We start from the raw sequence: 144,179 nt of genomic DNA, 5'->3' as shown, positions 1-144,179 counted from the left end.
CTGGACATATCGGACGTATTGAGTCAGTATGACATCTAATCTGATTTCTATTACAAGATCTTCCTCTACCTACATAGGCTATGGTGTCCGACTGTCCTGCGGGCGGTCCTGACCCTTCTTCCTCGCTTTGTTCGAACTCGTCTGCCTCTAATCTCTCTTCGTGTAGGCGTTCTATTTCTTTACGGATCTTTCGGCACATGGCTATTATACAATTTTGCTTATCGTGTCTCCCTTCTGATATATTCTGGCTCCATCTTGTAAGAATTTGCATTGCATCCGGGTCTACCCCCGGTCGGTCTTGATTTCTGATCACACAGTTTATGAGGAAACGTAACAGTTCCCCCTGTATCTCTACTTTCTGGTATTCCATAGCTCTGTTAATACATTCTGGATCTCGCCCTGTTTGAACAAAATGATATATTTTATCTAGATGCGCAGTCATTCCTGGTAACTTCGCTAAATACCCTGCGGCTCGTCTGATACGTAATGATGCCAGGATCATTTCGTCCTCTTTACCGAGCACCGGGTCATATCTACAATCTATAAGAAGTTCCTTAAGCGTACGATCACTTACGAATTTGGGTGTACGTGAATGCGCTGACTCTTGAAAAATAAGTTTATTTATTCTAGGTGGCGTAGAAAAAATATTGGTAGCACCTCCCGTGGCCCCATCTGGGGCGTCGGGTGTGAAAGGATTCGTCGAACGTGACACAGCAACTATAGGTGTGGACACAGCTATAGAAGTAGCTGTAGGAACGGATGCAGAAACAGATGTGCTTGCCGGAACTTGTGACTCGATTTGTTGCTGTAGGGATACGGGTGCTGGATCTTGGCGTTGGACCTCCCTGGTATGCGGTCTATGTGGGGCGGAATTAGCATACTCGGGAGCTGCGTCATCTAAATATGAGGAAAGAAAAACATCTTCTGCGGTTCTAGGATGCCCCTTAGGATGTACCTTAATTGGGAATAATGGGGGTGGCAAGTCTTTCGGTATCTCTGGGGTAGCCTTTGGTAATCCTTCGGCTAGAAGGGGATACATACCATTCATGAGGGCATTTCTTTGTCTATCTACTTGTTCTGATTTCACTCGGATACCTTCCTCAATTAATAGATTGTCTCGAACTTTATTTGAACTTTCTTTACTCTTCTCTTCCTGTCTACGTGCTTTTTCCGTACGTCTATGAGATTCTTTACGCCATAACTCAACGGCGTCTTTCTGTGACTGTCTGACTTTCCTTTTCCATAACTCTTCCTCGACTTTCATGATGCACTCTGCATCCCAGGTCCCCGCTGCGGGCCACCTCTGACTTTCTGGCAATCCCTTGGTGTAGTCTACCCATAAATCAAGAAATAATATAGCGTCTAAGCCATGTTTGTGATACATGAAGTGCCCTGGAGTATCCCTAGGAGGAATAGGGACGGCTTCTTCAAGTACCCCTTTTCTAGTAGTGATCTGTCTTAATTTCGAAAAGAGCGGCATATTGACAACTGATCTGATACTTAATCTTGAACACACTTAATACAAAAGCACACTAATGAACAACCATTCATACCACAATATGCAGGACGTTTAACACATTAAACATTGAACATTAAGCATTTTTAACCTTTAAAATAAACAACAATGATGATCGTCTGCATAACTGATCACCAAGCATAATTCTTGACAATAACTAGATACCTCGGAATACTTGATATACTGCTAAACAGTACAGATACACTGCTAAAACAGTGCAGACCGGATTTGTGTACCCAAACCCGTCTTGACCGGCACAACCTATGTGCACGTCAGAAATGCCTCCCCAGTAATGGTACTCACCGGGTAGCTTCGGAAACGGAAGGCCTCGGTAACTTGAACTTGAACCGGACTGGACTCGACTCGACTCGTCGGAAACTGGGCTTGACTTCGAACTGGTGGGTCTCTGTATACCTCGGATCTTGCTCTCTCAGCTAGGCTCTGGTCGGGATACTTCGCACTTCTCACCGCCTCGTCTGGGTGTTGATCGCAGTCTCAGTCGCCCCTGCTTGACCGGAGGGAGATACAGGAAATCCTGCTGGTACGCGTAATTGTCTGTCCAGCTGTGGCAGGAGACCGGGCCTACAACTCACCGCCGGCGCGTGAGATGAGAAAGTGTCCCTGTTCGGGCGCCATCATGTGGAAATGTGGATTTTCCTGGTCAGATTATGTCCCCTATCTTGGACCCCAACGGTTCTATGTGCATGTCACAAGTACATGTATGTTTCTTCCAGTTCCAGTTATGAAGACGCAAATACATGTGCGTCCACCGTCAACATGTCCTCTGTCAGATCCGCCATGAATAGGCCGGATATTACATTCCTAAATATGAAAGGCCACCGGCTTTATATGGTTCACTTATGCCATTTTACAGTCCAGGCAAGTAGGCCCTGATTCTGTCATCAAACTCTTCTTGCCTTCTGCCTCTGAAAGCTCCAGTCTGAGCCTGCATCTGTGACCATGAACATTGTCTCATTCTCTGCGCGGCTCACGAAGCCTGACATCAGCCTATTCTCTGCCAAGAACTGTATTTCACCTTCGAATTATCTGCTTCCCCCTCAGCCGATGCATTCCTGCCTAGTAGCTTAAGTAAACATTCTTCCAGATACCAAGCAAAAGGCCCGGCTTCTCTGTCCTCATGCAAGTAATTCATAGCCCTGTTACCATGGAATAATTCCTACCCCCTCGCATTCAGTGTAGACACTTAGACGCTTGTACACGCACGCACAGTCAGTATAGAATAGATTCGGTCCGAGAGTCCTTCTTTTGTGGATAACATAGTTCTTTAAACATAGGATGTTAGATATGATTTGGGATTAGGTTGACTTGACCCCCCAGACTTTTCGTCTCCACATGTAGAGCTAATGTCAAGTCCCCTTCACCCCCTAGTTACACGTCAATTACATGTCATGCTGCTGCGCGCGCATCTATGCCAAGTATTATCTTATAGATCCACCTATGTATGACATCATAACCAATCATGTTCCTTTTTCATTCCTTATTACACCCATTTTCGGTTACGCAGGAAAAACGTCAATTTCCTTATCAATTGTTACGCCTACTGCATTCGCTTCATTGTAATGTATGTATTATAAAAGTTACTTCTTGTCAATAAAGTATGTACTTCACTTCCTGAACCCCCGTGGTGATGGAACTTGGAGCATCCGATTATAATCGATCATTGGAATAAAGCCCATTCCGAAACTCTAATATCACGGATTCTGCCTCTCATTTTACTGAGCTATTTTATTATGATTCCGTATCAAATTCAGTCCCGGTAAAGGAATTTTATTTACCACAATTTCCTGTGGTCCCAGATATCTCGTCATTATTGACAGCTATTGATTCCGAAGCAACATTCTTTACTGTAATTGATCTCAAGAATGCCTTTTTCAGCGTCCCAATAGATCCGGAAAGCCAATATTTGTTCGGATTTAGTTTAAATGGGCGCAGCTTTAAATTCTCACGCGCACCTCAAGGATTTACAGAAAGCCCCAGCATCTATAGCCAAGCACTGAAACGAGAACTTGACAGTATCCACATGCCAGTTAACACTGCCTTGCTTCAATACGTCGATGATCTGCTGATCACCGCGAGAAGCGAACCGGAATGTGAAAAAGCATCACTGACAGTTTTACAATTTCTAGCCGAAAAGGGGCACAAGGTGTCCCCTTCTAAGCTGCAATTCTGTGTCCAGCGAGTTGTTTATCTTGGACACTCGCTGTCCAAGGAGGGAAGGCAGCTTACACCCGACCGCATTCAGTTAATAGCTAACATGCCAATACCCAAGACACAAAAGGAAGTACGAGCTTTCATAGGCCTCACGTCATATTGCAGGCAGTGGATCCCTAAATACGCATTTCTAGCAAAACCACTCATTCAGTTAACCACACAGGAGGCAGCCACACCGACTGTTCTCCCTTGGACTCAGGAACACACACAAGCTTTTGAAAGCCTAAAGAAAGCTTTATGTCAAGCACCCGTTTTAGCAACACCATGTTACAGAAAACAGTTTACACTCTTTGTTACAGAACGCGAAGGTACTGCCTTGTCAGTACTCACACAGGAACAAGCAGGAGCACACAAACCATGTGCTTATTTTTCTAGTACATTAGATCCCGTAGCTCAGGCTTTGCCTGCATGCCTGAAATCAGTGGCAGCGACAGCTTTAGCAATCAGACAAAGCGATGCCATAGTGTTAGGACATCCATTGACAGTTCAAGTACCACACGCAGTAGAGGTTCTTGTAAATAGAACGCAAACACAACACTTGACTATAGCACGACTTACAGGGTACGAACTTACATTGTTTCAGCCACATATAGAAATCAGACGCTGTAACACATTGAATCCTGCCACACTTTTACCTGTAATCGGAACAGACCCACTAGCTCATGACTGTATTGAAGTTATTACAATAACAACAAAACCCAGACAAGACTTAACCGATGTCCCATTGTCAGATCCAGACCTGACATTGTATGTAGATGGTTCATGCATGAGAACAAGTACAGGAGAGTTAGTAGCCGCTTACGCAGTCACAACAGATACTGAAGTCATTGAAACTAATCGTATAAATACCTTGTCAGCTCAAGCCGCAGAGCTCATCGCTCTGACACAAGCCTGTATTCAAGCCACGAATAAAAAAGTCAACATATACACTGACTCACGTTATGCATTCGGAGTTGTACATGACTTCGGCGTGCTGTGGCGAGAGAGAGGTTATTTAACTTCCCACGGTGCCCACATTCAGCACGGACCCCTCATTCATGCCTTATTAGATGCAATACATCTACCCACTGCAATATCAATTATGAAATGTAAGGCTCATACGAAGATTACTGATATCATTTCCCAAGGCAATGATCTAGCCGACAGAACAGCTAAACAGACTGCTCAAACTCAAACCCCCGACATGACAAAGACAATAGTCCCGACACCGACACATTGTATGACAGTTAAAGATCCTACTCTTGACGTAATTGACATACAGACACATGCTACACCAGACGAAATAAAGAAATGGACTGAATTAGGAGGGATCCAAACGGACCAAGGATGGATGATGAAGGAAAAGTCTGTATGGTTCCTTCCTGATTCAATGGTCCAAGTTATAATTAACACTATACATAGTCCAGCACATCTAGGAGAAAAAGCTATGCTAGACAGCATTCAACACATTTGGTTCAATAAACATTTACGAGCAGCAGCCAAACAAAAGGTCCGTACCTGTATGATCTGTTGTCAGTTTAACCCAGGAAAAAGCGTTCCCGTAGAACAGGGTGGATTTCATCCTCCTCATCACCCTTTTGAAGTACTCCAGATGGATTATATCCAGATGGAACGATGTCGAGGATTCAAATATGTTCTTGTAGTTGTCTGCGCTCTGTCCCGTTGGACAGAGGCATACCCGGTTTCAGATTACACTGCCCCGACTACTGCCAAACAGTTGGTTCGAGAATTCTTCCCACGATACGGTTTACCACGTGCTGTTCACTCAGATAACGGCCAGCCGTTCTCATCCGAATTAATGAAACACGTTTCACTTCTGTTAGGATATCAGTGGAAATTCCACTGTGTCCGACACCCTGAGGCAGCAGGTCTCGTAGAAAGACATAACCAGATACTGAAAATCAGAATGTCCAAAATATGCAGAGAGAAAGGTGTCGACTGGGTAGTAGCGTTGCCCGTTGCACTCTTTTACATGAGAATGGTAGCACACTCTCGAACAGGGCTATCCCCGTATGAGGTGATCTTCGGCAGACCACCGAATATGTGGGGGACGCCTATACCACGCAAAATAACTGATATTGACTGTAATATGCTGACGGATTACTTGGCTTCCTTGATGTCTGCACTACAATCTTGTCGTTCACAGGTAGCTGCAGCCTTTCCCGACAACACTGAAGTGAAACCCCATGACGTTGTTCCGGGTGATCTTGTCTTTGTGAGGAATTTCGACCGAAAGACTCAGCTGGAGCCCAGGTGGAAATCACCCAAGTTGGTCCTGCTGACCACAAGGACAGCCGTGAAGCTCGAGGGCCGCAAGGGCTGGATTCATTCAAGTCATATCAAGAAATTTCATGGACTATCCTCGGATATAGACATTGTGCCCTGCACTCCCTCACAGACTGATTCAAAACTTCCTTTTGTTGAACCAAATGACTCTGAAAACTACAAACTAAAGCTTAGGCCCAACAAGTCGAGCAATTTGATTGTTTAAGTCCTCTCCAAGGTGAAGCGGTCGAATTGTCTCTGACATGTATCCCTTGGACCTGAGTAGAGAAAATACCCGGAAAATGTTGAAACGACAGGCGTATTGTAAATCACTGCGTAGCCACTGTATAGTGACATTATTAATTCTGTTTTTATTGAGTCTTTTAATAATTATTACAAGTATGTTGTTGCACATATATTACCCTATTTCTAGACACGTTTATAATGTTATTGCTGAACATTCTTTTAGTGACTTACCTCCGCATGAATTGTCTTATAGACTTGCGCTGCGCAATAACACTTTCATTAGTATGTTACATCATTCCCATCAGACTAGTAATGCCACCAATTGTTGGGTGTGTGGCCGACTCCCTCCCTATCAGAATTATGAAGGAGTCCTGCCTTTCTTTCCACATCCATTTACACATAATGGCTCCTGTGGAGCATGGTTTAGTTTAATCAATTCCATAGACTCAGACACCGCAGTTTACCAAGATCATTGGATATGGGGAAACCTGAACCTAGTTTTACTCAAGGTCTGCTACCCTGACAAGGAGGGTCGCCCCAAAAGAACAGGAACTGATCTAGAAAATGAAGTATATGGATTAGGTAATTTTACACCTAATCTCATGATTCTAAATGTCGTATCCGAAGTTGAACTAGTCTTACCCACCATGTCAGTATTCCCAGCAAAGGGTGAATTGTGTGTAAGAAAGGTTGGTTCCATACATATGGGCCATAGTAAATGCACTACTATAGTAGAATTCAGTGATCAAGGAAAATCTTCATTTAGAGCTTCTCGCCACTCCTACTTTATATGTGGTCAGACGGCATATATGCGTCTACCTCTAGATTGGGATGGTACCTGCTACATTGCATTCCTTTTGCCACCTGTTTTCCTAGCTCCTCCTGACTATTACAGAAATATTCATTTAGTACACAACAGAGAGCGGAGAGATCTCCCCATTGTCGATTACACTGAGACAGCATGGGACAAGTATGTAGATTTTAATAAAGGTATCTTTCCCTATATAGGTACTGTTACTAATAGTAAGCTGATACGTAGATTAACTAGAACCCTTGAAGCAGTAGTGAATGAGACTATTTCCGCCTTAGGCAATTTAACGGAAGAGCAGTCTGCTATGCGGATTGTTGTGCTTCAAAATCGTCTTGTCCTTGACGTCATCCTGGCTGATAGGGGCGGAGCTTGTAGGGTCATCGGATCAAGCTGCTGCGTATTCATACCAGAAAATTCGCCATCTGTATATAAAGCCATCACTCGCCTTCATAAGATTGTAAACCAGATACACCAGAACCCAGGCACTTGGACTTGGTCCAGTTGGTTTTGGAGTGTGATATCAGCCTGGGGATGGAGAGTTTTATCCTTCCTAGGTATTGGCCTTCTCATACTATTCAGTTGCTGTCTATGTCTACAATGTGGACCAGCGATCTGTGGTCTGTGTGCCACATCGTGTATTCCACCACCAAGATTTCATTCAAGATCACGGAAGAAGAAAGAAGACCAAATGATGCTACATGAACAGATCAATGGATTGATGAAGATTGATATCTCTTGAAGGGCAAGTAGGGGACAAGGAGGGAATGTGGAAATGTGGATTTTCCTGGTCAGATTATGTCCCCTATCTTGGACCCCAACGGTTCTATGTGCATGTCACAAGTACATGTATGTTTCTTCCAGTTCCAGTTATGAAGACGCAAATACATGTGCGTCCACCGTCAACATGTCCTCTGTCAGATCCGCCATGAATAGGCCGGATATTACATTCCTAAATATGAAAGGCCACCGGCTTTATATGGTTCACTTATGCCATTTTACAGTCCAGGCAAGTAGGCCCTGATTCTGTCATCAAACTCTTCTTGCCTTCTGCCTCTGAAAGCTCCAGTCTGAGCCTGCATCTGTGACCATGAACATTGTCTCATTCTCTGCGCGGCTCACGAAGCCTGACATCAGCCTATTCTCTGCCAAGAACTGTATTTCACCTTCAAATTATCTGCTTCCCCCTCAGCCGATGCATTCCTGCCTAGTAGCTTAAGTAAACATTCTTCCAGATACCAAGCAAAAGGCCCGGCTTCTCTGTCCTCATGCAAGTAATTCATAGCCCTGTTACCATGGAATAATTCCTACCCCCTCGCATTCAGTGTAGACACTTAGACGCTTGTACACGCACGCACAGTCAGTATAGAATAGATTCGGTCCGAGAGTCCTTCTTTTGTGGATAACATAGTTCTTTAAACATAGGATGTTAGATATGATTTGGGATTAGGTTGACTTGACCCCCCAGACTTTTCGTCTCCACATGTAGAGCTAATGTCAAGTCCCCTTCACCCCCTAGTTACACGTCAATTACACGTCATGCTGCTGCGCGCGCATCTATGCCAAGTATTATCTTATAGATCCACCTATGTATGACATCATAACCAATCATGTTCCTTTTTCATTCCTTATTACACCCATTTTCGGTTACGCAGGAAAAACGTCAATTTCCTTATCAATTGTTACGCCTACTGCATTCGCTTCATTGTAATGTATGTATTATAAAAGTTACTTCTTGTCAATAAAGTATGTACTTCACTTCCTGAACCCCCGTGGTGATGGAACTTGGAGCATCCGATTATAATCGATCATTGGAATAAAGCCCATTCCGACAAACTCACTTCCATTATCCGACCATACAATCCGTGGCATGCCGAACCTAGGGAAGAACTCTTTGAGAAGGACTTTGGCTGTAGACAGGGCTGTATTATCTTTAAAGGGGTAGGCTGCGATCCATCGTGAAAATGCACAAACTACAACAAGGACATACTTAAGGTTGTTACACCTTTCCATATGAATGAAATCTAATTGAATTATCTCAAAGGGACAAGTCGCGGGAGCAAAATGACCAGCTGGAGTTGGAGTTCCCTTGCCAGGATTATGCATCAGGCACACCATGCAATTCTTAACCACCCTCTCCGCACACTTAGAAATTCCATCATTCTTCCATACTGGGGCCAACAACTTGCAAATTCCTTTCGCACTAATGTGTGCCATTCCATGTGCCATTGTAACTACTGCAAGCACATACGCATCGGGTAACATCCATCTCTGATGTTCAGACAGATCAATCCAACAACCAGTCAAATCCAATTTACCCATACTTTCTTCCCACACATTCTTCTCACTCTCAGTAGCCTCCTTCTGAATTGACTTCACACTCTCAATCGTATTTTCACACATTCCAGCATCCGTAACCCATCTTGCAGAACTTGCAACATACATTCGACTCATCATGTTCTTTGCCGTCTCTTTCGCAACCTCATCTGCAAACGCATTACCACGACCAACATCATCCGTAACCTTCCGATGCGCACTACACTTCACAATCGCAACTTGCTTTGGCAAAGTAAGTGATTCCAGAAGCTCATTCACCAATTGTCCATGCTGTATTTTTGTCCCGTGGGACGTCAAAAATCCTCTCTCTTTCCATAATCGTCCAAAACTGTGTGCAACACCAAACGCATACTGACCGTCGGTAAACACATTCACTCTCTTTCCCTCGGCCAAGACACATGCTCTCGTCAACGCAATCAACTCTGCAGCTTGTGCAGAATTCTGACTTACTCTCGCAGTCTCAACAATCGTAATCAATGTCGTCACAGCATACGCAGCAGTCACATCACCATTCGGCAACTTAAAGCACGAACCATCCACATACAAAGTACCATCCGGATCTGACAACGGGGTATCTTTCAAATCAATCCGACCCTTTGTTTCTTCTTCAGTTCGCAAACAACAATCATGTGATTCTGAATCACTCGACTCTACAGTAGTCGGCAACAATGTGGCTGGATTCAACACACTACATTTTTTAATCTGGATATGGCTTGCCAAGAGTGTCAGCTCATAGCCTGACAACCTAGCACTCGTAAGATGTTGAGTTTTCGTCCTGTTCAATAGATTATCTACTGCATGTGGAACCATTACCACTAACATATTATCCATGACCAGACCAGCAGACTGTCGAATAGACACAGCAGCTGCCGCTGTCGCTCTAAGACAACTCGGCAATGCTCTTGCTACTGGATCTAAAGTCGAAGAAAAATACGCACACGGACGCTGTTTATCACCAAATTGTTGCGTCAACACACTCAACGCACAACCCTCTCTTTTGTGAACGTATAGTGTAAACGGCTTACTGTAGTCGGGAGTACCCAACACAGGAGCTGAACACAACGCATTGCGTAACTCAGAAAAACTCTTCTGACAGTCATCAGACCAAGGCAGAAGATTCGAAACATCTTTGCACGTGAGAGCTCACAAAGACTTTGCTAACAAGGAAACATTTGGGATCCATTGTCTGCAGTATGATGTGATACCTAAAAAGGCACGTACTTCTCTTTGAGTGCTTGGCACAGTCATTTGAGCAATTGCTCTAATTCTTTCCGGGGTCAACCTTCTTCCCTCCTTTGACAAGAGATGACCTAAGTAGGTTACTTCTTGGCAACAATATTGTAACTTAGAAGGTGACACCTTATGATGTAAATCAGATAAATGCTGTAGCAAGGAAATCGTAGCGGCTTTGCAAGTTGCCTTGTCATCAGCAGCTACTAAAAGATCATCTACGTACTGGATCAGAGCAGCACCAACAGGTAACACAAAGGTATCAAGCTGGCTTTTCAGAGCCTGACTATATATCGAAGGACTCTCACAATAACCTTGAGGTGCGCGCTTGAATCTAAAGCCACGACCACCCAAGGAGAAACCAAAAATGTCCCTACTCTCTTCTGCTATCGGGATGCTAAAGAAGGCATTCTTCAAGTCAATCACCGAGAACCAGGCAGCTGAAGCAGGAATCAATGTCAATAAAGCTGTAATGTCGGGAACCACAGGAAACTGTGGAACCACAATCTTGTTCACTTCTCTAAGATCAATTACAAACCGATACACAGGAGGTTGGGAAGAATCGATACATTTCAAAATCGGTAAAACAGGACTATTACACACGTTACCTCGTGTTTCTTCAATCACACCCTTCTGGATCAAATCATGGATGATCGCTAAGAGTGCTCGTTCACCATCGCTCGAAATTCGATATTGCGGAATTCAAGGTAATCTGACATTCGGTCTAAGCTGAACAACATATGGAGGAATTTCCAAAAGACCCACATCATTTGGACCCGTAGCCCAAAGAGATTCAGGGAGTGAACGCAATTCTGGTGGAAGTCTATCTGTCGACACATACATAGGAGAGATCACTTTCCTACCCAATGTAAGTTGTACTCCCGAAGGGGAACAATGCAACGTCGCATACAATCGTTTCAACAGGTCCAAACCCAAGTTCTCACCACAACCAGTAGTCAAAATCAACGGTGCTTCTAACTCACATGGTACAATTGAAAGGGACAAAGGACTAGAGACTGGATTACGAACAGGGGCGCCAGAAAATCCTACTGAGACATTCGTTAAGCCAGACAAAGGTGCGCCAGGGAGTTTAGAATGTATGATTGAACTTTTTGCCGCACCAGTATCCAACAGAAAAGGCTCAACCACACTTGATATAGCTACTGAAACGTAAGGCCCACTCAGATCGACTGGAACTGACACTACTCCCTCTCTTTGTCCATGGCTCTCGACACAGTAATCAGCTACATGGTACTGTGGAGATCTACCAGATTGCACCTTCGATTGATCAAAACAATTAAGAGAACTCTGTGACGGAAGAGAACGCTCATTCTGAGAAAACGCAACACCACGTCCTCTACCTCTAGAGACTTGTTGAAAACCACCACGACCTCTCTGAACTGGCACACCATTCATACGTTGTCGCAAAACAGGGCACTCGTTCTTATAATGACCCTCTTCCTTGCAGTATGCACATTGATTCAATCCTAACAAGGGCCGAGAAGCGAAATACTCCGGTCTCAGTGGTACTTTCGGGAACTGTGTCTGTTGCTGAAATTGCGAATGTTGCTGCGAATCATTCTGATTCGAGCGAGGCGGATACGCCTACTGCAACAACACCTTTGTCTTCAAGTCCTTCGTTTTCTTTTCTACTCGTTCCTTTTCTTCCTCATCTCTGTTCTCGTAATATTGGGCTGTAGCTAGAATCTGAGCCGTTGAAGAAACAGCCCAAGCACTTTCTGAGTCTTTCAATTTGTTGCACAAGTCAGGCAACAAGTTAAACACGAATTTATCGACAAATAGTCTCTGGCCTCCCTCCGAACTCATGTCTTGACCACTGTGGTCCACAAAAGTCTCTTCAAATTGCGTGAAAAAGTTGGACACACTTTCAACCTTCTTCTGCTTACAAGCCGACAATTTATCCCAGTTAACTCTCAACGCTGGCATCAAAGTCTTCATCAAATTAACTATCCTATTCGGTAACTCCGCTACTAGGAGCTCAGGCTTTGCACCTCCTACTTGGAGAGCATCCACAGCTAAAATAGCCGTCCAGGTACCACCTAACTCGTTCGGATGATCCTCATGGCGGATCTTTGCCCGTATCGGTTGTGGCACTACATTGCCAAACAACATCTCAATATCTGCAATGTTCATAATACAAGCGTCCACTGTCTGGGACAATTCCTTATAGTAACCAGCAGGATTCTTACGTGGGTCTGGCAAAGTCTGTTTTAATGCTAATACTTCAGACCTTTTCCATGGGACATGTATCCAAACTCTCTGAAAATGTGCTGGAGCGGCCTGAATACCTCTCCCTGCATCAGCCTGTACCGCATCACGCCATACTGGCGGGACCTCTCTCATAGGATACTGTCCTAACGCCTTCGTTGCCGAAGAATCATTCGCAAACAAAGCTCTAGAGGGTAGTACAGACCTATAGGCAAGAAGCCGTTCTAACGCATGTCTAGCTTCAGAACCCACTATCATACCTTTTGCAAATTGACTCTGGAGTTCGAGCATTTCAGTAGGGGCTGAGTCTAATTCGTCGTTGTTGGAAAGGCGTTCGCCGGAGGGGGGTCGATACACGTCTTGTCCACCCCTTTGACCCACCTCTCCCAAGTAGGCCGAACCAGGCGCGCACACCCTGAGCTTACACTACGAACAGAGTGACACCACACGTATTCTTTGTAGGACGATAGGTTCTTTTATCGAAGGTTTCAAGGGATCTTTATGATCCAAGGTGTAAGTAGTACATCAGCGGCATAAGATACTACAAATCGGTGGTAGGGAAATGGGGGTAGCGGGACAGTCTTTGAATGTAGTGTCTCTGCAAAGTACCCTGCGGATAGCTCACAATCCTCGAGCTGGAGGGTGTTGTTTCTCTGGGCGATCTCTTGCCAATTCGTCCTCGAGGGGAGAGCCGCGAGTCACTCAGCAGGCACAGGTAGTCGGAGTTCGGGAGCCGCGATCTCGTCAGCAGGGCTCAGATGGTTCAATGGCTGGGGGCCGCGAGTAACTCAGCAGGCCCAGGTGGTTCGGAGTTCGGGAGCCGCGATCTCGTCAGCAGGGCTCAGATGGTTCAATGGCTGGGGGCCGCGAGTCACTCAGCAGGCCCAGGTGGTTCGGTATTCGGGAGCCGCGACAGCGTCAGCAGGCTTCGATGGTTCCAGGTCTTCTCTGCCATTCGTTCCTCCGGCACCCCTTATTATACTCCCCCTGCCCTTTGAAGTCCGGAGTCCTCGCAGAGAGGGGCCTTTGGTGACTGAGGGGGTTCGGCGGGATTTCCTGCCGCTCGTTTCTTTGGTCTTTTCAGGTGGGTCTGGGAGGGACCCCAGACGCTCGGCAGGCGAGGCGCCTGCTCCCCAGGGGCCTGGTGGCCAATCGAGTCCTCCCGGGGGAAGGCGATCCGAGGTGTGACTGGGCTGGCGCCTCTTGGTCTGGCTCGGGGGTTCCCGCTCCCTCGGTCGGACATGCGTGGTAGGGTGTCGAGTCTGTCGGGGGCTCTGGCCGGCCCTCGGGTCTGTGTGGCTGGGGCGGCCGGAGTCGGAGATGCTGTGTCTTGGGGGTGGTTGCAGGTTGGCTGGATGATCGGGAGGGCATACGCCGTGAGGCCGGTCTCACACGCGTCCCCCCCAGCTGAAAGGCGTGGAGAACTACCCATCCACTGGGGGGTTCTCCTCGCCGAAGCGGAAGAACCGGGACAGGCCGTCGGCGTTGGCATGATCCGTCCCGGGCCGATGCTCGACAGTGAAGTCCATCCCTTGGAGGGAGATTGACCATCGTAATAGCTTGGGGTTCTCTCCCCTCATCTGCATCAGCCACCGCAAGGGCCGGTGGTCCGTCTGCACTCGGAAGTGGGTTCCGAACAAGTAGGTGTGAGAAGTTGGCCTGGTATATGATGCTCACTAGTTAAAGTGATCACCTTGTACCATGCCAAGCAACCCTTATGGTGTGGTTGTAAGTCAACCTTTTCGGACTAGCTGCCCTAGTGGTAGCGTAGGCTAAGCAGTCTTTGAGGCTAAACTCGTGAAGCGTGTTAAGCCAGCTGTTTTACCAAATGTAACCCCCTTTTATACCAATGAAAGGACACCACACAGATATATATTCAAAATATATATGTATTTATTTCTCAAAGTAACCCCTAGTCTCTTTATGAGCACAGGAGCACAAATCGTCAAACAAGATTACAGTAGAATACACAGAAGTTGCACTTTATATGGATAGGCCCTGGTGGCCGCTCAAACCATATACTAAAATAGTGGTATAAGTACCACGAACAGAAAAGGGAAAAGGCCTAGGGCCTCTAGAATCGCTGGGCCTACAAGGAGCTAACTTCAGTTAGTGACCAGGAGGTCCACGGGTGGCGTGTGCAGAGCAAATAGTCACACGCGTGCTCCCATAGGTTTCAATGGGTGCGTAAAAAGTACAAAGTTACTGCAAAGAGGATCTTCCGGATGGACTAGGAACTCAAGATTTGGAACACAGGCACTAGAGATGTAATACTACACTTGGGCACAGGTGTGCCAGCTTTACCTCACCCACAGGAAGCGGGTGCATAGGCCTCGAAGTGCGTCGGGTTTCTTCTATCTGTTCCGTGGGGCCTGAAGACAAAGATGCTGCAGGCGGTCGGTCCGGGAGAGATGCAGTGGATCCAAGAGTGGATCGGAGATGTTGAAGACCTGTAAGCAGAGGGGACAGTGTTCACAGTCACTAGCCAGTGACCAGCGTGGCACCAGGTGGGTACCAGGCAATGTCGGGTGCAAACAGGAAGAAAGGTGTAGCTTGTCTCTGCAGCCACGTGGTCCCTGGAGGTCGACGACGTCCAGGAGTCGGTTCACGAGCTGTCCCACGCAGGCTCTCGCTGTCGGCGGTGTCGGCGACTTGATCGAAGCAAACAAGCTTTGGCAAAAGCAATTGTTGTAGGAGATGAAATAAGCTGATGGTTCTGACCAGCAAGGTCAGAGGGACTGCTCCTTTGGAGGGGAGCAAGGGCCAGTCTGGAGCAACCAGACCAGTGGTGTATTTTGTGAAGTTCGTCGCCAAGAGGGCTACTAGCCAGCGGGCCAGCAACCAGTTAGGCGCGTCGAGTGGCAAAATGCAGAAGGGCCCCACGCAGATCGTGGAGATGCTGGAGGGCTCACCTTTGGTGCAGATGCTGCTCGAGGGTTGGGCTTCTCAGATCCCAAAGCACAACTTGGAGGGAGCCTCGGTTGTTGCACTTGTCAGCTTGTCGTGGTCGTTTCAAGATGGCTGGCTCCACGTGTCTCGGTGCCTCCACGGGTCTCCTCTTTTCCGGGACTGTGGATCGGGCGGTGAGAGGTCTGGAGGTCCAGGTCTTGTCAGTCTCTGGGCTCGGGCTCCGGCGGGAGGCGGCGGCAAAGCAGACGTTGATTCGCTGGATGGTGCTTGCGTTAGCAAGGTGGTCACTCCCTGACCACAGGGGAGATTGGCTTCAGTCCTCTGTGCAGCAGAGCGTCGAAGTTCCCGTCTTCTTCTTAGTGTTAAGTTGATTCCAGGATGTCTGAAGTCTTAGGACACAGCTCCTACCTTTAAGCGGATTCTAGGGGCCGGACTACCTGCTAGGTCCCTCCCTATGGGTGGGACCAGGAAGGGGGGTGGTTACACCCCCAATCCTTTGTCCAGCTCGCCCCAGGCCCGGGACTGGTGTGCCCCAGAACCTGTTTGAACTGGCATATGCACCGAGGCTCCTTGTGAGCCACAGGCATGTCTGGTTTCTTTCAAGCCCTACCTGACCAATACACAAAATCCTGTCTGGGGTGGTGCACGCACCTCCCCTGGCAGGAAACCCTTTGTCCACACCTCCCAAGCTGGAAGGACTCCCAGCAGCAGGAGGGCAGACTTGTGTCTGTGGTGGCAGCATCCATTTCGTGGAGCTGAGGCTATGTCTGATTTTACCCGGGTTTCAGGTACTGTACATGTCGTGTCCCTCTAGAAGGGTGGAATGCTAACCCCGTCGCCAGAATTGGCGAGGGGTTAGTATTCCAATTCGTATGACACCTTACTCGACATGTTTTGATAAAGCCAACCCAAAGATAGCATTTAACCGCGAGGTTCATAATGCACTTAAGAGTATATGGTATGACGATATCTGGAAACAGTAGAAGGAAGTTGTTCCGACCATTGCAGACAGGCTCAGCTCATGCCAGAGCACCATCTCACATGGAACCAAGCACTCTGCCTTCAGGATTGTTAAGGCCTGCCATAGGAGTGACTTATAGGTTACCAGGTGTCCCATTTAAGGTTAGGTATAGGTATACTACACCTAAGTAAGAGGTGATTACACCAACTTACCCCAGCTGAGTGATCAGCCAGTTGTGTCAAATTGTTAGGCCAAGCCTGGGGTGGCATAATACATGCTTCAGCCCCTGGCAGGCCTTGGGTACACCAATGCCCTGGGTACCTAGTGTACACTGGTACCGGGGCTGACAGGGTGATCCACTTCCAATTGGTTATGCACCCAGGGTGCATAGTTTTAATTTAGCAGAGAGAACAGCAGGCTGGGGGTCTGATTGGCAGGCCCACAGCCTCAATATGTCAAAAACCAGTGAAGCAAAAAGCAAAAATTTGGGGTGACCATAGGATAGCAGACCCTCCTCTCCTACACAACCCCCCCCCCAAACGCTGGGACATTAAACTAGCCTTGACCAGTCTCGTCTTCATGTCCTAAGTGGAAGTACCTGGAGAGACCATCTGCATTCCCATGGTCAGTACCTGGCCGGTGCTCCACTGTAAAGTCCATCCCCTGTAGGGAAATGGACCACCTAAGCAGTTTGGGGTTTTCACCCTTCATCTGATTTAGCCACAAGAGGGGCTTATGGTCGGTCTGAATCTTGAAGTGAGTGCCAAACAAGTATGGCCTCAGCTTCTTCAGGGCCCACACCACAGCAAAGGCCTCCCTCTCAATAGCTGACCAATTCTTCTCTCTGGGGGTCAACCTTCTGCTAATAAAAGCAATGGGTTGGTCTTGACCATCTACATTAAGTTGTGACAGCACAGCTCCCACACCCAACTCAGAAGCATCTGTTTGGACAATAAACTCTTTGGAGTAGTCAGGACTTTTCAGGAGAGGTGCAGAGCACATGGCCTCCTTCAGGTCATCAAATGCCTTTTGACAGCTTACTGTCCACTGAACCTTTTTGGGCATCTTCTTGGATGTCAGATCATTAAGAGGAGTCACAATGGACCCATAGTTCTTAACAAACTTCCTGTAGTACCCAGTCAAGTCCAAGAAAGCTCGAACTTGAGTCTGGGTGGTTGGAGGGGACCAGTCCTTGATGGATTGTATCTTACTCTCCAGTGGTTGAACTTGGCCTCCACCTACAAGGTGGCCCAAATATACAACCTTACTCTGCCCTATCTGGCACTTAGTAGCCTTGATAGTGAGGCCTGCCCTTTGCAGAGCCTCAAGAGCCTTCTTCAGGTGGATCAGGTGATCCTCCCAGGTGGAGCTAAAGACAGCAATGTCATCAAGATATGCTGCGCAAAAGTCATCCAACCCAGTAAGGACTTGGTTCACCAGCCTTTGGAAGGTGGCAGGTGCATTCTTCAGACCATAGGGCATCACCACAAACTGGTAGTGCCCACCTGGGGTTGAGAATGCTGTTTTGGCCTTAGACTCCTCAGCTAATCTGATTTGCCAATAGCCAGCTGTTAAGTCAAATGTGCTCAAAAACTTTGCAGAAGCTAGTTTGTCTATGAGCTCATCTGCCCTTGGAATAGGGTGTGCATCTGTCCTGGTGACAGCATTGAGACCCCTGTAGTCCACACAAAACCTCATCTCTCTCTTGCCATCTTTGGTGTGAGGTTTGGGGACCAGAACCACTGGGCTAGCCCAGGGGCTCTCTGAGGGTTCAATGACACCTAATTCCAGCATTTTATGTACCTCAGCCTTTATACAGTCCCTGACGTGGTCAGGTTGTCTGTAAAGCTTGTTCTTTACAGGCAGACTGTCACCAGTGTCCACCACATGGGTACACCAGTCAGTTTGACTAGGTATCAAGGAAAACATATGTGAAAATGATTGTAGAACCTGTCTACATTCAGTCTGCTGATGGGCAGTGAGGTTGCCTCCAAGGGTCACTCCTTCAACTGAGCCATCTTCAGGGTTCTGAGACAACAGGTCTGGGAGAGGGTCACTCTCTTCCTCCTGTCCCTCATCTGTAGCCATGAGCAAGCCCATGTCTGCCCTGTCAACATATGCTTTAAGCCTGTTAACATGGAGTACCCTGTGGGGACTCCTGGGAGTTCCTAGGTCGACCAAGTAGGTGACCTCTCCCTTCTTTTCCAGGATTGTATGGGGTCCAGACCATTTGTCTTGGAGTGCTGCTGGGGCCACTGGCTCCAACACCCATACCTTCTGTCCTGGCTGAAACTCAACCAAGACAGCCTTTTGGTCATGCCAAGCTTTCTGTAAGGCCTGGCTTGCCTCAAGGTTTTTGGATGCCTTCTCCATATACTCAGCCATCCTGGAGCGGAGACCAAGTACATAGTCCACTATGTCTAGCTTAGGCTTTTTGAGAGGTAACTCCCATCCTTCCTTCACCAAACACAGTGGGCCTCTTACAGGGTACCCAAACAACAATTCAAAGGGGCTGTAGCCAACTCCTTTTTGTGGGACCTCTCTGTAAGCAAACAGAAGGCAGGGTAGAAGGATGTCCCATCTTCGCCTGAGCTTTTCAGGTAATCCTTTGATCATACCCTTTAGGGTCTTGTTGAATCTCTCAACAAGCCCATTGCATTGTGGGTGATAAGGGGTGGTGAACTTGTAGTTGACACCACATTCCTTCCACATAGCTGTCAAGTATCCTGACATAAAGTTGGTACCTCTGTCAGATACTACCTCCTTAGGAAACCCCACTCTGGAGAATACTCCCAGCAGGGCCCTGGCCACAACAGGAGCTGTAGTGGTCCTAAGGGGAATTGCCTCTGGATACCTGGTGGCATGATCCACTACCACCAGTATAAATCTGTGCCCAGATGCAGTGGGAGGATCCATGGGACCCACTATGTCTATTCCCACTCTTTCAAAGGGGACCCCCACCACAGGTAGTGGTATTAGGGGGGCCTTTGTTGTGCCACCTGATTTGCCACTGGCTTGGCAGGTCACACAGGAGCGACAAAACTCCTTTGTATCTTCATTCATATGAGGCCAGTGAAAGTGAGGGACAAGCCTGTCCCAAGTCTTGTTCTGGCCTAAGTGTCCTGCTAAAGGAATATCATGGGCCAAGGTAAGAAGGAAGCCCCTAAATTGCAGAGGTATAACCAACCTCCTGGTAGCACCAGGCTTGGGGTCTCTAGGCTCTGAATAAAGGAGCCCTTCATCCCAATACACTTTATGGGTACCTTGAGCATTCCCAGCAGCCTCAGCAGCAGCCAGCTGTCTGAGGGGTTCAAGAGAGGGACAGGATAACTGAGCCTGCCTCAAGTCAGCCCTTGAAGGTCCCCCTGTCCCCAGAAGCTCAACCTGATCAGGTTCAAGCTCTTCAGGGACAGTTCCTTCAGGGTCCTCTAGATCAGCTTCCTGGGAAGGCTGATCATCACTCTGAGGCAGGGGGGAAGGCACAGCCTTGACCCTCCTGTTCTTCTTCTTGGTAGGTGCTTGGTCCATTGTTCCAGGATCCAAGACCTGAGGTTCAGTGAGGCACTTTTTGGCCTGTGACCTGGTCACAGCAAGGACACGTGATGATATACCTAACATCTCTGCATGAGTCCTGTACTCCACTTCTGGCCATAGAGAACTCTCTAGGTCATTGCCCAACAAACATTCTACTGGGAGGTCTGCACTAACCACAACCCTTTTGAGGCCAGTTACCCCTCCCCATGAGAAGTTAACAACTGCCACACTATGTGAAGTAGTGGCATTGCTGGCATTGGTCACCAGGTAGTTCTCACCTGGTATGTACTGTCCAGGGTCCACAAAGCCTGGTGTCACCATAGTGACACTGGCACATGTGTCCCTGTAGGCTTGAGCCACTTTTTCATTTATTAAAGGAGTCTGTCTGTACTTGCCCAGGTTACTGGGGCTCACAGTCAGGGACAAATCAATGTCCCCATCACAGATCAAGACTGCCTGTGTCAGGGTTCTGTCTAAGTCAGAATCTCCTTCAGTTCCCATAGTGATTCCCACTACACCCTTTGTCTGGGGACCAACACTGCTAACAGTAGTACTGGGAGCAGGTGCCTTAGGGGCAACAGTGTTGGGGGCTCCACCCTTTTTGCAATCACTAGTCCAGTGAGTTGTATTTTTGCAATGATTGCACCAGGGTTTCTTTTGACCTTCTTTCTTCTTTTTGGACTGTTGTTGGGACCCACCCTCCTTAGCAGTAGTTTGGGGCCCTGTTGAAGACTTCTGGTCTTTAGATTTCTGATCTCCACCCTTTTGGTCTGTTTTCTTCTGATCACCCCCTTGGCCCTGGTTCTGGTTCTTTTGCTTAACCCTGGTTCTGACCCATTTGTCTGCCTTCTTTCCCAATTCTTGGGGAGAGGTCAGATCAGAGTCAACCAAGTGTTGATGCAGTTGCTGGTTTTGACAGTTATTTAAAATCTGTTCTCTCATCATCAAATTATACAATCCTGTAAAATCAGATACCTTACTTCCCAGCAACCAACCCTCCAAAGCCTTAGTGGCACATTCAACATATTCAGACCAGTCCTGAGTCTGTGTCTTTTGGGTGTCTCTGAACATTAACCTGTACTGTTCAGTGGTTAAGCCTAACCCATCTACCAGAACACTCTTCAGGACTCTGTAATTTCTGACATCCTCTTCTCTAACAGTGAGGAGTCTGTCTCTGCCTCTTCCTTCAAAGGAGAGCCAGAGGATTGCTGCCCACTGGTCTTCAGGAACCTGCTGTACTTTGCAGGCTCTCTCAAGAGCAGTTATCCATTTGTGGATGTCATCCCCACTTTTGTAGGGGGGCACAACCTTAGACAGGTTCCTATTATCAAAGACCCTATCTTTGTCCTTAGGGCCAATGCTGCCACCAGTGGGTATAGACCCACTCTCTCTAGGTTGCCTAGCCTTGTTCAGTTTTTCTTCCATCAGGGCTACTTCTAGCTCCTGCTTCCTGATCCTCAGCTGGGCTTCCTGCATTCTGGCCTCATGTTCCCTCCTCTGAGGGGTGGTCATCTTTTTCCTGGAGTGACCTTGAGAGCCTCTAGAGCCATGGGAAGCATTGGAGTCACCTGAGCGATTCCTTTGCCTCCCAAGCCCTGTGTTAAGTCCACTGGGGAGATCCAATGGGGTAAACCCACTGTCAATCCCCAATAGCCTTAGTTTAGCTGGGCCAAGTATAACACTTGGCACTGGGCTAGTTCTCCCTTCATCATCACTACTTTCTGTATCCTCACCACTTTCCTCCCCTGTAGTATGATTCTCATCTAAGGGATGGCTATTGGAACTGGGTACCTCTGTAGCATCTTCAGAAGGGGGGCCTCCTGTTCCTGACCCTAAGGGGGCTAACTGGGAAGCTTTCCTGAGTTCTCTCTGATTCTCATCATTCTGTAAGAGTTCTCTGAGCTCAGCAGAGTTAGGGTTCTTGGGCTGTTTAAGGCCTCTAAGAGTTGCCAAATGCCTGAGCTCATTCTGGTTAAGGGTAGCAAAGCTGGATGGTGCCCTCTGGGGGTCACTCTCAACAGAGATGGGTACAGTGGACCCCTCTGTCCCGGCCATTGCTCTTAAGTGTGGGTGGATGTGTTGCAATCTACCTACACTTGGGTTTACCTACAAAACCTATCTAGTAGTTGTAGTCAGGGTGTGCTACTCCCTTTGCTCTACAACAACTAAGTTCAGTAGAACTTATGTATATTTAATCTTGTTTTATATGTACCTACAGGTACCTATGTGATCTTTCAATTGGTAACCAAGAGATTACAATGGTAAAACACAGCAAGCTCAAATCCAACCGCTGCTCACCAATGTGAGAAGTTGGCCTGGTATATGATGCTCACTAGTTAAAGTGATCACCTTGTACCATGCCAAGCAACCCTTATGGTGTGGTTGTAAGTCAACCTTTTCGGACTAGCTGCCCTAGTGGTAGCGTAGGCTAAGCAGTCTTTGAGGCTAAACTCGTGAAGCGTGTTAAGCCAGCTGTTTTACCAAATGTAACCCCCTTTTATACCAATGAAAGGACACCACACAGATATATATTCAAAATATATATGTATTTATTTCTCAAAGTAACCCCTAGTCTCTTTATGAGCACAGGAGCACAAATCGTCAAACAAGATTACAGTAGAATACACAGAAGTTGCACTTTATATGGATAGGCCCTGGTGGCCGCTCAAACCATATACTAAAATAGTGGTATAAGTACCACGAACAGAAAAGGGAAAAGGCCTAGGGCCTCTAGAATCGCTGGGCCTACAAGGAGCTAACTTCAGTTAGTGACCAGGAGGTCCACGGGTGGCGTGTGCAGAGCAAATAGTCACACGCGTGCTCCCATAGGTTTCAATGGGTGCGTAAAAAGTACAAAGTTACTGCAAAGAGGATCTTCCGGATGGACTAGGAACTCAAGATTTGGAACACAGGCACTAGAGATGTAATACTACACTTGGGCACAGGTGTGCCAGCTTTACCTCACCCACAGGAAGCGGGTGCATAGGCCTCGAAGTGCGTCGGGTTTCTTCTATCTGTTCCGTGGGGCCTGAAGACAAAGATGCTGCAGGCGGTCGGTCCGGGAGAGATGCAGTGGATCCAAGAGTGGATCGGAGATGTTGAAGACCTGTAAGCAGAGGGGACAGTGTTCACAGTCACTAGCCAGTGACCAGCGTGGCACCAGGTGGGTACCAGGCAATGTCGGGTGCAAACAGGAAGAAAGGTGTAGCTTGTCTCTGCAGCCACGTGGTCCCTGGAGGTCGACGACATCCAGGAGTCGGTTCACGAGCTGTCCCACGCAGGCTCTCGCTGTCGGCGGTGTCGGCGACTTGATCGAAGCAAACAAGCCTTGGCAAAAGCAATTGTTGTAGGAGATGAAATAAGCTGATGGTTCTGACCAGCAAGGTCAGAGGGACTGCTCCTTTGTAGGGGAGCAAGGGCCAGTCTGGAGCAACCAGACCAGCGGTGTATTTCGTGAAGTTCGTCGCCAAGAGGGCTACTAGCCAGCGGGCCAGCAACCGGTTAGGCGCGTCGAGTGGCAAAATGCAGAAGGGCTCCACGCAGATCGTGGAGATGCTGGAGGGCTCACCTTTGGTGCAGATGCTGCTCGAGGGTTGGGCTTCTCAGATCCCAAAGCACAACTTGGAGGGAGCCTCGGTTGTTGCACTTGTCAGCTTGTCGTGGTCGTTTCAAGATGGCTGGCTCCACGTGTCTCGGTGCCTCCACGGGTCTCCTCTTTTCCGGGACTGTGGATCGGGCGGTGAGAGGTCTGGAGGTCCAGGTCTTGTCAGTCTCTGGGCTCGGGCTCCGGCGGGAGGCGGCGGCAAAGCAGACGTTGATTCGCTGGATGGTGCTTGCGTTAGCAAGGTGGTCACTCCCTGACCACAGGGGACATTGGCTTCAGTCCTCTGTGCAGCAGAGCGTCGAAGTTCCCGTCTTTTTCTTAGTGTTAAGTTGATTCCAGGATGTCTGAAGTCTTAGGACACAGCTCCTACCTTTAAGCGGATTCTAGGGGCCGGACTACCTGCTAGGTCCCTCCCTATGGGTGGGACCAGGAAGGGGGGTGGTTACACCCCCAATCCTTTGTCCAGCTCGCCCCAGGCCCGGGACTGGTGTGCCCCAGGACCGGTTTGAACTGGCATATGCACCGAGGCTCCTTGTGAGCCACAGGCATGTCTGGTTTCTTTCAAGCCCTACCTGACCAATACACAAAATCCTGTCTGGGGTGGTGCACGCACCTCCCCTGGCAGGAAACCCTTTGTCCACACCTCCCAAGCTGGAAGGACTCCCAGCAGCAGGAGGGCAGACTTGTGTCTGTGGTGGCAGCATCCATTTCGTGGAGCTGAGGTTATGTCTGATTTTCCCGGGTTTCAGGTACTGTACATGTCGTGTCCCTCTAGAAGGGTGGAATGCTAACCCCGTCGCCAGAATTGGCGAGGGGTTAGTATTCCAATTCGTATGACACCTTACTCGACATGTTTTGATAAAGCCAACCCAAAGATAGCATTTAACCGCGAGGTTCATAATGCACTTAAGAGTATATGGTATGACGATATCTGGAAACAGTAGAAGGAAGTTGTTCCGACCACTGCAGACAGGCTCAGCTCATGCCAGAGCACCATCTCACATGGAACCAAGCACTCTGCCTTCAGGATTGTTAAGGCCTGCCATAGGAGTGACTTATAGGTTACCAGGTGTCCCATTTAAGGTTAGGTATAGGTATACTACACCTAAGTAAGAGGTGATTACACCAACTTACCCCAGCTGAGTGATCAGCCAGTTGTGTCAAATTGTTAGGCCAAGCCTGGGGTGGCATAATACATGCTTCAGCCCCTGGCAGGCCTTGGGTACACCAATGCCCTGGGTACCTAGTGTACACTGGTACAGGGGCTGACAGGGTGATCCACTTCCAATTGGTTATGCACCCAGGGTGCATAGTTTTAATTTAGCAGAGAGAACAGCAGGCTGGGGGTCTGATTGGCAGGCCCACAGCCTCAATATGTCAAAAACCAGTGAAGCAAAAAGCAAAAATGTGGGGTGACCATAGGATAGCAGACCCTACTCTCCTACAGTAGGGTCGTAGTTTCTTGAGGGCCCAGACTACGGCGAAGGTCTCTCGTTCTATGGTACTCCAACGCTGTTCTCGAGGCAGCAGCCTTCGGCTGATGAAGGCTATGGGCTGATCTATGCCCTTGTCGTTGAACTGCGAGAGGACGGCTTCGATGCCGTGTTCGGATGCGTTGGTCTGGACCACAAACTCTTGGGAGTAGTCGGGGGCCTTGAGTACTGGGGCGGTGCACATGGCGGTTTTCAAGGCGTCGAACGCCTGCTGGCACGGGGGGGTCCACTGCACTTCCTTCGGGAGCTTTTTGGAGGTCAACTCCGTGAGAGGCCCTGCGAGGCTACCATAGTTTTTAATGAACCGTCTGTAGTATCCTGTGAGGCCTAGGAAGGCCCGGACTTCCGTCTGAGTGGTGGGGGGCTCCCAGGACTTGATGGCGTCGATCTTTGGTTGGAGGGGGGCGACCTGCCCGCTGCCCACCTGATGCCCCAGGTAGACCACGGAGCCTTGCCCGAGCTGGCATTTGCTGGCCTTCACTGTTAGGCCGGCTTGGCGCAGGGCCAGCAGTACTTGCCGGAGGTGCTGGAGATGCTCGTGCCATTGAGAGCTGAATACGGCTATGTCGTCAAGGTACGCTGCGCTGAACTCCTCGAGTCCGGCCAGGACCTTGTTTACCAACCGCTGGAAAGTGGCCGGGGCATTTTTCATCCCGAACGGCATGACCCTGAAGCGGTAGTGTCCATCGGGTGTGGAGAAGGCGGAGCGTTCTTTTGCTCCCTCCGTGAGCGCAATCTGCCAGTAACCGCAGGTCAGGTCGAAGGTGCTGAGGAAACGTGCTGCCCCAAGGCGGTCTATGAGCTCGTCGGCGCGGGTAATAGGGAGAGCGTCCGCTCGGGTGACCTCATTGAGCCCCCGGTAGTCCACACAGAATCTTAGTTCGGGGGCGACCCCAGGGGCGGCCGCTTTCGGGACCAGGACTACCGGGCTGGCCCAGGGGCTATCGGAGGGTTCGATCACTCCAAGGGTCAACATCTTCTGTACTTCGGTCTTGATGCAGGTGCGGAACCGGTCAGGCACCCGGTAGGCTCTGTGTCTCACAGGTGGGCTGTCGCCGGTGTCCACGTCGTGGACACACCAGTCGGTGACCCTTGGGATGAGGGAGAAGAGGTCTGCGAATTGTCTGAGCAGCTGGCGACAGTCGTCGGACTGTTGGGGAGTGAGGGTGGTTGACAGTTTCACTCCCTCCACGGAACCATCCAGTTCTTTAGCGCACCGGGGGTCGGGCAGGGGTTCAGTGTCTTCTTCCGCCCCATCATCGGTGGCCAGTAGCAAACTCAACTCCGTTCTCACAAAGTGGGGCTTGAGACGGTTCACGTGGAGAACCCGGAGGGGGTTCCGTGGGGACTGTACATCGATCAGGTACGTGACCTGACTCTTCCGCTCGATCACCTTGAAGGGGCCAGTCCATTTGTCCTGTAGGGCGCAGGGTTTCACCGGGGCCATGACCCAAACCTGCTGGCCCGGCTGGAACTCGACCAGAGTTGCGTTCTGGTCATACCAGCGCTTCATTTCTTCTTGGCTGGCCTCGAGGTTAGCCTCGGCGAGTTCTCTGAACTTCCGGGTCTGGTTGCGGAGCGCCAGGATGTAGCGGAACACATCAGGGGGGGTCCCCCGGGGGCTTGTCTCCCAGCCCTCTTTGACCAGGCTCAGGGGCCCCCGGACGGGGTGTCCGTATAGTAGTTCGAATGGGCTGAACCCCAGGGACTTTTGGGGAACTTCCCGGTACGCGAACAGGAGGCAAGGGAGGAGGACGTCCCATCTCCGGCGCAGGGGCTCCTCGAGGCCCAGGATCATCCCCTTCAGGGTTCGGTTGAAGCGTTCCACCAGGCCGTTGCCCTGGGGGTGGTAGGGGGTCGTGAACTTATATGTTACTCCGCACTGCTGCCACAGGGACTTCATGTAGCGGGATATGAAGTTAGTGCCGCGATCACTCACAACCTCGTGAGGGAATCCGACACGGGAGAAGATCCCCATGAGAGCCCGGCCCACCACGGGAGCCGTCACGGTGCGGAGGGGAATGGCCTCGGGGTAGCGGGTGGCATGGTCCACCAGGACGAGGATGAATCTGTGGCCCTGGGCGGTCTTCGGATCCAGGGGTCCCACGATGTTGATGCCGACCTGCTCAAACGGGGTACTCACAACGGGAAAGGGTTGTAATGGAGCCTTGCGCTTTCCGCCACTTTTCCCACTGCCCTGGCACGTGAGGCAGGATTTACAGTGGACTTCTACATTTGCTCGCATCTTGGGCCAATAGAAGTGGGTAACTAATCGCTGATATGTTTTGTCTTGGCCTAAGTGTCCTGCCAAGGGTACATCGTGGGCCAGGCCCAGGAGGAGGCTTCGGAAGCGCAGGGGTACCACCAGTACTCGGGCTGCGCCTAGCTCGGCTGACTTTTGTTCGCTGTATAGGAGGCCATTGTCCCAATAGACCCAGTGGGTTCCGGTCCGGTCACCGGCGCTCTGGGCTTCGGCTTGTTGTCGGAGTCCCACGAGGGAAGGGCAGGTGGCCTGTTCCTGGCAGAACTCTTCACGGGAGGGCCCTCCCTCACAGCGCCACTGGGCCATCTCGGGCAGTTCTCCGAGCTCAGTCAGTGCCTATGGGGCGGAAGGTTCCGGCCCTTCTCCCGGGTTAGTGTCTTCTTCTCCCTCCGAAGGAGGGTTGTCCGTTTCTGGTAGGGTGTCCCGGTTCTCGGGGACAGTGTTCGGTGGGAGGGCCTTACCGCCCTCGGAGAGAGGCAATCGCGCGGTCATGGAGCGCGTGGTGGCGCAGACCCATTCGGGTAGGCCCATCATCTCGAGATGGGCTCTTCGTTCCACTTGCCCCCACGGGGAACTCTCAAGGTCGTTGCCCAGGAGGCAGTCTACGGGCTGTGATGTTCGGACGGCTACCTTCAATTCTCCGGAGACTCCTCCCCACTCGAAAGGCACCAGAGCCATCTGGCAGAGGCTCTCGGAATTGTCGGAGGATATTACCGGACAGAGGGCACCGGGTAGGATCTGGTCTTCAGAGATTAGGTTGCGGTGGACCGCGGTGACACTTGCCCCGGTATCGCGGAGGCCCTCGACTCGGTGGCCGTTGATGGTCACCTGCTGTCGGTACTTCTTCGTGTTGGCGGGCAAGGGTGTCCCGGGGACCATTTCTCGATCACCAAGGGAGACCAGGGCCATGGCAGCTGGTTCCCACTCTTCGGAGTCCTCTATCTCTTCCCCTAGGGCCACGGAGGCCATCTGCCGGGCCGGGGGGTTGGTCGTTGCGGTTCGTTGATACTGGGGACACTGGGGGTCATTGGCGTAGTGTACGGGCTGTTGGCAGCGGAAGCAGGTGATCCTGGTTCGTGGCCCTAGCCGCCCCGGGGCTCCGGTGATGGCTGGGGACGGGGTTGGACCTGCCGCTGGTGGGCTGCTGGGAGGGCTGTGCGGGGGGCCCCCCTGGGAAGTCTCTCGGTCGGCCGTGGTTTCCTCCGCCCCTCTGGGGGGGGTCCTTGACTGTGGCGACCGTAGTCTCCCACGGGGCCTTGGGTGGCCCGGGTGTTCACCCAACGGTCAGCCTCGGCGGCCAGTTTTCGAGGGTCGGTGAGTTTACTGTCCAGGAGATGTTGGCGCAGTTCTACAAAGCAATTGGCTGCTAAATGTTCCCAGGCGATCAGATCAAACAGCTCTTCGAAGGTGGATACCTTGCTGCCCTTGATCCACCCGTCCAAGGCCCGGTTGTAAAAGTTCACGTATTCTACCCATGTGGTGCCCGGTATCTTTTTGCAATCTCGGAACCGTTGCCGGTACATCTCGGGGGTGAGTCCATACCGGCCCATGAGGGCTTCTTTCATGTGGCTGTAGGAGTTCATGACCGTGGAGGGCAGATCCAGCAGGGTATCTCTTCCTTCGCTTAAGAACCGGCCCCACAGGCCAGCCCCCCAATCCTTCTGCGGGACTCGGTGAGAGGTCATGGCGACTTCGTAGGCCTTAAACCACTGCTGGATATCGTCGTTTTTGTAATACTCCTTTACCACATCCTTGGGGATGTGGACTTTGGCTTTCACGGTGGGAGCGGATGGTAGATTCCCGGAAGGTCGTGACTCTTCGCTTTTAGCCCTCAACTCGATCTCTTTCAGGCTGCGTTCATGTTCCAGCTGGAGTTTCTTTTCGTCGTGCTCTCTTTGGCGTCTCTTTTCCTCGAGTTCCCCTTGTAGCCGTAACTGCTCGACGGCTAACTTTTTCTCGGCCAGTTTTATTTCTCCCTCGATTTTCAGCTTGGCCAGTTCAAGTTCGTGGTTGCGGCTTCTCTCTCGGTCTGCTAGTTCCTCGGGGGACAGGTTCCCCTCTGGCCCGTTGTTTCTCACCGGGATGCTTTGTGGTTCATGGGCGGAGTCTCCTTCCGTTTGGGTCGGGGGCGCCCCCGTCTCGACCCAGGTCTTCAATACTTTCTGGAAGTCTTCCTTTGTGCTCAATCCGGTGGTAGCGATTCCAAGGTCTTTGCAAAATTGTTTTAATTCTCTATGCGTATAATAGTCCAATTGATCCTCTCGGAACGGCGAGCTCATTTCGGTACCTGCGGCACCCAGGGAGGTTTCTCCTTCCATCTCTGTTTGGTAGTGCGTCAGTCGTTCACTGCACGCTCTCTTTCGGTGTCGGCTCGGATTCCGTCGTCTGCCACCAAATGTTGGAAAGGCGTTCGCCGGAGGGGGGTCGATACACGTCTTGCCCACCCCTTTGACCCACCTCTCCCAAGTAGGCCGAACCAGGCGCGCACACCCTGAGCTTACACTACGAACAGAGTGACACCACAGGTATTCTTTGTAGGGCGATAGGTTCTTTTATCGAAGGTTTCAAGGGATCTTTATGATCCAAGGTGTAAGTAGTACATCAGCGGCATAAGATACTACAAATCGGTGGTAGGGAAATGGGGGTAGCGGGACAGTCTTTGAATGTAGTGTCTCTGCAAAGTACCCTGCGGATAGCTCACAATCCTCGAGCTGGAGGGTGTTGTTTCTCTGGGCGATCTCTTGCCAATTCGTCCTCGAGGGGAGAGCCGCGAGTCACTCAGCAGGCACAGGTAGTCGGAGTTCGGGAGCCGCGATCTCGTCAGCAGGGCTCAGATGGTTCAATGGCTGGGGGCCGCGAGTCACTCAGCAGGCCCAGGTGGTTCGGAGTTCGGGAGCCGCGATCTCGTCAGCAGGGCTCAGATGGTTCAATGGCTGGGGGCCGCGAGTCACTCAGCAGGCCCAGGTGGTTCGGTATTCGGGAGCCGCGACAGCGTCAGCAGGCTTCGATGGTTCCAGGTCTTCTCTGCCATTCGTCCCTCCGGCACCCCTTATTATACTCCCCCTGCCCTTTGAAGTCCGGAGTCCTCGCAGAGAGGGGCCTTTGGTGACTGAGGGGGTTCGGCGGGATTTCCTGCCGCTCGTTTCTTTGGTCTTTTCAGGTGGGTCTGGGAGGGACCCCAGACGCTCGGCAGGCGAGGCGCCTGCTCCCCAGGGGCCTGGTGGCCAATCGAGTCCTCCCGGGGGAAGGCGATCCGAGGTGTGACTGGGCTGGCGCCTCTTGGTCTGGCTCGGGGGTTCCCGCTCCCTCGGTCGGACATGCGTGGTAGGGTGTCGAGTCTGTTGGGGGCTCTGGCCGGCCCTCGGGTCTGTGTGGCTGGGGCGGCCGGAGTCGGAGATGCCGTGTCTTGGGGGTGGTTGCAGGTTGGCTGGATGATCGGGAGGGCATACGCCGTGAGGCCGGTCTCACAGTCGTTATCCCATTCATCTCGCAACAACTTACACATCTCCTCAAACACATACCTCTGAGTCGGTTCATTCCATTGAGAAAATGTATCGTAAACTATACGAGAACAATACCTATCGGGTATCAAAATCCACCTATGAGCCATCAAATCTAATAAGGCTCGTTCCCCAGGGTCAGGGAGCTGGCTACGTCTCTGCGTGGAATCAGAAACGACGGGCGCAATTAGCGACCCAAAAAGAGGAGTCAGAAAACTAGGGACGGTGTCGGTTACTCGCCGACGAACGGAAGGTTAAATAGACATAAGAGCAGGAGAGACAGCATTCAATGAAAGCAAAGGAGCAAAAGGAGTAACAGAAACAGGAGTAACAGACGTAGTAAGGTGAGGTGTAGTAGTTAAAGATGAAAGAGGCAACCCAGGAAGAGGGGGTGCCGGAGGAACATAACCCAGCTGAGGAACAGGGGCAGGGACAGGAGCAGGAACAGGTGGTGGAGGAGGAACTACCAAAGGCTGACCAGCAGCCGGTGACACCTTTTTCTCGTTTATCCTTTTTAGCCTGTTTGATTTCTTTCTACTTGGCTTCTTTGTGCCATAGACGAAAGGAGTCAAACATCGCCAGCCGGGCTTTCTTCTTAAATAATTTCGCTTCCAAATTATCCAAAATTGAAGTTTCAAAGCTACCATGTTGTGGCCATCTGAGAACACCATATTTCCTCGTATAGTGGACCCATACAGCATTATACGTGATAGGGCCCACACCATGCTTCGAATAGAGCTCATAAGTTGGAGTTCCAACCGGAGGTATCGGAAAAGAGTCCTGCAATCGGGAATCCTTGTTGCAACATCCAAGACAAGACAAGAAACCAAGACTACGGTTAGGCATCTTCGCTCACTAACCGAGTTTCAAACTTCAAGGGGCTATCTCTACCGATACACTCGTAAATGTACAAGACCCTCGGTTTTTGGGAACTGCAGCTACCAAATAATCCTAAGGACCAAACTAAACCAAATGCAATGGAACCATGCAAACCAAAACTAAGGACCAAAGAACTCAAGTTACCAAACAAAACTAAGGAACAAACCTGAGGACTGGGAGCGACCCACTTATACTTAACTGAAAGATCAATGATGTCACCAGGAAGACCCGTCTATCGTCTCGCCGTACTAAGGACTACGCCAGGCTCCAAAACAGGTCGACAGTCAGGGCGCCAGTCCTTTGCAGCCGTCTGGAAGCGGGAACCTTCGCGGGGAAAGACCTTCGGACCACTTATGCGACATACATGGATCGATGAAGTGGGGTGCACCTCCCTCGGAAATTTCACATGAAGCTCCTCACAATCTTCAGGCTAGGACCGGGACCGCTCGATGTCGAGCCAAGCTTGGGCGCCAACTGAAGGACTGGGCAAATTTTAAGACCCAGCGGTGCCAGGGGACAACACCTGAGACCTTCGGGGTTCACCTGTTTTGGCGTACTAAACAAACAGAGACACGGGACTCATCCTCTGGCGTCAAAAGATCGTCTTTAATGACTGCAGTCAGGAACAGAAGTCACAGAAGTATCATACGAGATAGATTCTACGGAGACTGCTCGATTTGTAAAAAGCAGGTCGCTCCTTAAATACTGAATATTATGCCGCGGGCAAACATTCCTACAAGTTTACAATTATTCCCGTTTCTGTATTCCAAACAATAAGATCACACGACATCACATTCCCATCTCCAGGTGTCCGGCCTTCAATCACACAATTCTGACATCCCTCTATTGAAAGGCCGGACCGCCCCATAATAAAATTGGTCACCTCCTCATCATAAAAGGCTAGAGGGAAATACAGGGACAGATGCAGAAAATAGAAGAGTCAGATAAGACATATTCGTAGGCAAATAAAAGAAGCGTGGTCTATTGTATCAGGGTCAGTAATCTTGCTCAAGCAGGACAAGACAGAAAACCGGTGTGGTAGGGTCAGCTTCGAGCGGCAGAGTCAGCTTTCGCCAAGTCATGCGGAATTCAGCAGAACGTGTACTAAGGAATATGTGTCCTCGTGAGGTTACCTAAACAGGGTCATCGCTCGGACATCGCCCATTCACTGACTATGTGAGGGCAATGATACAAAATGGACATCGTGCACAAAATGAAACCCGTAGGTTTGAACACGAAAACCAGCAATATATGACAAATCCTTCAGTGCAGCGTTGCGAAAACACTCGCCCATACTAAACTCATCATTTGCGATTCACTAATACCAAAATCGTCACGGTACCATTAGTTCCAAAACACGGGTTCAGTTTTCATGGAACCTCAATCAGTAAGGTGTCATTGCTGCTCTGTACAGAACTCTGTGGGATCAGTAAGGGTCACTGCAGCTCAGTATAGAGCTCTGTCGGATCAGTATAAAGTCACTGCTGCTCAGTATAGAGCTCTGTTGGATAAGTGAGGGGTCACTGCTGCTCTGTACAGAACTCTGTGGGATGAGTTAGGGGTCACTGCTGCTCTGTACAGAACTCTGCCGGATCAGTATAAAGTTCCTGCTGCTCAGTATAGAGCTCTGTTGGATCAGTGAGGGGTCACTGCTGCTCTGTACAGAACTCTGTGGGATCAGTATAAACTTCCTGCTGCTCAGTATAGAGCTCTGTTGGATCAGTGAGGGGTCACTGCTGCTCTGTACAGAACTCTGCCGGATCAGTATAAAGCTCCTGCTGCTCAGTATAGAGCTCTGTTGGATCAGTGAGGGGTCACTGCTGCTCAGAATAGAGCTCTGTTGGATCAGTGAGGGGTCACTGCTGCTCTGTACAGAACTCTGCCGGATCAGTAAGGTGTCATTGCTGCTCTGAACAGAGTGCTGCCCAATCAGTAACTGATCACTGCTGATTTGTAAAGACCTCTGTCTGATCAATAACGGATTACTGCTGATCTGTATAGAGCTCAGTCCAAACAGTAAGGGATCACTCTTAATCTGTGTAGAGGGCTGTCCACACACATCGTTTTACAGATGCTCTATACAGAATTCCAAAACATAAGTGATAACTCATTTCTACTCTGTATATGACTCTGTGCAATTATTAATGGCCCAGAGTATCATAAGTTGTTACGGGAATTGATTCCACCATTAAAAGCCCTGTCATGCATCTCTATAGTGAAATTGCTGCATATCCGTGTGAAGAGCTATTACAAGATTTAGGAATATCTGAGCCTCTATCTCAAGCGTTAACACATCAGTGTGGGATCACTTCTTGTTCTCTATAGAAAGTTCTCTGGAGCTTTAGATACAGCACTGTCGCATCTGCAAGAGTGACTGTTACTGTACGTAAAGCTATTGCTATCAGTAAGGGCTCACTGCTGTATCAAACAGAGATACATCTCATCAGTAATCAGAGTTTTATATTACAAGATATTAAACTATGCATCCTAATTTTGTAAAAGGTCTTTTGTATGTAAAGAATAATGAGAGCACATTTATGTTAGGCAGGGCAACTGACACTTCCTGGATCTGATAAAAACCATTACATTTTTGTCCTAACAGAAACCAAATTCATCCTGAAGAGACGGACAACAAGAACAACAAAAACAACTACCAGTCCAAAAGCAGCAAGTACAGCTAATGGTCCCTTTTGCAAAGTAAAGGGGGCTATCAAAGATGGAGTGTGCAAAGTTATCAATCAACTTGCAGATGGCACGTGTCAAGTGATCGAGAAAGCTGCAGATGGCATCTGTGAAGTGGGTGGAGCACTTGTTGGTTTAAGTTGCCGTTTGATTGGAACAGTGCAGAGCATATGCCCTACCTCAACCCCTAAAAGCCGACATAACGCTAGCACCTCAGGAAACCATTCGGCAATCAAACTCTCAGTAACACCATTGTTTACAAATCTCTTTAAGACGATTATCAACACACCAACTTCTGCATCAGAAACCGGGACTACTTCTCCATCTCCATCTATTGCACTCACGACAAGACAACCTCCTGATACAGCCGGTAAAGTGGCAATAATTTCCATGCTTTCAATATTATATTCAGCGCATTCTAGAATACAATGAATTCAAAATTCAAATGTCACCCTGATCGCTGTAAGATTAGGGCTGGTGCAGCTCCTATATCCAGATTTTAAAGCCTGGAGAGACAGGGTAGACTGTTGTTAGGGAGGGGCAGCCATGGAGATGTATTTATGGCAGTTGCCGACCTTCAGCAAAGTCCTCTGGTGGAAGGGTGGAGGCCCAGTGGATGAATTATAAGTGTGTCTTTGTGGCCAGCAAACCTATGTCAGGTGCATCGTGCTAGCTCCCCCCTCTCCTAGGGAAAAAAGACCAGCAGACTCTGTAGGAACAGTAGATGGAAAAGAAGGTGGAGACTTAACTTGTGTGTTTGTTTCCTGTCTGGTAGCATACGCACTAGAATATGTGGCTCTAGGATCCAATGAACCCAAAGGGTCTGTATTATTCATGCCTTTGCAGCCTTTTCCATTAGTAACCTCTTCTCTGTTTTGAAGGGGAAAGTGCTGCACATGCAGAACGCACACCTTGAACCAAGTCGAAGGAGTGTGCAGGCAGTGTTCCTCCTATTGTCAATGAAGGGCATACAAACATTTAACACAACTAATAGGGTACTTTGCTTTAGTTTGACCCTTTCCTCTAAACCTTTCACTTTAGGTCAACAAGGAATAATGGCAAAAAGCAAAATTAACATCATTACTACGGATAATCATGTGCGAAATGTGAAGTATCTCCACTGCCCTATATTCAACTCCCTTCCTAGCATAGGTGATCTCTGTTGCTTTTCTATTACCTGATCACTGCACCTTTACAAAACTAAATGGCACATCTGCAACAGTGTTTGTAATTGCGTCTCCTCAGTTCAAAAAGGGATCAGTAAGGTCTGTCACATCTGTCGTGGATCACAGCTGCTTTGGGAAAAAGGGGGTGGTGATGGACAGAGTTTCTGAATGATGCAGAATACTCTTACCAAGTCAAGAGATCATGGTTTTAATCCATCACCGTTTTTTAGCTCACTGCACCATCCCAGCTCAGAACCTGGCTACATGCAAATTAGTCTGTACCTGTCCCAGTGCATGATGGGAACAGGGCAAACCAAACTACCAAGCCAATCCTTATACTGGGAAGGAAACAAGCTTCCGGGGACCGGTTTCTGGCATCACAGCCTTCGTCGGCCCGGCTTGCCTGAATCCTGATGGTGCAATGAGCAAGGGACTCACGTCTGAGCATACCCTCCCACACTGAGTGTGGTTAAAAACGATTTGGGAAAAAGGGGGTGGTGATGGACAGAGTTTCTGAATGATGCAGAATACTCTTACCAAGTCAAGAGATCATGGTTTTAATCCATCACCGTTTTTTAGCTCACTGCACCATCCCAGCACAGCACCTGGCTACATGCAAATTAGTCTGTACCTGTCCCAGTGCATGATGGGAACAGGGCAAACCAAACTACCAAGCCAATTCTTATTCTGGGAAGGAAACAAGCTTCCGGGGACCGGTTTCTGGCATCACAGCCTTCGTCGGCCCGGCTTGCCTGAATCCTGATGGTGCAATGAGCAAGGGACTCACGTCTGAGCATACCCTCCCACACTGAGTGTGGTTAAAAACGATTTGGGAATACCTGATCACTGCATCTATACAAAACTAAAGGGCACATCTGCAACAGTGTTTGTAATTTCGTCTTCTCAATTCAAAAAGGGATCAGTAAGCTCTGTCACATCTGTCGTGGATCACAGCTGCTCCTTACAGAGGTTTAAAACATCAGAGAGGGATCACATGTGATCTACATAGAACTCCGTAAAATCCGTTTTGGATCTCTGCCCCTAAGTAGAGCCCTCTTTCAGATCAGTAAAGAATTTCTCCTGCTTGGAATATTGTTCTGACCGAACACGAATGGTCACTGTTGTTCTGTATGGAACCCCATCCAATTCACTAAGGGGTCACTGCTGCTCAGTATAGAACTCTGTCGGATCAGTAAGGTGTCACTGCTGCTCAGTATAGAACTCTGTCGGATCAGTAAGGGGTCACTGCTGCTCAGTATATAACTCTGTCAGAACAGTAAGGTGTCATTGCTGCTCTGTACAGAACTCTGTTTGATTAGTAAGGAGTCATTGTTGCTCTGTACAGAACTCTGTTGGATTAGTAAGGGCTCACTGCTGCTCAGTATAGAACTCTGTCGGATCAGTAAGGGATCACTGCTGCTCAGAATAGAACTCTGTTGGATCAGTACGGTGTCACTGCTGCTCAGTATAGAACTCTTTCGGATCAGTAAGGGGTCACTGCTGCTCAGCATATAACTCTGTCGGATCAGTAAGGGGTCAGTGCTGCTCAGTACAAAACTCTGTTGGATTAGTAAGGGGTCACTGCTGCTCAGTATAGAACTCTGTCGGATCAGTAAGGGGTCAGTGCTGCTCAGTATAGAACTGTGTCTGATCAGTAAGGTGTCACTGCTGCTCTGTCCTGGGTGCTGTCCAATAAGTAACTAATCACTGCTGATCTCTGTCTGATGAATAACAAATTACTGCTGATCTGCATAGAGCTCAGTCCAAACAGTAAGGGATCACTGTTGTTCTGTGTAGAGTGTCGTCCACACAGATAGTTTTACAGTTGCTCTTCACAGAATTCCAAAACATAAGTAATAACTCGTTTCTACTCTGTATATGACTTGATGGAATTAGTAATGGGCCAGAGCATCCTAACATTTTACAGAAATGTATTCCACTATCAAAATACCTATCATGCATCTCTATAGTGAAATTGCTGCATATCCGTGTGCTGTTACAAGACTTAGGAATATCTATGCCTCTATCTCAAGCATTGACGCATCAGTGTGGGATCACTTCTTGTTCTCTATAGAAATCTCTCTGGAGCTTTAGATACAGCACTGTGGTATATAAAGCTATTGCTATCAGTAAGGGCTCACCACTGCTTCAAACAGAGATACATCTCATCAGCAATCAGAGTTTTATATTATAAAATATTAAACTATGCATCCTAATTTTGTCAAAGGGTTTTTGTATGTGCTGAATAATGAGAGCACATCTATGTCAGACAGGGCTACTGACACTTGCGGCATCTGCTAAAAAGCATCACATTTTTGTCTCAACAGAAACCAAACTCATCGTTAAGAACTCTGTGGGATCAGTAAGGGGTCACTGCAGCGCAGTATAGAACTCTGTGGGATCAGTATTAAGTCACTGCTGCTCAGTATAGAGCTCTGTTGGATCAGTGAGGGGTCACTGCTGCTCTGTACAGAACTCTGTGGGATCAGTAAGGTGTCATTGCTGCTCTGTACAGAGTGCTGCCCAATCAGTAACTGCAAAAACAACAATTGATGGACAGAATGCAGAACAATGTCATACATTCACCCCAGTACAGAGATCTGGGCCTAAATCCATCGTTTTTTTGCTCACCATGCCATTCCAGTTTGAACCCAGTCATATGCAAATCAGTCTTGAACCTGTGCCTCATGGGAACAGCCCAGCCCGAACTGCCAAGCCAGGTCCTCCCTGGACTGGAAACAGGTATCCTAGGACCGGTTTCAGGGTTTCACCCCTCTTCAGCCAGGATAGCTTGATTCCAGTGGAATGGAGAGCACGGGACTCACGTCTGAGCATACCCGTCCCACTCGGGGTGACAAACGCAAAAACAACAATTGATGGACAGAATGCAGAACAATGTCAATGCTGCTCTGTACAGAGTGCTGCCCAATCAGTAACTGATCACTGCTGATTTGTAAAAACCTCTGTCTGATCAATAACGGATTACTGCTGATCTGTATAGAGCTCAGTCCAAACACTAAGGGATCATTCTTGATGTGTGTAGAGGGCTGTCCTCACACATTGTTTTACAGATGCTCTATACAGAATTCCAAAACATAATTGATAACTAATTTCTACTCTGTATATGACTCTGTGCAATTATTAATGGCCCAGGGTGTCATAAGTTGTTACAGGAATTGATTCCACCATTCAAAGCCCTATCATGCATCTCTATAGTGAAATTGCTGCATATCCGTGTGAAGAGCTATTACAAGATTTAGGAATATCTGAGCCTCTATCTCAAGCGTTAACACATCAGTGTGGGATCACTTCTTGTTCTTATTAGAAAGTTCTCTGGAGTTTTAGATACAGCACTGTCGCATCTGCAAGAGTGACTGTTACTGTACGTAAAGCTATTGCTATCAGTAAGGGCTCACCGCTGTTTCAAACAGAGATACATCTCATCAGTAATCAGAGTTTTATATTACAAGATATTAAACTATGCATCCTAATTTTGTCAAAGGTCTTTTGTATGTACAGAATAATGAGAGCACATTTATGTCAGGCAGGGCAACTGACACTTCCTGGATCTGATACAAACCATCACATTTTTGTCCTAACAGAAACCAAATTCATCCTGAAGAGCCGGACAACAAGAACAACAAAAACAAAAACTACTAGGCCAAAAACAGCAAGCACAGCTCTTGGTCCCTTTTGCAAAGTAAAGGGGGCTATCAAAGATGGAGTGTGCAAAGTTATCAATAAACTTGCAGATGGCACGTGTCAAGTGATCGATAAAGCTGCCGATGGCATCTGTGAAGTGGGTGGAGCACTTGTTGGTTTAAGTTGCCGTTTGATTGGAGCAGTGGAGAGCATATGCCCTACCTCGACCCCTAAAAGCACACACAACGCTAGCACCCCAGGAAACCATTCTGCAATCAAACCCTCAGTGACACCATTATTTACAAATCTCTTTAAGACGATTATCAACACACCAACTTCTGCATCAGAAACCGTGACTACTTCTCCATCTCCATCTATACCACTCACGACAAGACAACATCCTGATACAGCAGGTAAAGTGGCAATCATTTCCATGCTTTCAATATTATATTCAGCGCATTCTAGAATGCAATGAATTCAAAATTCAAATGTCACCCTGATCGCTGGAAGATTAGGGCTGGTGTAGCTCCCATATCCAGATTTTAAAGCCTGGAGAGAGAACAGGGTATACTGCTGTTAGGAAGGGGCAGCCATGGGGATGTAATTATGGCAGTGGCCCACCTTCAGCAAAGTACTCTGGTGGAAGGGTGGAGGCCCAGTGGATGAATTATAAGTGTGTCTTAGTGGCCAGCAAACCCATGTGCGGTGCATCGTGCTAGCTCCCCCCTCTCCTAGGGAAAAAGACCAGCAGACTATGCTGGCTGTAGCCATCTGTAGGAACAGTAGATGGAAAAGAAGGCGGGACTTAACTTGTGTGTCTGTTCTCTGTCTGGTAGCATAAGTACTAGAATATGTGGCTCCAGTATCCAATGAACCCAAAGGGTCTGTATTATTCATGCCTTTGCATCCTTTTCCATTAGTAAACTCTTCTCTGTTTTGAAGGGTGAAGTGGTGCACATGCAGAACGCACACTTTGAACCAAGTCAAAGGACTATGCAGGCAGTGTTCTTCCTATTGTCAATGAATGGCATATGAATATTTCACACAAGTAATAGGATACTTTCCTTTAATTTTACCCTTTCCTCTAAACCTTTCACTTTAGCTAACCAAGGAATAAAGGCAAGACGCAAAATTGACATGATTCCTACAGATAGCCTTGTGTGAAATGTGAAGTATCTCCTCCTCCCTATATACAACTCTCTTCCTAGCATAGGTGATCTCTGTTGCTTCTCTATTACAGATTTCTGCACCTTTACAAAACTAAAGGGCACATCTGTAACAGTATTTGTAATTGTAGTTGAAAAAGGGATCAGTAAGCTCTGTCACATCTGTCGTGGATCACATCTGCTCCTTACAGAGGTTTAAAACATCAGAGCGTGATCAATGTGCCCTATACAGAGCTCCGTAAAATACGTTTTGGATCTCTGCCCCTAAGTAGAGCCCTCTTTCAGATCAGTAATGACCGAACAGCAGAGGTCACTGTTGGTCTGTATAGAGTGTGGTACAATCACTAAGGGGTCACCGCTGCCCTGTATAGAACTCTGTCCGATCAGTAAGGACTCAGGGCCATACGCATCAACACATTTTCCCATAGACACAGAATAGGTGAAACCCTTTGATACATCTGGCCCTCAATGCTGCTCTTTACAGAATACTGTCCGATCAGTAATGGAACACTGTGGCCTGTATAGGGCTCTCTGCAAATTGTAAGAGACCACTGCTGAACTGTTTAGGGAGTTGTCAAAATAGATGGATTCACAGTTGCTTTTCACAAAACTCTTTAACATCAGCAAGAACACACTTCTCTATATACGACTGTGCATTCAGTAATGGGCCTGAGTTAGCGTACATTTTATAGATATTGATTCCATTATTGATAGAGGTCTGCTGCTTCTGTACAGGGACATTACTGCATGCCTGTGTAAAAAAAACTGATGTTTAGTAATATTTGTGGCTCTGTCTCAAGCGCTGACACATCAGTGTGGGATCACTTCTTGTTCTCTATAGAAAGTTCGCTAAAGCTCTATATACAGCACTGCCGCTTCCATAATGGTCACTGCTGCTCTATATAAAGCTATGACTATCAGTAAGGAATCAACACTGCTAAAAATAGAGCTTATTCGCATCAGTAATGGTTCAGAGGTTTAAATTATAAAATATAAAACCATGCATCTCAATTTTTACAACAGTGTTTTTAAAGTTACAGAATAATAAAAGCATATCTACGTGGGCGTGGCTTGAGAGGCAACAATGGCGGACGCCTCAGGGCTTCACTCTGTCCCATCGCAAATCCTGAGCCATCGGTGGCTGGACGGGACGTTGGCCCCAGTGACTGGAGGAGCATAGCTGGTGGTGTCCTGGTGGCCTTTCCTGGCTGGGTGACTGTTGAGTTGCTCCGTGCAAGAAATCTTCACAGACAGGTGGTAAAGTAAGAGGATTTATTGAGGAACGCACCCTGGCATCCGACCACCTTGACGATCCAGCAGCAACTGGCAAAGACCGAGTGCCGTCAGCCTCACATTCTAAGAACATTGAAGCATGAGCGCTCCACATGAGGTAAGGTATAAAGAAAACAACATAACGAAGGTAAGTTACATCACAACATATCCTCCTCCTTAGTGAACAACGTAAAAAGGCAAAGAAAAGAGAGGAGCAATTTGATGCAAAAATAAAAAATAAAATAAAAATAAAACAGTGACATAGTCTTGTAAATACGAAGGAGGTTTGCGTACCCTCACACCACACCTCAAATATGATCTATTAACAACCTCCTCAGAATCACCAGGAACTACGCTCGGTTCAGCAACAACTCCATGATCCATTCTCTCTTGGTCAACGTTGGGATTCTTATCAGGAATAAACATAGTACCCGAGCACCCCTCATCATGACAAGATTGCTTGGCAACAGATCCCCTCCTCTGGTTAAGAGCTACCCTGCGTAAATTCCATTTTTGACCTCCTTCGACAACAACAAAATGCTTAGCAACACTGACCACTTTACAAGGACCCGAAAATTCGCTTAATCCAGCTTTAACTCGGCCATACTTCAACTTTACCCAATCACCAACCATGAACTTGGAGTCAAAAAACTCTTCAGGACGTTCACCTCCTGATAACACCCAATCCTTGAGCCATCCTGGAACCAACCGAGACCCTGGTACACGTCCCCTCATACTTTGAAAGGGAGAAACTTGGGTAACACTATGCACAGTGACACGATACGCCCAACGCATTTCTTCAATGAGGCGTCTGGGGGATTGCCCATTGGCCAAAGCTAGTTGGATGGTGCCTTTTACTAATCTGTTTGTCCTCTCAACCATACCATTCCCCATGGGATTGTACAAAGAGATGCAAGAGTGTTTAACGCCGCTCTTTTCTAAGAAACAACGCATTTCACCAGAAGTCAACTGCGTACCATTGTCGGTCAACAGCATATGGGGTACACCTTCATCCAGGAACAGTTTTTCTAACACTTCAATAGTAGACTGAGAATCCATCTGGAATGGACATCAATAATTACCACAGCAAAATGCATATCTGTCGAAAGTTCAGAAAGAGGGCCAATAAAATCTAGACAAATAGTATACCAAGCCTTCCCAGGATCAGTAATATGCCCCATACTCTTCTGGTTGCCAACTTTGAGTCTTTTTTTACTCTCTTTGCATAAAACACAATTCTCCACCCACCTACGAATCTGATCATCCATTCCTGGCTACCAATATTCTTGTTTAATTCTTCTGATAGTCATGCCTTGGCCGAGATGAACTTCATGGGCTAGTTTAAAAATATGCAAGCGAAGTCCATCAGGAGGCACAAACCTGTCACCTCTCATAACCACGTCTGAACCACTTACAGACAGTTCATCTAAAAGCTTCCAAAATGGTTTGATAGCAACCGAAACCATATTTTCACGGGGAGCACCTTTCCTGATTAAAGAAATAACTTCCCTCAACGTCTTATCAGACTCCATTTCATGTACCCATTGAGCTTTAGAAAACGCACCTAAACTGCATTTGCATACTTCACTCAAAACGGCAACAGCTTCCTCAGATTCCAATTTCTTTACAAGATACCTGTCCACAATTTCCCAATCTAAGGACATGCGAGACAAACGGTCCGCTTGCAAGTTCCTCCATCCCTGAATGAATTCAATCTCATACGAATACTCTTGCAGCCTGGCAGCAAACCTAGCCAAACGAGCGGACCCTTTACCAGCACCTCCAGCAGAAAGATTTTCATCAAAGGTTTATGATCCGTCGTCAAAACGAATCTTGAACCCCAAAGATACACCCTAAAATACTCAACACACCACGCTGTGGCGAGCGCCTCCCGCTCAGTTACAGAATAGTTCCTTTCCGCTTGCGTTAAGGTCCTAGATGCAAAGGCAATTGTTCTCTCCCCAGCACGTTGGTTTTGAGAAAATACAACACCAATGCCTGTAAGACTTGCATCTATTGTGAGGAAAGACTTACACCCAGACTTAAAGGTAGCTAAAATTCCTGCATCATAGATATTGAGTTTAATGTTTGAGAAAGCTTCCTGTTGTTCTTTGTTCCACACAAATTTAGCACCTTTACGGAGAAGACACCTTAAAGTCTCTGAAATATCAGCAAAAGCTCTCACAAATTTGGAATAATATTCCACGAGGCCTAGAAAGGACCTGAGCTGATCTTTGTCTGTAGGACACGGTGCATCTTTTATAGCTTCCAATAAGTTGCGTTTTGGAGCTAACCCTCTACTCAATATGGTATAGCCTAGGTATTCAACCTGTTCAGTTAAGAACTCACATTTATCTCTGTTGGCCGTTAATCCTGCACATTCAAGTTTCCAAAGAACTTGTCTCAGAAGAGCATTGTGCTCTTCCACTGTTTTGCCTGAGACTAATATGTCATCTTCGAAATAGACCACTCCCACAAATCCCTTGAACATGTTGAACATCATTCTCTGAAAAACACTCGCAGCCGACGCTAAACCGAACGGCATGCTAGTGAATTGAAATGTTCCCTCTGTGGTAATGAATGCTGTAAGTGACTTGGAATCAGGATGTAATCTGATCTGGTGATAAGCACTCCTCAAATCTATTTTAGAGAAGTACTTCCCACCACCCACAGATTATAACAATTCATTAATGTTGGGTAACGGAAAAGTGTCCAAAACGATATCTCGGTTGAGTGATCTTAAATCAATACAAAACCTCAAAAGGCCATCAGATTTAAGTGTCAAAACTACAGGCGAAATCCATGACGATGTCTCTACAGGTTCTATGACACCTGAGTTCAACAAATCTTGAAGAAGATCTTTAAGTCCCTCCCTCACAGATAAGGGTACCTTTCACAATTTGTGTTGCACAGGGCAAGCATCTGGTTTAAGGATTATTTTGTGGAGATAACCCTGTACACAACCCAATCTGTCCTCAAACACTTTATGCGAAGCTTGAAGATGTGGTCAACTTATATGTCATCTTCCACAACCCTAATTTGATTGGGGGACCTTGGGTTGATGATAATGTGTAAATCATACTGATGCATCCAACCATTGATTGGTGGACCCTCTTTAGCAATGTACACTTTACCTTGAGTACTCCTTGAACCAAATTTAATGAACCCACGCATGTAGCCTAGAATGTCTATTGATTCACCCTGATAACTAACAGGATTGATATCCTTATCCAACAGAGTGACACCCTTCCAAAGTGTGTGAAAGAGAGACTCAGGTATAGTAGTGAACATAGAGACCGAGTCTACCATGAGGGTTAAATTCTCTCCACACACATTAAACTCAGCAGTAGGTCTAGTTATTCTACGTATATCTTGAGTGACTCCCCCACCAAAACAATCAGTGCTTTCTTCTAAAACCAACACACGGTTAATTGTCTGTTGAACAACAGGGCATGGTTGAACCACATTGACTTTATACTTAGTCTTATCCGAAGTATCAAAGGATTTGCACATATGTGCATAATGTCCTTTACGACCACACTTCCTGCACAATTGGTCCAATGCAAAACATTTCTTATAATCAGCCAAATTATATTGGCTACCACATCTCAAGCATTCTCTGTTCTTCGTCTTAGATGAAGAACTAAAGGTATTCCCATTCTTTACGCTATTTTAAAAAACTGCATTAATATCCGAGTCTACATCTTTGTTATTCTCAACATTTGCAATTTCATTGTTAGGTTTGTCTCTCTTGCTTAATTCCTTAATGCATTTCTGGGATTCCTCAATTACCTTAGCTAAATCGATTGCCTCATTGAGTGAAGGATCTTTAGCATCCCACAGTCTCTCTTGAATTTTCCTGTCACGACATTGTACAATGAGCTGGTCACGAATCATTTCTTCAGCCATTGTCCCAAAACGGCATTTTACTGATAGTTCACGTAATCTGGCCACAAAATCATTAATGCTTTCACCCTCAGATTGAGGTTACGTGTAAAATTTGTACCTTGTCATGACTAAGTTGACCCCTTTAGCGAACCTTGTTTCAAGATGTTTAGTTGCTTCTTTGTCATCATTATCCATGGGTTGACCATTTGCACCCATGGCAACTGGAAGATACTTGAAAACTCGCTGACCCTCACTTCCCAAAGCACTAAGTAGTAAAGCCTTCTTCCTTTCCGGAGACAAATTAACACCATCAAGCGCTACAATATAATTTTCTAACATTCCCACCGAATCCTCCCATATGATAGTAGGAGTGCCTGGAAAAGGTAGAAATACAGGTGGCATAATAACATTGGGTTGTGACTCAGCCATGACACAAGGAAGCAAAAAAAAAAAATGGTAAAAATAGTCACTGAAGATAAGCAAGATGTGGTATGCAGATCAGCTGAAGTACAATAGCCAAAAGGTGTGCAGATCACCGAATACGACTGCACAGTACAAAATATAAGTAACGCGCTGAGTTTGGAATATTAAACTCACCCAGCAATTCACACGAAGTTCAAAAAGGGGTGCAGATCACTGCTGAGCGATAGCATCTGCAAGCGTGAGCTCCTTCCGTGAAGAAACAGTTACAAGATGAGGTGAATTGTCGCTCTTGCATTTGTGATCGAAAGCGATGGGCGATAACAAAATGGCGGCACGTAGATTATGTCAAACGCTGCGCACAGCGTTACTCGCGCACACTCTCTGGTGCGCGTCTTCAGTATGCCGTGTGTTCCAGCAGAATAATGACGTAGATGCAAAGGTAACCGTTGGGCTGTTGAGCATGCGCTAGAATTAGAGGGAAGCGCGCGACTCAGACAGCCTCGTACTAGCGGTGAATCTTCCAACATAAAAGGGCACAGTACCTCGGGTTATGGTCACAGAGGACGAAATCCCACAGAGACTTTCTTCAGAGGCAAAGCGATTGTAGGAGAAAGCAGCAGCAAGGAGACAAGCGCCACACATGGATCACCAGGTCGCGTTTAGGAACGCCGAGGACGACAAGAAATTGTCGCCAAAATTGTTGAGTTGCTCTGTGCTAGGAATCTTCACAGACAGGTTGTAAAGTAAGAAGATTTATTGAGGAACGCAGCCTGGCATCCGACCACCTCGACGATCCAGCAGCAACTGGCAAAGACCGAGTGCCGTCAGCCTCACATTCTAAGAACATTGAAGCATGAGCGCTCCACATGAGGTAAGGTATAAAGAAAACAACATAACAAAGTTACATCATAACAGTGATGCATCCCGAACAGACAGCGGTTGCGGAGGAGGCCGATGCCTTATCAGTATGGCAGCTGGGGCGTCGGGCCTCCCACAGTGATAACTCACCAGGACCTGGCCAATACTGCTGGTGGGAGCTAAGGACCACACTATAGACCACACCGGGTTGAGTGGGACCCAGTCAACTGCTGCCCTTGGCAGAGGGCGATCAGGGCCCAGACTGGGGTCCGGAGACACCGGCAGCCCAGGCGGAGTGTGTGCTTCCCAAGGCCTGATGCCAGTCCTGAGGTGCTGCGTATTCTGGAGGTGGTAGAGTGACCTGCCCAGCCAGGAGTTCACTGCACCGGTTCTGCAGACACCGTGGGGGAGGCAGCGGTGGTGGGGCCGCCACTGCACTGTACATCATGACCAGCAGGGAGCGGTGTGCTGCCTGATCCTCGGCCACATCCTTATGTACGCACTGGTGCCGAAGAGGATAGAGAAATTGGGCATGGGTAGCCCAAACGACTACCGGCAAGGCTGTGAGTAGCAGAGGGACCCCTGGGAAGTGGAAGGGAGCCCCCGGGAGGCCATAGAATACAGTGGATCTAGCACAGTGAGCTTGCCTGTTGGGCTTTCTCTGCCTGTGTGCACCCTTAAGATAAACAACGGTCCCCTGGCCAACATGGAAGTGATGAATTGAGGGCTCGGGCTCATGGGAGCCCGCGATTGGTGATGAACTTGGCAGGGGTAGAGAGGAGGAAGGTCGCATTGCCCCCAACACTTGCCACATAGATAAGGCTGCTCCACGGAGGCCCCTGGGGACCACAGTGAGAGGGGCATGAGTGGACACACCACGCTCAAGGATGGGCAAGACCAAGCCCAGGTAGGCCGCCCAGTGGTCAGACATGGAGGAGTCGTCAGCGTATCCCCCAAAGCAGGGGATAGAAGAGGGGCCAGCAGAGTACTCAATCCGCTCTCACCTGGACAGGGGGCTGGCAGCGATTGCAGACACCAAGGCCACGTTGCAACAAGACAGAGGGGCAGTTTCTGTGGGCTTGGGGCTGCTGCAGGCAGAACACCAGCAGTCGTCTGACCAATTTCCGACCACAGAACAGACACTGGGGGAGTTACTCCCAGAACATAAGGCTGTGCATCGTAAGGTTGAGGACCTCACGGCCAGACTGCTCATGCTGGAGCGGAGAGCAGAGGATGCAGAAGGGGGGAATCAACCCAGTAATATCCATTTGATTGGCCTACCTGAGGGAATTGAGGTAACAGTCATGGTCACCTACCTAGAGGATTGGCTTTCTTTAACAGTTGCAGCTGAGTGCTTTACGAAATTCTTTCCTAGAGGGGGCACACCAGGTGCCTGCGTAGCCGCTGTAACTGGGCAGACCCCATCAACCACTGATAGCAGAGCTGATGCACTATCGAGACTGTGATACAATCCTGCAGTGTGCCCGCTCCCATGGCTCCTACGAAGTAGAGATCAGTAGAGTACTTATCTTCCTAGATTTTACTGCTAAGGTCAAGAACAGCAGGACTCCTTTGGAGATGCCAAAAAAGCGATTCGTGCAGAGGGTATACAGTACTACTTGATGTTCCCTGCCCTGGATTGACACTTCCAAAATGGGTGCGCCCCAGGCAGGAATGTCAGGGAAGTCGGCACCTGCTCGGCGCACAGAGAGAAAGAAACATAAGGCGGCCTTCGGGGGGTGGGGGAGGCCTCAAGGCCCTCTGAAGTATTCCCACAGAATAAAAGTGAACACAGGATACAGCTTCTTGTCAGGTTTATTCCTTAGAGGATCCCATCCATCAACAAGCAGGCAATGTCACTTACTGCTTCAGTTTTCCTTTGAACCCTAACATAGAATCTAGTGACACATTTACAATTCCTATATGACATAACCATATGGCATAAATACAATTCCATTAATGACACATTACAATTCTAATAATGGCATTGTAGTGTGCTGCATATTCTTATATGGTGGCGCGAGAGCTCATGTGTTGGTTTAATTGTAGTTCCACAGTCGGGCCATGAACCATGCGTGCCAGGATTCTACCAACGCGAATCAGTTGCTGGAGATCCTGGTACGCAGCGGGAGCGCCTGGCTGTGGGTGTCATAAACTTACAATAAATCCTTATTCTCTATGAAGATTGCCTCCGTACCTTTTTACTTCAATTGGCGACAAGGACGAAGGACGAATCAACGCATCCGGCACCCACCAGCATGATTCATATTATTTAAAGTATTCTGCTTTTCGAGCCTCCTCCTTCTCGCTGCTTCCACTCTCTCCTGCTGGCAGCTTGTTGAATAGTGTATTCCGGTTTGCTTCCCGACTTCTGGATTGCATTTTTAAGCTTTTGGGGCGATTTCCTCGCCATCGGAGACATCGCGTTTCCAACGTGCTGTTACCTAGCAACGAGGGAAAACAGCCTCATTCAAGCCGACGCTCCGTGCTCATTACGCTTCACGTAGGCGTATCTTAGCAACGGGAGCAAGCTTCAAACAGGAATCTCGACGCTCTTCGTTTATCGCTACATGGCGGCTCAATCACGCTTTTGGGCACTTTAAACTACCTTATTTCACCAACGCTGATCTTCTGATCCCAGGTAGGATCCAATCTTCACCACACAGTGACAGGCACACTTTTGTCTTGAGTACATTTCAGCCTGCACTTCTCACGGTGACAGGCACACCTTTCATATGCACTTTAAAATTGATTTCAGTGCTGTTATTATCACTTTTGTACATTTTTGAAGGGGCTGTCTTAACCTCAATACACAGTGTTACTTTAAAATAGAAATAACTGTGACTTTTTCACCTCATTTTCTTACTTTGTATTTAAAATTGTTCCATTAATTTAGCATTTTATTACTTAATTTGTTTGACTTATCTATAATTTAGATATAATTACTTTGCCCATCCATATCCTTTCATGGCCTCTTCTCAGCAATTTGCGCAACCTCCTCCTTTTTTACAATAACCTGGCAAACCTGAAATTCCATGGCGTCAGTGGGATAAAGCCTTTGAAAATCATATTGTGGCTATAGACGCTGTTAAATTTTCTCATGATCGCAAAGTTGCCATTCTTTATGGTTGTCTGGGTCTTGCTGCGCAACATGTATTTGAGAATTTACCAAAATTTCCCACACCAGATGGTGAAGCTGGGGATGATCAACATTGGAATCCTTATAAAGAAGCCTTAGCTCGCTTGGCAAGACATTATGACCAAGAACCAAACATTATGCTTGAGAGACATAATTTCCACAGGAGAAAACAGCGTGAGGATGAAACAGTGGATGAATACATTGCTGCATTACGTGTTCTTGCATCCACTTGCGAGTTTGAGGCAGATCCAGAAATTTACATTCGTGATCAGTTTGTTTTTGCTTGTCTTTCTATAAAAATACAAGAGCGCCTTCTCAGCTGTAGAAAGCCATCTTTACAAGACACAATTGATATTGCCAAGAGTATTGAAAGGTCCATCGTTACATCAAAAGCTCTTCAACAAGATCAATCTATTATCTCTTTCAAGTCGATTTCAAATGATCCTGGAATTTCTGTTAATGCTGTTAATGTTCATAGATCTTATAAGCAGCCTTTTAAAAAGGTTACCACAATGTGTTTCAGGTGTGGTTCTCGATCACATCTTGGCAATCATCCCATGTGTCCCGCTTCAGGAAAAAGATGCGTTTCATGCCAAAAAATTGGCCATTTTCAAAGTGTTTGCAAATCTGCCAAGAGACCTACCAGAGTTAATAGCATAGAAGTTACAGAATCTCTTGAGGATTGTACTAAACAATTTCATGATATGATTGTTTCAATTGAATGTAATTCGATTTTCAATCCTCATCATGTCAAAGGTCCCCTAGGTGTTGCAGTATTTGCAAAAATTGAGATTCCGAATATGGCAGATTCTGGTTCTCCAATAACTATTTTATCAGATGTAATGTTTTTTGAGAAGTGGCAGAATTCCATTACCTTGACTAAAACAGACATCAATCCAAAAGCGTTTGGAGAATTTGACATAGAGATGTTAGGATATTTTATCTCAAGGTTGGAATGTCTTCAAAGGTCAATATACACTAAAGTCTATGTCGCAGTTAGAGGACGCAATATAGTTGGTTGGCAGGATCTTGCTAGAATGCGTCTTTATCTTGTTCCTGGTGGGGATAATCCCATCATGCGTGGTGATCCTCCCCAAGGTTATTCCCCAGCCGGATGGTCAGAAAACGAACTGAACACGTTAGATTGTATTGATGTCACTGATCCTTCACATGTTCTTAAAAAGATTCTAGACCTATTTCCTAATTTATTTTCTGACAAACTTGGCACCGTCAAAGGGTTCCAAAATCAGATAAAGTTAAAACCAAATGCTCAACCCTTTGTACATAAGGTTCGCACATTACCACTCAGTGCTAGGGATGAACTCAAGTCTACACTTAAAAAATTGTGTGATGATGGGGTCATTGCACCTTGCAACTCATCAGAATGGGTTTCTCCCATCGTTATTGTCTGAAAAAAATCAGGTGAGGTCAGGCTATGGGTGGACTTGCGCACTTTGAATAAAAAAATCTTAATTGATTGTCACCCGCTCCCAAAAATTCATGATCTTCTTGCCAGCTTTGGGGGTGCCAAATTTTTTTCAATAATTGATCTTCGCTCAGCCTATCACCAAATTCGCTTAACAGTTGATTCCCAAGATCTCACCACTTTTGTCACACCCTTTGGTGTCTACAAATACCTTAGGCTTCCTTTTGGCCTGGCATCTGCAGCCAGTGTTTTTCAAAAGATGATGGATGGTCTATTTCAGGATGTGCCAGGGGTCCAAGCCTATCAAGATGATATTCTTGTTTTTGCCAATGACTGGGAAACACATGTAAAAAATTAAATTTGTGTCCTGACCAAATTGAATGATGCTGGTATGACTATCAGATCTGACACGTGTCAATTTGGTAAACAACAGTTAGACTTCTTAGGTCATACGTTGTCTTCTCAAGGAATCAAGCCAAAGTTTTCGCTTGTCAAGGCCATCAGTCATGCTATTCCTCCCAAAGACAAAGATGCTCTTCGATCATTTTTAGGTTTGGCAGAGTACTATGCCCGTTTTGTTAAAGGATATGCTCAGACTGTGGAGCCATTGCGCGCCCTATTGCGCAAAGGTTCAAAGCTTCTTTGGTCTAATGAGGTTTCATCCTCATTTGATCAAACAAAAAAACTCATAGTTGAAGCCCCCGCACTTCATGCTTTTCAAGATGATTCTAAATGTTTCATTATGGTGGATGCCAGTCTCACAGGTTTGGGTGCAGTTCTTGGTCAGTGGGTGGAAGGAAAGGAACACACCATAGCTTTTTCATCAATAATGCTTAGACCTGCAGAGACCCATTATAGTACAATTGAACGCGAAGCACTTGCTTGCGTCTATACAATCGAGAAGTTCAGGAATTACATTTGGGGACGTGAGTTTGAACTATTCACTGACCATAAACCTCTTACACATTTACTCGATGGTGATGGATTTGGAAGAAGCTCTGCCAGATTGGTTAGGCTACTTTCAAAATTGCAAGAATTTCATTTTACTATAATATTAACATATTTCTGGCGGAAGAAATTTCAGGGCTGATTGTCTTTCACGCATGGCATTTCATGAGGGTCCTGATTTGGATGAGGACACTGAATGTGTTGTTGCGGCACTTGATGCCATCAAAGAATGTCCTAACATTACTGAACAAATTTGGTTGGAAGCTTATAGTAAGGATGATACTCTTAAACTGGTCATGCAATATATTGTAAAGGGTTGGCCAGAAAATAGGAAGCTGTCAAATGAGTTAAAAGCTTTTTCCATGGTTGCTTCTGAACTTTCTTTGGTCAATGGAATGGTTATGAGACATGAATCTTTTGTTCCCCCATCGAGTTTAAGGGAGGATATCATTACATGTGCACATCAGGGTCATTTGGGGATTTCAAAAACCTCTCAACTCATTAAATTGTATTATTGGTGGCCAGCCTTAGAATCACAGGTCAAGTTTCATATTGATTCATGTTCAGAGTGCCTCTTATCAGACAAAAAGTGGAAAGTTATGAAAACACCTCTACATCCGGTCCCATTTCCAAGTAAACCATGGGGAAAGGTTGCTATAGATTTTTCAGGTCCTTATGATCTTTTATCTCATGATTTAAAGTTTTTAATTTTGTTGATTGATTATCATTCCAAATGGATTTATCATATGTTTTGTGACTCACCTAGTTCTACTAATGCAATTAGATTTTTGAGGAAGGTGTTTTCTATTGAAGGTTCACCCTCCATTATTGTTAGTGACAACGGTACACATTTCGTTTCCCAGAAATTCTCAGCATTTTTTGCGGAAAAGGATGTCACTCATTTCAAGGTTGCTTTATACTCACCATCATCTAATGGGTTAGTTGAAAGGGCTAACAGATTGGTCAAGGATGCCATTCAAGTAGCTCTTTCCTCAGGAAAAAATGTTCAGGATTTTATTGAGGACAAGTTATGGTCATATAACATTTCACCACATTGCAGAACAGGTATTCCTCCTTTTTCCCTGTTAAGAGGTAGGAATGTTCACACTATGTTGTGCCCCAATTGGTTGCAGGATAAACATGTTAAGAATACGCCTCAGGATATAAATCTTGCATCACGAGTTTTAGAAAAACAAACTTATATGAAAATGGTGCATGATCAAAAGAAAAGTTTTAATGCTTTTGATTTAAAGATTAATGATTGGGTTCTTATCTAAAATCCAAAAAGAGTGACAAAAGGTTTGTCTAAATTTTCTTCTCCAGAGTAGGTTACTAATGTGAACAAAGGTTCAGCACTCCTTGGTTATAAAGGGTGGTGGAACAAGAGATCACTTGTCCGACTTTCTGATTCACAAGTTTCCTCCTTATTGAAATTATCCAAGCAACAGTTTGATCAATCTGACTGGACCACCTGGTTGCATGATTCTTCATCTATGGCTTCTTCGCTTGGTTCTCAGAGGGAAGCTGTTGAATCTATGGGTGGACAATTGGTTGGCGAGGTTCCTCATGATAGTACTGGGCATGCATCTTCTTCACCTACTGTTCTGGATACGCATCCAAGAAGGTTGCCTGTAAAATTTGATGTCTATGTTTTGTCTTAATAATGCCAATTTCTTATTACTGTCTTATCAGTTATCTTTTCACTTTTGTTTGTTAGAAAGAGAGAAGTTGTAGTGTGCTGCATATTCTCATATGCTCTCGCGCCACCAGCGCGAGAGCTCATGTGTTGGTTTAATTGTAGTTCCACAGTCGGGCCATGAACGATGCGTGCCAGGATTCTACCAACGCAAATCAGTTGGTGGAGATCCTGGTACGCAGCAGGAGCGCCTGGATGTGGGTGTCATAAACTTACAATAAATCCTTATTCTCTATGAAGATTGCCTCCGTACCTTTCTACTTCAGGCATAGTGAACAAGTCATAAGAAATGCAGAACTCTACACCTCCATGTCCCAGACCTAGGAGGAGCAAAGATCCCCATTGCAGGCTGTGGTGTTGATTGTCTCCTCCCAGAAATCTGTGAGGAACTTGGATGAATCCACCAATCAGTGGCCTTGGACTTTGGGGGCTCAGAGTTGGGGAGAAAGGAGATGCCTTTTATCACGCCATAATCCATAGAAGAAATAGTTTAATATGCTAACTGCTTGGATTTTTTCTCCTTAGTCACTCCCAGGGTAGTGAGCTCTGGGGGGCATCAATGTCTTTTCCTGCACTATTGTTTCGTTCTGGCTGGGCACACGTGGGGGACTCCAAGTTGTTATGCTCTTAGAGAGACCCTCTCCCTTCTAGCATCCTACTATGGTTGAGTGGGCACGGGCCTGCTTGGATGTGTCATTGTCACCTGCCCCCTGGGAGGGTTGCCACGAATTTGAGGTGGGTGGCTCTCCCTTCAGTATGTTTCTTCCTTTCAACAAATTTGGACAACCAGCCGTTGCTGGACTGCCCTAGGGAGTGGGAGTTAATGGTTGGGGTTCACTGTTTTGGTCATCTGGGTTGAGTAAGTCGATGCTGGCTTGGGTGGGGGGGCTTGAGAGGGAACCTGGGGGCAGAGGTGCAGAAATTGATTAATAACTAGTTGACATGGCTTCCTCCTGTGGTACTATTAGATTTGAACACAAGTTGGTCGCACACTGCTCGTCACACCAGCAAGTTGCCCCAAAGGACTGTGGTGAATGTAGTGGCGACGGCGTGTACGCCTATGCCACGATGTGTAAAAGGAAAAAAGTATGTGTTGCATTTAGCCATCCCTGGACACGTGTTTCGAGGTAGTTGCCTCTCGTCAGCAGGGAGCAGGACAATGTAAAGGGGTGCCGAGTGGACTGCCAAAATGTAATTAAAACAGGTCAAATACCTCTCATGGCGCGCAGGTGCAGAACCAGGGCTCGTCAGCCCGATAGCTCACGGGAGCCGTAACAATTTGAACACAAGTTGGTCGCACACTGCTCGTCACACCAGCAAGTTGCCCCAAAGGACTGTGGTGAATGTAGTGGCGACGGCGTGTACGCCTATGCCACGATGTGTAAAAGGAAAAAAGTATGTGTTGCATTTAGCCATCCCTGGACACGTGTTTCGAGGTAGTTGCCTCTCGTCAGCAGGGAGCAGGACAATGTAAAGGGGTGCCGAGTGGACTGCCAAAATGTAATTAAAACAGGTCAAATACCTCTCATGGCGCGCAGGTGCAGAACCAGGGCTCGTCAGCCCGATAGCTCACGGGAGCCGTAACAATTTGAACACAAGTTGGTCGCACACTGCTCGTCACACCAGCAAGTTGCCCCAAAGGACTGTGGTGAATGTAGTGGCGACGGCGTGTACGCCTATGCCACGATGTGTAAAAGGAAAAAAGTATGTGTTGCATTTAGCCATCCCTGGACACGTGTTTCGAGGTAGTTGCCTCTCGTCAGCAGGGAGCAGGACAATGTAAAGGGGTGCCGAGTGGACTGCCAAAATGTAATTAAAACAGGTCAAATACCTCTCATGGCGCGCAGGTGCAGAACCAGGGCTCGTCAGCCCGATAGCTCACGGGAGCCGTAACAATTTGAACACAAGTTGGTCGCACACTGCTCGTCACACCAGCAAGTTGCCCCAAAGGACTGTGGTGAATGTAGTGGCGACGGCGTGTACGCCTATGCCACGATGTGTAAAAGGAAAAAAGTATGTGTTGCATTTAGCCATCCCTGGACACGTGTTTCGAGGTAGTTGCCTCTCGTCAGCAGGGAGCAGGACAATGTAAAGGGGTGCCGAGTGGACTGCCAAAATGTAATTAAAACAGGTCAAATACCTCTCATGGCGCGCAGGTGCAGAACCAGGGCTCGTCAGCCCGATAGCTCACGGGAGCCGTAACAATTTGAACACAAGTTGGTCGCACACTGCTCGTCACACCAGCAAGTTGCCCCAAAGGACTGTGGTGAATGTAGTGGCGACGGCGTGTACGCCTATGCCACGATGTGTAAAAGGAAAAAAGTATGTGTTGCATTTAGCCATCCCTGGACACGTGTTTCGAGGTAGTTGCCTCTCGTCAGCAGGGAGCAGGACAATGTAAAGGGGTGCCGAGTGGACTGCCAAAATGTAATTAAAACAGGTCAAATACCTCTCATGGCGCGCAGGTGCAGAACCAGGGCTCGTCAGCCCGATAGCTCACGGGAGCCGTAACAATTTGAACACAAGTTGGTCGCACACTGCTCGTCACACCAGCAAGTTGCCCCAAAGGACTGTGGTGAATGTAGTGGCGACGGCGTGTACGCCTATGCCACGATGTGTAAAAGGAAAAAAGTATGTGTTGCATTTAGCCATCCCTGGACACGTGTTTCGAGGTAGTTGCCTCTCGTCAGCAGGGAGCAGGACAATGTAAAGGGGTGCCGAGTGGACTGCCAAAATGTAATTAAAACAGGTCAAATACCTCTCATGGCGCGCAGGTGCAGAACCAGGGCTCGTCAGCCCGATAGCTCACGGGAGCCGTAACAATTTGAACACAAGTTGGTCGCACACTGCTCGTCACACCAGCAAGTTGCCCCAAAGGACTGTGGTGAATGTAGTGGCGACGGCGTGTACGCCTATGCCACGATGTGTAAAAGGAAAAAAGTATGTGTTGCATTTAGCCATCCCTGGACACGTGTTTCGAGGTAGTTGCCTCTCGTCAGCAGGGAGCAGGACAATGTAAAGGGGTGCCGAGTGGACTGCCAAAATGTAATTAAAACAGGTCAAATACCTCTCATGGCGCGCAGGTGCAGAACCAGGGCTCGTCAGCCCGATAGCTCACGGGAGCCGTAACAATTTGAACACAAGTTGGTCGCACACTGCTCGTCACACCAGCAAGTTGCCCCAAAGGACTGTGGTGAATGTAGTGGCGACGGCGTGTACGCCTATGCCACGATGTGTAAAAGGAAAAAAGTATGTGTTGCATTTAGCCATCCCTGGACACGTGTTTCGAGGTAGTTGCCTCTCGTCAGCAGGGAGCAGGACAATGTAAAGGGGTGCCGAGTGGACTGCCAAAATGTAATTAAAACAGGTCAAATACCTCTCATGGCGCGCAGGTGCAGAACCAGGGCTCGTCAGCCCGATAGCTCACGGGAGCCGTAACAATTTGAACACAAGTTGGTCGCACACTGCTCGTCACACCAGCAAGTTGCCCCAAAGGACTGTGGTGAATGTAGTGGCGACGGCGTGTACGCCTATGCCACGATGTGTAAAAGGAAAAAAGTATGTGTTGCATTTAGCCATCCCTGGACACGTGTTTCGAGGTAGTTGCCTCTCGTCAGCAGGGAGCAGGACAATGTAAAGGGGTGCCGAGTGGACTGCCAAAATGTAATTAAAACAGGTCAAATACCTCTCATGGCGCGCAGGTGCAGAACCAGGGCTCGTCAGCCCGATAGCTCACGGGAGCCGTAACAATTTGAACACAAGTTGGTCGCACACTGCTCGTCACACCAGCAAGTTGCCCCAAAGGACTGTGGTGAATGTAGTGGCGACGGCGTGTACGCCTATGCCACGATGTGTAAAAGGAAAAAAGTATGTGTTGCATTTAGCCATCCCTGGACACGTGTTTCGAGGTAGTTGCCTCTCGTCAGCAGGGAGCAGGACAATGTAAAGGGGTGCCGAGTGGACTGCCAAAATGTAATTAAAACAGGTCAAATACCTCTCATGGCGCGCAGGTGCAGAACCAGGGCTCGTCAGCCCGATAGCTCACGGGAGCCGTAACAATTTGAACACAAGTTGGTCGCACACTGCTCGTCACACCAGCAAGTTGCCCCAAAGGACTGTGGTGAATGTAGTGGCGACGGCGTGTACGCCTATGCCACGATGTGTAAAAGGAAAAAAGTATGTGTTGCATTTAGCCATCCCTGGACACGTGTTTCGAGGTAGTTGCCTCTCGTCAGCAGGGAGCAGGACAATGTAAAGGGGTGCCGAGTGGACTGCCAAAATGTAATTAAAACAGGTCAAATACCTCTCATGGCGCGCAGGTGCAGAACCAGGGCTCGTCAGCCCGATAGCTCACGGGAGCCGTAACAATTTGAACACAAGTTGGTCGCACACTGCTCGTCACACCAGCAAGTTGCCCCAAAGGACTGTGGTGAATGTAGTGGCGACGGCGTGTACGCCTATGCCACGATGTGTAAAAGGAAAAAAGTATGTGTTGCATTTAGCCATCCCTGGACACGTGTTTCGAGGTAGTTGCCTCTCGTCAGCAGGGAGCAGGACAATGTAAAGGGGTGCCGAGTGGACTGCCAAAATGTAATTAAAACAGGTCAAATACCTCTCATGGCGCGCAGGTGCAGAACCAGGGCTCGTCAGCCCGATAGCTCACGGGAGCCGTAACAATTTGAACACAAGTTGGTCGCACACTGCTCGTCACACCAGCAAGTTGCCCCAAAGGACTGTGGTGAATGTAGTGGCGACGGCGTGTACGCCTATGCCACGATGTGTAAAAGGAAAAAAGTATGTGTTGCATTTAGCCATCCCTGGACACGTGTTTCGAGGTAGTTGCCTCTCGTCAGCAGGGAGCAGGACAATGTAAAGGGGTGCCGAGTGGACTGCCAAAATGTAATTAAAACAGGTCAAATACCTCTCATGGCGCGCAGGTGCAGAACCAGGGCTCGTCAGCCCGATAGCTCACGGGAGCCGTAACAATTTGAACACAAGTTGGTCGCACACTGCTCGTCACACCAGCAAGTTGCCCCAAAGGACTGTGGTGAATGTAGTGGCGACGGCGTGTACGCCTATGCCACGATGTGTAAAAGGAAAAAAGTATGTGTTGCATTTAGCCATCCCTGGACACGTGTTTCGAGGTAGTTGCCTCTCGTCAGCAGGGAGCAGGACAATGTAAAGGGGTGCCGAGTGGACTGCCAAAATGTAATTAAAACAGGTCAAATACCTCTCATGGCGCGCAGGTGCAGAACCAGGGCTCGTCAGCCCGATAGCTCACGGGAGCCGTAACAATTTGAACACAAGTTGGTCGCACACTGCTCGTCACACCAGCAAGTTGCCCCAAAGGACTGTGGTGAATGTAGTGGCGACGGCGTGTACGCCTATGCCACGATGTGTAAAAGGAAAAAAGTATGTGTTGCATTTAGCCATCCCTGGACACGTGTTTCGAGGTAGTTGCCTCTCGTCAGCAGGGAGCAGGACAATGTAAAGGGGTGCCGAGTGGACTGCCAAAATGTAATTAAAACAGGTCAAATACCTCTCATGGCGCGCAGGTGCAGAACCAGGGCTCGTCAGCCCGATAGCTCACGGGAGCCGTAACAATTTGAACACAAGTTGGTCGCACACTGCTCGTCACACCAGCAAGTTGCCCCAAAGGACTGTGGTGAATGTAGTGGCGACGGCGTGTACGCCTATGCCACGATGTGTAAAAGGAAAAAAGTATGTGTTGCATTTAGCCATCCCTGGACACGTGTTTCGAGGTAGTTGCCTCTCGTCAGCAGGGAGCAGGACAATGTAAAGGGGTGCCGAGTGGACTGCCAAAATGTAATTAAAACAGGTCAAATACCTCTCATGGCGCGCAGGTGCAGAACCAGGGCTCGTCAGCCCGATAGCTCACGGGAGCCGTAACAATTTGAACACAAGTTGGTCGCACACTGCTCGTCACACCAGCAAGTTGCCCCAAAGGACTGTGGTGAATGTAGTGGCGACGGCGTGTACGCCTATGCCACGATGTGTAAAAGGAAAAAAGTATGTGTTGCATTTAGCCATCCCTGGACACGTGTTTCGAGGTAGTTGCCTCTCGTCAGCAGGGAGCAGGACAATGTAAAGGGGTGCCGAGTGGACTGCCAAAATGTAATTAAAACAGGTCAAATACCTCTCATGGCGCGCAGGTGCAGAACCAGGGCTCGTCAGCCCGATAGCTCACGGGAGCCGTAACAATTTGAACACAAGTTGGTCGCACACTGCTCGTCACACCAGCAAGTTGCCCCAAAGGACTGTGGTGAATGTAGTGGCGACGGCGTGTACGCCTATGCCACGATGTGTAAAAGGAAAAAAGTATGTGTTGCATTTAGCCATCCCTGGACACGTGTTTCGAGGTAGTTGCCTCTCGTCAGCAGGGAGCAGGACAATGTAAAGGGGTGCCGAGTGGACTGCCAAAATGTAATTAAAACAGGTCAAATACCTCTCATGGCGCGCAGGTGCAGAACCAGGGCTCGTCAGCCCGATAGCTCACGGGAGCCGTAACAATTTGAACACAAGTTGGTCGCACACTGCTCGTCACACCAGCAAGTTGCCCCAAAGGACTGTGGTGAATGTAGTGGCGACGGCGTGTACGCCTATGCCACGATGTGTAAAAGGAAAAAAGTATGTGTTGCATTTAGCCATCCCTGGACACGTGTTTCGAGGTAGTTGCCTCTCGTCAGCAGGGAGCAGGACAATGTAAAGGGGTGCCGAGTGGACTGCCAAAATGTAATTAAAACAGGTCAAATACCTCTCATGGCGCGCAGGTGCAGAACCAGGGCTCGTCAGCCCGATAGCTCACGGGAGCCGTAACAATTTGAACACAAGTTGGTCGCACACTGCTCGTCACACCAGCAAGTTGCCCCAAAGGACTGTGGTGAATGTAGTGGCGACGGCGTGTACGCCTATGCCACGATGTGTAAAAGGAAAAAAGTATGTGTTGCATTTAGCCATCCCTGGACACGTGTTTCGAGGTAGTTGCCTCTCGTCAGCAGGGAGCAGGACAATGTAAAGGGGTGCCGAGTGGACTGCCAAAATGTAATTAAAACAGGTCAAATACCTCTCATGGCGCGCAGGTGCAGAACCAGGGCTCGTCAGCCCGATAGCTCACGGGAGCCGTAACAATTTGAACACAAGTTGGTCGCACACTGCTCGTCACACCAGCAAGTTGCCCCAAAGGACTGTGGTGAATGTAGTGGCGACGGCGTGTACGCCTATGCCACGATGTGTAAAAGGAAAAAAGTATGTGTTGCATTTAGCCATCCCTGGACACGTGTTTCGAGGTAGTTGCCTCTCGTCAGCAGGGAGCAGGACAATGTAAAGGGGTGCCGAGTGGACTGCCTAAATGTAATTAAAACAGGTCAAATACCTCTCATGGCGCGCAGGTGCAGAACCAGGGCTCGTCAGCCCGATAGCTCACGGGAGCCGTAACAATTTGAACACAAGTTGGTCGCACACTGCTCGTCACACCAGCAAGTTGCCCCAAAGGACTGTGGTGAATGTAGTGGCGACGGCGTGTACGCCTATGCCACGATGTGTAAAAGGAAAAAAGTATGTGTTGCATTTAGCCATCCCTGGACACGTGTTTCGAGGTAGTTGCCTCTCGTCAGCAGGGAGCAGGACAATGTAAAGGGGTGCCGAGTGGACTGCCAAAATGTAATTAAAACAGGTCAAATACCTCTCATGGCGCGCAGGTGCAGAACCAGGGCTCGTCAGCCCGATAGCTCACGGGAGCCGTAACAATTTGAACACAAGTTGGTCGCACACTGCTCGTCACACCAGCAAGTTGCCCCAAAGGACTGTGGTGAATGTAGTGGCGACGGCGTGTACGCCTATGCCACGATGTGTACTTGGAATGTCCGGGGAGTGGGTTCAGCTGCTAAGAGTCATAATATCCATCGCTATCCATGTCACAGAAGCGCACAGGTTGTCATGTTGCAGGAAGCACATCTCACAGCTACTGCGATCCTCCCGCTACGTTGTAGATGGGGTGGTCAGATATTTGCCACTTCATACTCTACCTACCTCCAAGGGATGTTAATATGGGTCAGAGCAAGGATCCCCTTTGAGGTGATCCACTCAAGGGTAGATATGGGCTTGTTAAGGGCAGGCTCCTGGGTAAAAAGGTCACCCTGGGTAGTCTTTATGCACCGAATCAGGACCAGGGTGCCTTCTTGCGGGCACTGTCTAAACTGTTGTCTTCCTTTTTTGCTGACAATTTATTGTTACAGCGCACTTTTAACTGTGTGGCTCATGTACCGTTGGATTGATCCACGCCCCTACTTCATGGGGCGGCCGCCCACAGGACTCCCAGAGGCTTTGGTGATTGGGTGGCCCACTGGAGATTGGTAGACATTTGGAGGGTACAACATGGCCAGGTGCACGACTAATCTTATTATTCATCTCTCTACAAATTGCATAAACGATTGGACATGTTCATGAGTTCTTCCGACCTCTGCCCACACATTACCCATACAGAATATTTAGTTTGGACATTTCCTATCATTCTCCCTTGCTGTTATCTCTCTGCCCCTTGAGGGACCTCCCGGCTGCACCGGTTTGAGGCTTTCGTTTGTCACTTCTGGTGGATGCATGTTTTAAGGACACCCTGCAATCTGCCATTGCTGAGTACTTTTGATTTAACCAGGACTCTACTGGCAACCCCCTCATCGAATGGGATGCCTTTAAGGTAGTAATGAGGGGACAGTGTATGGGACAGATGGTTGGGGCCTGGAGAGAGCTCTTGAGAGGCGCATGCACAGCCTGGGAAACAGGGTGGGTTCTGAGGGAGGTGCGCAGGAGGACCTTGCGGAAACAAAATGCTCTGGAAAGACTCCGCTGACTTGACCCGCGATGTTACCAGAGCATACGCATGTAGAGAGTGGGCCAATCAGGCATGCTTTTGGCCTGGCTGGTGCGCCCAGAGTCAAGAGGCGCCCCTATCGCGCAGATTACTATTGGTGGAAACACGCCATTGTATGCCCATAGGGCCATTAATATGTCTGTCCACAACTACTATAAATCCCTTTACTCAAGCCCAGCACTGTCCAAACAGGTGGAGGTGGAGGATTTCCTCTGGTCAATGCTACTGGGTACACCCGATCTGGGTGGGGGATTTGGAATCTGGGGTGGCCCATTACAGCCCAAGAAATTCAACAAACCATCTGGGAGATGGCTGCTGTAAGACCCCGTGCCCTGACGACATCCCTGCAGAATTGTATTCAGCATTTGACCATAGTCTCGCTCCCAGGCTTGCAGTCATCTATGTGGAGGTGCAGCGGTTGGGGTTGCTGCCTGCCTCCTCTAGAGAGGTGATGGTGGTTCCTCTCCCTAAATCCAAAACATCCATTGCAGATGTGTCAGGATTTCGTCCAGTTTCCATGCTAAATGTGGACTTCAAAATTCTTAGTAAGATCCTAGCGACACTGTTGCTCCTTTATATGACAGGCCTGTTTCATAGGAACTAAAATGGGTTCATCCTGACATGGTCCACCTCAGGGAACTTACATAGGTTATTTCATGTTCTACATCATGAAGAGATAGTTGGCTATCTGGATACTTTGCTCATGCTAATTGATCTGGAAAAGGACTTTGATTCCCTGGAATGGACCTTCCTTTATGCTGCCATGAGGCATATGGAGTTGGGGCTGGTTACGACGGGTGCACCTATTATATACTAACCCCACAGCGCGAGTGAAGACGGGGGACTTGGTCACAGTGGCCTACGGAGTCCATAGGGGTACCTGACAGGGGTGCCCCTTATCCCCCCTGCTATTTTCCCTGGCTATTGAACCGCTGGCAGTACTTTTCCAGCAGAGGTGGCGATACTGGGGCTTGCAGGTAGAGTGTGGAACACATATCATTTCACTATATGCAGACGATTTGCTGCTCTATTTGAGAGATGGCCAGGACAGGGTGGCCCACGCGGTTGAACTTCTGGACAGATTTGTTCAACTTTCCCGCCTTTGGGTTAACAAGTCCAAGACACACCTGTTTCCTATCAGAGTGGATATGGAGTGTCCGGCAACGATACCAGATGGCCTGACGTGGTCACCTCTGTCTTTCCGATACCTTGGTATTCAGGTGTTTCTGCAGCTGGAGGACCTGAGGGAAAGTAACCTGGGGCCGGTGTGCAGGTCCCTTAGGACCAGCATACAGGTTTAACGCTCCCTGAAGCTCCCGTAATGGCCCACATCACCCTTTCCAAAATAATTATGCTTCTCACACTAATATATTCTTTGTGAAGCTGCCGGTTCTACTCACACAACCTTGGTTAAATGACTTAGACTCATTGCTATGTGACTTGATTTGGCATGGTGGACAACATAGGATTTCCTTGTCTGTGCTCTGGAGGGCGCCGGGCAAAATGGGGTTGGGTGCACCAGATTTTTTCTATATTATTTGCTGCCCAGCTGCGGCCCACTGGCTGGATGGCAGGGATATTGCCTTGTTGGGCCTGATTGGACGTGCGAGTCACCAGGGTCGCCCGTTGGCTAGGCTTCTCCACCCAGGGATGCCTATACCAACATCGGGGATAATATTGAGGATAGCGCTACAATGTTGGTGGAGGTGTTTAAGGCACACCCATAGGGCGCTTCGGTACACTCTAGATCTACCACTGGTGGGGATCCTGCATGGGACTTCCCCACAGCTCTTTACCGGTACACAACTGGCTGACTGGATAGCAGCCGGCCTGGTGACCGTGAGTGATTGCTTTCACCTAGGAGAACTGAATGATCTGATAGAGCAAATTGGTCTTCCCCCGGTCAGTTCCTAACATATCACGCCCTGGTTGGGACATTCAGGGGTATGTGGCCAGGAGAAAGATGGCTACCAGACCCACATGAGGTATTACAGGCACTGGTGACACTGGGCTCTGCGAGGCACTTGTTTAACTGGCTTTATAAAGCACAGCTGAACATGTTCACGCCACCACTGACTGGAAAACAGGAGTGGTGGGCCCCACAGGTGGCTAGGGAATTGACAGATGCAGAATGGACTAGTTCAAAGGAGGGCCCTGGGAGAGCCTCTAAGGAATGCTAGCTTCAAATATGCACAGTTTAACTTTCTGCTCATGACCTACCTGTCTCCCCACAGATTACAGGTTATTTAAGGGTGCGACCACCTAGCCTGCCTGAGTTGTGGCGATCCAGATGCAGGGTTCAAGCACATGACGTGGGAATGCCCAGTACTACAGAAGTACATTTGGTCCCCGTTATTTCCATACTTAACCCAGTATTGGTATGTTCCATCCTTTGTGAGGGAGTGGTGTGTCTCTTGGGGTTGTTTTCCAGGCCCAGGGAGTGAAGGATTGGCACCAGATTTAAAAAAACAACTTTTTATTGAAATGTATAAGATAATGAGATAGACATTGAGAAAGTATATATGCGCCACATTTTGTTTTACAATTTAAAAATGTGTAATTTTGCAGTACATTGAATCATGAAGACAACTTTCAATTACTTCACAGTGTTGATATTACAGTCCAGGGTAAGCCTGCCAAGCCCCCCATATTTTCACCCCCTTTTGCCGACACCCCCTGCTTTTATAAACCAGGCAGCAGATTTATAGATCTCGCCTTGATCAAGGCGGCGCATAGCACTGAGATGGAAGAATAGGACGGGCCCACTGTGGCGATATGGGAGGGGGATGTTGATATTTGGGTTAGAGCGGAAGAGAGGGGGGCACCAGGGGTGTGCGGTGTAGGGTGCTGCAGAACCATGGGCGGAGGTGCTTCGGGCATGGGACGCTTGCCATGCCACATCACCCACTGCGTCAACATGAGGCTGGGACGCCCCATTGCTGGGGCAGCCATGCGCGCTACAAATCGGACTAATAATAATAATAATAATAATAAGACGAATGGATACAGAGGGACTGTCTCTGGCAAGATGCGGGCCGCCCCTGCTGATCCACTGGGGTGGAGCCATTGCTCTTTTTGGGGTATCCTCCATCTCCCCCCTCCTTTCTCCTCCCCCCTCCCCCCGTCGTCGGCTGGATTGCTGGTGCTGTCCCTTACACCCTCCCACCTATGAAACAATATTTGTTATGTACACATGTGTGGGGTCTCTTTGCTTGCAATATTATATTGACTGATTGGGAGCCCACAACCCTGACTCTCACATATTTAAAGTGTTATAAAGCTACATGAGGTGCAACTGTTTGGCAATGCCCTGGTTGTTTTCAAACGGATTGCATCCTATGTCATACAACCTCTGCTCTCAATGTACGACTTTGCGCTGTATTATGTAAATGCCAATAAAAAGATGTTTTTTGTAGTTAAAAAAAGCACATCTACATCAGACAATACCGGAAGCTACTAAATACCGTCACATTTATGTCCCCACAGAAACCAAACTCATCCTGACGAGCCGGACAACAACAAGGACTAGCCTGAAAACAAGAAGTTTTACTATTGGTGTCTCGTGCAAAGTAATGGGGGCTATCGAAGGTGGCGTGATGAGTTTTGTCAATAAACTTGCTGATGGCACCTGTCAAGGGAACGAGAAAGCTGCCGATGGCATCTGTGAAGTGTGCGGAGCATTTGTGGATTTAAGTTGCCATTTGGTTGGTGCATTGAAGAGCATATGCCCTACATCAGCTCCCTAAAAGCACCCCATTGCTGGCACCCCAGCGAATACTGCTGCTCTCACACCAGTGTGGCTGGTATGCTCCTTTGGGCCTGTTCTGTGACACTTCATAAACGGTGCCGGCAAATCGCCCACAGGCCGGTTGTCCTGTTTTGTTGAAATTGCAAGGCTTGAGAAGTTATATGTCTAGGATACATTCTGCTGCTTTGCTACAGGTGCACGTTTTCCAATATCATGTTTAAATATAGTTTGATGTTTGTTAACAACTTGATTGGATACTGCTATCACCCTATGCCTGGGATAGGCTGTGTTAAAAAGAGAATATGTGCTGAAAGGTATAAAAACCTCTGTATACTTACTTGTGTTGGCTGGGCAGCCTCTGCTTGAGTCTGGCCCCATGCTGCAGCACACTAATAAATATTTTACTTTGAATCCTCATTGTGTATCTATTTAATTGATATAGGCTTCAACAAGTGGTGTAGACTGCCAAGCTGGAGCTTAGCCCTGGCTGCAAATAGTTGTCATCGCATTGGGTTGAGTGAGGGGCCGGCAGATTACTTCCAGGCGTATATTTGAAGGAACTCTGTTTTCCCTGAGTTGTGTGCCTCAATCTGCCTCATTCTACTCAAAAGGTCAGGTCTGTGCTTCCAATGTTGTCCCACTCATGTTTGCAGCGGGGTCTAAGTTTTATATTTGCTTTCTACTGAATAGGCTGGGAAGAAGATGTGTGCACATATTGATTTGAGTCTATTGATTTTTAGTGTCAACAAAGGTACCATTTCCATCGTGTTAGTTCAGGTCCCGGTGCTGTTGACTATTGGTTCGCAGGACGCAGAATACTTCGGGCGAAATGTAAAATAACCAGGCCTGGAAGGGGGTAAAAGGCAGCTTCATCTGGACAGGTATGCAGCTTCAAATTTACAACAATATAAACAAAGCCTCACTAATACAAAGTCAATATCCTAACACCCCCCCACCCTGAAGCCATTCCCACAGTAAAAACTTCCCAAAACATTCTTCTAACCAACCATCCTCACCATCCCCTTTCTTTCATCCCCTGCCTTCCTCCTGCCTCATTCATCGCTCCCCTGTGTTCCCTCTGCCCGAACCTCCTCTGCAATGCCCCCAACCCTTCCTGCCTGTCTCAATCTCCTCAATTCTGCCACCCGTCCAAGCAACAAATACCGTGCAATAGACTCGGAAAAAACCTCCTGGCACTAACATGAAAAAATTCTATAGGGAGGGTGGGAGGGACAGCCAAATAAATTGTCCAAACTCCCTACCTCAACGTCTGGAACTGACTAAAAACGCTAAATGACATAAACCGTCTTTTCAGACCCGCCTGCCGCCCAAGAAGAACCAATGTGCGCACACCTGCCTAGTGGAATCCTCCACTTGCCCGAAGCTGCCCGGTGGTGGACATTCTGTAAATACCACCCCCAGGAGCCCTTACCGGGCGATATGTAAAATAACCAGGCCTGATAGGGGTAAAAGGCCGCTTTATATGGACAGGTATGCAGCTTCAAATTTCCAACAATAGAAACAATGCCTCCCTAATACTAAAGCTCCAAAAAATAACCATATTCAAAGTGGGGAAAACAAATGACGGGAGGCTCTTTAGTATGGCAAATAACATCTTCAATGACACAGGCTCTCTAACACGTTGGCCTCTCTTCTTCGCTTTTTCCCAACCTTGCAGTAGCCGCCTCCCCATCTCACCTGCAGATGGCTCGTGACCCCAGAAAAATTTCCCATTAAAATTCTGACTCGCCAGTTTACCAGCAATCGTAGTGGCTGAAATGTTTCCTTCTATGTTAGCCATAATGAAAAGTAGAGCATTATCTCTACACATCTCCAAACCTTTTAAACTGTGTGTCTTATAAGATGCACCTGATTCTGAAAATTCTAACCATGCTCTTCAATAGGTTACCTTGGTACTCTCTGCCAGTGACCTTTCAACCAGCTGAAGCATTCTCATTCTGTTAGCTCCCATACCTCTTAGGAACATGTGTTTTCTGCCGATCTGCTCCTGGCGCCGAACCACAGAATATCTGCCACTGAGAATGAGATAATGCATCTGTGATATAGTTATCTGCACCTGGTACATGTATAGATTTAAAAATGATGTTGTACATCAGACAACCTAACATGAGTATCTGTAACAATTTCAGTAAATGTTTACCTTTAGCTCTCTGGCCATTGATTAAATCCACCACAGTCCTGTTGTCATTGTTAAAAATGACAGTCTTGTTTGCCAGCTTAGTACCCCAGACAGCTAAAGCCACTAAGAAAGGGAAAAATTCAAAAATGGCTATACTTCTCAGTTCTGAAATCCATCTCTTTGGCCATCTCTCAGCGCACCATCTAATTTCCCAAAAGAGCCCAACACCATTAGCTCCTGCCGCATCTGAAAAAATGTGTATCATCTATAAAAAGTCCTCATGAAGAGACCACATACTGACTCCATTAAATGCTCTCAAAATATTAATTAAACGTCAAAATCTGACCTCATTGCTGCCGAAATCCGGATCCTATGATATGGCAGAGTGGCCCCAGACATAGCAAAACCTAGACTTCTACGATAATTTACGTGACAATTTGGCCTGTTCTAACAGTTTAATAATTTCTTGTACTTTCTTGTCCAGTAATCTTGCCTCCATTTAACAGTATCTAATTCAATGCCTAGAAAAACTAAACATGTTTAAGGACCTTCCGTCTTCTGAGTCACCAAGGGCACTCCTAGCTCCTTAGCCATAGATTTAAATTGAAAAAGCGCCCTCTTACACTCCTGTGTATCGGCTGCGCCAATAAACAAAAAGTCATCTAAATAATGTGTGACGTTAACGTGACCTGACCTGTAACAAAAACACCACCGCAAAAATGCACTAAAAGCCTCAAAGAGATTGCAAGAAACGGCACATACCATGGGCAGTACTTTGTCTACAAAAAACTGATCTTCAAAATAAATACCTCGCTATGCAAAATCCAAAGGGTGCACTAGTAACAATCTAAAAGCTGATTTAACCCCTTCCATGCAAAGGATGTGCCACGGTGCTCGTGTGTGCAGGACGGCTCCCAGCCGCCCTCGCACATGGCAGGGGAAATTCCTCTGGTGCGGGCACCAGAGGGATTTCCTTTTCCCCACCGACAGCCTCAGGAGCTGGGGAAGGGCTTCCCCAGCTCCCGAGGCTGTCTCTTTTGTTTCTGTGCAATGAAGATCAGCGGACATCGCGCTGACCTCATTGCACCGAAACTGAAATGAGCCAATAGGCTCATTTCAGTTTCACATTCTACATTCTGTGGGGTCTATCTTAGCCCCCTGAGCACGTAGAAAACCAGGAGATGTATCATTAGAAAGAAGACAATCTCCTGCTTCCAATGGTACCCCTTCCTAGTGGATCCCTAGGGATCCACCCACTAGACAAGACACCAGGGAGGGAGCAGCCGCCCCCTGGACAAGGGTCTTTTCTCCCCCATATAAAATTGGGTAAATTCAGTCTTTCTGGCCCCCCACGGGGGGCAGAGGGGGGCTGGAGCCCCCAATCTGCGCCCCGGGGGGAGGGGGTAGAAAGCCCAGTAGATACCAGGGACTTTTTTCCAATTATAATTAGGGGTTGGAGCTGCCCAATATGGGCATGCTAATGCCCCCAACCCCCTCCCTCAGCAAAGTTCCAGTCTTTCGGCCCCGGGGGACAGATGGGGCAGTATCCCCCAATCTGCCCCCAGGGCTGCAGAAAGCCCACTAGAAGCCAGGGATTTAATTTTTATTTGAATTTGGGGTGGGGGCAGGCCAATGCCTCCACCCCCAAAACGATGCAAGAGAATTTCTGCCCCTCAGGGGCAGATGGGAGCAGCTGGCTCTGATCTACCCCTGGGGGGGCAGAAAGCCCACTAGGGAGCAGGGATTATTATTATTTTTTTATACGTAGGGGTGCCAATGCCCCATCCCCAAAATAATGCCACAGTCTTTCTGCCTCCCCCAGGAGGCAGATGGGGCCAATAGCCTCTTATCTGCCCCCCGGGAGGGGGGCAAAATCCCACTAGGCATCAGGGAATATCTTTTTTTGAAATTCAGGGTGGGGGTTGCCCAGAATGGGCATGCCTATGCCTCCACCCCCCAAAAAAATCCCATGGTCTTTATGCCCCCCCGATACAGATGGGGCAGTCACCCCTGATCTGCCCCCCGGGGGGCAGAAAGCCCACTAGGCACCAGGGATTATTATTTTTTTATAAGTAGGGGTGCAGGTTGCCCAGAATGGGCATGCCAAAGCCCCCACTCCCCAAAAAATTGCCTCAGTATTTCTGCTCACCCAGGAGGCAGATGGGGGCAATAGCCCCTTATCTGCCCTCCGGGAGGGCAGAAAATTCACTAGGCATCAGGGAATATTTTGTTTCAGAATTCAGGGGTCGGGGCTGCCCAGAATCAATCAATCAGGGGAATAGTAAGCACGCTACTCACCGTGAGGGTCTCAAGGCGTGGGGGGTGGTGGGTCCGCAGATCTGCTTAACCGAAGAGCCAGGTTTTGAGGGCCTTCCTATAGGTGTTCAGGGAGGGGACGCGTCTGATGTCTGCCGGTAGCTTGTTCCAGGTCTTGGCTGTAATGTGTGAGAAGGATCTTCCACCTGCTCTGGATCTGTGGAAGCGCGGGGTTTCAGCCAGTGCGAGGTTGGTAGATCAGAGATTTTTTTGGGTACCTGTAAGTTGATTCTGTCATTGAGGTATTTTGGTCCGTTGTTGTGTAGGCATTTGTAGGCCTTGAGGATTTTGAAAGTGATTCTTTTCTCCACAGGGAGCCGGTGGAGTCTTTGTAGGTGTTGGCTGATGTGTTCGTGCCGGGGGATGCCGAGGACGAGTCTGGCGGCGGTGTTCTGTATTGTCTGGAGTTTGCGGAATAGGGACTTGTTGATGCCGGTGTCGAGTGCGTTTCCATAGTCCAGTCTGCTGGTGATGAGTGCTTTAGTGACTGTCTTCCTTGATTCAGGGGGGATCCATTTTAAGGTCTTACGGAGAATGCAGAGGGTGTTGAAGCAGCTGGAGGTGACTGCATTGACCTGTCGGATCATGGCGAGTGATGAGTCGAGTGCGATGCCAAGGTTTTTGGCGTGGTCTGAGGGGGAAGGTGGGCTTCTGAGGGCGGTCGGCCACCAGGTGTTGTCCCATGCTGAAGGGGTGGTTCCAAGGATGAGGACTTCTGTCTTCTCGGCGTTGAGCTTCAGGCAGCTGTTGGTCATCCAGACTGCGACGTCTTGCATTCCTTTCTGAAAGTTGAGTTTGGCATTGGTGGGTTCTTTGGTGAGGGAGAGGATGAGCTGGGTGTCATTAGCGTAGGATTTGATGTTGAGGCCGTGATGTCGGACAATGGCTGCGAGGGGGGCCATGTAGATATTAAAGAAGGTCGGGCTCAGTGATGAACCCTGTGGGACTCCTCAGATGATTTTCGTGGGGTCAGAGAGGAAAGGTGGCAGTCTGATCCATTGGCTTCTTCTGGTGAGGAATGATCGGCTCCAGTCCAGGGCTGTTCCTTGTATGCCAGCGTAGTGTAGTCTGGCGACTAGTGTGCAGTGGAAGACGGTGTCGAAGGCCGCTGATAGGTCGAGAAGGATGAGGGCTGCAGAGTGTCTTTGGTCCAGATGGGTGCAGATGTCGTCTGCGGCAGCGAGTAGTTCGGTCTCGGTGCTGTGGTTGCTTCGGAATCCAGATTGGGACGGCTCAAGGACAGCGTTCTCTTCGATGAATTTTGCCAGTTGCCTGTTGACTGCTTTCTCTGTGACTTTGGTTGCGAAGGGGAGGCGCGAGATGGGCCGGTAGTTCTTGAGGTGGGTGGGGTCAGCTGTGAGCTTCTTGAGCAGGGGTCTGACTTCTGTGTGCTTCCAATAGTCTGGGAAGGTGCCTGTTTTGAAGGTGGTGTTGATGGTGCGCTGTAGTTCAGGTGCGATGGCGGTTGCAGCTCTGTGGTAGATGTGAGGAGGGCAGGGGTCGGTGGGGAACCCCGAGTGGATGCCTTTCATGGTCAAAGTGGTATCTTCGGTCGTGATCGGTGTCCAGTTGGAGATGGTGGGCTGGCTTGTGTCTCTGGGGGGGCGGCTGTGGCATCTGGTCGACAAAGTTGTCGTAGAGGTTTTTGATCTTGAGGTGGAATGGGCACCAGCGATTACTCTGGCTTTTTTATCCATGGGGTGGGGGCTGCCACAGTCTTTCTAGCCCCCTTAGGGGCATATCGGAGCAACACCCCCCGATTACCTCCCCAGGGTGGCAGGAAGCCCACTAGGCACAGACTTTTTTGTCACAATGTGGTGTGTCCACGTTGCCTGTCACGGGCACTAGGCCTACCCACACAATTGAGGTACCATTTTTATCAGAAGACTTTGGGAAATGCGGGGTGGGTGGAATTTTGTGGTTCCACGCAGATGCCAGAACTTAGCCTCACAGAAATTTGAGGAAAATGTGTTTTTTTTTACAAAGTTTGAGGTTTGCAAGGGATTCTGGGTAACAGAACCTGGTGAGAGCCAGACATGTCACCCCATCCTGGATTCCCCCAAGTGTTTCATTTAAAAAAAATTATAGGTTTACTAGGTTTCCCTAGATGCCAGCAGAGCTAGGATTCAAAATCTACAGATAGGCACTTTGCTAAAATAGGGTCAGTTTTCACTCTAAAAATGTGGTGTATCCACGTTGCGTTTAGGGCCGTTTCCTTTGTGGGCACTAAGCCTACCCACGCAAGTGAGGTACCATTTTTATTGCAAGATGTTGGGGAATGCGGAGTGGGTAGAATTTTGTGGATCTACACAGATTCCAGAACTTTCCACCACAGAAATGTGAGGAAAATGTATTTATTTTCACAAAGTTTGAGGTTTGCAAAACTGAACCTGGTGAAAGTCAGATAACTCACCCCATCCTGGATTCCCCTGGGTGTCTAGTTTTAAAAAATGTATAGGTTTGCTAGGTTTTCCTAGGTGCCAGCAGAGCTAGGATTCAAAATCTACAGCTAGGCACTTTGCTAAAATAGGGTCAGTTTTCACTCTAAAAATGTGGTGTATCCACGTTGCGTTTAGGGCAGTTTCCTTTGTGGGCACTAAGCCTACCCACGCAAGTGAGGTACCATTTTTATTGCAAGATTTTGGGGAATGCGGAGTGGGTAGAATTTTGTGGATCCACACAGATTCCAGAACTTTCCACCACAGAAATGTGAGGGAAATGTATTTATTTTCACAAAGTTTGAGGTTTGCAAGGGATTCTGGGTAACTGAACCTGGTGAAAGTCAGATAACTCACCCCATCCTGGATTCCCCTGGGTGTCTAGTTTTAAAAAATGTATAGGTTTGCTAGGTTTTCCTAGGTGCCAGCAGAGCTAGGATTCAAAATCTACAGTTAGGCACTTTGCAAAAAAAGGGTTAGTTTTCACAGTAAAAATGTTGTGTGTTCACTTTGCGTTTTGGGCTGTTTCCTGTTGGAGGCACTAGGCCTTCCCACACAAGTGAGGTAACATTTTTATTGGAAGACTTTTGGGAATGCGAGGTGGGTGGAATTTTGTGGATCCACGCAGATTTCAGAACTTATCATCACATAAATGTGAGGAAAATGTTTTTTTTTTTTACAAAGTTTGAGGTTTGCAAGAGATTATGGGTAACAGAACCTGGTGAGAGCCACACAAGTCACCGCATTCTGGATTTCCCTGGGTGTCTAGTTTAAAAAATGTATAGGTTTGCTAGGTTTCTCCAGGTGACGGCAGAGCTATGGTTCAAAATCTATAGCTAGGCACTTTGCAAAAAAAGGGTCAGTTTTCACTGTACAAAAGTGGTGTGTTCATGTTGTTTTTTGGCCCGTTTTCTGTTACGGGCACTAGGCCTAGCCACACAAGTGCAGTAACATTTTTACTGGAAGACTTTTGGGAATGCATGATGAGTGGAATTTTGTGGATCCACGCAGATTTCAGAACTTACCATCACATAAATGTGAGGAAAATGTGTTTTGTTTTACAAAGTTTGAGGTTTGCAAGGGATTCTGGGTAACAGAACCTGGTGAGAGTCAGATAACTCACCCCATCCTGGATTCCCCTGGGTGTCTAGTTTTCAAATATGTATAGGTTTGCTAGGTTTCCCGAGGCGCCGTCAGAGACAGGGTTCAAAACCCATAGCTAGGCACTTCGAAAAAAAGGGTCAGTTTTCACTGTAAAAGTGTGGTGTGTCCACATTGCGTTTTGGGCCATTTCCTGTCACGGGCACTAGGCCGACCCACAAAAGTGAGGTACCATTTGTATCGAGAGACTTAAGGGAACACAGATTTGTAGAGTAAATGTTATTACCTATTGACTTTTCATGCCTTTCTGCCTTCCATAGGTAAGACAATGTGTAAAAAAGAAGTCACTCTGAAAAATGTCCTATAATTCACATGCTAGTATGGCTACCCACAATTTTGGAGATGTTCAAATAGCTACTGTTTCTAAACTCTATATTTTGTTTCCATTTCAGAAATACATAGGTGTCTTTCATACCGATTTTTCACTGTTTATATTTACCCAAATGAATTGCTATATACCCGGTACACAATAAAAAAACATTGCAAGACGCCACTCAGTTATTGGCTCTGGGTTCCTCGGGTTCTTGGTGAACCGGCAAGTCCTATATATCCCCACAATTAGAAGGGTCGGGAAGATATAACTGTATATTGCTTTAAAAAATGTGTCATATTTAGAAGAAGTTCCAGGTGAAAGTGTTGGCACAAATGGCTGATTTTTCTGAATTTTCCTATTTTCAACTGTTAGTTTCTATAAAAAAAACCTTGAAGGATCTACACAAGTGACCCCTTGCTGAATTCAGAACCATGTCTACTTTTCTGAAATGTATAGCCCTCCAGGATCCATTATTGCTTTCATACCCATTTCTACCACTAACTGGAAGGAGGTTAAAAGCACAAAAAATAGGCTTAGTCCCAGTAAAATGCCAAAACTGTGAAAACATTTTTTTGTTTTATGACAAAAGTCTTTTAGTCCCTGAAAGCTGGGAATGTGGTGATTTCAGCACCACAAACTCTTTGTTGATGATACCATTTGCAGGGAAATAACCAGATGATTTCATCTGCAGCACTTTGTTCCCATTTTTTCAAAGAAAAACAAAATGTAGCTGTTTTTGGGCTAATTTCTGGGTCCCCTCCAGGGGTATCAACAAACCCTGGGTACCTTTACAATCCCCATGATGTTGTAAGAAAAGGACGCAAATTTGGCGTAGATACCTTATGTGGTCAAAAAGTTACAGGGGCCCAAGCGCAAACTACCCCAAATAGCCCAAAAAAGGCTTAGCACAGGGTGGGGAAAGGCCTAGCAGAGTAGGGGTTAATGTCACACTTAGCCAATTCTGCTTTTGTGCCCACTTTTCTGATCAATCCAAAGGCTACACCGATTGATGCAAATTGGGCCATAGTATCATCATTTGATATAAAATCATTTACAGAACCTTGAGGCCAAGAAGGTTGCAGAATCATTCGAAACTCCCCCACTGTTTTCTTAGATCAGGAAGAGGCCACAATGGAAAATGACCCGCCATTCTTCCTTCCGAAACTTCTGCTTGTTTGCCTACTTAAGATTCTTTGCAAATCTACAAAATCTAGGACCCTAGAAGCCTAATTCGAAACCTTCTTCAAATCCCCACACCAGCCTTGATGCTTCTTCCCTGTTAGGGTAAAACTTTAGCCAAAAACATAAACTTTCAACCTCAATTGGAGTAAAAGCCCTTGTAACCTGGCTGAAATGTACTGCCTCCCCCCTTGCCTTGACCAAAACCTCCCCAGTTTGCTTGGTCCCCAAAGATTGCAATATGGAATGCTTCCCTCCACATTCTGAACATTCATGTTTGTACCTGCAAGGGTTCTTTTGACAATATCCTCTGTTGAAATTCCAGCATGCACCTGAATTTGAGGTTTGAGGTCTATTCCAAAATACCCCCCACCCCCCATGAGGTAGGCTTAGTAAGAAAAGGCTGATGTGGCACTGCCAAGCCACTTGCAGTGTGCATATTATGAGGGAGTCTTTTGTGGGTACATCTACTGTCCCCATAATTCGTTATCAACCTCCCTCCAAGGATTTCTGGGAGAAGAACCAAACAAGCTCGAAATTCCTCATCATAATGCAGCCAAGCAAAACCCCCAAATTCCATGTGCGCTTTCTGAATACTGTCAATATATTTGAATATGGCTACTGCCCTTTCAGGAAATTTTTCACAATGGACATTAGCAGATATTAAAAAGGCTGATGCCCATGTATCAATTGTAGTATGCACCCTTGGTCTTTTTTGCTTCTTCCCTCGATCCCTCTTTGATTGGATCTCTCATCGAAGCAGTTTATATACGTCCACAAATTCACCCTTCCAGACTTTATCCTTAGTGGCTTTATTCAAATGTGCACCTAATGGCATAGAAAGCCCCATATAAGGCAAACGTTTAAACCCTCACTTGATCCACCTATTTTTTCGTCCTGTTTTGATTTATTCTCCTTACTTAACTTGGATAATTCAACGTCTTCTGAAGAACATTTCGTACCCACATTTTTATCCAATGTTTATGTTCTGATATTTTGCTTCTCTTGCAACATAGTTTACTAGTATTCAAATTATTTTTCGCATAGGTCTCAGCTGATCCTCATGTGTTGCCCACATCCAGCGATGACCTTTTCCGTGTTTATCCGTCTTGACATCTTTGCCCATCTTTGTGTCTTAACCAAGACTCCCCATTCTCCTTATTCTGCAAAATACGATTTTTTTGACTAAAAATTTGAGTCCCCCGCTCCATTCTGCTACCATCAACAAAAGCCCCCCATCAACTTTGTCAAAAATTTCCCCTTCTTCCAATTCTTCTAGATCATCCTCATAATCTGCCACCCCTTCCAGCTGCTCATTCTTATTACTCGCACTCACACCAACACCACCATCTAATAACCTCTAATCAATTGCTTTTGAAAACTGAAAATCACTTTTATGATCCCACGAAGTCAGGAGGATTGTATCAAAATCATCCCTCTCTTCGGGCTGGTGATAACAGGACGCCTTTGACCTGTCCAGCAAATTCTTACTGCATCTTGGTCCATTATGCAGAATTTTCCCAACGTGTTTCCACAAGCCGCCAAAACTTGCAGACTCTGGAACTTTTTCTAATAACTCTGTTTCTCTATCTGCGTCACTAGGCACCAAAATCCATTTCCCAAATTGTGATGCCGTGTTTTACCTTTAGCAGGAGCTGCATATCTCTTGCCCAACTCTTTATTGGCTTGAACATTATCATTCATTGGGTTATCTATTTTATTTTGACTATTTATTAGTTTAACCTGGTCTGAAACTTTGACGTACTCGCTAAACTTTGGTATTAAAGCAGGAGACTACATTGCATGCACCAAATTATCACCTACTATACTGCAAACTGTTGGAGATAAAGATCTCTCTACAACAGGTGAAGAAGCCTCCTTACCCATAATACCTAATATCTTTTTAAATATGGGAATACCTGGTTTATTTCCTTTGTTGTTTCCACTCTAGGGGCGATAACAAGCTTGAGCGTCTATCTGGAGCCTCCCATTTCATTCTTTTAGGAGGTTAGCACAGGCAGACCGATTTGATACAAACACATGCGTACGGCCCCTCCCTCACCTCACAGATGAGATCGATCAGAGCGCTGAAGAGGTAAGCAACGCTTCTCTTCTTGCAAAAACCTTTTAAACATTGTTCCCCAAAATGCCGTCCGCTTTAATTATCTTGGGGGAATTGTCAGCTGATGAGCAGGCCAGTACCACAGCTGCGACACCATTAGCGGCTACGCGTTTCGGCCGCTCCATTCCCACCCAAGCCTGAGACAACACCCCAGGCTGTAATAAATTCTCCCTGCCAGCATCACAGAGGACTTTTAATGCTTCTCCAATGGCTGCAGCTGTCTCAGCAATAAATAATAAGATCTTCACTGAGACAATAGCCAAATAAATTGTCCAAACTCCCTACCTCAACGTATGGAACTGACTGAAAACGCGAAATGACATCAAGCGTAGTTTCAGCCCCACCCGCCGCCCCGAACAATCAGTAGCTGCACACCTGCTTATTGGAATCCTCCACTCGCCCGAAGCTGCCCAGGGGTGGACATTCTGCGAATGCCACCCCAGGAGCCCTCATTGTGTTCAAAGGGTTTGTTTTCTCTTGTCTTCGCATTTGATATTTGTAGAACAATGAAAAACATTTATTGGTTGTTGCACTTGAAATTAAATTTGTGTACACTTTGAAGAGGAGCGGTTCATGGATACGTTCAATATGCGCCAGATTAGGGTCATTTCAGGCTCTAAGCTCTCGATGTCCTTGTGTCCATTTGAATTGCTTGGATGCACTTGAATGTACTTTCACTATTTCTGTGGGGTCCAATGACAGCCTCCTTGATTTCATAAGATTACTTGTAGCGGGGTCATTGTCTCCGGCCTTCATTTCCTGCTTGCCAATTATCCCTCTTACTTCTCTTCGCATAACATTTCTACTCTCTCTTATCTGGCTGCTTGCGGGCAAGACTGTGAGTCTCGGACCGGCATCTCTTGCGCCTACCTTGTTTGTACACACCTGCTGTGTGTATGAGGAGGGAAAGTGTGTCAATGTGTATTAATTCTGACACTGATGTTTCTATCTTTGTAGTAATGAACATCCAGTAGCCGAGATGATTTATTTAGTCTTAGGTGCAGATTGGTAAATCCATGTCGAGTAGCCCCACCAGGAGCAGTCTGCCTGCTGCTCAGCCCATACTCCAACTGCCACATCTCACCACACAGGCACCCAACCAATCCATTCACCATCACCACTCCAACATTCCATGCAGCATATTCACACTGGCTGAGCAGCTAGGGAGAAAACAACAGGGGAGAAGGATAAACACATATATAGGATCCGACAATCTTCTCTCCTCCTCTGGAGGCCTGCGGAATTAGCCCTGGAAACTAGTTGAGTGGACAGTAATTTCATATCTGCACAAGGTTTGCCTGCTTATTAGTTAGCCACTAATGTGGGCCCGAGGTCCTGCGTTTGGCTGCCCAAATGGCATGCCTTAACCTCTAAAGAAGAAGAACTGCAGTTTCCTTTAAATGGTACCTTTGAATTGTCATGTTTAAATTACCTCAAGCAACCACTGCTCTTAAAGTTTGTAAGATTCGACTAGCTGAGTGGGAGTCATTCAACGAATGGCGCCTAGCGGCTATTGATATGCGCACAGCTAGTGACATCAAAGAGTGACATAAAATGAAGAGTTTCAGTCTTCATACAGCCATAAAGGACCTCATGCTCAAGGAAGTACACAGAGATGTAAAGAGGTGTGGCGGTTGCAGGTCCTCGCGGCTACCAGCATTCCCCCTTTCTCCCAGTTCCTAGTGCAGGGCACCAAGAGAGGAGGATTAGGACAGCCCATTGGAGGAAGACATGCTCATTGAAAATGCTCCTAGACCACCACTCTATGTTAAACAAGAGGACGCTGGGATCCCCTATCTCCGGATACCACCAGGTGACATGGTCACTAAATTAGGAGAAAAATAACCCTAAGTACACCGATTACTTGCACAATGACCTAGATGCAGACACTAATGAAATACAAAATAGGTATATGGCTCTTAATGACAGTATTAAAACATTTAACAAGGAAATAATTTTTTTTCAACTGATGTCATATGGCAGCAGAAATTTGACAATCACTCATTTCTAATGTCTCCCCCCTCCCATGCCCTATCTACATAACTTAATTATAGAAATGGCAGAAACGTGCAGATTGACAGATTAAAATTTATGAGTTGCTAGTATGATGGAAAGATGCTCTTGAGAACACAATGAAAGAATAAAAAACGAGGCAGAGAATGCTAAAACCAGCCCTGCTACACACCAGAACAAACCAGTTACTCATACTGACAATGATCAATGTAACATTCTATTAGACCCCTTGCAGATAAATACTTTGATACTTCTGACTAACCATCTACCTGGCTTCCAAACAAGCTAGCTGGTCTGTTGCACTTAGCTCATGAAGGAGCTTCCAGTGCCTTCTCTCTGTTTCATGGTGAACATGAACAATTTATTTGCACCACCTGGGTAAACTTAGAACCTCCACTCACCGATCAAAATATGCCTGATAAGTGCAGTTGGCCACATCAAGTTTTTAATCGAACTAAATGGGTGATAAATATCTGGGATCAAACTAAATTGCTCCAAAGAGGTCTTACAAATTTTGAAAGGCACCAACACAGCCATAAGAGACCTTAAAACAGAAGCTTAAAATGGACTTGCTGGCCCAACAACATCCCCTTACACTCCCCACTAACACTGGTTTACACAGTAACACTAATGTATGACTTCTCCCATCACGAGAGATCCCGGCTGGGGCAATGGCATTTGTCCACTTCCCTTGGTCAGGAGCTGGGTTACTTTTATTCTAGAAAACAGGTACCAGAGCAAAGGGTTGTCTGTGCTAAAATAAGGCACATAAAACAAACAAAAGACACATTTGTTCATGCCTATTATGAGAGATTGTTACAAATGTTCCAGCAGCACAGTGGCATGACAAATGCCTTGGGTGAAGGTTTACCAACTTTTGTCACTACCTTTTTAAATGGTTTACGCCACAACATTAACACACATTCGCAGATGGCCTATGTGTGCTGGCAGCAAGATCCTATAGAAAAAATATGAACTCCAGCTAAATATTGTGCAAACTATCAGGAACAGCTCTCTGAAGAGCAGGAAGAAAAAATAAAAAAAGGGGAAGGAAAGTTGATGTTGACACACAAACTAGTACCAGGGGTGAAGTTCAGGATATGTTGGCAGGGGTGGTGCTAGTAAGGGCGAGGGCAAGGCGGAGGCAGAGGAGACCAACACGTAGGTCCACCGGATGGCCAAGGACAGGGGAGTTACTACTGACATCAACTCGGTCACCGGCGAAATCATGGCCAAAAGGTGCCCCAACACCTTTGGTAGCTACTTCCTTTCCTCCTAATGCCTTTGATAATGATACCCCTAGCCCCTCACACACACAAACAAACTCTACCTTCCCATCTCAAACCCCCAGACAGCGCACCGGTGCAACAAAGAGATCAGTGGGTGTCCGATTTTGATGACACAGATGGCTATCACTCCCTGTACCTCTATACCTTCTGCCTTGTGAAACTTTCTAGGGCTGCCTGAAAGGAAATGACTGCCTGCAAGCTCCAGCAGTACAGATAGATCAGAAGGGGCCTTATGTTACCGGAGAGGAAATGGATAAGCCCATACCATTTCTAATAGATACAGGAGCAACAGTTTCTACATTTAAGGCATCGGTGTCTTGTGTCCCCCTTTTGGGAACAAACGTAAAGGCAGTCGGTCTTAGAGGAGAGAAACTAACACTACCTCTTCAAATGATAATAGACCCCTTAACAGAGCTACATCAGTTTCTTTTCAGTCACACTTGCCCTGCTGGTTTGTTAGGGCAGGACTTATTGTGTAAATTGCAATGCACAATATATTGCACCCCAATAGTGTCTTTTTGTAAAGGAAAAGCAAGGGAATAGTCTTTGAAACATTCCAGGCCCCATTGCTACTCAGCTACCCCTGATCTGCAATACTGTGTTCCTGCACACGTGTGGGTCCAGCACTCCAATGATCTAGGCCAGCTCACTGATTAGCCCCCTATTAAGATAACATTGCGACCAGGTCCAAAACTACAGTGGATACTGTAGCGTCTCCCCAAGCCCTGGAGCGTCTCCCCAAGCCCTGGAGCATGCAAATGAACTACATCACACTGGAGCTGCAATCAAACACTTCTTCAGCATACACCCACAAGCTGCGTGTTACAACCGTCTCAGAAGGGGGGATCTGGGTAAGTCCAAATGGAAAAATATGTTTGCCAATGTTTTTTCTTCCCTACATGGCACACTTGTTCCATGGACCCTCACCTGTAGCCCATGATGGTATGCACAACTATTTTCTCAATGTTGGTGTCACTTGAAAAGACGTATGACAGAGGAATGCATGGCTAACCCATGCGTGCCTCTATCACACAGCCCGAACCACAAATGCATCTTAACCACACATTTCTTTACCACGCATGCCTTTGTCACGCATTTTCATTGTAAAGGCATGAATGGTAAGGGGGTATGCATGGTCAAGGTTCACCATTACTCCAACATCCCCGTCCTAAGCCCTAAAATTAAATCCCCCCTTCCCCTGCCATGAGGCCTAAAACAATGCCTCTTACCATATACAACCCCAACCCCCTGCGCTGTCCCTAAAAGTATCCCAACCCCTTCCTCTGCTCTGTGCAATAGTGCTGGGAGCTCGGTGCGGCCGGGGGAATATGTGGTCCGAGCCACGAATGGAAACAAACCTTACGACTCTGTGCGCTGCTCCCCATGCTCTTGGGGCGCTGCCTGGAGGTGCTCTGACAGTGGGGGGATCGCTGAATGCCCATCCGGTGCGGGTGTCAGCTGGAGGCTGTGGAGCGGTGTATTGAAGAGCCCGAAGTGTAAGGCAGGAGCCGACATTTTGAACCGGGTTCATTGGGTCTTGGAATTTGTGAGACCCGAACGCAGATCTGTGGGTGTCGCAGAATCTGGCTGTGGCTTGTCTGGGCCAAATCATTGCCTGCTGATGGTGCTGGGGTGCATGTCATTGTGGAGGAGGTGATTAGCACCTGCATAACGAGGAGAAGACCTCCTGACTCGTTGCGGTGTGCACTGATGCACTTCCCCATGCAGGGCAAGGAGTCTGTGTGAATATTTGGACACCGTCCCGCAGGAGTACTTGTTTTACAGTTGGGAGGTTGATTTAGCATGGCCCAGGCTGGTGTAATCGGTTAAAGACAAGGCTTGCATTGTGCAACAGACTCTGTGGGGCCCGCTTCCATGGACATAATTTCACCCCATCCCCCCATTCCCAGCATTAGTCGGAGTTGTGCGATATAAAAGCTTATCTTCACCTGCAGGTGGGACGAAGCGGTGGGGTTGCCTTGTTGATTTGAAAGGACTGCTTTATACTTACTTGTAATTGGGCAGATTGACCACCATAGGCAAACAAGATGCCAAGCAGCCGAAGTTGAACTTTGATAACAGGCGGGCTACTAGGCTCATGGAGACTGACACCGACGCAGGGGCTGAGCGATCGTCCGAGTCACAGCCAGAGGATGGGGGTGAAGATCTACAAACTTTAATGCTGGAGATGAGATCCAGCCTACGCACCATAGACACTAAACTGGATGTGCTTACTACCCAGCTGGACGCAGTGAAAAAGCAGGTGGGGGCACACGAGACACAGCTGGATGTGCTGGAAAATCGAAACTCCGACTTCCACGAGTTTCAGGTGGAAACAAAGGAGCAGCTACTACAGATGGACAGAGTATTGGGTATCATCAGGGCAGAACAAAGACCTCGAAGCTATGTCCTGTCGCAACAACTTGCGGATCACAGGGATTCTGGAAACAACAGCAATCTCGAAGATGTAGGTCTACATCACCGATCTACTTCGTGAACTATTTGATCCTAATTTGTCCGCAGTGTTCGTGGTTGAGATTGCTCACCGTGCCTTTGGCCCTAAACCTCCGGTGGGGGTACACCTAGACCTATTCTGGCGAGAATCCTCAATTATCAGGATCGTGACCTCATCCTCAGATTAGCACGTGAACGTTGGTCTATATCGCATAAAGGGAACACTATCTCCTTCTACCCCGATTTCACGCCGGCGATGCAGGCGGCCCGCCGTGAGTTCCTGCCCGCAAAACGTATTCTGCTTCAGGCTCAGATTCCCTACTCTTTGTTATACCCAAGCTCAAGGTTTCTCACGAGGGCTCGGCACATTTCTTCACAGTTGCAAAATCCACATTTAAATTTGCGAAGCATGTTGGAGGAAAGAAGTCTAAAAAAGGCCCGCAAACTGAGGACTCCTCAACTGACAGACTGAGTGACAACGACTAACTGGTATCATGTCATATGGTGTCTGTATATGTGGTAATGATTGTTTTGGATTGGGACAGGGCTCACAGGGATTTTGGGTGGCAGGATGCCTCTGTTGTTTGTCACTTTTTGTTATCTTCTCAAAATAAGTAGCCACGGCGGTTTGAGTTTCTACATAACTCGTTATATAATGATTTGACCCTCAACTGTCCTCTTGGCCACCCTGCTTATTTTGGTAGGGGTGTATGCCGGCGTTACTGCGCCCCCAGGGAGAGCTCCCATCAGCTGTTCTTTGCTTTGAAGGGGTAATCCCGTATGTGGTTCTGACCTAGGTTGGGCACTCCCCTTTTTGCATGATGTTGTTCAGGGAGGGTATTTCACAACCTGTTTGGGGGGTTGAAGTGGGTGGTGTGTAGAGGGGGTTTGTTATATTGTTGGCCAGTCATTTGTTACACTCTCTAGTCAAACGCAAATGTACATTTCCTTCTGAATCTTTACAGGTACTAGTATGGTTGGAGGGTGGGCAAAAAATCCTGTGTGAAGATGGTCAGGACGTAGGGCGCTGGATAGACTTGCACTGTGTTTGAGCGTGGGTATCCATTTAAACAGGAATGCCTAATCTTAACTTTTCAACCTGGAATATTCAAGGTCTCAATGGCCACAAAAAAGTGAGACAGGTGCACTCCTACTTAGTGCGCCACCACATAGATGTGTGCCTGTTACAAGAAACACACCTGAACACTGCACCGTCCGCCAGGCTAAGAAACAGGTGTTGGGAGCAAGTTTATTCTTCAATATATTCAAATTACTCCAGGGGGGTGGCTGTGCTCATTCGACAGGTTCTCGATTGGAAGGAGAGTGAAACGAATGTCGATCCTGATGGCAGATAGATCATATTAATTGGCGCTATTGGTGGTGTTAAGATGGTAATAATAGCAGTATACAGTCCTAATGTTGACTCCCACTCCTTGTTTCAAAATATATGGGCTAAGGTGAGAGCGTGAGGTTGTGACACCATCATCTGGGGAGGGGATTTCAATGCGATACTGGACGATGAATGAGATAGGAGGTGCCAGTCTTGCTCTCTACATCCCTCTGCGAGTGCTGCACTAAACGCATTTATTTTAGATTATGAGATGATCGACATATGGAGGCATAATCACTGACAGGTCAAGGATGGCACGTGCATATTGGATTTTCATAAGGCCTGGTCCAGATTGGACTACTGGCTGGTGTCCTTTGATGTCACGACATGGACCTGTGAGGTTTCTCACCTTCCGCGATCCTTGTCGGATCATGAACCTAATCTACTATGCCTCGCGTTGTCAAACTCTTACGACAAAATGTTCAGTTGGTGGCTTCCTCCTCATGCACTCCTGGATGAGGCTTTTAAAGAAGAAATTAGAGGGGAAATAACTAATTACTTCGAGCTTAATGCTGGTTCGGTCTCGACCCAAGCCTCCCTACGGGAAGCATTTAAGACGGTAATAAGGTGGAGTTGTATCGCACGTCAAGCTGGAGTACTGAAGGCTATACAGGGTACATTAACCTCCCTGGAGAAACAGATCAAGGAACTTGAAACACGATTCCACACCACTGATGATCACACAGTAATAGCCCCACTGAAAGTGAAATTGTTGGCATTTGAGGAGGAGGCCCATCGCGAAGTGCAGTTTTTAGGTAAACATGCCCATGCTAGGAGATAGGGGGAGGGGGATAGGCCGGGGAAAACACTGGCATCGTTACTCTCTGCCCCACGGTCAACTGCCTATGTTACTGAAATTAAAGGTGGGTACCCGCACAAGATTAGAGGCCCAAAAGAAATATTGGATACGTTTTCACAATTTTATGCCACACTTTATTCGTGCACTCAGGACTCTGCCCCTGTAGACCTTAAGTCCTTTCTGGACTTGCTGGAGTTGTTATGGTTGGGACGGGGCCACAGAGAATACTTGATGTCCCATTTATAGTGGAGGATGTCACACAGGTGATCAAGAGTTTTCCAACGGATAAAGCACCGGGGTCTGATGACCTAACCACGGCCTTTTATAAAACATATGTTGAGGAATTGGCCCCCCATTTAATTGCGTTACATGAGGAAGCTCAGACCTCAGGTGTTTTACCACCGTCAATGTGTGAAGCAATCATTATAACTTTGTTGAAGCCGGGGAAGCCGGAGGATGAACTTGACTCCTATAGACCTCTTTCCCTTATAAATGTGGACGTCAAGATTCTAGCAAAACTAGTTTTGAATCACTTGCAGGCTCTGCTCCCATTGATTGCCTGCCCAGACCAATCAGGCTTTATTCCAGGGTGCTTTACATCTCATAATTTCCGGACATTTTTTACTGTGGTCCATTGCATCCTGACTCGAAAGCGATAGCAGTGTTTCTTGACGCCACAAAAGTGTTTGACATGCTAGAGTGGTCGTACCTCTGTGCTTGAAAGAATGGGGTTCAGTCCCCTGTTCCTCGGCCTAGTGCAACTGTTTTATGCTGGGCCCTCTGTGAGGATTTGTGTCAATGGTATGCTTTTGAATCCGTTCGCCATCTCGCGCTGCACTAGGCAGGGTTGTCCCTTGTCCCCACTGCTTTTCGCGATGGAACCATTGGCGGCATGAATTAGACAACATCATACTGCTAGGGAACTGGGGTTCAGCACGAGAGCCCTCTAGTTTCGTTATACGCTGACGATGTCACTTTGTATATTAATGAACCGGCGACAAATATGGCGCCGATCCTACGCGAATTCATTCGATTTGGTGGTCTTTTGGGGCTGTCTACAAATTGGAATAAGTCAACCATCTTCCTGCTAACGGATGCCACTATTCCGTTCCCCACTGAGTTTCCACTTATTTGGGCCAACGGTCCGGTGAAATACCTCGGAGTGTAGCTTAGTAGGAATATGCAAGATATCTGAGAGATGAATTACGGACATATGGTCTCATTGATGGCGGAAAAGGTCACCGCATGGGCTGGGCTTCCCCTGTCCCTCGCCGGGAGAATTTCAATAACTAAAATGGTGATCTTGCCGAAACTGTTGCATCTATTCGTAAATATCCCGATTCCTCTCACGCAGCCCTTTTTTAAATCCATTCGCTCTTTATTGATCTCTATGGTTTGGGCAGGCTGACAGGTACGGATTTTCTGGGAACTTCTGACTTTTCCATTGCATCAGGGAGGGCTGAGGGCGCTGGACATTCAACTATAAGCTTTCAGTGCACAGGCACAATTTTTGCACTACTGGGTGCATCCAACCCCTTTTCAGCCACACACAGCGAAACAAAGTGGACGTTGTGGCACCGTTACCCCTTCAGGTGGCCTTATACCAAGCCTACAGGCGGCCCCAGGATTGCATTGACACGGTTGAGACATTGAGATGGGCATGGGGTAAACTTAGAGAATGAGTACAACACAAAATTCTATATGCACCGTCTATTCCCCTTGCACACAATTCCATGCTACATACTATGGGGAGGGCGCTGGTAGAGTACTAGTTCGGAAAATGGGCATGCATAAGTTTGCAGACTTATACCCTGGAGAGACTTTTCGGCCCCCTACGGAACTCTCAGAAGAGAGTACAGTGCCATTTTCTATATTGTTTTTATATCATAAACTCAGGGCAACATGCAGAGCTTTGCATGACTAATTTCTGACTCCACCCCCCACACTGCTCGCCCTGGAGTATGTGCTTAAGACTCTCCTCGAAGACTCATTACACGTATATACAATAACATGCAAAACTCCACCCCCCTATTGAAGGTGAGGGCTCTCCTGGCATGGAATGCTGAACTGCAGACTCCGATAACGGAGGAACAGTGGTCCTATTGCTGTACTCAGCTTACGGTTCTGTCCCCTAATTACAAGCTCCACTTGACCCATTTAAAATTTCTACATAGGTTCTATAGGACCCCCATCACAATTACATCGCATGAGGATTAAAGACGACAACAGTTGCTGGAAGTGTGGTCTTGCCCCTGCCACTTTTTTGCACGTGGCGTGGAGTTGCCCTCGGTTGTCTGAATTCTGGTCCAATGTATTCACTGCGATTCACAATATACTTGGCACACTGGCTGACCCGGACCCTGTACTTGGATTACAGGGATATGTAGAAGGTACCCCAGTAACCCTTCGCAAACTCCATGCTATGCTTTTACTCTTTACCAAGCACCGCATGGCCATGGCATGGGGGGTAGGGGAGTGCCCTCAATGAAAGAGTGGATCCAGGATGTAATATTTGGGAACACGCAATTAACCACGTTTTGGGAGCTGATGCCATCGGCATCCAGGCCAAGAGACATATGGGGACTGTTTGTGGAGTGGGCAACCTCATGTACTGAGGATGGGGAGGGTTCTGCGGGACAACTGGGGATTCATCAATATGAGCGGGTGGAACCAGTGGTGGGGAAGGTTAGATATTGGGAAGCATGTTCTCTGCGAGCAGTCCTGTATCACCGATACGTCACAGCTATCCATGGTTCCATTGGTACTTTTGGGGAAAACTGAGTTCAAATGTACTTTTGTGTGTCTCTGCTACATTGTATTTTATGCCTGCACCCCTTAGATATCCCTTGTAGAGGTGGGATGTACACTGCTAAAAACTGTGCTTTTTATTTGTTCATCTAAGTCGGTATTGGTTTTTCATGATACGGATGTAACAACTGGCCTTGTTCGTTTGTAATGTTTGTAATTTTTTAAAGTGCCAATAAAGAAATATAAAAATAAAAAAATGGAGAGAATAACAGGTTGGTCCTTCCATTTTGGACCTCGCAGTCTTTGGGTCAGTACTTTTCTAAAACATTTATTGGGCCACTGGGGAGCAGCTGTGGCTCTTCTGCGGTTCCCTGCACCCTTTTCATGTCACTGGTGGTGGCCTTGCCATCCTGGGGCTAACGCAAGTTGTGGAAATGGTCAAAATCATTCTCAGGCCCCATAGGGCGGATTACATGCTTTTCAGCTTGTTGTACTCCTGGTGCCAAAACCATGCCTGGAGCACTTTCCTTAGACCTCCTGGCCCCTAAGGTGGTGAACTTTGCAGGGAGCTGGTTCCACTGGGTCCCTGCACCAGTTTTTGTCCTTGGTTTCTTCTGGGCATCTCTCCTCACTGGTGCAGAAGCCTATTCTTTCCCCAAACTAGTCCTCAGGGCATGTACGGAGAGCAGCTTTCCTGTTCCTGGGGAGACCCCACTTGTCCTGGGGTCAACTGAAGACAGAGTCCTTAGTCCAGATGGCCATCAGGAAGCTGTTCCTTCCAACTTTCCATGGCTGCCCCCTCCAGTCCCAGTGTCCAGCAGAAAGTCACAACCAATTCTATCTCAGGTTTATGCTGTATATATTGCAAGACCATGTTTCCTCACTTAACAGCTATGAACAATCCATCACATAACTATCCTAAACATCGCAAACAGTATGTTTGTTCTTATAGGCACACCTATACTTGTGCCATTATGGATGTGTGACACATATTAAGGTACTAAAGTGTTCTGTGTCATGAGTTAGGATAAGCCAAGCCATCGCTAGGATCTTGGTGTCATGACCTTTGTGCCTGTTTGATACATGCGGCATTTGTGAAGGTATAACACAATCCTGCACACACGAGCAGTGGAGGCAAACTATTGGTCTGGTGGTGGTGTTTAAGAAGTGCAAGTAGGCAGCACACAATGCCCCGCTGGTATCGGATATGTGTATTGTGGCCCTGCATCTATTATTTTAATATGGCCAAGTAGACCTCCCTTTCTAAGTGCTCATCACTCCAGTGAGGCTTGCTGGCCTTCTTTACTGGGCAATGTAGTACCTGGGCCCTATGTCTGTCTGAAGGCAGATGATTTATATGCTTAACAAATGACCTGGTGGTATGTAGATATGTTACACAGAAACATACATATCTATCATGTATGTTACAGTACACATACACACAATTTAATTCATCATGGAAATTGTATAATTGGTGACATGAAATTCTGCATAACATGCACTATATGATTACATTGAAACAATTCTGTCACTTACACAATTGCCCTATGGGTACTGTTGGACTTGGCCCTTTTTGCAGGGTCATCCCTGAACTTTTTGCCTTCCTCCTGTATTTTGTCTCACCTGTTTTTGTTGGTTTTATGACTCTGGACACTTTACCACTGCTGATCAGTGCTAAAGTGCATATGCTCTCCTTATTGTAAATTGATGTATGGATTAGTGACTCCATGATTGGCTTATTTGGTTTACTTGTCAGGCCCTAGTACAGTGCACTGAGTGTGCCCAGGGCTTGTAAGCCAAATGCTGCTGGTAGGATTGCAGCACTGGTTGTGCCACCCACAGAAGCAGCCTGTAAAAGTGTGTCTAAGGCTTGCCATTGCAGAGCCTTTGTGCAGTCTGGTACTGCCATGCTGACTGGGCAAGTGCACCCACTTGCCAGTCCCTAAACCTTCCCTTTTCTTCATATCAGACACCCTTATGGTAGGCCCAAGGGCAGGGTGCATTGTAAGTATAAGGTAGGACAAGCCCTAATGTGTGTGGCATGTCCTAATAGTGAATTACAGCCATTTTCGTTTTTCACTATTCCAAGGCTACCTATTCCCCATAGGCCAGAATGGGCAGTTTGATTATTACATCTTATAATCCTAACTGACTCAGAGAACATGGTAGAAATTTGAGTTTAGTATGCCTGAACTCAGAATGATAAAATACAACTTTTAGTGACGTTGGTTTTAACATTTTGTGTTTGAAAATACCACTTTTAGAAAGTAGGTATTTTCTTGCCTAACTGTCCAAGCCTGCCTCTGCTAGGTTGTGTATTGTGTGTCTGGTTTTGTGAGTGACAGGGGCTGGGGGATTCCAGGAGAGAGGGTGAGTCCGCATAGGGCTGAATAGAGAGATCTGCAGGTAGATGGGTGGGAGGAGCTGCACCTGGGACCTGAATAGGGCTGTGCCTTCCCTCCACAATGCTAGCTCCACCTCCTGTGGTGCGTCTAATGTCTCTGCCCTGCACTGTGAAAGGAAAGAAGGAGTCATGTAAACAAAGTGCTCCAGGACTGACCAGAACTGGTTTGGATTAGGCAAAGGCCTCTCTGCCTTCAGAGATCAAAGAGGAAAGTAGTATAAATATGGGGACCCAGACCCCAAGACTTTAGATCACTTCTGGAACAACAAGACAAACCTCTTCCAAGGAGAAGAACCAAAGGAAGCTTTAGGAGTTGTACTGCCCCCCTGCCAGTGTGCTGTGTTGGCCTACAGTGGTGTCTTCAGTGCCAAGGAGAGGAGAAGGAACTTTCAAAGGACTTTCATCATCTTGCAGAATATTAGTCCAAGGGCTTGAACTTGTGCTTGCCTCCTGCTGAAGTCTCAGGGACAAAAGACTTCACCACCAGCTCCCCTCTGAATTTCCTTGCTGGGAATTCTATTCTGCCAGCGTGTCGCTGGGAGCTGGAAGCGCGACGCAACAAGAAGCGTGTTGCCGGTGCAGCTGTAGTCGTCGCATCGCCGGAGAAGCGTGCTGCCGCCGCATCTCCCCAGAAGCGTGTCTTCGCCATAGTTGTCTGCTGTCGCATCTCAGAGAAGCGTGTCACTACAGTGAGGGTCGCGGTTGCATCACCGGAGAAGCGTGTCGCAGGGCCTGTCGCGGCTCCAAAGTACAGAGTCGCTGCAAGGCTGCCAGGGCGTGCACGCATCGTCTCAACATCGTCGCATCAAGTGCACCATCTTATCGCATCGCACCGGATTGTCGCATCGCGGCGACATCTTGCCGCATTGCAACCGGGCTGCAGCACGAGAATCTACGCATCACCTCCTCTCCCGTAAGGATCAAGACACATCCCCCACTCTGCGCAAGCATTGAGGCCCGACGCATCGTCTCCCCCGAAGCAAGGAACTGACGCATCTCCAACGCTACAAGCCTTTCGTTTATATTGCGTTATGCATCCAGGTACTTTTGTGAGAACTGTATCGCATTTAACCATCAACTTGAACTAAGTTAATTCTAACATCTTTAAGTCAATTTTGAGTACAGTATTGTGGATTTTTGTTGTTTGTTGTCTTGTGTTAAGTCTATATAAAGAATACTTATTTTTATAAAACCTGTGTGGTGTCCATCTGTAGTATTTGCACTGTATTACTGTTTGTGTTCACAAATGCTCGTGCCAAGCTACCAAGGGGGTGAGCAGGGGTCATCCAATAGTGTAATCCCCTTTCCCTGACTTAGAAGCAAGGGTCCCTATTTGGTCAAAGGTACCCACCTCTGCCAAGTAGAGACCCCCAGTTCTAACAGGTACTAACATCTAAGGCTAATTTTACTATGGCCCATATTTATGAAGCCTTTGCATTGTCCTTGCGTCACACAAGGCAATACAAGAATAATGCAAAGGATTCAGTAATATTTACAAAGCCAAATGAGGCCTGATCTGTGTGGGTTAGTAAAGAAATGCAACACAAGGCAGCTGCTTGTTCTGCGTTACCTTACAATTTAACTCTGGAGGCGTTCCATAGGTGGAGCATGAGTATTCCAATGCATCCACCCATGGAATTTGCCACATTCACAGGTTTACAAAGACTTGTAAACTTGAGAATGTGTCAAAATACCACACCTTTCCCAGTGCGGCTGAACAAGGAGTAATATCTTGATTTCTCCCCATTATTTAATCTTTGCAAGCGTGCTGCATTCTACAGCACACGTATAAAGAGGAAAATACCTCTCTAATAATTGTTTTTGTTCAGGAGGGTGTCCCTTCCTTCACAAAAACAATCCTGTCTGTATCACAGGCATCCTACTGTGCAAGGGTTCCTGCATTGCTGCTAGGCTGCACTGTGTGCGCCAGTGCAAGGAAACAGCGGAAATGCTCTTAAAAATGCAACTTTACCTAGAAATAAATTAAAACATTTTAACTTAGTGACATGCTTAAAAACTGAAAACAAAACTAATAAATACATTTTTCTTCAAAGCTTTAACAAACTGCATCTACCAAAGAACATCCACCAAATCTAATCCATCTACTACAAAAAGTAAGTATACTTCCTGTCTAAAAAAATTATTAAGACAAAGAAACAAACAATAATCTCTAATGTAATTAATATAAACAATTTTCTAACCCATCTACAGAAATTACAACTGTGAAAATCAAAAAGCTGCAAATAAAGCCATCAACAAAACAGAAATAACAACAATGTATTTTCTTTAAGTTACTAATAAAACAAGCATTTTTAAAAATAACAAAAGCATATTTACTCAACACATATGTATATACCTTCACAGATGTACCCTAGAAATGGCTGAAGGAGCTAGCTTTATAAGATTGCAAAAAGGAAAATTAATCCTATGTTACATGGGTTATACCTACACCCAAGAAAAGGTGAAACATAATAAGACACATTGGAAATGTAGCAAATACTATTCAACAGCATGTTATGGTTGAGCTACAACTATAGATAATAACGTTGTGAATGTTAGAGAGCACAACCATCCACCCAATGTGACAGAATTAGAAGTAAGGGAAGCCTTAGAAACAATTCGAGAAGCAAGCACAGGCTCCCAACAGACAAGCACTGAAATATTGAAAAGTGCATTGACAAAAGTACCTGAACATGTCACAGGACAATTGCCCTCTATCCCCAACCTGAAACAAGTAATTGCTAAAACTAAAAGAGCTTCTGATCCAACTCCACCCACCCCCAAAACCTTTAAAGAAATAGAAATACTGCCTGAATATACTATTACCCACAAAGAGGACGAATTCTTAATATATGAGAACAAAAGTTTAGATAAACGAATTCTTGTTTTTGCAACAAGTTATAACTTGCAAAAATTGAAACACTGTGAAACATGGATGATGGACGGAACTTTTAAAGTGTGTCCAAAATCATTTTAGCAACTTTACACCATTCATGGTGAATTTCAGGAAACCAATATTACGTTCATTTATGCTTTACTGCCAAATGAAAACAATACCACCTATATTGAACTTTTAACAACAGTAAAAGAATTAACTGATAATTATTATCCACAAAGGATAATAATAGAATTTGAACTCGCTATGATTCAAGCTATTCTTAAAATATACCCACATACTGCGATTCAAGGGTGTTACTACCACTTTAATCAAAGTATGTGGAGACACCTCCAAAAATCTACCTTAAGTATAGAGTACTCTACTAATAGTAACTTTGCATATCAAATAAAAAAATTTATTTCACTTGTATACGTACCAACAACAGAAGTAGCAAATTATTATCAGCTGTTAATAGATAGTCCTTTCTACCGCACTAATGAAACAAAATTAAGTCCCTTGTTGGATTACTTGAGGACACCTGGGTGGGGAGGTTGCATCGTTCAGGTCACCGAAGACAACCAAAATTTCAAATTCCCTGGTGGAATGTCTACACCAGCACTATTTAACAAAAAGCAAAAACTAACAACGCGGTAGAAGGATGGCATAATGTCTTCCAGGCCACAATAGGGAGAGGACAACCAACACTCCACAAACGTATACAATCAATAAAAAAAGAACAAAGTTACCAGGAGCTCAGAGTGGAACAATCTCTGACCAAAATAGGACCAAAACTAAGGGGACCATTAGGATGTCGGGCGGTGGCACCACCACGGTGCTGGCGGTGTGGAAAAAAGCTATTTTACGCCCGCAAGCAGCGGCCCTCACGTCCGCCATATTAGTATGGCCAAACATAGGCCATTTCCCGACAGCGGCGGTGTGACGCGCACCGCCATAAAAGTGCGCCCGCCAATGGAGCCAATGGAGACTCACCGCCGTGCGGAATGACATCTGCCCCGCTGCACAAATTAGGATGACTCAAGCAAGCAGACACACCGCAGCGGAGACACCGCCCAACCAGAGACGGCGGAAGCTCAACAGCGGAGCCATGGACCCAGCTCTACACGTCTTTCCGGTGCTGTACCTGCTACATCACCAGGAACTCATGGACCGCCGCGGACGCCGCCGCTGGTACCCAACAACACAAACATTACACATGACACACGGGCTGACACAGGGTCCAAATCCACATCAGACACCCTAGGGGGGACAGGGACACATCCACAAGGGTACCCACACATCACCCACCTGCCACAAAGTCACCCCTCTGCATCCTGGACACACAGCTACTGCCACCATGCAGCAATGTCCCGGTCACGTTACAGCAGAGGCGACCACAAGCAAATACATGCGCACAATGCAGAAGGCAGGGCCAGTGCCAGGCATGGGCAGGCACAAAGACCACAGGACCACACCCCCTCCCACCACATACTAGCACACCCCATGAAGGCACATGCCATGTGCCCCTCTTGTGCACCCCATGCACAACAACAATCCAGGTCAATACACACCCTGCACCACACAACAAACAATCACGGAGACACACACTGCAGGAGTGGCTGCACAGGTACACACAGCATAGTAGCACAGGGCCAGGGAAACACACACACCACCACAACACCACACTCAGGGAAATATAAATGAGGACAAGCAACAGATGAACACAAACAAGGAATTAACATCCAAATGGACACACAGCCTGCACAGTCACACATACATACCACAGACTGATGCACACAAATACACACCCCACATGCCAACAGCAATGGAGCACAACAAATATGGAAACCAAGGTGGGCTGCACACAAATGGAAGGCAATGGAGACACGCAACAAGCATGTGTACATCACATCAACACAAGGAACAGAGCACAACACCCTCACACCATCAAAGCACACATGGCTGGCACAGTCAGTGAACTCAAACCACAGACAGCTCAGTGCAACAACACAGGGAGACAGCAAGGCAAACCACGTATAGGCACAAGGTTGAAAGGAAGGCCCTGAAGTCAAACTGTGAACAGCCACACATACATACAACTACTTCACATGAGTACACCAGCAGCACTACACACAGGGCCCATCTACACACCTCAGGACTGACAAACACCAGTAAGAATCTACACACATACACCCTCACACCAGAAGCACACAACACCATTGCCAAACACACTGAAGGCTGGCAATACTTGACAGCCAATACACACACAAACAACCACACACCCTGGACTTAGCCACAAACATCACACACACATACAGGGATGCCACCACAAATGTGGAAACAAATGCAACAGACAAACACATAACCCAACAGAAACACACACAGAGCTACAACAACAGACATGCCCTGTGCAGCTAAACTGGGGAAAGGCAATGGGAGCACAGACACAACAGGAGTGCACAACCTCATCACTCAGGAACAATGGACAGACAACATACCACAACACACACAAGAAGTGCACCATCCCAGAACAACACAGCCACAGCAAACAAACAAGAGATGCACAGGCAGAACAATCATATAGCAAACACAGCAGTGTGAGAAGGTGACCTGATATATGCTGTCCACTAGTTCTAGTGGGCACCTTGTATCAGTCCAAACAACCCCTTATGGTGATAGGTTAAAGACAACCTTTATTGAATGCTATCCTAGTGTTAGCTATGGAGAGCAGCCTTCAGGCTAAGTCTTGAAGGAATGTAAAGCAGCTTGTTTTACCAGTCTATAATCTCTTGAATGATCAAATGAAAGGACAACCACACCAGCTATATTTTCAAAATGTATGTATTTAGGTTAAAAGACACCCCTCTAGTCTCTTTATGAGACTAGAGTTCGAAGTACTTAATTTACAAGTTAGCAATCAACAGTAATAGCACAAATACACGTTTGGGCCCTAGGGGCGTACCAAACCATATACCAAAAAAGTGGCATAAGAACCACGACTGGAATAGACACAAGGCCTAGAGCCTGGAGAATCGCTGGAACCCCAAGGAACCATCCAAGGTAGTGACACAGGGGACCCACGGGGACTGTATGCAGTATGTGAACACAGCCGCGGGTTCCCGTTTGTTTTTATGGACAATGTCGCGGTTGGAAATTTAAAGATTATGGACACTTAGAATCGAGTCAGGACCAAACCCTTTTGGACTTAAGAAGTTCTAGGGCGAGCACCCATGGGAGCACTGGAGTACTCGAGTTACCTAACCCAGGGAAGCCGTGTGCATAGGTGTCTTTTGGTGTTGGGTCGCGTCGTCGATTACAATGGAAGCTGGCGAAGAACTGCTGCTGCCGTGAAGAGGAGAAGTGTCCAAAGAGATCCAAGCCTGGATCTAGGATGGAAGGAACCTGAAAGCAGAGCGGACAGAGTCTGGGTCACTAGCCAGTGACCAAGGGCAGGATGGACCAATGCCCACAGATGTTGGGTGCTTCAGGTGAGTTGATGGGTGTCTTGACTCTTCAGCCACAAGGACCAGAAGGCACCAATGACAACCAGGAGCTGGATTTGAGCTGTCCCACAAAGTCTGTCGAGTGCTGTGGTGTCGGCGACCAGATTAGACACAACAAGCCTTGGCAACGGCAAGTCACTGGAAAGCAGAGAACGGACTGCGGTGCAGACCAGTAAGGTCTGAGGGACTCACCCAGCGAAGGTAAGTCAGGGCACGTCTGGAGCAACCAGGAAAGCCCAATTAGAAGAGGAGCTGCCTTAGGAAGGATTTCCGAAAGCTGCAGAGGGGCTCAGCTCATGCTTGGGCACCCTCTCACACAAAACCAAGCACTCTGCCTTCAGGATTGTTAAGGCCTGCCATAGGAGTGACTTATAGGTTTTATATGTGTGTGCAATGATAGTGATATAGGTAGCCTATATCACAGTAAGGGGTGCAAGCACACCCTTACCCAGGCTGCAGTAGCAGTCCTGTGGTGCCATTTTGGAGTGCTTCCCAGGGGTGGCATAATACATGCTTCAGCCCCTGGTAGGCCTCTGAGGTACCTATGCCCTAGGTACATAGTATACAATATACTAGGGGCTTATAAGGCACTCCAGAATCCAATTAGATATGTACCTAATGTACATGCAAACCATTTTAGAGAGGAAGCAGCTAGGCTGGGGTCCTGATTAGCAGGGCCACAGCCAGACTAAGGTCGAAAAACATTGAAACACCAGCAAAAAGTGGGGGTACCTATGTGAAGCAGATCCTTCTCTCCTACGAGCAGGACATCAGGGGAGGCACACCAGGCAATCACAAGGCAACATACACACACAGCACTGCATGCACAACAAGCTGTGTGTGCACACCAAGCATACCAGACACACACAGACATCAGTGACAGAACAGCAACCCACACAACACCATACAGACCAGCACAAAGACAACAGCACACCCAGGAAGTGAAGCAAAAACACAAACAACACACATACATCCAACACAACACCCAATAGATGCACAAGTCTGGGACACAAAGGTGGAAACAACTTCACCAGAGGACTGGGCAGCACACACAGTTGAACTGCATAGGGGCAACCATGACTGACAAACATCACCAGAACATCACACATGACCCATTGGGGAAATGCCCTGAGTGACACATTGACCCTGGCCAAAGAACTGCACCACAAAACACAGTGTCACAAATTAATTCATGGGGAGGCACACACACATAGAAACTAAGGGGACAGCTCACACCAAAGTGAAGTGTACTGCTTGTCAGTAGGGGACATGGCAGGAGTACCATACACAAAGAGAGGGAGTGCAGACCCACAATTGGTAGGCAGCTGATGCACAGATAGGGGATGGCATGACAACACACACAACATGCCACACTGGAGTCAAGAAGGCAATATGTGACAGCAATGCATGAGAAAACACAACCACAATGACAGTGTGAAGCAGCAGGTCTGCACAGTCCCCACAAACAGCCACCAGACACATGGATGTGCAACAAAACACAACACCGACTTGCCAGTAACACTCTCTGCATACTCACAAGTGACAAAAACAACAAGTAGGAGTCAGACAGAAATGCAAGGACACACCAAAACACTACACAGTGCACAACATACAACTCACACATGGGCATACAACCACATCCACAGGGATGAACAATCAAAACAACAGGCACACAACTCCTGGGTGACACATGTGTGTAGTTGACAGTGCAGAGGCATGTACACATCAACACTCCCCACAAACTCACCCCCTTCACACTGCACACTACCTGGCCATCCAAGAGCACAAATGGAAGTAAGCCATGGGACTAGGATGACTGGCCATCACAAGATGACCACACACATATACCACTGGGCACACATAAAGGAAGAACACACATACATGATGACTCTGGACAGCCTGCCTGCAATACTGTGTGCAGAAACCCACTCTGTGCTGGCAGTGCCCCCCAACCTGACATGTGTACAATATAGCCAACATGAACTAATTAAGTAAATGACTACTGCTAACCATTCGAAATTGACTCCATTGCCCACACAAGTGTCTGGGTCAAGAAGACCTGAAGACCCTGTCACCCCTGAAAAAAGAGAGTAAGTGAGCCCAAACATTGACTATGTTGAAGTGCCACACAGACCATGTGGCACAGTAAACCATTTACACACAGCAAAATAACTTTATTCAGTAAGGACACTGACAAAATAAACAAAAGGAGCAACTGCCTTTATTCACATATTGCACAGATAGGTACCATGAGACGAGAAGAGCAAGGCTCAAGATGCAGAGCATGTCCATGAGAAGCTGCACAGGCAGGGGGCACACAGCAGGGAACGACAAGGCCAGTGGGCAGGACAAAGTGCAGACTGAGTCCATGAGAAGCTGCAAAGGCAAGGGGCACACAGCAGTGAACGACAAGGCCAGTGGGCAGGACAAAGTGCAGACTGAGTCCATGAGAAGCTGCACAGGCAGGGGACACACAGCAGTGAGCGACAAGGCCAGTGGGCAGGACAAAATACAGACTGAGTCAATGAGAAGCTGCACAGGCAGGGGGCACACAGCAGGGAACGACAAGGCCAGTGGGCAGGACAAAGTGCAGACTGAGTCCATGAGAAGCTGCACAGGCAGGGGGCACACAGCAGTGAACGACAAGGCCAGTGGGCAGGACAAAGTGCAGACTGAGTCCATGAGAAGCTGCATAGGGAATAGTTCAAGACAGCAAAGAGCAACAAGGCCAGTGGCCAGTTCAGTGTGCAGAATATGTCAATGAGAAGCTGCACAGGGAATAGTTCAACACAGCAAAGAGCAACAAAGCCAGTGGCCAGTTCAGGGTGCAGAGTATGTCCATGAGAAGCTGCACAGGAAATAGTTCAATACAGCAAAGAGCAACAAGGCCTGTGGCCAGTTCAGGGTGCAGAGTATGTCCATGAGAAGCTGCACAGGGAATGTGTGCGACTGTACCTTTCTATGGTCAGCAACACAGTCAGGGGGCAACAATGTGCAGTACAGGCCCACCTGTGTGAGAGACAGGTGTGTGAGGGTGACTACCACTCACACCTGGCTGTGTCTCGGGGACTGTCGGGGCACTTGACGGGGGAGAGAGCGGAACAGCTGAGGTGGAGCTATCAGTGGCTTGGCAAGCCAGAGGGCTGCTTGGACCAGGTGGTGTAGTGGCACGTGGAGGTGGAGTCATGCAGACGGGAGACACGGTGTGGCTGGGAGATTGTGGACGGGTGCCCTTCCACTTGTTGGGGATCCTAAATGGCTTTACTGACTGTGGATCAATGGGAAGTGGTGTGGGCACAACAGGCACACTCACCACCACAGCTGCTGCAGGTGCTGGCAGCCCCTCTGGTGAAGTGCTAGACCCAGCGGAACGCTTTCCCTGGCTTCACCTCTGCTCCCCCTTCCCCTGTTTACTAGGTGGTACCCCTACAGTGCCCTCCGGCCCCTGCTTCACTGGGCTTGGAATGGGAGTCGAGATGGTTGGTGATTCTGCTTTGGAGCCCTTCTTAGGTGTCCCCTTGGCATTAACCACCTCCTTGGTGGGCACAGACACTGTATGCTTCTCTTTGCAAGATGCTTTAGGGGCAGGAGAGTCCTTGGATGGGGATGCCACTGAGGCATGTGTGCCTGAGATCTGCTGCTTTGCTTCTTGTCCACTGGTGTCGCCTGTCGGGCTTTTATCCCTGCACTCTGGGGTGCCTTTGGTCTTCTCTGGGGATGGGGTCTGCTCCCGGGACCGCTTGTGTTGCTGCTGCTGTGTGCTTCATGTGCTGTATCATGACTTTGACGTATGTGGACCGTGGTCACTATCGTCAGACGTGCCCACTGCCAGAGGGGTGGACAAGGGACTGGAGCTGGACTGTGTGAGAAGGTGGCCTGATATATGCTGTCCACTAGTTCTAGTGGGCACCTTGTATCAGTCCAAACAGCCCCTTATGGTGATAGGTTAAAGACAACCTTTATTGAAAGCTATCCTAGTGGTAGCTATGGAGAGAAGCCTTCAGGCTAAGTCTTGAAGGACTGTAAAGCAGCTTGTTTTACCAGTCTATAATCTCTTGAATGATCAAATGAAAGGACAACCACACCAAGTATATATTTAAAAGGTATATGTATTTAGGTTAACACACACCCCTCTAGTCTCTTTATGAGGCTGGAGTTCGAAGTACTTAAGTTACAAGATAGCAATCATCAGTAATAGCACAAATAGACATTTGGGCCCTAGGGGCGTAGCAAACCATATACCAAAAAAGTGGTATAAGAACCACGACTGAACTAGACACAAGGCCTAGAGACTGTAGAATCGCTGGGACCCCAAGAAACCACCCAAGGTAGTGACACAGGGGACCCACGGGGACTGTATGCAGTGTGTAAACACAACCGCGGGTTCCCGTTATCTTCTATGGGCAATGTTGCGGTTGGAAATTTAAAGATTAGGGACACTTCTAATCGAGTCAGGACCAAACCCTTTTGGACTTAAGAAGTTCTAGGGCCAACACCCAAGGGAGCACCAGAGTACTCGAGTTACCTTACCCAGGGAAGCCGGGTGCATAGGTTTCTTTTGGTGTCGGGTCGCGTCGTCGATTTCAATGGAAGCCTGCAAAGAACTGCTGCTGCCGTGAAGAGGAGAAGTGTCCGAAGAGATCCAAGCCTGGATCTGGGATGGAAGGAACCTGAATGCAGAGGGTACAGAGTCTGGGTCACTAGCCAGTGACCGAGGGCAGGCTGGACCAATGCCCACAGATGTCGGGTGCTTCAGGTGAGTTGATGGGTGTCTTGACCCTTCAGCCACGAGGTCCAGGAGGTGTCGATGAAGTACATGAGCTGGATTCGAGCTGTCCCAAAAATTCTGTCGAGTGCTGCGGTGTCGGCGACCAGAATGGACCCAACAAGCCTTGGCAACGGCAAGTCACAGGAATTCAGAGAAAGGACTGGGGTGCAGACCAGCAAAGTCTGAGGGACTCACCCAGCAAGGGTCAGTCAGGGCACATCTGGAGCAGCCAGGAAAGCCCAAGCAGAAAAGGAGTTGCCTTTGTGGGGACCTGCTAGCCAACGGGCTAGTGATCGCGAAGGAGCCTCAAGCGGTCACACTTGAAACTGGCCCACGGGTCACTCGTGGAGTGGAGGCCAGCAATCTTTGGTGCAGGAGGTGCTCAAAGCTAGGGCTACTTGACGACCAAAGCACATCTTCAAGGAGGACCAGGAAGATGCTGTTGCTGAAAAAGATCACGTTGTCCAGTGGTCATGGTTCCACATCACCCACGATAGCCACGGGCCTCAGCTTTGCTGTGGACTCAGGGTAGCCTCTGGGAAGTCTATAAATCCACCTCTGGTGATGCAAAGACTTCGGAGACTGGCGGGAGCTTCAGCGATGCAGACCGGTCAGTTGCTTCTATGGTGCCTGCCAATCAGGGGAGTCACTCATTGACCCCAAGGGAAATTTTTCCGTCTTCTAGTCGTGATAGAAAGTCGAAGGTCCAGGATATATGTTGCAGAGTTTCATCCAGGGTAATCTAAAGTCCTTGGGACTGGATTCCTATACTTATAGTAAGTTTAGGGGATGGACTAACTCTAAGTCCCCACCTATGGGTGGGCTTGGAAAGAGGGGTGGTTACACCCATTTCCTTTTTCCAGTTTCACACCAGAGCAGGTGCAGGTAGCCCCTGCAACCGGTTTGAACTGGACTATGCACAGGGACACCAAGTGTGCCCCCAGTGCAGGACTTCAAAGCACCAGGGAGTGCTCCCGCCCAGCCCCAATACACATCTGCATGTCTGGGGAGGTGGTTACACCTCCCTTCGACAGGAAACCTATTTTCCAGGCCTCCCCTGCCAGAGTTTCGGTCAGCAGTAGGAGGCTAGACCCGTGTCTGTGGCAGAGGCATCCATTTTGTGATGCCAGGGCTCAGGAAAGTCTTACCGGGTTTAGCCAGAGTGAACATGTCTCTCCCGCTAGAAGAGTGGAATGCTACCCCCGCCGCCAGAATTGGCGGGGGTAGTATTCCAAAGTGTTTGACACCAAACACGAGATGTTTTGATGCAGCCATTCCAAAGTTAACATTTACCACGAGGTTATAATGCACTTAAGAGTATATGGTATGGCTGTATCACAGAACAGCTATAAGGAAGGATTTCCGAAAGCTGCAGAGAGGCTCAGCTCATGCTTGGGCATCCTCTCACACAAAACCAAGCACTCTGCCTTCAGGATTGTTAAGGCCTGCCATAGGAGTGACTTATAGGCTTGTATGTGTCTGTATATATATGTGGATATAGGTAGCGTATACCACTGTAAAGGGTGCAAGCACACCCTTATCCAGGCTGCAGTAGCAGACCTGTGGTGCCATTTTGGAGTGCTTCCCAGGGGTGGCATAATACATGCTTCAGCCCCTGGTAGGCCACTGAGGTACCTATGCCCTAGGCACATAGTTTACCATATACTAGGGGCTTATAAGGCACGCCAGAATCCAATTAAATATGTACCTAATGTATATGTAAACCATTTTAGAGAGGAAGCAGCTAGGATGTGGTCTTGATTAGCAGGTCCACAGCCAGACTAAGGTCGAAAAACAGTGAAACACCAGCAAAAAGTGGGGGTACCCATGTGAAGCAGATCCTACTCTCCTGCACAGTGAGTATGTGCCTGTTGCAGGGCAGACGTCACTGTTGATGACAAAGCCTGAACTGTTCGGTGCAGCCCACCCACGGCGGAATGCATGCCCTCCATGAAAGCAACCACCTGGGCCAATTTCTTGTCGTGGTCAATGAAGGCATGGAGGAGAACTGTCTGGCGCAAAAGGTCCACAGACTCAGCACTGATGACAGAAGAGGGGACAGGGGCAGGGGCAGCGGTGCCAGGGGTGAAGGACACTCTTTCCCTCTTACTGAGGCAGACACGGGCAGCACCACAGGAAGTGGCTGGGAGGGTGGGCAATGGCTGCTGTGTGGTGGAAGTCGATGCAGAGTCCCAGTTCCCTGTGCCCTCCAACATGGATGCATCCCCGCTGGCATCGGATGATGTGGTGCTTTGCATCTCAGGCTGGGATTCCTCCAGCAGACTCCTGTCCCCCTCGGAGGCGCTGGTGACATCTGTGTCAGTGGGCTCATGGGCAGCTGTTGTGCTAGTTTCACCCCCACTGGTGTCCTTCTCCTGTCCCTCCGTGATCACAGGTGATGCTGCATGAGAGCGAGAGATGTAGGATCAGGTCAGTGGCAGCAACAGAACAAACATATGCAAGCAATGCATGACAAAATATGACCTAATCTACATGTTGCACACCACCCTGTGCAATCACATCGTGTCAACTCACTATATAGACTCAAGCAGTGCGTGGAAACTGGAAACTCAGGCATGAGTGAGCCATGTGATGACCACACAGCACAACACCCTGTTTGTGGCTCTGTACAAACAGACACACAACTAGCTCTGAGCACACCTAGGGACATGATGGGGGCACAGTACTAGATGGAACAGGAGGGGACAACACAGGCCCAGACTACAACATGACAGTCCACAATGGACATTAGCCCATGCCACCCACCATGTCGTACCTTGGGGACAATATAATGCTGCACATTGCTGTCAGATGTGTAGGCTTCCCCAATCTGGGTGCATGCAATGGACGCATTGATGTATGCACAGTCAGATCGGGCACACTTCCATTCCCTCCCATGGGATTCCCAAGACTACACCAATGCAGAAGAAACCTGAAGAGCACAACGCAGAATGTAATGTGAAGGCACAGCATCCAATTCACCTTTGTAAGTACAGGTAGGGTAAATGCATGCCACCGGCACCCAGGCCAGCAGCGACTTACATGCCACAGCATCACACTACCAACATCATAGGCCAGCACTGGCACAGACTCTGTACACATGCAGCCATCCCAGCCAAAGTCGGACTCCCCAAATGCTCACTCCTGGCTTGCTGCTGATGCTCTTTTAAACGTGCATCCATCTCAGACTGCGTCACCGCCAAGATGCACCCCATTAGTGGTATCATGTTGCACCGTGCCAGACGTCCATTGCGAGGAAGCAGCCCCACGGTCATCTCCGCCACATTCTTTGCCAGACGGCTGATGTCGTCCCATCTCGTGTGGCAGTGGGTGCTCCGTCGGTTTGAGACCCCCAGAGCTCGCACCTTCGCTGCAATGGCCCTCCACACGGCCTTACACTGGTGTACCTTGAGCTGCAGTCATGGGAGACAAGAGGGGGAAATGATCAGTGACACAGTGTAATGTACCGACATCTATCAGTATGGCAGCAAGATACAAAATCATCACATATCCAACGATAGGTCAATCAGAGACTATAGTACAGCTCACATGGGACACCTGCATGGGAAAAGCTGATGTTAAAGCATGCAGGTGTGAGGGGAACACAGTCCCTGTACATCTCACACACATGCAGGATGCCAGCACTGAAACACCTGTGTAGCCTGCCCACATCTCCAGTCCATTGTTGGCTTGAGCAACCCATACATCACATGTCAACCAACGTCCCTGTCCTGTGAATAGATGAATGTGTCATGGTGGTCACATATAGGGACATGATCTCACATTTACAAGGGCAGTTGTGTGCAAACTACAATGCTGAGATGGACCATAGCTGGAGTGCAATGTGAAAAGACTGATGTCATACTCTGTAAGTTAAGTGAGTTGTCCTTGTCTCTGTAGGCAGGGACTGTGCAGGCCAGCTGGGCTCACACTGAGATGGACTACAGGGGCACACACAGTCATCCAGCCAAGCAATAACTGTCCTGACTACAGCATGAACAACCTTCAGTGTCACTGTATGGCTGACAATACAACACAGGTCACTCATACATACATGTGCAGGGAGGGAAAGCTGTGGTATTGGGTACACACACCCTCCCACTGGAGACAGCATGTCAGGCAGTACATGACACTATCCCACACTCCCAGGCACATACTGCATCAGTCCAACTACATGTGTGGCCCCCTGCCCTACCCCACCACTGTTGAAGACTTACCACAACATTTGGTGCACCATATAGCCTTGGATACTGTGTGAGCACCTTGTCCACCAGGACCTCCAGCTCCTCGCTCGTGAAGGGACTGGCACGGATCTTATTTGTCCTTGCCATCACTGTGGACATGAGACAACAGCAGCAGATTTGGGGGGTGAGGGGTCTCAGGCAGCAGTCCCTGGAGGAAGCAGCAGGTGAGGGGTCTCAGGCAGCAGTCCCTGGAGGCAGCAGCAGGTGAGGGGTCTCAGGCAGCAGGCTCTGGGAGCAGTGGCAATGTGAGGCTCACTCCCACACATATATAGCCCCCTGGGGTCATTTCAAAAGTGCCAAGCTGCAGCAATTGGTGGTCCAGGTCTGCCTCTTTCAAATGCATCCAATGACCGCCTCCGTGGTGGCGGACCACGCCTACCGCGATCTTCAAAATTGCATCATGTCCCCACAATCATGGCTCCCATTGGCTGTAAGGCCATGCTCCATGGCGGTGACAACGCTGGGGCAAAGGGTGCGCTATTGCGATGGTGCATCTTTCAAATGCAGCCAATGTCCGCCTCCACGGTGGCGGAGCACGCCTACCGCGATCTTCAAAATTTCATTATGTCCCCACAATCATGGCTCCCATTGGCTGCAAGGGCATGCTCCATGGCGGTGACACAACTCTGGGGCCCGGGGTGCGCCACCGCGATGGTGCATCTTTCAATTGCAGCCAATGTCCGCCTCCGTGCCATGCATTGACACGAGGCACCACGATTTGGGTGGCGGAGCATGCCATCCGCCATATGGGCATGTCTCCATGCCTATGACTACCGAACTTGTGTGAATGGGGGTGCTGGTGACACACCGCCGGGGCTGGGCGTTAGCTACTGCGATATGGGTGGCGGAGCATGCCAACTGCCATTTCCCCATGTCTCCATGCCTAGGACTACCACACTTGTGTGAATTGGGGTACTGGTGACACACCATTGGGGCCAGGCGGTAGCTATCGCGATATGGGTGCCATGCATTGACACGAGGCACCGCGATTTGGGTGGCTGAGCATGCCCACCGCCATATGGGCATGTCTCCATGCCTATGACTACCGCACATGTGTGAATGGGGGTGCTGTGACACAACGCTAGGGCCAGGTGGTAGCTACCGTGATATGGGTGGCGGAGCATGCCAACCGCCATTTCCCCATGTCTCACTGCCTATGAATACTGCACTTGTGTGAATGGGGGTGCTGGTGATACCACCGGGGCTAGGCGGTAGCTACCGCGATATGGGTGGAGGAGCATGCCAACCGCCATTTCCCCATTCCTATGACTACCGCACTTGTGCGAATGGGGCTGCTGGTGACACCACCGGGGCCAGGCGGTAGCTACCGCGATATGGGTGCCATACAGTCGCAATGCCCATCTGTCAAACATCAACAGGGCACAGTGCCAAGATGGTCAATGGAACATCACCGTGCACACGAGGCCAATCTCCCATTATTCCACTGATGGCTACACATGCCATGTTTGTGTGTGTGTTTCGTAGATTGGCCTGTACCCACTCACATGTCACTTATGGATTTGATGTTGGTGTAGGCAGGACAGTGCTGTTCTGGGCTCTACAATGTGTACAAACGTCAATGTGTTGAGGTACAGTGACAATCACAGCGATGCTCGTCTCAAGGAATGATGAACTATGTTGCATTGCCTCTCATGTCTGCTCATGCACACATTCGTCATTCCAGCGCCGACTGTGGTCATTGTGTGGTGGATGTGTGCCAGGTTGCAATGACGCATTGAGGTTTGACAGGTACAGCAGCTAGGTATGAGACAGTGGGTTAGATTAGTTACACTTTTGATGGATGCTATACTCCCAGGCGTGCCCATTTGAAATGTGGCCGTATCCCTATGTGCCTTCACATTGACCAAGGTGGTGTTTGAGGTACTTGTCTTGTGCAAGTTGACAGGTGTGGCCTTTGTGCACATGAAGTTGTCCCTACATGTGAGCTGGTCTGTTAGTCAAGGTTGTTGTCAGTCATTGTTGTCGTTGTGTCATCCAGAATGTGATGTGCTGTGCACATCTCATGATGTATTGCACTGACATGTGTTCACTATCATCTCCACTAGGAGGAGGCCAAATTTGATTCATTACTTGACGGTGCTGGAGGACATGGAGGCTGTTGCGATGATATGGAAATGCCGCCTGGACAGAGCCACCCTGAAAATCCTTTGTGATCTGTTGGAGCCCCACCTGCAGCCCCGAAGGACATATCCAACAGCTTTCACCCCTACTTATAAGGTGATGGCAACCCTGCATTTTTTTGTCACTGGATCGTTCCAAGAGACAGTGGCCAGCGCTGGTGGGATGTCACAACCGATGTTCAGCATGGTGCTCCGTGATGTACTGTCCACCATGATGCTATACAAGGACAGATACATCCATTTCCCCAGGGGTGCTGAATTGCCAGCTGTGAAGGGAGGCTTCTATCCCCTTGGACACATCCCCAATGTTGTTGGGGCCATTGATTGCACCCATGTCGGGCTTGTGCCACCACAGGCAAGTGAGCACATTTACCGCAATCGCAAGCATTACCACTCCATCAATGTGCAGGTGGTGTGCCTGGCAGATATGACCATCTCACACGTGTGTGCCAAATTCCCAGGCTCGGTCCATGACTCCTACATCCTGCGGAACAGCATTGTGCCCCAGCTGATGGCTAATCTTCTTCCGAGCGTGCATGGATTGTGGGTGAGTTTGCCTAGTCATGTGGCTTGCTGGGTGTGTGACCTGCTGCCCTCAGCCTCTGCGCCATTGCAATGTCTATTTGTGTTTGTCATACCTAGGTGACTCTGCATATCCCAACCGTCCCTGGTTGCTGAGCCAACTGCGGAATCCCAGGTCCCTGTGTTGAAGATTGCATTAATCTCTTAGCATGAGCTGAAAGCCATTTTGTATTTGGCAGCCATTTTAGTTAGCTATGTGCTGGACATTTGCTGTTTCCCTCTCCCAGAGTCTTGCACATGCTCAGATGGGCCTAGCTAGTAGAATGCACCTGTTCCTAGTATAGAACTGTCAGGCTGTTCTAACTGATGTCAGCAACTTATTACTCCTCCTACTTGTTGACTGTGCAGTTTCTGTATGACCATCTATGTGCATAACTCTTCTCATGTGTACTTGTACTGCCTGTTTTCAGCCCCTGTGTGGGTATATAAGGCCCCTGTTCTCTGTACTCCTTAGAAATGTCTCCTACAGTGATTTGAGAATTCTGTATGACCTCTTTAGAGGTTAAATAAAGATGTCTTTTATATTACAGCTTCTGTGCCAATCTCTTCTTTGTTGGTTTAAAAGGACCAGGTGTATCAGTGAAGCCCCAGATTAGGTTTTTGATTTCTACAATTGGTGCCCTCTGTGAGGCTCATCAGAGAAGTGGCTATCCAAGGGAGTGATCCTGATGGGAGACAGGAATCCACTGAGGAGGACAGAACAGGACTCTAGTAAAAAAGGTATCCTAAAACTGAGATTCTGTCTCTGCAGCCCAGTATATTTCTGGTCTTCCTGATTGGACTCCTCCAACTGCTTACCACTCCTGACTGAGAACATTTTTGGCGTGAGTATTCTAAAAATGACCGTTTGGTCACTCAGAACTTGGCAGTTAGAATCTGGAAACTTGTGCTTGTTAAAGTCGTTTGTTACGACGCTTCTTTGATTTGTATGGAAATTGGCCAATATTTGGAATTTGGAAATATGTAAACTGCAGTTTATGTAGGCGGGTAATGAGAAACTTTTGTAAACTTGAACGGCACACTTTGAGTTAAGTGCTACTTTGTGTATAATATTGTATATGCTGCAATATTTTTGGCATGCCTGTTCGTAGCACACATCGTAGAATGTGTTGCCTTGGTTTGTAGGTACCCTTGGAACTTGTATTGAATTAGCCGGCTCCCCTAGAGGGGATACTTAACTAGGTTAAGGTATAGAAACGTATTTCTTCCTTGGTGACTAGTACCCGAGGAACTAAATATGTACGTAGAAAGGATCCTGGTCTGTGCACTTAGTAACATTCATAAGTGATGATATGCAGAGCGTTTTTTTCCTGGTGTTCTGCCAGCCAAATCTATTGAATATGACTTACAACTAGTATTTACAAATAGTTTGGTTTAAGTACAGTTTGTGGGCTGTCTTTTGTTTCTGTCCTAAGTGTTGATCTGTGGGTTAAATGTGTGTTTAAACGTCTGTGGTTTGTCATTAGTGGTACTTGTAAGTAGCGATTGCGCTCTTGGTGCAAGAATGGCTAGCCTTAAGTGCCCTGTATTATGTGTTCTGAGTATATGACACCGTTTTGAAAATGTCTGGAATGAGCTCAATGTTTTTTTTGTCATCATTCTGTTATGCAAAACATCATTAAAATAAAATATATTTTAAAAGAATCCAGCAATGAATTATATAATATATGCTAAATAGCTGCACGCTATCATTAAATTGACAGAGTAAGACACTATACATGTGTGCAAATTGCCACAATGTTAAAGATAACATTAGAATCCACATTTATTAGGAATAAAAAAGCTTCAAAAAACGAAATCGTGTGTTTTGCAATAGATAAAATTAAGATACAAAATGTCACAGCATTTATCCTTCTGTATTAGGTATTAACAGGCATTCAAGCTATCTGAGTGAGTTGGTTGTTGCAGACCTGAATACATATTACAGAACGACAGATTTGTGCAAAGACTGACTTGAAAGGCGTGTGAATTTGACGCCTTTACGTGTCAAGCAGCTGTGTCAGCACGTGGGTATTTCTGACTCCGGCCACAGAAAACAGCTGAAGTCAAACACGGTGTAAAATCCTGCATTTCAGACTGCTGTTTTAAAAGTTAGAAATATAGTTTCATTATTTTTGAAAAACAGAGGACAGATTGACAGTAGGGATTTCTTTTCTTAATGCCTTTTTAAATAAGGATAAGAGTGGTTTTTGATGTTAAATAATAATGACTGTCCTTCATTTAAAAGTGGTGCAGACTTAAGATGTTTCAAGTTTAGTTTCTGTGCTTAGGGCTAAGAAAGAATGTGTTTAAATATGATAGGCAAAGGGATGCAGCTTGCTTTTCATATGTGGACTCATCAAAATGATTAGATTTATAAAAATAAAAAAAAATATTTTGATTATATAAAAAATGTTATTTAAAATAGGTGCATTAAATTCGTTTTGTAATATTTATAATGCCTAATAATGATACTGTGACCTCCTAGCATCCAAATTGAATTTAAGCCGTTCTATACAGCAATAGGGGGTCACTTACATGTGAAATGTCACTTTACCCAGGCGTACAAAACTTATTTTTATAAGGGTATACATTATACATTTCTGATGCCACATCTCTGGGATATGTAGAGGACATTCTGGGGATGACTATTATGCAAAAACATTGTAGGATATTCATTTTTAAGTGCCCCAAACATCAAAGTCAAAATTGAGGAAAATTCACTATTTAAATGAGGTTATTCCAATCAGAGCAGCTTTTAAACTGCCTTAGGCTCCAGTAAATGCACATATGTAAGTATAGAATGAATAGCTGACATCTAAACTGCTAGACAAGCACTCAGCACACTGCTTACAAATATAAATATGTACAAAAAACTGGCAGAAGTTATTAAACTTACCTTTGAATTGCTGGTAGACAGGAATGGAGTGGGTTGTTGCGCTCTCAGTCTCCAGGGTCACTTTGAATTAGTAAAGGTAAAACTGCATGAAAACCTTGCACGCAAGATGGGACAGCTGCGAATAGGTTAAAGGTCGAAGTTCTACATTTAGAAGCAGGGCTCAGCGCAATATTTGCTTTGACATTTCGACATTTGAAAGACGAAATGGCAGGGCAGGGACAGAAAGAGGTTTTGCTTACTTTTTTTTGCAAAAGCAAGTTTTTGTTCACTCATATGAACAGATTGAATAATAATGGTATATGTGAGCTCTTATTAAGACAATGGCTCTGCCATATATACATAGCACTAATGCTTTCAGGGCTGAATTAAGGAAGCAATGGGATTTAGTTTGAATTCATGTGCCCTCGTGTTACACTTGTACATTTGCTAAAGGAATATATTCTTTAGCTAGCTCAATGTGCTATTTAGCTCCTCAGAGTTTGTTTATGCCCAGTTGCAACAGATTGGGGTTGATAGTGTTGACAGAATGAAACCTGTTACAGGTTTCCTACTGTCAAAAATGGGGGAAGGAGGCTAGCTCCTCTACAAATTAAGGGTAGGCAAATTTCTGTTTTCTCTCTTTTTCTCAAATTTATTTTGAGCCTGTCTAAACTGTCTGTGAAATAGCCATGAGACATTTAATTGGCTATTCAGTAATACTGTTTTAAATATTATTAGCATTAATAAAATGAATAAATAAATTTGCTATGTTACTGCCCATCCTGTCTGATGAAATTATGAAAGGATGAGTAGTCTAGATTGTGGTTTCCTTATTTGATGTTTAAGGGGAACTAGCTGTGGGTAGTTTCTGTTCTAAAATTCTCAGGTGATAACACCACTATTGTTTGTTATTCTCATGCTACATACAGTTTTGCAAGGGCATTGCTAGTTTTTATTAGCTAGTCTGTGTAAATAAACAGATAGTCCTTACTAGAGCTGATGTTGCATAGTTTGGATTGTGAAAAACAGAATGCAGGGAAGATGCCCATGTGATCCTTAGCAAACATTTTTGAGGAAAATATTGTTTTATAGGCGTCTGTGTGTCACAAGATGTTCTGCTGGAGAAAATGTACCCAGTATGTTGAAGTTTTTAGTTCTTTATGTAATAGGAATCCCTGTTAAATTAGCAGTTTTAGATTTGCCTGTTGCTCCTATAACTTGAGAGCATGGTCCTAAGCATACAATGTAGGTGCTTTTATTTAGAGAAATCATTTTAGAAGTGTCTGCAGTCCTGTACAAGTAATGCAAAGTCTATGAGTAAAAGGGTAGACCATTTCCTTTTTTCTTGAGGGTCTTTAGATGATTAAGATAGGAATATACAGATGTAAGGATTTGGAGTATGTCTGTATTGTTTTTCTCTTTTCCTCAGAATTTAGTAAATGAACACAGACTTCCTTGGCTGCTTGGGATTGGGTGACGTATTACTCTTGTCAGTTCACCAAAGAGTTCCTTTTATACTTGCCAATAGGTCGAGGCTGTTGTGATTTTTTACTCTCACATAGATGAAAGTGGTTCTTGGGTGCCTTGCTAATATATGGGGCGTCCCTAGACAAGGAAGTATTCTGAGACTAACCTCTCTGTTGATAGATTATTTCTGTGCCTTCTCTAAAGACCTTTTGTTCTGTCCACCAATAGATATTTGCTGCCTTACAACCATTGCCAGAGGGGCGCGGACGTCAGATCTAGCTTGAGGAGTCAGCACCAGTCCAGCTTGAAGTCAAAGTGAAGGTAACCAGCACAGGCATTGCTGGCAACCAGTACCTCAGTGAAGGTAGAAGGCCGGAAGCACTGGGATGTGAAGTGTGTACCCCTGCCACTGTCTTGGGCGAAAGACGGGGTCACAAATCAGAAAGGAGAAATCGTGGATCAAGTTTTTGATGCCCAGCCGAGAGTCACAGACCGACCAGGAAGGCGAGAAAGTTTTTGCTTGAGGTAACCCCCTTTGAAACAAGGGTGCTTCAGAGGTCCTAGCATCAGGCCTCTGAATCCTGGTCCCAAAGTGGCTGTAAAGTCTTCACCTTTGTTGGTCAAGAGATACCTGGGCAAACTGAATGCAATCTATGGCCCCAACGAAAGAGCGGTGTGCCAGCAGAGCAATACAGGAGTTAGGGAAGGACTTGAGTTCAGGTTACAGGTGCTGTGTCTCTGGTGCCTGTTAGATTGAAATGAAGAAAACTGGTGCACTGCCTGAGACACTGGACAGGATCGCTGAGAGCATTTGCCCTGGTGGGTGATTGCCCTATACTGAAAGAAGAAACTTTTCCCTTGAAACTGGGTTGTGATTCATGAGTTGCGAGTTGTGCAGCTCCACCGTGGGAACAACAAGAGCCTGCCTGTGAGGCTCAAACGGACACAGGGAGAAGACTCCCCTCTGGTTGATTGTACAGCGGCTTTAATTTCCCAAGGACTTCTTTTTCTTTTTTGTTGAAAATGTACCCCATTGGTCGTCCCATTTTTGAGGAGGAGCAGCCCTTTGCAGCTCTTCGTCCTAATCCTCATGGTCCTGTGTGGTCCTCCTGGTCCTCTGGCTCCAGGATCATTTTTGTAATAATATGTCTGACTGCTTTCATAATTGTATTAGAAATAATGTTTATTCTGCGAGAGAAAAGTTCATCTGAGCAATTGACAAATGTTACTTTACCCTTTCCTTGATTGATACGCTTAACCTCATAAAGGAAACACTGGAAAAGTCTAGTGAAAATGTTTTTATTAGATATGTGCTGTTGGCTATTTTGAAGTTGAAATTGATGGTCACTGAAATGCATAGGAGCCTTTAAAATGTTTTTACTGGATGGTTCTAGGATTTGCTTAGGACTAGAAAGCTAATAGTTCTGTTTCTGATAATAGTAATTACTCTCTCCTGCTATCTGTATGACCCAATGCTCTGTTCCCTTTGTACGCCTGCTTATACCTTATACATACCAGTTTAACAATATTTAGAATGAGAAATGCCCACCTAGCAATGAATTAGGATATTGATAAATTTTATGAAAAAAATTAATATGCATATTTCCTACTGGATTATAGGAATGTCTTTGGCTCATGCTAAAAGGACCATCTGTTGAAGATTGCATTAATCTCTTAGCATGAGCTGAAAGCCATTTTGTATTTGGCAGCCCTTTTAGTTAGCTATGTGCTGGACATTTGCTGTTTCCCTCTCCCAGAGTCTTGCACATGTTCAGATGGGGCTAGCTAGTAGAATGCACCTGTTCCTAGTATAGAACTGTCAGGCTGTTCTAACTGATGTCATCAACTTATTACGCCTCCTACTTGTTGACTGTGCAGTTTCTGTATGATCATCTATGTGCATAACTCTTCTCATGTGTACTTGTACTGCCTTTTTTCAGCCCCTGTGTGGGTATATAAGGCCCCTGTTCTCTGTACTCCTTAGAAATGTCTCCTACAGTGATTTGAGAATTCTGTATGACGCATTTTACCCTCTTTAGAGGTTAAATAAAGATGTCTTTTATATTACAGCTTCTGTGCCAATCTCTTCTTTGTTGGTTTAAAAGGACCAGGTGTATCAGTGAAACCCCAGATTAGGTTTTTGATTTCTACAATTGGTGCCCTCTGTGAGGCTCATCAGAGAAGTGGCTGTCCAAGGAAGTGATCCTGATGGGAGACAGGAATCTACTGAGGAGGACAGAACAGGACTCTAGTAAAAAGGTACCCTAAAACTGAGATTCTGTCTCTGCAGCCCAGTATATTTCTGGTCTTCCTGATTGGACTCCTCCAACTGCTTACCACTCTTGACTGAGAACATTTTTGGCGTGAGTATTCTAAAAATGACCGTTTGGTCACTCAGAACTTGGCAGTTAGAATCTGGAAACTTGTGCTTGGTAAGGTCGTTTGTTACGACGCTTCTTGGATTTGTATGGAAATTGGCAAATATTTGGAATTTGGAAATATGTAAACTGCAGTGTATGTAGGCAGGTAATGAGAAACTTTTGTAAACTTGAACGGCACACTTTGAGTTAAGTGCTAATTTGTGTATAATATTGTATATGCTGCAATATTTTTGGCATGCCTGTTCGTAGCACACATCGTAGAATGTGTTGCCTTGGTTTGTAGGTACCCTTGGAACTTGTATTGAATTAGCCGGCTCCCCTAGAGGGGATACTTAACTAGGTTAAGGTATAGAAACGTATTTCTTCCTTGGTGACTAGTACCCCGAGGAACTAAATATGTACGTAGAAAGGATCCTGGTCTGTGCACTTAGTAACATTCATAAGTGATGATATGCAGAGCGTTTTTTTCCTGGTGTTCTGCCAGCCAAATCTAGTGAATATGACTTACAACTAGTATTTACAAATAGTTTGGTTTAAGTACAGTCTGTGGGCTGTCTTTTGTTTCTGTCCTAAGTGTTGATCTGTGGGTTAAATATGTGTTTAAACGTCTGTGGTTTGTCATTAGTGGTACTTGTAAGTAGCGATTGAGCTCTTGGTGCAAGAATGGCTAGCATTAATTGGCCTGTATTATGTGTTCTGAGTATATGACACCGTTTTGAAAATGTCTGGAATGAGCTCAATGTTTTTTTTGTCATCATTCTGTTATGCAAAACATCATTAGAATAAAATATATTTTAAAAGAATCCAGCAATGAATTATATAATATATGCTAAATAGCTGCACGCTATCATTAAATTGACAGAGTAAGACACTATACATGTGTGCAAATTTCCACAATGTTACAGATAAAATTAGAATCCACATTTAATAGAAATAAAAAAGCTTCAAAAAACGAAATTGTGTGTTTTGCAATAGATAAAATTAAGATACAAAATGTCACAGCATTTATCCTTCTGTATTAGGTATTAACAGGCATTCACATTATCTGAGTGAGTCGGTTGTTGCAGACCTGAATACATATTACAGAACGACAGATTTGTGCAAAGACTGACTTGAAAGGCGTGTGAATTCGACGCCTTTACGTGTCAAGCAGCTGTGTCAGCACGTGGGTATTTCTGACTCCGGCCACAGAAAACAGCTGAAGTCAAACACGGTGTAAAATCCTGCATTTCAGACTGCTGTTTTAAAAGTTAGAAATATAGTTTCATTATTTTTGAAAAACAGAGGACAGATTGACAGTAGGGATTTCTTTTCTTAATGCCTTTTTAAATAAGGATAAGAGTGTTTTTTGATGTTAAATAATAATGACTGTCCTTCATTTAAAAGTGGCGCAGACTTAAGATGTTTCAAGTTGAGTTTCTGTGCTTAGGGCTAAGAATGAATGTGTTTAAATATGATAGGCAAAGGGATGCAGCTTGCTTTTCATATGTGGACTCATCAAAAGGATTAGATTTATAAAAATAAAAAAAATATTTTGATTACATAAAAAATGTTATTTAAAATAGGTGCATTAAATTCGTTTTGTAATATTTATAATGCCTAATAATGATACTGTGACCTCCTAGCATCCAAATTGAATTTAAGCCGTTCTATACAGCAATAGGGGGTCACTTACATGTGAAATGTCACTTTACCCAGGCGTACAAAACGTACTTTTATAAGGGTATACATTATACATTTCTGATGCCACATCTCTGGGATATGTAGAGGACATTCTGGGAATGACTATTATGCAAAAACATTGTAGGATATTCATTTTTAAGTGCCCCAAACATCAAAGTCAAAATTGAGTAAAATTCACTATTTAAATGAGGTTATTCCAATCAGAGCAGCTTTTAAACTGCCTTAGGCTCCAGTAAATGCACATATGTAAGTATAGAATGAATAGCTGACATCTATACTGCTAGACAAGCACTCAGCACACTGCTTACAAATATAAATATGTACAAAAAACTGGCAGAAGTTATTAAACTTACCTTTGAATTGCTGGTAGACAGGAATGGAGTGGGTTGTTGCGCTCTCAGTCTCCAGGGTCACTTTGAATTGGTAAAGGTAAAACTGCATGAAAACCTTGCACGCAAGATGGGACAGCTGCGAATAGGTTAAAGGTCGAAGTTCTACATTTAGAAGCAGGGCTCAGCGCAACATTTGCTTTGACATTTTGACATTTGAAAGACGAAATGGCAGGGCAGGGACAGAAAGAGGTTTTGCTTACTTTTTTTTGCAAAAGCAAGTTTTTGTTCACTCATATGAACAGATTGAATAATAATGGTATATGTGAGCTCTTATTAAGACAATGGCTCTGCCATATATACATAGCACTAATGCTTTTAGGGCTGAATTAAGGAAGCAATGGGATTTAGATTGAATTCATGTGCCCTCGTGTTACACTTGTACATTTGCTAAAGGAATATGTTCTTTAGCTAGCTCAATGTGCTATTTAGCTCCTCAGAGTTTGTTTATGCCCAGTTGCTACAAATTGGGGTTGATAGTGTTGACAGAATGAAACCTGTTACAGGTTTCCTACTGTCAAAAATGGGGGAAGGAGGCTAGCTCCTCTACAAATTAAGGGTAGGCAAATTTCTGTTTTCTTTCTTTTTCTCAAATTTATTTTGAGCCTGTCTAAACTGTCTGTGAAATAGCCATGAGACATTTAATTGGCTATTCAGTAATACTGTTTTAAACATTATTAGCATTAATAAAATGAATAAATAAATTTGCTATATTACTGCCCATCCTGTCTGATGAAATTATGAAAGGATGAGTAGTCTAGATTGTGGTTTCCTTATTTGATCTTTAAGGGGAACTAGCTGTGGGTAGTTTTTGTTCTAAAATTCTCAGGTGATAACACCACTATTGTTTGTTATTCTCATGCTACATACAGTTTTGCAAGGGCATTGCTAGTTTTTATTAGCTAGTCTGTGTAAATAAACAGATAGTCCTTACTAGAGCTGATGTTGCATAGTTTGGATTGTGAAAAACAGAATGCAGGGAAGATGCCCATGTGATCCTTAGCAAACATTTTTGAGGAAAATATTGTTTTATAGGAGTCTGTGTGTCACAAGATGTTCTGCTGGAGAAAATGTACCCATTATGTTGAAGTTTTTAGTTCTTTATGTAATAGGAATCCCTGTTAAATTAGCAGTTTTAGATTTGCCTGTTGCTCCTATAACATGAGAGCATGGTCCTAAGCATACAATGTAGGTGCTTTTATTAAGAGAAATCATTTTAGAAGTGTCTGCAGTCCTGTACAACTAATGCAAAGTCTATGAGTAAAAGTGTAGAACATTTCCTTTTTTCTTGAGGGTCTTTAGATGATTAAGATAGGAATATACAGATGTAAGGATTTGGAGTATGTCTGTATTGTTTCTCTCTTTTCCTCAGAATTTAGTAAATGAGCACAGACTTCCTTGGCTGCTTGGGATTGGGTGACGTATTACTCTTGTCAGTTCACCAAAGAGTTCCTTTATACTTGCCAATAGGTCGAGGCTGTTGTGTTTTTTTTTACTCTCACATAGATGAAAGTGGTTCTTGGGTGCCTTGCTAATATATGGGGCGTCCCTAGACTAGGAAGTATTCTGAGACTAACCTCTCTGTTGATAGATTATTTCTGTGCCTTCTCTAAAGACCTTTTGTTCTGTCCACCAATAGATATTTGCTGCCTTACAACCATTGCCAGAGGGGCGCGGACGTCAGATCTAGCTTGAGGAGTCAGCACCAGTCCAGCTTGAAGTCAAAGTGAAGGTAACCAGCACAGGCATTGCTGGCAACCAGTACCTCAGTGAAGGTAGAAGGCCGGAAGCACTGGGATGTGAAGTGTGTACCCCTGCCACGGTCTTGGGCGAAAGACGGGGTCACAAATCAGAAAGGAGAAATCGTGGATCAAGTTTTTGATGCCCAGCCGAGAGTCACAGACCGACCAGGAAGGCGAGAAAGTTTTTGCTTGAGGTAACCCCCTTTGAAACAAGGGTTGCTTCAGAGGTCCTAGCATCAGGCCTCTGAATCCTGGTCCCAAAGTGGCTGTAAAGTCATCACCTTTGTTGGTCAAGAGATACCTGGGCAAACTGAATGCAATCTATGGCCCCAACGAAAGAGCAGTGTGCCAGCAGAGCAATACAGGAGTTAGGGAAGGACTTGAGCTCAGGTTACAGGTGCTGTGTCTCTGGTGCCTGTTAGATTGAAATGAAGAAAACTGGTGCACTGCCTGAGACACTGGACAGGATCGCTGAGAGCATTTGCCCTGGTGGGTGATTGCCCTATACTGAAAGAAGAAACTTTTCCCTTGAAACTGGGTCGTGATTCATGAGTTGCGAGTTGTGCAGCTCCACCGTGGGAACAACAAGAGCCTGCCTGTGAGGCTCAAACGGACACAGGGAGAAGACTCCCCTCTGGTTGGTTGTACAGCGGCTTTAATTTCCCAAGGACTTCATTTTCTTTTTTGTTGAAAATGTACCCCATTGGTCGTCCCATTTTTGAGGAGGAGCAGCCCTTTGCAGCTCTTCGTCCTAATCCTCATGGTCCTGTGTGGTCCTCCTGGTCCTCTGGATCCAGGATCATTATTGTAATAATATGTCTGACTGCTTTCATAATTGTATTAGGAATAATGTTTATTCTGCGAGAGAAAAGTTAATCTGAGCAATTGACAAATGTTACTTTACCCTTTCCTTGATTGATACTCTTACCCTCATAAAGGAAACACTGGAAAAGTCTAGTGAAAATGTTTTTATTAGATATGTGCTGTTGGCTAGTTTGAAGTTGAAATTGATGGTCACTGAAATGCATAGGAGCCTTTAACATGTTTTTACTGGATGGTTCTAGGATTTCCTTAGGACTAGAAAGCTAATAGTTCTGTTTCTGATAATAGTAATTACTCTCTCCTGCTATCTGTATGACCCAATGCTCTGTTCCCTTTGTACTCCTGCTTATACCTTATACATACCAGCTTAACAATATTTAGAATGAGAAATGCCCACCTAGCAATGAATTAGGATATTGATAAATTTTGTGAAAATAATTAATATGCATATTTCCTACTGGATTATAGGAATGTCTTTAGCTCATGCTAAAAGGACCATCTGTTGAATATTGCATTAATCTCTTAGCATGAGCTGAAAGCCATTTTGAATTTGGCAGCCCTTTTTAGTTAGCTATGTGCTGGACATTTGCTGTTTCCCTCTCCCAGAGTCTTGCACATGTTCAGATGGGGCTAGCTAGTAGAATGCACCTGTTCCTAGTATAGAACTGTCAGGCTGTTCTAACTGATGTCATCAACTTATTACTCCTCCTACTTGTTGACTGAGCAGTATCTGTATGATCATCTATGTGCATAACTCTTCTCTTGTGTACTTGTACTGCCTTTTTTCAGCCCCTGAGTGGGTATATAAGGCCCCTGTTCTCTGTACTCCTTAGAAATGTCTCCTACAGTGATTTGAGAATTTTGTATGACGCATTTTTCCCTCTTTAGAGGTTAAATAAAGATGTCTTTTATATTACAGCTTCTGTGCCAATCTCTTCTTTGTTGGTTTAAAAGGACCAGGTGTATCAGTGAAGCCCCAGATTAGGTTTTGATTTCTACACCTGGCTGAAGTCCGCTACAATGAGGCCCATGGGAGGACACGTCGTGTGGTGGAGCGTACTTTTGGTCTGCTCAAGTCACGTTTCCGCTGCCTGGACGAGACCAGAGGTGCACTGGCATACTCGCCCGGGAAGGTGTGTCAAGTTGTAGTGGCATGCTGCATGCTCCACAACCTAGCCATTCGCAAGGAGATTCCCCTGCTCCTGGATGATGGTGAGGACCCAAGGCCCCAGCCTGCAAACCAAGCCATGTCCAGTGATGAGGACAGTGGAGAGGAGGAAGGTGTTGACCTGCGTGAACAGCTCATCACCCGCTACTTCACTTGAAGGTGGGTGTCAATGTGCAACATACCCATTGTCTGCTGATATTGCTGTTGTCGTGAAGGGGCATGTGAAAATTGTAGCAGCAGCCAGTTGTAGACTCAGTGGTGGTTGGCAATGTTTCTGGGACAGGTCATTTGGGAACATCTACAGGACGTGTATGTTGACACTTGTTGCCCATTGTGACATGTGCATGTTGGGTTATCCTGATGGTAGGGGTTGTGTGATGTCTGTGATGCCACACCCAGACCAGTGAAAGTAGTTCTGTTGTGTTTCCCTAGGTGCCTTCGACTTCTCCTTGCCTACATACAGCCCATGCTCCTGGTACATTGTGATCATGTTGAAGACTGTACATCCTGCAATAAAGACGGAGCAGACACAACAACATGTGTGTAAGGATATTTTATTTGCAATGGTGAGATGCGAGGGGGGTGTACATTTCCATTGGGGGGTGGGGTGGAGCAGTGAGTTGACAGTTGTGGTAGATGAGATAATCGAGTAGTCACCACATTGCTGTGGTGACCCAGTCCAACAGACAGATGCCATTCACAAGGCAGTGTGGGGAAGGACAGTCCAAAAAGTCAATGCAGTGGGTTGCCATCATGGCTGGCTTCGTGACTGGCGTCAGCCAGGTGCTTGGCCTCCAGATACTCCCAGGGTCTTCTTGGGACAGCCCCTTCGTCGTTTGGCAGGGAGGAGGGGGCTTGCTGCAGGGCCAGTGGGGTATAAGGACTCACCCCTCTCTATGGGCGCAGGGGAGGATGGTGAACTGTCATCGTGCGGCTCACCAGAGGGAGGTGGAGGTGTTGTCTGTGGCCCATGCCGGTCCCTCAGTACCACCACTTGCTAGCCCAAGAGGTCCACGATTTGTCCCATGCGGGTGTCGATGGACCTCATCAGCAGGATGAGCTCGTGCAACAGTTCGTCCGACCGGCCTGTTCGTCCGTGGGCCTGTTCGTATGCACCTAGGACTCTGGTGATGTGTTCCAGGGATTGGGTCCCAGCTTCCTGGTGTCTGTGGGTAACCCTGCCCCTCACACCTGACCTGCTGCCACAGACCTGTTGCCTCACCACTGGGGGCACCCGCATTTTCTCCCTGCCCTCCTCCATCGGTGGTGTGTGCTGGTCATCCTCTGGGACAGGGAGGGTGTTTCAGGCAGCACTGGTGGTGGTGGTTGGGGTGGCCGCACAGGCCATGACAGCAGGGGTCTGCTGTGAAGTTGTTGTTGGCACAGATGTGGTGAGGGGGGGGACGATGGGGTCCTGGGACCTGTTGCTCCATGGCACACCAGATGGGCCGGCCTCAAGCTCATCGTCCATGGAATCCTGGGAGTCAACATCCGAGAGTCCATGTACCGTGGGGGGGAGACTGTCTCTGCAGGTTGCTGGTGTTGTCCTCTGCAGTGAGTTCTTGGTCACCTGTGGGTCAGATGGGAAATGGTCATTGTAGTGCACCCGGCAAGCTTTGTGTTAGCTGTGTGTCATTCACTTTTTGTACATTGCACAATTGACAGATCATCACATTGTTGACTATGTGCACTACTGTGCTAACTGACATGATGCAGTTGTACAGGCATTACTTGTCCATGGTGTGAGGTGTCAAGGCATACCATGCAACCCGTGCACAAGTAAGGATTACAGGGACTTGTTGCCATCTAGGGCCTGGCACAACATGTGTTTAATTGAGAACTCATTGTTTATTTGTGTGACCTGGCAGATGTCACATCTGACCATGGACTGGCCGTTGTCATCTCCTGCATACCTTTGTCCTGTCATGTGCATATCTTGATTTGTACCACCACACATGCTTTCATATTTTTCGACTGGTCCTTGTTGCACTTGCCCCATGGCGATGCACATGTAACTAGGTGTTGTGCATGATTGTGCCATGACTTTCTTATACTTGTGCATTGGTGTGTCACACTTTGGTAGCGGTGACAGTTTCCTTAGCTTACCTGTGTGCACACCGTGCTTGGTAATGGGGTTGGTATGCCACTTTGTGCAATGAGAGTGCTGGTGTTGTCATATGGTACCATTTAATTTGTGACAAGTGGGTGGGTGTACGTACTGGCCACTTACCTGTAAGTTTGTTTGGTGTACTGTGCTGGCTTCCAACTGCTTCTGGGTGGGAGAGTGCTCCATCCTGCTCAGGTGTGGGACAGAGGGAATGTTGGGAGTAGTAGTGCAGACCTCCCACCCACAAACACACTCACTATGAAGATGGCTACCTACCTGTAAGTTTGATGAGGGTGATGTAATGGCTTCCAACATCCGGGGTGGGGGTGCTCCATCCTGCTGAGGTGGGGGGCAGGGTGCATGGTGGGAGTAGTGGTGCAGGCCTCCCACCCACAAAAACCCTCACAGGGAAGATGGCTACCTACCTTTAAGTTTGTTTGGTGTACTGCAATGCCTTCCAACTGCTTCTGGGTGGGGTGGAGGGAGGGCTCCATCTTGCTGAGGTGTGGGACAGGTGGCATGGTGGGAGTTGTAGTGCTGGCCTCCCACCCATAAACACCCTCCCATGGAAGATGGCTACCTACCTGTAGGTTTGTATGGTGTACTGCAATGGCTTCCAACTGCTTCTGGGTGGGGTGGAGGGAGAGCTCCATCCTGCTGAGGTGTGGGGCATGGTGGGAGTAGTGGTACAGGCCTCTCACCCACAAACACCCTCCCATGGAAGATGGCTACCTACCTGTAAGTTTGTTTGGTGTGCTGCAATGGCTTCCAACTGCTTATGGGTGGGGGAGTGCTCCATCCTGCTCAGGTGTGGGACAGAGGGAATGTTGGGAGTAGTAGTGCAGGCCTCCCACCCACAAACACCCTTACTGTGAAGATGGCTCCCTACCTGTAAGTTTGATGAGGGTGATGTAATGGCTTCCAACTGCTGGGGGGGGACTGCTCCATCCTGCTGAGGTGGGGGGCAGGGTGCATGGTGGGAGTAGTGGTGCAGGCCTCCCACCCGCAAACACCTCACTGTGAAAATGGCTACTTACCTGTAAGTTTGTTTGGTGTACTGTGCTGGCCTCCAACTGCTTCTGGGTGGGGGAGTGCTCCATCCTGCTCAGGTGTGGGTAATGTAATGGCTGACATATGCTTCTGGGTGGGGTGGTGGGTGGGATCCATCTTGCTGGGCTGTGGGACAGATGGCATGGTGGGAGTAGTGGTGCAGGCCCCCCACCCCCAGACACCCTCCCAGGGAAGATGGCTACCTACCTGTGAGTTTGATGTGGGTTGTGTGATGGCTGACACATGCTTCTGGGTGGGGTGGAGGAGGGATCCATCTTGCTAGGCTGTGGGACAGGGGACATGGTGGGAATAGTGGTGCAGGCCCCCCACCCCCAGACACCCTCCCAGGGAAGATGGCTACCTACCTGTGAGTTTGATGTGGGTTGTGTAATGGCTGACACATGCTTCTTGGTGGGGTGGGGGGAGGGAACATCTTGCTGATGCTGTGGGGCAGGGGGCCTGGTGGGAGTTGTAGTGCTGTCTGCCTGTACACATGCCCCCATTGTAATGTTGGTAGCTATGTTTGGGGTGAATGGGAGTGGGTTAATGTTGGATCTGTGAGCCATGTTTTTGTGAGTGTGTGGTGCAGATGGATGGTATGTGTCCTAGGGGGTGTAGCTTTGTAGTTGTGCAAGACAGTACATAGCAGAGTGGCGGTAGTCATTTGTTTGTACTTACCAGCCTCCACTCCCCCGGCTACTCCTGTGAGACTCTCTGGATGCAGTATGACAAGCACCTTCTTCTCCCATTGTGTGAATGGTTTTTGTGGAATGGGAGGGCCACCGCCAGTCCTCTGAGCCAGCTCACGGTTCTTGCTCCTCCTCTCCTTGACCATCCTCTTCAGATCATGTCACCGCTTCATGATCTCCTTTTTTGATCTTGGGATGGTCCCTACTGCATTGATCCTTTGGACTATCCTTGCCCACATTTGTGTCCTTGTGGCTAATGGTGTCTGTTGGACCAGGGTACCAAAAAGCTGTGGTTCCACTCTGACTATCTCATCTACCATAACCTTCAACTCAGTCTCAGTGAATGTGGGCATTTTCTGTATGGCCATGGTGTGTGGTGTGCAAAGTGGTTGTGGGTGCAGGAGTGTGAGTGGTGGTTGTGCTGTGTATGGTGTGTGATGTGCAGGGGGTTAGTTGTGCAGATGTGGAGGTGGTGGTGGTGCTGTGTGTGGTCTGGCTAGTGATGTTGTGTCCTTTGGCTCTCCTGTCAGCTGGGGTATGTGTCCCTTCTCTCCTGGAGTATTGCAAAGGATTGTGGTCAGGGAAGGGGCTGGTTTTATACTCAGCTAAGTGGGTGTGTCCAATTGGGGTGTTGCTGTCAGGTGTGTTGTCTTGGGATTTGTATTTTTCTTTTTGCCACGTGGTTGTGTCATTGGAGTGTGTTTTGTGTATTGGGGGGGCATGGCTGGTTTTCTGTGTGCACTTTTTGGCCTTCTTGTGGGTTTTTTGCTTCATCTTCCATATTTTTTACGGATCGTCCGCCACGGTGGCTGTGCTTCAGCTCTTCCGCTGGCTCTCTCATTCATCCCATTGTACGACCGCGGCAGTCGGAGACAGCGGTACGTACCGTGGGACCGTCGGGGATATCCTAATTTCCGGTGCGGTGTCTCCGTGATACTTGCAGCAGGTTGGTGTTTTTCCGCCGAGAATCCGACCGCCATGGCCATCTCCGCCCACTACAGGCGGTTTTTCTTGTCCTCGTTCCGCCGCGGTCATTTTATTTTGGCAGTTGATCCTAATTCGGCAGTCGGTTTTGCCACGGTGCCGGCAGGCGGTTGTTTTCCGCTTCCATGACAGTCAGGGTGCTTTTCCGCCCACCATCCTAATGGACCCATAAGTAAACAAACAAGTAATATGTACCAATACCTGCAACAAAAAACGAGAATGTATCCAGACATCCAAGGTCTAGAATACATAGATATGATAGCAAAATTTATTCGTCAATATAAAACAAATAGCAAACATTACAAACATATCAAATACACAAAGTATTTTTATTCTTATATTATTTAAATTATGTCATAAACTTTTCTATAAAACTCAATATCATATGACATAATATAACTAATAAAAAAATGAAATTCACAAATAGACATTGCCCACCCTCAATAATATTAAAAACAACTTACAGTTGTGTAGCTGTAGAATGTCTTCGAAATAGATGAAATGAAAAACAATCCAAAAACAAAAATAATCTGTGTGGTCCAGAAATAATCCCAAAAATGGAAAAATACAACTGTAGATAAAAAGTTAAACGCAGCACTCCTCTCGATAACAAATCCATAAAAACCCAAAAATATTTAGGGGTCTATTATGATAGCGGGCGGACAAAGTCCGCCCCCAAAACTGTAACAGAATGCGGGACCGTCTGCAAGGGGTGCGGCGGTCCCACACCTGGAATTAGGAAGCTACCGTGGCGGTGGCATCCCCTATTCCCAGCATTGCGGCGGGCAGTCCTCACAGCATCGCCTGCCACAAGGCTGGGAATGCATGTCGTGCATTAGCATGTACAAGGTGAGAGGCACCGCGCGGTGCCTGCCACTTTGTCCGTGACAATGTAGGGGGGTACCATAGGTACCCCCATGAACACCCCCCACCCCACCAAATGCCTGGGGACCAAGATCGCATGCCTTTCCATGGCGGCAATGCCACCATGGAAAGGCACATCTCCGCCTGCATGCTAATATGGATAACGGTGTCTTGCAGACACCGCCACCATGTTAGACCCCTTTTCCGCTCTGCCAACGCGTGCACAAATCTATATGTTCACCGAACCCCGAACCTGTAAATAGAAATAAACATCACCCACCCATGAAAAATATACAAACCCATAGTAAAATAATAATTAAAACCACATTGCATTCTAATAACATTCGATAGTAAATAAAACACGAAATAACGAGCCTACGTAAACAACACGTAACTTTCCTAAAAAAATTTAAATAACAATTTAACAAATACATTAACACTACCACTAACTTAAAACTACCTTAAAACTAACTTAAAAGTAAATAAGAGTAAACTTACAGGAACGTAGACGAAGCAGGTTCCAACCGCGAGGTTCCGTCTTCGTAAATGACCCAAACAAAGAAGTAGATCGGTCAAAAAGTAAATAAAGGGAAAAAAATGGCTACATAAGTAAAAGTAAAATAGGACTAACTCCCCATAGAATGAATGGAAAATGATAAAAAATGCTTTAAAAATGTTTAAAAATATATAAAAATGTATATGCATATTTTTTTTAACAATGTTTAATATAAACATAAAAAATGTTAAATATACATTAATTATTATATTATAAAAAAATATAATATAAAAGATTAATGTATATTAAAATATATGTTTATTACATACACTTGTAATTTCTAAATACTATACACATGATCAAAAATACATATTTACTTTTCTAAATATTATTGTAAAAAATGTGTACATTATTTAACATATAAAGGGGCCGTCCGCCTGCCACCGTAACGGTCCCGCCATGCACATTAGGATGTGCCCGCCAAACTGGCGGGCGTATCCTGTGCCGTTTCCATTGCGGGTGGATCTACTGGCTGCAGACCCGCCCGCAATGGAAAAGGACTGTGCACATCATTGCCATACACTGCATGGCAGGCACAACGTTGTGCCTGCCACGTAGTGCCTGGCAATGAGGGGGTAACATAGGTACCCCCCATGTGCACCACCCACCCCCCTTCCCCCTGGGGGCCCGCAAAACAAAGACCGTATGCCTTTCCACAGTGGCAACGCTGTCGTGGAAAGGCATACCACCGCCAGCATTGTAATATGGATGGCGGTGTCTTTCAGACACCGCCACCATAAGCAGACGAGTCGACCGGCGGAAAAACGGCAGACGGTCTTTCCGTCCGCCGCGGCCCCCCCAGTCATTATAATATGGCGGGGGTCTTTGCTGTGTGGATGATGGGCGGATCGCCCCTGCCGGGCCGGCAGTGACTACCGCCGGCCCGGCGGGGGCGATCCGCCCGCCATCCTAATGGGCCCCTAAATCCTATTTGATTAAAATAAAATGTAATATGCTAAATAATAAAACATAATTTAATAAAAATGTATATGTATATTTTGTTAAATCAATGTTTAATATAAACATATACAAAATTGTAAAATATACATTAATAATTGTATTATAAAAAACTTCTAATATAATTATTAATGCATATTAAAATATATGTTTATTACATATACTTGTAATTACCAAATATTATACAAATGTTCCAAAATATATATGTACTTGTCTAAATATTAATGTAAAATATTTGTAAATTATTTAACTTGCTAAAATGTATTTTATTAAAATAAAATATAATATGCTAAATAATAAACCATTATGTAATAAAATGTACAATGTATATATTTATACAACCTCCTGAAATTATAATATCAAAATGGAAAAAAGTTGATAACAAATATCTAGATGTTTAAATAAATTATTTAACAATAAAAAAGATACTGTATATTATTGAAAAGATTATACTGTTTAATATTATATTTGTGTACCAAATTTTTTTTAGATGATTAAGAACTGTCAAATACATTTGTATATCAATGTCATAATATATAATGTGTTGAACATATCTAAACAAATGTTACAATATCCTAATAAATTGTTAAAGAACAAAACAAGGTGTACTATTTTTTGCAATATTGTAATAAATTGAAAAAATAAATTAAATGTCATAATTTACTAATCTAACTACAACTTCAAAATACCATGTGTAAAAGTGCTGTATGGTAAATAATATTAATTTACTATTCTAACTCAAAATCAAATTAAGCTCAGGTAAAGTGCTGGATAGTAAACCATAATAATTTACTATTCTAACTCCAAATGCAATTAAACTCTGAGAAAATGCTGGATAGTAAACCATAATAAATTACTATTCTAACTCCAAATCCAATAAAAGTCAGGGAAAGTGCTGGATAGTAAACCGTAAAAATGTACTATTCTAACTCCAAATCCAAATAAACTCTGGGAGAGTGCCGGATAGTAAACCATAATAATTTACTATTCTAATTCCAAATTCAATTAAACTCTGGGAAAGTGCTGGATAGTAAACCATAATAATTTACTATTCCAACTCCAAATCCAATTAAACTCTAGGAAAATACTGGATAGTAAACCATAAAAAATTACTATTCTAACTCCAAATCCAATGAAACTCTGAAAAAGTGGTGGATAGTAAACCATACAAATTACTATTCTAACTCAAAATACAATAAAAGACAGGGAAAGTGCTAGATAGTAAGCCATATTAATTTGCTTTTCTAACTCCAAATACAATTAACCCCTTCGCTGCCAGGCCTTTTCCCCCTCCTGTGCCAAGCCTTTTTTTGGCTTTTTGGGTAGTGCGCGATGAGGCCCTTGTAACTTTTTGACCACATAAGGTATCCACGCCACATTTGCATCCTTTTCTTCCAACATCATGGGGATTCTAAAGGTACTCAGGGTTTGTGGATTCCCCTGGAGGGGTCACAGAAATGAGCCAAAATACAGCAAAATTTTGTTTTTTTTCGGAAAAATGGGAAAAACAGGCTGCAAATGAAAGCATCTGGGTTTTTCCCTGCAAATGTTATCAAAAAAGGGTTTGTGGGGTTGAAATCACCATTTTCCCAGCTTTTAGGGGATACCAGACTTTTGTCAGAAACCCAACATTTTTTACACAGTTTTGGCATTTTTCTGTGACATAGCCTATTTTTGCTATTTTTTGTGCTTTCGACCTCCTTCCAGTTAATGGTAGAAATGGGTACAAAAGCAATAATGGCTCCTGGAAAGCTGTACATTTCAGAGAAGTAGACAAAATTCTGAATTCAGAAAGGGGTCATTTGTGTAGATCCATCAAGGTTTCTTTATAGAAACTAACAGTTAAATATAGGATAAATTGAAAATGAGTTGAAAAAAACTGCCTTTTGTGTCAACATTTTCACCTGTAACTTCTTCTAATTATGACAGCTCTTTGAAAGCAATATACAGTTACATCCGCTGGACATTACTGGTTGTGGGGATATATAGGACTTGTAGGTTCACCAAGAACCCGACGAACCCAGAACCAAAAACTGAGCAGCAACTTGCAATGGTTTTTTATTATGTACCAGGTATATAGTAATTATTCTGTAAAAATGTGTACATGGAAAAATCAGTATGAAAGACACCTATGTATTTCTGAAATGGGAACAAAATATAGGGCCCGATTCACAGAACTAACTTAAGACAAAATCCTAAACTTACTGCTTTTGGTATTCACAGAAGTTAGGATTTTGTCTTAAGACAAACTTAAGACAAACTTAAGACAGACTTAAGACAGACTTAAGACAGACTTAAGACAGACTTAAGACAGACTTAAGACAGACTTAAGACAGACTTAAAACAAATTTAAGACAAACTTAAGACAGACTTAAGACAGACTTAAGTTAGGATTTTGTCTTAAGTTTGTCTTAAGTCAGTCTTAAGTCTGTCTTAAGTTTGTCTTAAGTTTGTCTTAAGTTTGTCTTAAGTCTGTCTTAAGTTTGTCTTAAGTCTGTCTTAAGTCTGTCTTAAGTCTGTCTTAAGTTTGTCTTAAGACAAACTTAAGACAAAATCCTAACTTCTGTGAATACCAAAAGTCGTAAGTTTAGGATTTTATCTTAAATTAGTTCTGTGAATCGGCCCCATAGAGTTTAGAAACAGTAGATATTTGCACATTTCTGAAATTGGGAATACTCATACTAGCATGAGAATTATCAGTCATTTTTATAGAATGACTTCTTTTTTACACAATATCTTTCATTTGGAAGGCAGAAATGCATCGAAGGTCAATAGGTAATAACAGTTCCTTTACAAATCTGAATTACCCTAAGTCTCCCGATAAAAATGGTACCTCACATGTGTGGGTAGGCATAGTGCCCACGACAGGAAATGGCTCAAAACCCAACGTGAACACACCACATTTTCATAATGAAAATGTACCCTTTTTTTGCGAAGTGTCTAGCTGTAGTTTTTTAACACTAGCTCTGCCGGCACCTAGTGAAATGTTGCAAACCTATACATTTTTGAAAACTAGACACCCAGGGGAATCCAGGATGGGGTGACTTGACTGCCTCCCACCAGGTTCTGTTACCCAAGTTCCCTTGCAAACCTCAAAAATTGTCAAAAAAACCAAATTTTCCCCACATTTCTGTGGTGGAAAGTTCCGGACTCTCCGTGGAGCCACAAATTTCCATCCACTACGCGTTCCCCAAAGTCTTACGAGAAAAATGGTACCTCACTTGTGCGGGTCGGCCTAGTGCCCGCGACAGGAAACGGCGCAAAACGCAACGTGGTCACACCTCAATATCGCAGTGAAAAATGACCCTTTTTTGGCAAAATGTCTAGCTGTAGTTTTTGAACCCTAGCTCTGCGGGCACCTTGGGAAACCTAGCAAACCTATACATTTTTGAAAACTAGACACCCAGGGAAATCCAGGATGGGGTGACTTGACTGCCTCCCACCAGGGTATGTTACCCAGAATCCCTTGCAAACCTAAAAAATTGTCAAAAAACCCATATTTCCTCCACATTTCTGTGGTGGAAAGTTCCAGAATCTGTGTGGATCCACAAATTTCCACACACCCCGCGTTCCCCCAAGTCTGACGAGAAAAACGGTACCTCACTTGTGGGGGTCGGCCTAGTGCCCGCGGCAGGAAACGGCACAAAACACAACGTGGTCACAACTCAATTTCGCAGTGAAAAATTACCCTTTTTTGGCAAAGTGCCTAGCTGTAGTTTTTGAACCCTAGCTCTGCGGGCACCTTGGGAAACCTAGCAAACCTATACATTTTTGAAAACTAGACACCCAGGGAAATCCAGGATGGGGTGACTTGACTGCCTCCCACCAGGGTCTGTTACCCAGAATTCCTTGCAAACCTCATAAATTGTCCAAAAAAACATATTTTCCCCACACTTCTGTGGTGGAAAGTTCCGGAATCTGCGTGGATCCACAAATTTGCACCCACCCCGCGTTCCCCAAAGTCTTACGAGAAAAACAGTTCTTCACTTGTGTGGGTCGACCTAGTGCCCACGACAGGAAACGGCGCAAAACGCAACGTGGTCACACCTCAATTTCGCAGTGAAAAATTACCCTTTTTTGGCAAAATGTCTAGCTGTAGTTTTTGAACCCTAGCTCTGCGGGCACCTTGGGAAACCTAGCAAACCTATACATTTTTGAAAACTAGACACCCAGGGGAATCCAGGATGGGGTGACTTGACTGCCTCCCACCAGGGTCTGTTACCCAGAATCCCTTGCAAACCTAAACATTTTTCAAAAAAAACACATTTTCCCCACATTTCTGTGGTGGAAAGTTCCGGAATCTGCATGGATCCACAAATTTCCACCCACCCCGGGTTCCCCAAAGTCTTACGAGAAAAACGGTACCTCACTTGTGTGGGTTGGCCTAGTGCCCGCAACAGGGAATGGCGCAAAACGCAACATGGTCACACCTCAATTTCGCAGTGAAAAATGACCCTTTTTTTGGCAAAGTGCCAAGCTCTAGTTTTTTAACCCTAGCTCTGCGGGCACCTAGTGAAATGTTGCAAACCTACACATTTTTTAAAACTAGACTCCCAGGGGAATCCAGGATGGGGTGACTTGACTGCCTCCCACCAGGTTCTGTTATCCAAAATCCCTTACAAACCTCAAAAATTGTCAAAAAAAACAAATTTTCCCCACATTTCTGTGGTGGAAAGTTCTGGAACCTGTGTGGATCCACAAATTTCCAACCACCCGCGTTCCCCAAAGTCTTACAAAAAAAATGGTACCTCGCTTGTGGGGGTCGGCCTAGTGCCCGTGACAGGAAACGGCGCAAAACGCAACGTGGTCACACCTCAATTTCGCAGTGAAAAATGACTCTTTTTTGGCAAAATGTCCTAGCTGTAGTTTTTGAACCCTAGCTCTGCGGGCACCTTGGGAAACCTAGCAAACCTATACATTTTTGAAAACTAGACACCCAGGGGAATCCAGGATGGGGTGACTTGACTGCCTCCCACCAGGGTCTGTTACCCAGAATTCCTTGCAAACCTCATAAATTGTCCAAAAAAACATATTTTCCCCACACTTCTGTGGTGGAAAGTTCCGGAATCTGCGTGGATCCACAAATTTGCACCCACCCCGCGTTCCCCAAAGTCTTACGAGAAAAACGGTACTTCACTTGTGTGGGTCGACCTAGTGCCCACGACAGGAAATGGCGCAAAACGCAACGTGGTCACACCTCAATTTCGCAGTGAAAAATTACCCTTTTTTGGCAAAATGTCTAGCTGTAGTTTTTGAACCCTAGCTCTGCTGGCACCTTGGGAAACCTAGAAAACCTATACATTTTTGAAAACTAGACACCCAGGGGAATCCAGGATGGGGTGACTTGACTGCCTCCCACCAGGGTCTGTTACCCAGAATCCCTTGCAAACCTAAACATTTTTCAAAAAAAACACATTTTCCCCACATTTCTGTGGTGGAAAGTTCCAGAATCTGCATGGATCCACAAATTTCCACCCACCCCGGGTTCCCCAAAGTCTTACGAGAAAAACCGTACCTCACTTGTGTGGGTTGGCCTAGTGCCCGCAACAGGGAATGGCGCAAAACGCAACATGGTCACACCTCAATTTCGCAGTGAAAAATGACCCTTTTTTTGGCAAAGTGCCAAGCTCTAGTTTTTTAACCCTAGCTCTGCGGGCACCTAGTGAAATGTTGCAAACCTACACATTTTTTAAAACTAGACTCCCAGGGGAATCCAGGATGGGGTGACTTGACTGCCTCCCACCAGGTTCTGTTATCCAAAATCCCTTACAAACCTCAAAAATTGTCAAAAAAAACAAATTTTCCCCACATTTCTGTGGTGGAAAGTTCTGGAACCTGTGTGGATCCACAAATTTCCAACCACCCGCGTTCCCCAAAGTCTTACAAAAAAAATGGTACCTCGCTTGTGGGGGTCGGCCTAGTGCCCGTGACAGGAAACGGCGCAAAACGCAACGTGGTCACACCTCAATTTCGCAGTGAAAAATGACTCTTTTTTGGCAAAATGTCCTAGCTGTAGTTTTTGAACCCTAGCTCTGCGGGCACCTTGGGAAACCTAGCAAACCTATACATTTTTGAAAACTAGACACCCAGGGGAATCCAGGATGGGGTGACTTGACTACCTCCCACCAGGGTCTGTTACCCAGAATCCCTTGCAAACCTAAAAAATTGTCCAAAAAAAACACATTTTCCCCACATTTCTGTGGTGGAAAGTTCCGGAATCTGCGTGGATCCACAAATTTCTACCCACCCCGCGTTCCCCAAATCTTACAAGAAAAACGGCACCTCACTTGTGTGGGTCGGCCTAGTGCCCATGACAGGAAATGGCGCAAAACGCAACGTGGTCACACCTCAATTTCGCAGTGAAAAATGACCCTTTTTGGCAAAATGTCCTAGCTATAGTTTTTGAACCCTAGCTCTGCGGGCACCTTGGGAAACCTAGCAAACCTATACATTTTTGAAAACTAGACACCCAGGGGAATCCAGGATGGGGTGACTTGACTGCCTCCCACCAGGGTCTGTTACCCAGAATCCCTTGCAAACCTAAAAAATTGACAAAAAAACAACATTTTCCCCACATTTCTGTGGTGGAAAGTTCCGGAATCTGCGTGGATCCACAAATTTCCACCCACCCCGCGTTCCCCAAAGTCTTACAAGAAAAATGGTACCTCACTTGTGTGGGTCGGCCTAGTGCCCGCGACAGGAAACGATGCAAAACGCAATGTGGTCATACCTCAATTTCGCAGTGAAAAATGACCCTTTTTTGGCAAAATGTCTAGCTGTAGTTTTTTTAACCCTAGCTCTGCGGGCACCTTGGGAAACCTAGCAAACCTATACATTTTTGAAAACTAGACACCAAGGGGAATCCAGGATGTGGTGACTAGACTGCCTCCCCCCAAGGTCTGTTACCCAGAATCCCTTACAATCCACAAAAATTGTCAAAAAAAATACATTTTCCCCCTACATTTCTGTGGTGGAAGGTTCCGGAATCTGCATGGATCCACAAATTTCCACCCACCCCGCATTCCCCAAAGTCTTACGAGAAAAACGGTACCTCACTTGTGTGGGTCAGCCTAGTGCCCGCAACAGGAAATGGCGCAAAACGCAATGTGGTCACACCTCAATTTCGCAGTGAAAAATGACCCTTTTTTGGCAAAATGTCTAGCTGTAGTTTTTGAACCCTAGCTCTGCGGGCATCTTGGGAAACCTAGCAAACCTATATATTTTTGAAAACTAGACACCCAGGGGAATCCAGGATGGGGTGACTTGACTGCCTGCCACCAAGTTCTGTTACCCAGAATCCCTTGCAAACCTAATAAATTGTCAAAATAAAACACATTTTCCCCACATTTCTGTGGTGGAAAGTTCCGGAATCTGCGTGGATCCACAAATTTCCACCCACCCCGCGTTCCCCAAAGTCTTACGAGAAAAACGGTACCTCACTTGTGTGGGTCGGCCTAGTGCCCGCGACAGGAAACGGCGCAAAACGCAACGTGGTCACACCTCAATTTCGCAGTGAAAAATGACCCTTTTTTGGCAAAATGTCTAGCTGTAGTTTTTGAACCCTAGCTCTGCGGGCACCTTGGGAAACGTAGCAAACCTATACATTTTTGAAAACTAGACACCCAGGGGAATCCAGGATGGGGTGACTTGACTGCCTCCCACCAGGGTCTGTTACCCAGAATCCCTTGCAAACCTAAAAAATTGTCAAAATAAATACATTTTCCCCACATTTCTGTGGTGGAAAGTTCCGGAATCTGCGTGGATCCACAAATTTCCACCCACACCGCTTTTCCCAAAGTCTTACGAGAAAAATGGTACCTCACTTGTGTGGGTCAGCCTAGTGCCCGCGACAGGAAACGGCGCAAAACGCAACGTGGTCACACCTCAATTTCGCAGTGAAAAATGACCCTTTTTTGGCAAAATGTCTAGCTGTAGTTTTTGAACCCTAGCTCTGTGGGCACCTTGGGAAACCTAGCAAACCTATACATTTTTGAAAACTAGACACCCAGGGTAATCCAGGATGGGGTGACTTGACTGCCTCCCACCTGGGTCTGTTACCCATAATCCCTTGCAAACCTAAACAATTGTCAAAAAAAAAACATTTTCCCCACATTTCTGTGGTGGAAAGTTCCAGAATCTGCGTGGATCCACAAATTTCCACCCACCCCGCTTTCCCCAAAGTCTTACGAGAAAAATGGTACCTCACTTGTGTGGGTCGGCCTAGTGCCCGCGACAGGAAACGGCGCAAAACGCAACGTGGTCACACCTCAATTTCGCAGTGAAAAATGACCCTTGTTCGGCAAAGTGCCTAGCTCTAGTTTAACCGTAGCTCTGCGGGCACTTTGGGAAACCTAGCAAAGCCATACATTTCTGAAAACTAGACACCGGTGTGCTTCCAGGGAGGCATGGCTTGCGTGGATCCCCCAACGTTTCCTTACCTAGAATCCCCTGCAAACCTCAATTTTAGCTGAAAAAAGCACTTTTTTCACACATTTTTGTGTGGGAAAGTTGTGGCATCACTGGGCTCACTCAAATTTCCCACCACCCAGCGTTCCCCCGGGTCTCCCTGGAAGCTCCCGGGTGTCTAGTTTTCAGAAATGTATGGCTTTGGTAGGTTTCCCTAGATGGCCGCCGAGCACGGGCCAAAAACACAGTTGACCCCCTAGAAAAACCAGATCGTTTTGACATAATTAGTTGTTTGTTTCTACAGCGTGAGAATTTCGGCACAATATTGCAAGGAAAATGTGACAGGCATTTTGAGGTTTGCAGGACATTGTGGATAAAATAACTTTTTAGAATTCACAAGAGAGACATCACCATGAACTCCCGTGGGTTTACGACAATATCTACAGTTGGTGGGTTATTCTTACATGGAACATACACCTTGGCAGAGAAACTAAAAAGACAAAGATTCCTGCACAGCCATCTATTCCTCAAACACACACACATACTGGTTGGATTTGGCACGAGGGCGAGTGATGGTTCAGTATATTAAATTTTATTAACAAGAGATTTCACAAAAATGAAATGCACTGTCAATAATTAAATGGAGAAAAAACTGAACCAATGACTCGCAGCTCGTGAGCTGTAAAGCCACGGCAAGGCACCAACCGCTTTACAGGCCATTCACACACCTTTCATACGTGATACACACAAGACCATTCACACCACCAGGCACAAAACCAACACATCACAACATTCACAACATTCACAAAAAGGGACAAGGTACACCCTGCTTCAGGAAGACAAATATTACTGCACAGCCATCTAATCCTAAAGCACACACATATACTGGTTGGATTTGGCACGAGGGTGAGTAATGGTTTAGTATATACAATTGTATTAGCAAGTGATTTCACAAAAATGAAATGCACTATTAATAATTGAAAGGACGAGAAACTGAACCATTGACTCACAGCTCGTGAGCTGTAAAGCCACGACAAGGCACCAACCTCTTTACAGGCCATTCATACACCTTTCATACGTGTGACACATACAAAACATTCACGCCGCCAGCTGCGGGCCCATCACATTACAACACTCACACCAGCAGACAGCGCCATTCAAGGGCCCATCACTTCCACACGCCCACATTCCTGACACAGCAACTACACAAACTGATGGATTGCGTGGAGTGGCGCTCAGCCAGCAGTGTGTGTAGTGACCAGCAGCAAGTCACTACTCACACACCGCCAGCCGAGCGCCAGTCCACACACACTGCCAGCCAAGCACCAGTGCCAGCACACTGCCAGCCAAGCGGCGATAGTCCACGCACACCTCCAACCAAGCGCCACTCCACGCACACCACCAGCCAAGCGCCAGTCCACGCATACCTCCAGCCAAGCACCAGTCCACGCACACCTCCCCCAAGCGCCAGTCCACACACACCTCCAGCCAAGCGCCAACCTACACACACCACCATCACATTTAGGATTTTATATACAAAAAAACACAAACAAATTGCAAATAGATACAAATCTTCTAACACAAAATCTGAAACTAAATACATTGCACTAATGCCAACCTTGAAACAGAATAATTTTTTTAAGCAATACAGACCAGGCAGGTCACTTTAACACTCATGGAAGCTCCCAAAATTTCTTTTGCGTGTGGTACGCTCTAAAACAAGCAGGCAAACACAGCCCAGGGTTAGAAGGACACCCTGGACAGAAATAACGAGACTCCTTCTGCTTATCTCTTCGCCAACAGACTCTACATCTCCTAGTGGGAAAATCTTTTGACGGTGTGGGAGGGATGAGGAAAGTGGCGATCTTTCAATCGAGCCACATCCTCCACCACTCCAAATCTAGGAACACTTGCCTGTTCCACACCAACAAGGCTAGCTATCACAGAGTGCTGAAACTGAAGAAATGTCAAGTTTGACGCAGGAGAACACTCCTTGAACACAATAAAAGCATTGAAATTTGCTAATTCGAAGAAATGGATGGCCAACTTCTTACACCAAACATAAGCCTTCCGAATAGCAGAGTAAGGTTCCAACCTCTGATCTACTCTGTCAACACCACCCATGTGCTTATTGTAGTCTAGAATGCACACAGGTTTGCGCACTTCAGCAACCTGACCTCAAACAGCCACAGGTGAAGTACTCTCATCATGGATGGTAGTCAGCATGTACACATCCCTCCTGTCCACAAATTTTACAGCTAGTAGTTCATCACTACGCAAGGAACTGCACTGCCCCCTCTGAAGTTTTTTGCAAAGAAGCTCTTTCGGACAACCTTTACGGTTAGAGCGGATTGTGCCACATGCAAAAGTGTCCACTTTAAACAATTCCTTAAATAATTGCACAGCAGTATAGAAGTTATCAAGGTACAAATGGTGGCCTCTGTTAAACAGTCTTCTAGCAAGATTCCACACAATTTTCTCTGAAACTCCAAAAGTGGACGGACAACCTGGGGGGTCTATAGTAGAACCTCTACCAGTGTACACACGAAAATTAAAAACATATCCTGTCCTACTCTCAGACAACATATACAGCTTAATTCCATAGCGTGCCCTCTTGCTAGGGATGTACTGCCTAAAAACCAAACGGCCCTTGAACAAGACCAAAGACTCATCAATAGATATTTCTTTCCCTGGAGTATAGATCTCAGAAAATCGTTCTACAAAGTGATCAAGAACGGGCCGAATCTTAAAAAGACGGTCACAGTCAGGGTGATCTCGTGGCAACGCCATAGAATTATCAACAAAATGCAGCATACGTAGCAAAAGTAAATACCGATTACAAGTCATAACTGCAGGAAATATGGCAGTTGCCAACAAGGGGCTAGTAGACCAATATGAAGCCAAGGTTGGCTTCCTTACCACACCCATCAATAAAGTCAAACCAAAAAACTTCTTAATCTCTTCCAGATATGTGGGAGTCCACCGGGTAGCTCTAGACTGGGGCCTAAGTTTGTCACTGTTGTCCCTCAAAAACTGTTCAGCATACAAATTCGTCTGCTCAACAATCTCGCCCAAAAATACATCATCCATAAACAACTGAAAAAACTGTATAGGCAAAAAATCTTCACAATCCACTGTACACCCTGCATCACCGCTAAAGGCAGGCAACACCGGCTGCACCATGTTTGGATCAACCCAAAGTCCAGCACTTCCAGTAGGAAGCCTAGCGGCCTCAGACTGCAATCCAGATGCCTCTTGCACCATCGGCACAGCAGTTTCCTCCTCTAAGACAGGCACTTCATCCGCACTGAGAGTTGCTTCATCCACACCAAGAGTACCTTCATCTGCACTGAGAGTACCTTCATCATCCGATGATTCCATGTGGAGAGAAAACTCACTGCCAGAATCTTCCCCTCCCTCCTCTTCCTCAGACGCACTGTCAGTCTCATAATCATGCTAAGAGGAAGATCCAAGAAGCATACCAACCACCTGTTGAGCAGTCATTCTACGGCTAGCCATAATGCTTACTAATAAAGGTAACTTGTCAAACAAGTCAACAACAACAAACACTTTGTAAAATAAGTAATAAACAAAAAGCACCTTTATTAAAAACACATATATACTCCAAAACAATACCACTCACTTGCCAGAGGCAGCTAAACTACTCACCACCACCTACTCTGTACAGACACAGTATGGATCAACAATATCCCACTAAAAAACAAAGAGAAAATAAATTACACATAAGACTATGCAAAACACATCGCAAAGAATTTCATGCTCAAACCACTAACTAAATATGCTGCCATTATGACATCACTTACAAAAAAATTCATTCAAACATTACAATATTACTCATTTGGAGTAAATACAACAAAAAAAAAATTCTTACCAAAACAATGCAACTACACAAAACTGCAGTACAACCACTGTCGAAACCGGAAACAGGAATCAAAAGCTTTAGATTAGAATAAAAAGGAGAAAAAAACATTAATGTCACATATGCATATAATGCTCTAGACCATCACGTACTGCGCAAAATTTATTGCTTAAACCTCCCACTTTCAAGAAGGAAAGATCGATGGCCTAATCCTTTACAGGCAACGCGGCGAGAATCTGGAACTCAGCCTCAGCTCCGGACCACCCCCTCTTCCCAGTCCTTCAAAACTGACCTCAAAGTTCTCCTCCTGCAAAGACACTTCGAAACTTAATTCACGCCCTCTCTATTGTCTGAAGGAAGTCTTTACATTATAGGAAATTCTGTTCTCCATGCCTGTAGAAGTGCCTTCCCAGTGTGTTCCTGTGTTTTGAGTGTCTGCCATTTATTGCACTTTTATACCTCTACTTGTACTTTGTACTCTTTTGTAACTTGCACACATGTCACTTTTCCTGTTGTAACGTATTGTTTGCTACCTCTTGTATTTTGTTTGCTTTTGATACATGCACAATTACCACCATTGCCTCATGTAACGTAACGTTTGCTCTTGTTTTCTGAGTGTCTGCCATTTATTGCAGTATTTTACCTCTACTTGTATTTTGTACTCTTTTGTAACATGCACACATCACTTTTTACTCTTGTAACGTATCGTCTGCTACCTCTTTGATTTTGTTTGCACTTTAAAATATTTTAAAAATAATGTAGCCATAAGGGGAGCGGCCCTTGCCTAAGGCGCCGCTCCCACAAACAACCCCAAACCTAAAAAACGAAGAAAAAAACTGGCACTGGTGGCCATGCATAAAAGTGACATTGGGGGCAGAGGTGTAGCTAGAGCTTGTGGCGCCTGGGGCTATCTCTCAGATTGCCGCCCCTGGGAAGGGGGGGGTTGCTGGGGAAAAAAGACAGCGACCACTTGAAAGAGGTCCGAGAGACACGTAGTATCGCCGCTAATAGTTACCTCGATCATGCAAGTTACATGCACATACATGACCCGGTCCAAGGCTACACAGTTGAATACACCGGTGACTGGCAGTACAAAAGAGAACACACAGACTGCATGATCTATCTGGGGACTCAGAAAAACCACATGTGACATCCATCAGAGAGCTGCGTTAATAATTACCTGGTAATCCCCTCAGCACAATGCAAACATGCACATACATGACACTGTTCAGGGGTCTATCATCTACAGCTGACATTAAATGACCATTCATCATGGTCCCCCCATTAAAGCAGTGCACTTTGTGATCTGCATGGTACATGTTCTTTGCAGCAGGCACATTAACCCTCTGTGCTACCTTTCCAGGAGTCAACCCTTCCACTAGACAAAACTCCATCTCTCTCTAGGAAGAACATTAATCACCAAAGTTATCATGACATTTTTATTGTTTCTGAAAATTACTGGAGGCCAGGAAGGAGGCAGCAAGTTTTTTTCAAACCATAATATACTTGCAAACACTACGCACCCACCCAAAATAGGTACCCAGTGAGGTCACACCGTTCGCATCACCCTAATCTGCTCAAGGTTCATGTGACCTCAGTGACAGAGTCACAGCGACTGGATCACTGTTGCTCTAGGGTGTGCTGCTTTGTAGGCCTGCCCGCAAGACTGGAGATGGATTGTGGTGGACAGGCCTTCAAGGTTAACCACTAGGGTACACCTGCTTGTGCTAAGACATCAAGCCTTCTAAGGTCTAGTGGGGCCTTCTACGGTCTAGCATGGGAATGTGCTCCCTCAGTAGAGTGGTCTGGTGGACTGGTCATGAAGGCTGAACCCGGTTCCCCAGTTCCAAATTCGACAGCTCTGGCCATAGTGCCACATCCTCTCCCCCACAGAACACCATACTTCCCCACTGAGAGAAACTCGCACTGCCTTCAGCTACAAACTAATTGTGCCCGCTATAAACACTTGGGTGTGGCTCAAAACAAATTATGCACTTGATAAGAGTAACATCCTGCCTAAAAAAAAGTAAAAGCAACCACTCATAGGGAATGCAAGATTAAGTAAAGCATGTGAAATGTAAGCAGAAACAACATGGTTACCTTAACGATCTCTCACTCACTATTCAGAAATCAGCGAGTGGTTTCACCTGAAAAGTTATGGACATGACTAGAGGGCCCTGAAGGGAACCGTTTCAATGTCCATTGCTTATATCCTTACAAAACGTAAGCAGTATGGTATAAAAAGACCACATCCATAAACACAGAGCCATGGCACACATTGTGTTTTCCAATCCACCCATCAACCAGGTATTGCAGTACCTCCAGGAATGGTACACTCTCCCAACCTGGG

The sequence above is a fragment of the Triturus cristatus genome, chromosome 5_1, assembly GCF_964204655.1.
Source record: "Triturus cristatus chromosome 5_1, aTriCri1.1, whole genome shotgun sequence".
In the NCBI taxonomy this organism is placed as follows: domain Eukaryota; kingdom Metazoa; phylum Chordata; class Amphibia; order Caudata; family Salamandridae; genus Triturus; species Triturus cristatus.
Note: the sequence above shows the minus strand (reverse complement) of the source record.